Source organism: Podarcis melisellensis (assembly GCF_964234715.1).
Source record: "Podarcis melisellensis genome assembly, chromosome: 6".
In the NCBI taxonomy this organism is placed as follows: Eukaryota; Metazoa; Chordata; class Lepidosauria; order Squamata; family Lacertidae; genus Podarcis; species Podarcis melisellensis.
This window is the reverse complement of record NC_138538.1, coordinates 86955343-87069935: the sequence shown is the minus strand read 5'-3', so window position 1 is coordinate 87069935 and position 114593 is coordinate 86955343. Positions and strand designations below refer to the sequence as shown.

General features: G+C 43.9%; 4 protein-coding genes and 1 long non-coding RNA gene across 19 annotated transcripts; 2 read left to right on the top strand and 3 right to left on the bottom strand.

Annotated features, from left to right (window-relative positions):
• Nucleotides 1-10194: 10194 nt before the first annotated feature.
• On the top strand, nt 10195-28000 carry RNF2 (ring finger protein 2). 2 transcript variants are annotated; one of them, XR_014169295.1, is made up of 8 exons: nt 10195-10405; nt 20373-20461; nt 21110-21270; nt 23050-23265; nt 23905-24177; nt 24395-24566; nt 25753-26136; nt 26245-28000. XR_014169295.1 is itself a non-coding variant. In XM_081914942.1 (7 exons), exons 2-7 carry the CDS (start codon nt 20375-20377, stop codon nt 25852-25854), a joined length of 1011 nt encoding a protein of 336 aa, XP_081771068.1. In that variant the 5' UTR covers nt 10195-10405; nt 20373-20374; the 3' UTR covers nt 25855-28000. The 2 variants fall into 2 exon arrangements, 1 of the variants encoding a protein (XP_081771068.1); XM_081914942.1 differs by having other exon boundaries at nt 25753-28000.
• Nucleotides 24573-47870, bottom strand: TRMT1L (tRNA methyltransferase 1L). Of its 6 annotated transcripts, none has more exons than XM_081914850.1 (17): nt 47733-47870; nt 46034-46177; nt 44494-44604; nt 43812-43928; nt 43421-43485; nt 42890-43013; nt 41460-41583; nt 39728-39807; nt 38261-38510; nt 36172-36384; nt 34758-34948; nt 33640-33718; nt 32078-32244; nt 31660-31719; nt 31324-31450; nt 31054-31240; nt 24573-24935 (listed from the first exon to the last, which is right to left on the bottom strand). In XM_081914850.1, the coding sequence occupies exons 2-17, from the start codon at nt 46164-46166 to the stop codon at nt 24765-24767; spliced, it is 2199 nt and encodes a 732-aa protein (XP_081770976.1). In that variant the 5' UTR covers nt 46167-46177; nt 47733-47870; the 3' UTR covers nt 24573-24764. The 6 variants fall into 6 exon arrangements, with proteins under 6 accessions (XP_081770976.1, XP_081770978.1, XP_081770975.1 ...); XM_081914852.1 differs by having other exon boundaries at nt 46034-46173; nt 47733-47753; XM_081914849.1 differs by lacking the exon at nt 47733-47870 and adding an exon at nt 47246-47549.
• A 232-nt stretch (nt 47871-48102) lies between these two features.
• On the top strand, nt 48103-80571 carry SWT1 (SWT1 RNA endoribonuclease homolog). 9 transcript variants are annotated; one of them, XM_081914838.1, is made up of 19 exons: nt 48103-48280; nt 50830-50917; nt 51552-51626; nt 52017-52075; nt 55449-56133; nt 58466-58531; nt 59713-59842; nt 59961-60059; nt 61149-61337; nt 63192-63285; nt 63935-64083; nt 66969-67111; nt 67444-67582; nt 68539-68684; nt 70187-70389; nt 71122-71253; nt 75694-75760; nt 78021-78085; nt 79411-80571. In XM_081914838.1, the coding sequence occupies exons 2-19, from the start codon at nt 50861-50863 to the stop codon at nt 79514-79516; spliced, it is 2604 nt and encodes an 867-aa protein (XP_081770964.1). In that variant the 5' UTR covers nt 48103-48280; nt 50830-50860; the 3' UTR covers nt 79517-80571. The 9 variants fall into 9 exon arrangements, 7 of the variants coding, with proteins under 7 accessions (XP_081770964.1, XP_081770962.1, XP_081770965.1 ...); XM_081914836.1 differs by having other exon boundaries at nt 48103-48309; XM_081914839.1 differs by having other exon boundaries at nt 48103-48357.
• A 6752-nt stretch (nt 80572-87323) lies between these two features.
• IVNS1ABP (influenza virus NS1A binding protein) lies at nt 87324-113827 on the bottom strand. The gene is made up of 15 exons (XM_081914874.1): nt 113444-113827; nt 104644-104848; nt 103069-103196; nt 102341-102510; nt 102170-102245; nt 101160-101333; nt 97901-98026; nt 96206-96313; nt 93027-93153; nt 92408-92632; nt 91681-91802; nt 90669-90795; nt 90438-90569; nt 89383-89556; nt 87324-88558 (listed from the first exon to the last, which is right to left on the bottom strand). Exons 3-15 carry the CDS (start codon nt 103177-103179, stop codon nt 88305-88307), a joined length of 1926 nt encoding a protein of 641 aa, XP_081771000.1. The 5' UTR covers nt 103180-103196; nt 104644-104848; nt 113444-113827; the 3' UTR covers nt 87324-88304.
• On the bottom strand, nt 96560-97388 carry LOC309371879. Its single transcript, XR_014169297.1, has 2 exons — nt 97117-97388; nt 96560-96871 (listed from the first exon to the last, which is right to left on the bottom strand). It is a non-coding gene; the product is annotated as an uncharacterized lncRNA (long non-coding RNA).
• Nucleotides 113828-114593: the final 766 nt, after the last annotated feature.

Below are 114593 nucleotides of genomic sequence, written 5' to 3'. Positions count from 1 at the left end.
AGGGTCGCCAGGATAGGGCGAGAAGCGCTCGAAGCTGCTGCTTCTCCTCTGCTATCTTTGGCGATCCCTCGTAGCTGAGTAAGATGGTCTTCCACGAACACGGTTTTAATCCAGCCAGAGGGGCAGTGCCGAATTTACGTATAAGCTAAACAATCTATAGTTTAGGGCCCCACTCTCTTGGGGGCCCCCCAAAAAAATTAAAGGGGAAAAAATCCTGGATGTACGTTTCCAAAATAGAAGTTCAACATTGACTTTGATAAAATACATATTTTGTTATGTGCAAATAGCCTTAGATACCTAAAAGGTAAAGGAACACCTGAACATTACGTCCAGTCGTGGCCGACTCTGGGGTTGCGGCGCTCATCTCGCTTTATTGGCCGAGGGAGCCGGCGTACAGCATGACTAAGCCGCTTCTGGCGAACCAGAGCAGCACACGAAAACACCATTTATCTTCCTGGTGGAGAGGTACCTATTTATCTACTTGCACTTTGCCGTGCTTTCGAACTGCTAGGTTGGCAGGAGCTGGGACTGAGCAACTGGAGCTCACCCCGCCGCAGGGATTCAAACCGCCAACCTTCTGATCAGCAAGTCCTAGGCTCTGTGGTTTAACCCACAGCACCACCCGCATCCCATTTAGATACCTATTAGGTCCATAAATTACCATATAGCAGGAATATCCAACTTTCAAGAGACTGAGATCTACTCCCACCAATAAAAATACTGGCAGTGATCTACCAAAGTCATTGAGCTTATTTTAGGAAGCTAAGGTTGTTGAGCTTTATGGGGGGGAGGAGGGGGGGGTCCAAACAATCTTCCACAGACCCCTCACAATACACCAGTAGATCACAATCTACCTGTTGGACATCCCTGCCATATAGCATATATTCAACACAAAAACCACTGACAATTTGTTGTTGACAAAGGACAGCTGGACATATAAAGGGCCCCATGACCTTCAGTAGCTTAGGGCCTCATCAAACCTAAATCCGGCCCTGAGTTACATTACTGGGCATTGTGTAATTCAACATTGCCATTTCTGATGTTCTGTAACTTGTCGTTACTGATTACTTGTGTTTTATTTCCTGGAAATAATAGCATTTATTTTAAACTTTATATTGATTTTCTTCCTGTTGCACTGAAAATACTGTGCCAGGTATATATGCTTATTAAAGAACATGCTCATGTAGCGGGTCTGAGTTTTTTAAAAAAATATTCCTTTTACTTTAAAAGCTACATTTCATACATACACAACATAATTAGAATTCAAAGTTGATGGTAGATATACGGTTAGTGGCAGGCTTAGTGATTAACGTGAGTCATTCACGCTGAATTCTCAGTTTCAGTCTGGTGCAAAAAAATCTAAGAATGGAAATTCACTACATTGCCACATTGAATAGAAGTATCTGTACAGTTTTTGGTTGCCATCTAAGCAAGTTTACCCATAAACATGTATATTAACTAATTGTATAATTTTCAATGCATTAAAATGAATATTCTCATATTTTAAAATTCTCTAATATCGTCATTAATCGATAATATTCTCCAAAAGATTATTCTCAAGAATTTAACATCACCAGCTCAGACATGGATACCTGTGGTCTCTGAGCCTAGAAATTACCGGTAATCTCTTCTCATTGTTATCTGCCTCAGTTCCTCAGTGTCCCAAATTTCGTTCCGGCACTGGGATCTGCCTATAACTACGACTGCAGAGATGCAAAGAATTGATTCAGTTTCTCTGCACCAGTTTCACTAACCCTGAGGTATACCTCTGGTAATCCCCTCGCATATAATTTTTTCACAGCTTCCACATTTGCACAGTGTGTGTAAATAGCTGTGCTGGGAGGTGGCAGTAGCAAGACCTCTTCTGTTACATTTTTATTTTTCAATAAAATATATAACACAGGCATAGGCAAACTCGGCCCTCCAGATATTTTTGGGACTACAACTCCCATCATCCCTAGCTAACAGGACCAGTGGTCAGGGATGATGGGAGTTGTAGTCCCCAAACATCAGAAGGGCCGAGTTTGCCTATGCCTGATATAACACAATAACCATATAAACATGCAATGTTTTCCAACTCTGATCCAAACTATGGGTGATTGTGAGAAAACGATCTTATGATAACATACACATGCCGTGGGGAGTCAGGTCTGCAAATACATTTGGTCCTGATTTCTTAAATTCAGTGTATGCCCATGTTGTGAACGTGATCTGTGTGGGATGCACATTTGCAACCTACAGCGGCGCGTCTGGCACACACGAGTTGCGATTCGGTGTGTCTGCGCATGTGCAAAGCAAAATTTAGCACTTCTGTGCATGCACGACTGCCAAAACCAGGAATTAACCCGTTCCGGTACTTCCAGGTTTCGGCGGTCCGCAACCCGAAAAAACGTAACCTGAAGCGTCTGTAACCCGAGGTATCACTGTATGGTCTTTTCTGTGGCTTTGCAGCACCACTAAAAAAGGCAGAAACAGTAGCTCTGCTGGGTGCAAATGGTACCAAGGAGATGGGATGGGATGTTAAGACAGTGCAAAGTTTAGGATCATAGGGGAGGCAAAACTCAGCACAGTTTCAGAAATGCTGCATTAAGCAGGCATTATGTGTTTTTTTTCCTAGATAGCAACTGTTACCAATGTGAAGCTATGTAAATACTGTGGGCGATGATTATCTCAATCATACACTTCCTCCAAGCCTGAAAACAACAAACAGCCAAAACTAGTTCCGATAAAGAACTGAGCTTACACAAGTAGGTTTATTAATCTTAAAGTGATGGGACTCCTAAAACACACACATACACAAAACAAGCCCGATGTAATGTATTGTTTTAAAACCACAGTGAATTTGAAATGCTAACTCATGGCTTAATTCTTATTTCAGAATTTATTAAATATAACAACTTGCTTGTTACAGCCATGTAATGTTTTCATGTTACATATTACCTAACGATAACAAATTCCTCGGTTGATTCACAAATGTGTATTCACTAATTTCTCAATTTTTTATCATTTATTTATTTATTTCCAGTATTTATAAACGGCATTTTCAATTACATCTACCCAACGGAGAGTGAAAGATTGGTCCCTTTTATCCTGGATGGGGATGTGTAATCCTACATAAATTTATCACGAAGCAAGCTCAATTTAATTCACTAGGATTTATTTCTGAGTAGACGGGCATAGGATTGCAACTTGCTGCAGCCTTGTCATATCTGGGAGATCTTGCAGTCTCTCCTGCCACACAATCCTCATGGAAAATCTCCACAAGGTGGCAGTGCATAATAACACAAGAGATGTCTTGAGAGGATTTGAAGTGTGATATTTCAGCTCAACAGAGGATTTATTTTCATAGGTAAAGGGACCCCTGACCATTAGGGCCAGTCGTGGCCAACTCTGGGGTTGCGGCGCTCATCTCACTTTATTGGCTGAGGGAGCTGGCGTACAGCTTCCGGGTCATGTGGCCAGCATGACTAAGCCGCTTCTGGCGAACCAGAGCAGCGCACGGAAACGCCGTTTACCTTCCCGCCGGAGCGGTACCTATTTATCTACTTGCACTTTGACATGCTTTCGAACTGCTATGTTGGCAGGAGCAGGGACCGAGCAACAGGAGCTCACCCCGTCACGGGGATTCGAAACGCCGACCTTCTGATCGGCAAGCCCTAGGCTCTGTGATTTAACCCACAGCGCCACCCGCGTCCCTTTCATAGGTACAGATATGCTAATGGGATAGGGCTCCTGTACCTGTCATGTAAGGTAAGCTACGCCCTCTTATATCTCCTCTTCTAGTCAACTAGAACCATCTCCTGGTCAGCACCTGGTGTGGGGGCAAAGGTAAAAGGATGGGGGTGCTGCTTGTGTGCTATTGACCCCGCTGTACAGCAGCCTCAATGACTGAGCTGGCAAAGGCAGTCTCTGGCATGATGTTGGAGAAATTCATAACTGCTGTCCTGGGGAGCAAATGTCCACACCAAGATTGTTGTTCAGGACTTCCTGATCTCCAGCTCCATGGGGTTCTCTCAAGAGGTCATTGGTCATTGTTCAGATGTGTCCTTGGGTGAGACTTAGGTGGTGCTGTGGTCTAAACGACTGAGCCTCTTGGGCTTGCCAATCAGAAGGTCGGCAGTTCGAATCCCTGTGACGGAGAGAGCTCCTGTTGCCGTCTCTCAGCTCCTGCCAACCTAGCAGTTCGAAAGCACACCAGTGCAAGTAGATAAATAGGTACTGCTGTGGCGGAAAGGTAAACAGCGTTTCCATGCACTCTGGTTTCCGTCACGGTGTCCCATTGTGCCAGAAGCAGTTTAGTCATGCCTGCAACATGACCCGGAAAGCAGACAAGGTGCTTGTAACCACTCAACCCTTGTGATTAAAGTTAGCTGTCGGAAGGGGCATGGTGGGAATAGTGAATGCATCTTTGTGCGAAGGGGTGGTGCTTGCACCCAGCCAGGAAGCGGTATTGTGGCCACTCCTGAAAAGTCTACCCTGGACCCAGTGTTATTTAACATCCAAGTTGCAAGGTATTTGAGAGGGTTGTAGCAGTGCAGTTGGGATGCGGGTGGCGCTGTGGGCTAAAGCCTCAGCGCCTAGGGCTTGCCGATCGAAAGCTCGGTGGTTCGAATCCCCGCAGCGGGGTGCGCTCCCGTCGTTCGGTCCCAGCGCCTGCCAACCTAGCAGTTCGAAAGCACCCCCAGGTGCAAGTAGATAAATAGGGACCGCTTACTGGCGGGAAGGTAAACGGCGTTTCCGTGTGCTGCGCTGGCTCACCAGATGCAGCTTTGTCACACTGGCCACGTGACCCGGAAGTGTCTCCGGACAGCGCTGGCCCCTGGCCTCTTAAGTGAGATGGGCGCACAACCCCAGAGTCTGTCAAGACTGGCCCGTACGGGCAGGGGTACCTTTACCTTTACCTTTAGCAGTGCAGTTACATACATTATTGGAGGAATCCGATTATCTTCTAGACCCGTTCCAATCTGCGTTCGGGACTGAATCAGCTACGGTTGCCCACCTTTTTTCAGGAGAGGGAAGGGTGCATTTCTTAGTGCAGAAAGTATTTGATCAGATGGGTAGAGATCTTTCCTATTCTACTTCAAGAGGGTTCTGGAAGCTTCCCTGTGTGAAAGAAACAAGCAGAAGGTTCATGGTGATGTTTGGGTTATACCTCCAGAGAAGCTGAGTACTGTTGGCTTAAACTGGCTCTGTTATCTCTGCTTCGAGGTCATGCTGACTATAATAACAAGGCCAGAAGGAGCCGGGGTTTCCTTTTTCTTTCTATCTCTCTTCCTTCTGGTGTGGTGTTCTGTATATAGTGTTAAGGTTTAGTCTTATTATAAGTTATTGTCAGTTTGTTCTGTGTGGGAAGTGGGGCTGAGCTTCCTATCTCCTGTATTGGAGGTGATGTCATCAATGTTATGTACTGAAGTTCTCACCCTGGGCCAGCAGGGGGATACTGTAGATAGTTTTCACTCAGGTCCACATATGCAAATAAGGGATTGAAAGTGACGTTCAGTGATTGGATAGTTACAGAAAATGGTTACTGTTGTGTTCTAGTGGAGCTCTATATAAGCAGGCTGGCTGAACCCTTCAGTTACCTTGAAGAATCGCTGTGTCATCTGATATGTTCACCCACAACTTAACAATCAAGGTGTCTAAGGTCCATGAATAATAATAGCTTAAATGTCCCGGGACCTAAGGAAGCCAGACTATCTTCCACCAGGGCCAGGGCTTTTTCAGTGATGGCTCCGCCCTGGTGGAACGCTCTGTCCCACGAGACTAGGGCCCTGCAGGCCTTGATCTCCTTCCGCAGGGCCTGTAAGACAGAGCTATTCCGCCTGGCCTTCAATTTTAATTAGCCTGATCCTCTATTCCCTTCTCCCTTCTATGAAGAAACCCCTTTTGGGACCCCACATTTAAATTCTTCCCTGGTCTCCTTGCTGGCCCTAGTAGGACCAACTTGGCCAGTTAGCCCTGGTGATCATTCGATGTCTACGGACTGGAGTCCCCACCCCCCATGACCCCTGAATTTTTGAATTTTATTGATATCAATGCAGCATTTTATGTTGTATTTTATGCTGTTTTTAAGTCACATTTTAATCAGTGTTTTATATTTGCTGTTAGCTGCCCTGAGCCCGATTTTTAAACCTGGAAGTAAAAGGTAAAGGTAAAGGTACCCCTGCCCATACGGGCCAGTCTTGACAGACTCTGGGGTTGTGCGCCCATCTCACTTAAGAGGCCAGGGGCCAGCGCTGTCCGAAGACACTTCCGGGTCACGTGGCCAGCGTGACATCGCTGCTCTGGCGAGCCAGAGCCGCACACGGAAACGCCGTTTACCTTCCCGCTGGTAAGCGGTCCCTATTTATCTACTTGCACCCGGAGGTGCTTTCGAACTGCTAGGTTGGCAGGCGCTGGGACCGAGCAGCGGGAGCGCACCCCGCCGCAGGGATTCAAACCGCCGACCTTTCGATCGGCAAGTCCTAGGCGCTGAGGCTTTAACCCACAGCGCCACCTGCGTCCCAAAACCTGGAAGGGCGGGGCATAAATAAAAAAAATATTATTATTATTCTACCAAGGGGGAGAAAGTCGTTCACTGAGGCTTGTGAGCCCGGATTACAAAATCAGCTGATGTCACTAGCTGCCAACGTTTTGAGAACCCATTTCTGCTAACCCGGAATTCACTCCTGCTTGCTTCTCTCCTCCATTGAAGAGTATTGAAAGTATATTTTCGCACCTGTCCGCCAGTTCTTAACTGTACAGAGAACATATTTCAGCACTGCCACTTTGGTTAGCACTTCCCCCTTGGCCATTACCATTCAGCTGCATAGAACATAATAGGGCTTACTGTCTAACTATCGCTGACAGGCGATCACTTCTCAGCATCCACTAAACCCTCAAACTCACCAGCTGCGCAGGGCACAACAATGCTCCTACAGAAAAAAGTTGATTTTGTATAAAGAAAAGTACTGCAAACCAGTCCAGAACTGAGCAGGAGAAGGTTCTAAAATCCTGTTCCACGTTCTCCGCCCCAAGGGGGGGGGCAGTAGCTACCCCCTTTGTGAAACAGGTGAAGATCTAACATCAATTATTATTGTTGTTGTTGTTGTTGTTGTTGTTAATTATTATTTATACCTCACCCATCTGGCTGGGTTTCCCCAGCCACTCTGGGCGGCTTCCAACAAGAGATGAAAAATACAGTGGTACCTCGGGTTACATACGCTTCAGGTTACAGACTCCGCAAACCCAGAAATAATACCTCGGGTTAAGAACTTTGCTTCAGGATGAGAACAGAAATCGTGCTCCGGCGGCGCGGCGGCAGTGGGAGGCCCCATTAGCTAAAGTGGTGCTTCAGGTTAAGAACAGTTTCAGGTTAAGAACGGACCTCCGGAACAAATTAAGTACGTAACCCGAGGTACCACTGTACATTAAAACATCAGTCATTAAAAACTTCCCCAAACAGGGCTGCCTTCAAATATCTTCTAAAAGCCAGATAGTTGTTTATTTCCTTGACATCTGATGGGAGACAGTTTCACAGGGCGGTTGCCACTACCGAGAAGGCCCTGTGCCTCGTTCCCTATAACCTCACTACTCGCAGGGAGGGAACCGCCAGAAGGCCCTCGGAGCTGGACCTCAGTGTCTGGGCAGGGGTGGAGACGCTCCTTCATTTCAAAACTGTAGCACAAACTCGGTGCATGTTCATTAACAGTGGTTAATGCCCACAGTTAGGGGCTACTTGCCCACTTCCAGAAAAGGGGGGGGGGAGAGCTTAGAAAATGCAAAGAAATAGTCCAGCTACGGTTGAACACGGAAAGATGAGAATCAACAACTGGAAGCATCAAAAGCATGCAAGCTTTTAACAACTTGCTGGTCCAAAACCATTTGGATAATCACCCCAAAATGGAAAACGAGCGAGGTCCCAACCAAAGAAGAATGGCAACTTAAGTTGACAGAATATGCACAACTCACAGACTTAACATATAGAAAGAGAGAACAAGAAGAACATAGGTTTAGAGAAGATTGGAAAACGTTTATTGAATATATGGGAATTAACTGTGTACAGCTGAAAACGCTGGCAGCATTAAGATAAATTCAACAGTGTAAACAAGTTTTGATGGATGTGAATGGTATAGTTTTTGTAAAGTATGCAGGGATTTATGATATGTAAAATGAACCATGGAAAGAGAAGAAGGGAAGTCACTGATATCTTAAGGATGTAAAAATTAGTATTTTAAATTGTAAAACAGAAAATTTAATAAAAATTATATACAAAACTGTTTGGATAATCTTACATAACATAGCAATGCACTCAAGGTGACAACAGTCATACCTAGGGATGAATACGCTTCGTTTTAGGCAAATTCGGTTTGCGCTCCGCGGCGATACGGAAGTAACGGAGCGCGTTACTTCAAGGTTTCACTGTGTGCGCATGCGCAGAGCGTCAAAATGACGCCACGCGCATGCGCAGAAGCGCCGAAACATGACACGTGCAGACGCGCGGACACGGGTTACGTTTGCTTCGGGATGCAAACAGGGCTCCGGAATGGATCCCGTTCGCATCCCGAGGTACCACTGTATATTCGGAGGTAGCAATTTTGCAGGACGTTTTTAAGTAGTTGCAGAAGAGACAGTGTTAGACTAGGGGCTTGGCTACATCAGGGCTTCAGATTGTTTTGCAGGTGTTCCAGGGGCATGGCATGCCGCTCCCTGCAAAGCCCTTTCCACTCAGTGGCGTAGCGTGGGGGGTGCAGGGGGGGCTGGGCGCACCGGGCGCACCATCTGGGGGTTAGGGTTAGGGGGCGCAAATCCACGGGTTAGGGAGCACAAATTACTTGCCTTGCCCCGGGTGCTGACAACCCACGCTACGCCACTGTTTCCACTGGCCTAGGGGGCGAGGCCCAGACTCACCCAGCCCTACAACAGGGGTTCCTCTTGAGCACAGCTGTCAACTTCTCCCTTTTCTTGCGAGGAATCCTATTCGGAATAAGGAAATTTCCATTTAAAAAGGGAAAAGTTGACAGCTATGCTCTTGAGGCTGGAGGAACATCGCACCGCTATTGTTTTAATATTCTATAAACCGCTTTGGGATGCGGGTGGCGCTGTGGATTAAACCACAGAACCTAGGACTTGCCGATCAGAAGGTCATCAGTTCGAATCCCCATGATGGGGTGAGCTCCTGTTGCTCGGTCCCTGCTCCTGCCAACCTAGCAGTTTGAAAGCATGTCAAAGTGCAAGTAGATAAATAGGTACCACTCCGGCGGGAAGGTAAACGGTGTTTCCGTGCGCTGTTCTGGTTCGCCAGGAGCAGCTTAGTCATGCTGGCCACATGACCCGGAAGCTGTATGCCGGCTCCTTCGGCCAATAAAGCGAGATGAGCGCCGCAACCCCAGAGTCAGTTACGACTGGACCTAATGGTCAGGGGTACCTTTACCTTTTAAACCGCTTTGAGATTTTTATTATATGTACAGTATAGTGAATACTTATCTACTTTTAAAATTTTTCACCTATGATCCTTTTCTTTTACTTCTTTATTTTTTCTTCGTTCTTTTTTTCTGATATCTTATCTTTCATTTCACTCCTTTATTGTGAATAGCATTTCATAGAGGTATAAATAACTGTAAATATGAAAAGAGGCAAAGTATTCTCTAACTTTTTTCCTTGGTTATATGTATTTTTTTCCCTTTGTATTTTCTTTTGTTGTAAATATGCATGTTTTCTAATTTGTACTTAATATTTTTTTTTTTAAAAAAGAGATTTTTATTAAAAATAGAAAGTGCTATTGAAATGAAAAAATAAATAAAATAAAATGGAAAATTAATTTTTTAAAATTGATTTTTTTTTGAAAAAGGAGGCACCCTCAGAAATCTATAAGATATATATTTTGTTTGTGGAAAAATTCAATAAAAAGCATTTTAAAAAAGAAATCTATTAAATTTATATATTTACTTTGAGAACATGCAGATTTTTTTGGTGTTTTATATATAAAACACACCCCAAAATCTGCATGTTGTCAAAGTCCAGCACTTGCCCAATTAGCCTAACGACAGCGCAAAGCGACGCCACCCAGGCGCGCGGCGGGGGCGGAGGAAGGCGGGGCTTGGTGGGCGTGGCTCCGCCGGAGCCGCCCCGCCCCCGCCTTCAAGTCACCCGCTCGCTTTTTTTCTTTCCCTTCCCAGAGTCCTTTGCGGCGGCGGCGACTCGCCATATTGTGTCGCTCGCTGAGGCGGAGAGGAGGAGGCGGCGTCGGCGTCGGCTGTGGGAGAAGCGGGCTGGGGCGGCCGCTGTCGACTCGCCTCAGCCCTGGCTGCCGGGAGAGGAGGAGGAGGCGGCGGCGGCGCCGACGGCGGCAACGACGACGGGCGAGAGAGCCGAGCCGCGGGGAGGGAGCGGGCCGGACACCGAGAGGCGGCGAGCAGCGGGGCCGGTGAGGAGAAGGCGGAGGAGGGAAAGGGGGGGCGCAGCTGGGGTGTTTTTTTTGGGGGGGGCTGTCTCTCCCTCCCACATGGAGCTGGAGAAGCCTCCTTTTTGGGGGGGTGCGGATCCTGCGCACGTTTACTCGGGTGTAAAGGGGGTGGGGGTGCTTGCTCCTCGCCTCCACACACGGTCTTTCTCCTTCTCCTGTTATTAACCCGCCCCCCCCCCAATAATAACATTTAAGGAAGAGAGAGAGAGAAAAAGGTTGAGGCGCTTTTCTTCCTGCCGTCTCTGTCGCGGTTGTCCCTCCCCGCCCCCTTTCGATTTTATTTCATCATTATTATTATTATTATTTCGCTTTCCATTTGTATACCGCCTTTCTGCGTTAACAATACACAAGGCGGTTTTCCTTCTCCTCTTCTTCTTTAGACCTTAACCCGCCCACTCTCCCAAAATAAGAACATTTAAAGAAGAGAGAGAGAGAAAGGTTGAGGCGCTTTTCTTCCTGCCGTCCCTGGCAGGGTTGTCCCTCCTTTCGACTTTATTTCATTATTATTATTATTATTATTATTATTATTATTATTTAGCTTTCAATTTGTATGCCACCTTTCTGTGGCGGTTTTCCTCCTCCTCCTCCTCCTCTTCTTTTTCTTTAGCCATTAACCCGCCCACTCTCCCAAAATAATAACATTTAAGGGAGAGGAAAAGAGCAGGGGCGATTTTCTTCCTGCCGTCCCTGGCAGGGTCGTCCCCCCCCCCCTTTCGATTTTATTCCATTATTATTTTCATTTTGCTTTCAATTTGTACACTGTCTTTCTGCGTTAACAATACACAAGGCGGTTTCCCTCCTCCTCCTCTTCTTCTTTAGCCATTAACCCACCCACTCTCCCAAAATAATAACATTTAAGGGAGAGAAAAGGAGCTGGGGCGATTTTCTTCCTGCCGTCCCTGGCAGGGTTGTCACTCCCTGCCCCCTCAATTTTATTTCATTTTTAAAAATTATTATTGTTATTTTCATTTCACTTTTAATTTGTATACCGCCTTTCCATATTAACAATACACAAGGTGTTTAGAAGCTGCAGAAACAACAGAAGGATCGTGCACGCCTTAGAACAGTCTGATCCGATGCAAATCATAATTGGGGTAGGAAGATGGTGGTCTCATTTAAAAAAAAATAAATTTAAATTTTTATTGATTAAATTCGTACAAATCCCTTCATATGAAAATTTCCCGGCAGTTTGCAAGCATAAGAATTTGGAATAAAAAACACAAAAATGCACAATACAATGGTGTTTTGGGAAAGGCGCCCCCAATATGTTGGCCCCCCTCTCCCATTGCCCTCCCTGCCCCAGTTCCCCTGGTTGCATTAATGGGAAGATCTCTAGAGGAATTATTTACTTATCATGCTGTATTTGCAGCTAACAGTGGTACATGGGCTCTCAGGTGGACAGAGGATGCGTAGGAGTACACTGTCTTTTTAAAAGAGGAAAAGGTGTGCTTTAGGGTGGCATCTCGCTTGGCACCCATCATCTTTGTGAGCAGAAGGTGTTAAAGGGTGCCTTTGGAGTATCTGTTGGTGGAAACACAGGGAAGAGTCAAGAGTTTTGACTTGTATGTTGTTTGCAGAACATTGCTTGGCTGATTTCTTGTTTCCCTTGGTAGGTTAGAACTATGCTTTCTCGAGAGAGGCCCCTAATTTAAAGGGATGTCTCCTGTGAGTTCTCACAGAATTCCCAAGGACAATGTGGGATGTCCCAGCTCAGAGCACCTAGACTAGAAGAAGTGCTAAAAGTATTTCAATATGACAAGGATGTCATTTCATTTATGTGTCGCTAGGCTTATCAGAAGAGTAAAATGGCTTTGTGATAATGTGTTCATTTAAGGTGGTGCTGGTTTTTTTTCTTCACAATACCAAAGCTAGTACCATTTGTAGTTGAACCAGAGATAGGGGATTTGTGATGGGATGTCCTGCAGGGTTTTTTTTTTTTGTAATATAAAAAACCCTATTTACATGGTTAAATGCTTGATTGTTCAAAAAAGGATTTGCTCAACTGAACATTCAAATAATGGTCAAAAAGCACTAGCACATAGAAAATATGTTGTACCTCTGCCCATACCAATCAATATCCTGCCTATACCAATCAATCAACAGGTTTAATACATTATGCTAATTACAAAACCATAAAATGTTATAGTTAATGCATTATTATAATCTTTAACAAATTTTACCTTTTATAAATGTTAATGTTTTGCTGAATTTCTCTTTGAAATTTACCTTGGAACAACAGTGTCAACCTACAGTTCAATTTTTAAAAAGGGGTCTGGGTGACATTCAACACTGCACAAGTAGAATACAAGCTCATGCAATGAATCCTTACCATGAAGCCCCCAGTAAAATACCTATTTATCTACTTGCACTGGTGTGCTTTCGAACAGCTAGTTTGACAGGAGATGGAATAGGGCAATGGGAGCTCACCTGTCTTGTGGATTCGAACCTCAGACTTTCCAATCAGCCAGCCAAAGAGGCTCAGCACCACCTACTCCCTCTGAAGCACCCAGTACCCCCTTTTAAAAAAAACAAAAACCTACTCCAGAGGACTGCTAGGGACTTATCAAATACTGGGTTGCAGGAGTGGAGGAATCTTCCAAAATTGGAATAATCCTGTGAGTACAAAACTACCTTCCATCAGATTTTGGGGCGTTCTCTCACTGCAGTGGTGTACAGCTCATCTGGTAAGTCTCTCCTCTGACTCCAGGGAGGCTTTCATGGGGGTAGTGGTGGCTGAAAGGTGAGGAAAAGAATTCATGTGTGAGCTTGTCCTCTATGTGCACAATGTTGAATATTGCCCAATGTAATTAAAACAGGAATAAAGCAAAGTAACAGTGGCTACAAAGAAAGGGCAAGTGTCACTTTAAAAGTGACTTGTGCTAAGTAGGCAGAGAGCCCATTCTTCAGGCATAATTAACTTAATGAAATATTTGACTGTGGTCAAATAATAGTGCCCAGCTGACAATATCTGACCAGCGTCTTGCCAAAGGCAAGGTGGTTCTTTTAAAATGAGATTCAGAAGCAATACAAAATACACAAGTGAGTAAGAAGATCTAAGATTTTGTTCTAAAACAGCAAGCAATGTATACATATCAAGTAAGCACTTCAATCTGCCACTTGGAAGCCCTCAAGAAGTGTCAAAGTGACTCCCCCAGGTAGCCACAGTTTGCACAGCCCTGCGGCCGATCAGTCCATGCATGAGCTTCAGAGAAACTCTGCATAAACAGCCTGTGTGGCTTCCAAAACTGGCTACTTGGAGATCATCCATTAGCCACCCCCTCCCAATGCCTCACTTTCTCAAAACATATCAAACATGAGAGAAGGTACCCAGCACTATCCTCCCAAACTGATTAGGCAGCTGTGGGGGTGTGAAGTTCCCAGAACATCTAAGGCTGTTCTCAAAACATTCCTCATTAAAAACTTAACAGGAGAAGGAGGGGGAAGGAACAGAGGCAGGGAGGGCTCCATGCCAGACCACTAACTCCTAGATATATTTTATCTTCCGGATGCATTTTCCATACAACCAGTGAGCTAGCCAAGATGCCATCCCTATTTCAAAGATGTGTGGGGAAGAATCAGATTGGAGGTGGTGTAAACCTCCCTACGGCTCACCATTTCCTCTAACAAGGGGAAAACATTCTCAGGATGCAAAAGGGCAAAAGAATTAACCTATCCCAGCACCCTACTTTTCAGTGCTTCTGGTAAGCCCCCAAGCAGGACATGAAAGGAACAATCCTCAAAACTTAGGAATTTCAGAAGTGCCCTGCAACTGGGTCTGGCCAAAGGGGGCCCATCTAGTCAAGCCGTTCTCACAGTGACCTACCCTCTGTTTGTTTCCAAAGCTATACTGCCTGTGAACATGGAAGCTCAGTTAATAACTTATGGCTAATTGGCAAATGTACTACAGAGGAGGTTTGCTGGATTTGATAAAATGGGCCATCTATTCCAGCATTCTCTGGGGAGCCCACAAGGGCAGGACAGCCCCTGTTGCCCATGATGCAAAAAGATTAATCACTTTCCACAGTGCCTGTGGGACACCCTCCTCACCCAAAGCCATTTCCCCCAATCTAAATCTCTCAAAGGTCTTATTTCTCCCATGGGAAAAACATGCTCATGATGCAAGAGAATTAACCATATTCTTCAAAGCATCTTGTCGGTTTTTTCATTATATCAGGCACCAGTTTCAACCTGAGGGTGGCATTCCATCATGTACAGTTGGCTATGTTTCCGACAAAGGAGGTATTATGACAGTTCCAGGACACATTAAAGCCAGACAAGAGCACTTGAAGGAGTGTGTGGAACCAGACCAGTGAGGGGTGTAGTCTAGGGAGGAGGCATGGCCTATAAAGGGTCACAAAGGCAGGCACAAAAACTTGGGGCCACATTTGGTTCCCGAGCCTGAGGTTCCTCACTCCTGCTTTACATGAATCTTTACTTCTCCTCAATTAAGTGAGTTATGGGGGAAACAGCATGTGAGGTTATTGGGGGCAAGGTACTCTTTCTTAAAAGAATAGAGGTGCAAGAGTGGTGTGCCTCCAGTCCTAATACAGAAGTGCTTCAACTACAGTCGTACCTTGCCTCCTGAACGCCTTGGGAGTCGAGTGTTTTGGCTCCTGAAGGATTGAAAACTGGAAGTGAGTGTCCGGTTTTCGAACATTCTTTTGGATTCTGAACATCGGACGGGGCTTCTGCTGCTTCCGATTGGCTGCAGGAGCTTCCTTCAGCCAATCAGAAGCTGCGCTTTGGAAGTCAAATGTTTCAGAAGTTGAACAGACTTCCAGAAAGGATTCTGTTCGACTTCTGAGATACGACTGTATTGGAAGTGAGAGGGAGAGACTGTTCAAAACAAATCGTGACTGATCAATGCTACACTCTTGCCCTTGCTTCTAAAGAAAACAATTACAAGCTATATTTTTTTCATCCAGTAAGGCTCTTCCAAAACGAAATGCAGAAAGATTCAGTGTGGTATCAAGACAGTATAATTTTGCTATCAAGAACAGGATGGCACTACCCTGTGGTCCATTTTACTGTCATTTAAATTGGTACAATGGTATTTGTTCTCTTTTTCTGGATTTTTTATGATTAGTTGTTTTTTATTGTTCACTTCCCTTTAAAAATAGAAAGGTGATTAAAACATATTCAAAGCATTTTTGTTACTGTCATCATACAACTGCTTGTTGAAATAAATGGGCATGATTTAGCTCTCCACTTCATTAAAACTGTTCTGTAAAAATTTATGAATTATAACATAATGGGGAAATATTTGCTGGTGCAGTGGATGCAGAATATGTAGTCTTGTCTGAAAGGTTTCACAATCTTCTCTTGCTTTCATCCTCCCGAATCACATAAATCTAGAATGCAGACACATTTCTTTCACTTGTGTGTGTTAAACAGCAAAAATACAGTATCTTGCCTATCTACCTGTCCAACCATTATGAACTAATTGGGAGAAATAAGTGGTTCAGTCTTGAATGGTTTACTGCTTTTCACATTTGGCTTTGACATTCAATGGAAAAAAGAGAAGTTGGTGTTTGTATGAGTAGGTCAGGTCAGTAGGACAGTTGTTACAGGCAAATTGATCATGACTGAAGGTAGAGCAGAATTCAAATAAATTTGGCATGGGTAATTAGAGTTGCCACCATAGATTGTTTAATTAGCCCAGTGTTTCTTTAGGCACCGGGCAAAAATGTTTCTCTATAACCAGGCCTTTGGCAGATTAAACAAACTATGCCTTTTTAAATGTGGTTGTGGAAGCAGGGGTTATTGGCTTGCTTTCATTTTGTTTTGTTGCACATTTTGTGTTCTTATTTTGTAATTTTATGTTGTGCGCCATCCTGTGATCTTCAAATTAAGAGTGGTATACAAATTTGATTAATAATAATATGTAATAAATAAAAGCTTAAGGGTCACTTCATACAAAAGAAGCATTAACTGTGGTTTCCATAATATAAATTGCACCTTCCCTCCCCTCCTCTTCAAAATGTACAAAACCGAAGGCTTCCCAGTCACTGTTTATACTTGAAAGCAAGGAGCACAACTTGCATATGTGGATGTACTTAATAAAGGCCGCTGTGTGCATATTTTATACTGGGAACTGATCTGAGAGCCCCATACGGTATGTGAATTGGTCCTAACAAAGCAAATATAGTTTCTCTCTCCAGGCATGGGGCTAACTAGGCAAATGGAAAATGAAGAGGCCGTTCTTTATTTTACTTAAGCCATTTATACCATACCCTACAATGTTTTCCACTTGCAGGGCAGCTTACACGAAATAACAAAATTAACAACAGTTCAGAATATAATCAAAATGTGTGCGCTTCATGAGCTTTGAGAAGAGGAATGTGGGAAGGAAACAAAAGCTCTGCAGCACCATAGCATTTCTCCCTTAGTCCCTAGCAGCAATCAGTACAGTGAGGTGTGTATCTGCAGCGGACTTTTTCAGACCCAGTCAGGCAGTCAGCTTATCTCTTCTCTCCCCCCCCACTCCCCGCCGCGCATCATGTGTTGCTCTGAGTAGTTGCTGCAGCTAAACTAACTGCCAAAGCAACATAGTGTTCTAGTTGTGGTAATTTACATCTGTTTGTGTCCTTGGGGTGCTGGACATGTTCTGTCAAGGAGATTGCTGATTATTAGCCATGATGCACGCTTAACATTAAGAGATAGTGTGTACAAGCTTTCTGGAGGCACAAGTACATCATGTTGAATGCTTTTGAAACGTGATACAGTGTGGATTTATTGAAGGAGTTGCATTCCTCCAATCTTGCTGTACCCCACTTGTGAGTAGTAAAAGGTTTTTAGAAGAATTTGGAACAAGAGAAAGTTCTTAGAGAGCTGGTCAGTCTGTATCAAATCACGAAAAGTGCTGCAATTGCTACAGTCTAACCTCAGCCAAGATATATGTTGTGTGGAAAATGAAATTTAAAACGTTCTTGACTGAGTGCTAGGTCACCAAATCTGTTTGCTAAACAGATTTCACAGAAAATTTATTTATGGTTAGGGTTTAAAAAGAAAAAGTTTGAGAATTACTTATTTTTTCCTATGTAATGCTTCCATGTTGTCTAGGATTTTTTTAAAAATACACCACACTGTCATTTTTTTTTTTTAAATCATTCAGTACCTGTTGAAAGCCTCTCTTCGGAAGCTAGATGCATTTGAAGTAATGAGGTAACCTAGCTAATGTAGGCTCCCACTCTGAGAAGTGGGATGTACAAGAAAGAGGTTGAGGAAATCCCAAGATTTCCAGAGGTAAACACTATTTTAGGAAAAAATAAACATTGGGGCTGGGGACCCCAGAATAGCCCACTGAGAACTGAACATTCTTGGTGGACATGAAATACTGATAGACGGGTGGGTGTAATTGAAAGCAAGGAGGACTGAAGTGGCTGGCAAGCTGAGCAGGAAAACATGCCACATTGCAATGTTTTTGTTGCATGACGCACTTGTAGATTCTGGTTATTTTAGGGTCCTGCCCCAAGACTTACAGGATCATTCTGCATATTCTCTCACTTCCACTTCCCTTAATATACCAAATAATTTGGAAAGTTTTGTTTGTTTATTATGCATTTGGACATCTGTTAACGATACTGTAACCAATTTTTTCACAATGGTTCCAGAGATCAAGGAGCAAGTTATTCTTTGGATACAGTTGGGCATTATTTTGAACTACAAGGGTGAACTGAACCTTTAAAAACGGCACTGATATTTTTGGTTTCTTAGACTTCCTGAGCAGCACTGGTTATGTGCTTGCTAGTTGCTAATAATGTGAGGGTTTTCATCCTTCCATTACTTGAAATAAGAGAAGCCTGACAAATGACTGTTGCAGTAACTAGACTCCTTTACACAATATAGTGGCAGTGTATTGCAATAGGATTTGGGGATCTGCTGGAGTTCTGGGCATATACAAATAATATTTTAAAATTAATGATGTTCAAAAACTGAATCTTATTTCAACTTTGCAGCTTAAGGGACATTTATATTTTTATAAAATCTGTCAGCTGATAATTTTTTATAAATTAAGCACATCTTCATGGAAGATGTTTGCATATTTGTGTGATAGAAAATGTGTAGCTCTAATGACCTTATTAAAACTTATTAGTTTCTGCTGACAAATATAATAACCTTATTATGGCTTAGTGACACTTAATGCCATAAACATGTTCTTAATTTTCTGCCTTGACATAAGAAATTCCACCGTGCCTATTAGTTATAATATTGGAGACAGCTGCAGCAGTATATTAGTATTTTCTGTAGATAATCAGTGTTCAACATTGATAGGAAAGAGGAGCTAATAAAGAATGAAATGGAATCTGAAATGGAAACAATATGCAGTGCTTTGGACTCTAAACCACTTTAGTTGGGCTGGAAATTAAAAAGGAACAAACACAGCAGTGTTACTAGTTTGTAGAAGTTGCTTGTTAGCTGGTATATGTCTTCGTAATAGTAGAGGCAATCCTACTATCGCTTCAAATGCAGCAAGGGAACAAGATGAGGACTTAGTATTGGCCAGTTGGTTCACCTAGGAATATTGACTTCTTGCTCACTTGGGGGCCCACAGTTTTGGCTACACTTGATAGCCAGCCACAAGTCATCTAACGTCTGCAGAAGAACGTGAGGAAGGCAGATACCTGCCGATTGCAATGCATATTCTCAACTAGCTACTATTTACTACTAAGAACAGCTAAAACTTGATTTCCGCTTCCATTGGACCTGAGGGAAGAATGGGTCATTATTCCACTTCACACTGACTCTTGAGTGGTCAAAAGTGGCAAGACTCCTTCATGAAGGCCTGGCATGATTTCTGTTGCTTCTTATGAGAAGTGATGAGAGACAGGCTGCTTCTGGCAGGGCCTGGCTTTAAGGAGGAAGTGAGACAATGATCCCAGACCTTCCCAAGTCTTCTGGAACAGAGCAAAGGGGCTGGGTTGGTCTCTTACTCCACACAGTACTATGCAGACCCCTGGAAGCAATGAGAATCACATTGTGTTTCTAAATGTTTATGGAAGACTTTGCTAATTAGCTGCCTTGAAGGGTTTTGATAGGGTTCGCAGATTTCAAAATTACTTTCTATGGAAAGATATTGGAAAAATACTTTGTTTGACTTAATTACACATGGTGTGGGTAGAGGAGTAATATACCAACAAATGGGAGTTAAGCAGTTCTAGACAGCTTAGAAAGTTGCACGGTGTCAAATATGGGGTACATTAGAAAATTGATTCTATTATTATATACTTTTACATTCCAACCTTTCTCTCTGTGTCTGTATCTGCAGATTAATACTGTACTGCATTCCAGTATAAAAATAAAGATATAATCAAATGCTGATTGGATATGTACCTGAATATGCAGTAGGCATGTATAATTGTATGACTGTGGTCAGGTGCAGTCATTTTTACTTCTATTTGGTTTTAATGATGAAATGAAAATGTACGACTAGAAAAACTGTTGGGTGTGAATGATGTTGAATTTGGGCAATTTCCCATCTTCCTGGGATGTAAAAAAGAAAAAAGTTGGGACTTGTTCTGCAGATATGTGACTCTCTGTAAAAGGGGTGAGAAAGTCCCAAAGGTGGGGTCTGTCATTTTCACTCTGTCTCCGGAGCTCCACTGTCTCAGTCTCATTTACTTCATAAAGTAAATAGCTTTACTCAGAAGACTAGGCCAAGACCTCTTGTCTGTATATTGTTTTTTAAAGGGAGGAAGATCTAACTGCAGCTTCTGAACTCTTGACATGTGCTCCATTATGTTCATCCAGAGGCGCCATATATTTGCTACTTTTCATGTGAAATGGAAATGAGTGAGAAATGAACTGGAAGTGGCTTGAGGGGTGTAGTCTGCTGACCTGTCTGGTGAAATATGAGTCCACCTGTGAAAATGCCCAATCTGCAGGACCTCTTAAAATGCTTGATTTTCATGTTTCTCTTTTCTTCTAGCCATGTCTCAGGCTGTGCAGACAAATGGAACGCAGCCTTTGAGCAAAACATGGGAGCTCAGCTTGTATGAACTTCAAAGAACACCTCAGGTACTAAAGAGTTGTTGTGTTTTTTTAAAAAAACAAAAGATGTGAATGCCCACTGCCCTCCAAAATGTTAATTTATCAGCTAGAGCATTACAACAAAACTCAAATCTTATTTGCATTTGCCAGAAATAAAGAGGAAATGTTTTTCATTATTATTATTATGAGGCATTTTAAAAAATAGCAACTTCAGCTTGAACAGGAAACAATTGCTTGAGAATAATAATAATAATAATTATTATTATTATTATTATTATTATATTATTATTTATACCCTGCCCATCTGGCTGGGCTTCCCCAGCCACTCTGGGCGGCTTCAAAAAAAAAATTAAAATACTGTAATACATCAAACATTAAAAGCTTCCCTAAACAGGCCTGCTTTCAGATGTCTTCTAAAAGTCTGGTAGTTGTTGTTCTCTTTGACATCTGGTGGGAGGGCATTCTGCAGGGAGGGCACCACTACCGAGAAGGCCCTCTGCCTGGTTCCCAGTAACTTGGCTTCATGCAGTGAGGGAACCGCCAGAAGGCCCTCGGAGCTGGACCTCAGTGTCCGGGTAGAACAATGGGGGTGGAGACGCTCCTTCAGATATACTGGACCGAGGCCGTTTAGGGCTTTAAAGGTCAGCACCAACTCTATTTAACTTTTATCATTAGGAAGCAATAACAGATGGCTTGGAAATAGTGGTGTCACCACGAAGCCTCCACAGTGAGCTGATGTGTCCCATTTGTTTGGATATGTTGAAGAACACCATGACTACTAAGGAATGTCTGCATCGTTTTTGTGCTGATTGTATCATCACAGCCCTGAGAAGTGGGTAAGTATGGTGATACAAGATTTTTTTTTATAAAAAAACCCCTCTATCTGGATTGGTTATAGTACTTGAGCAGTACCTTGGGATTCTGGGTAAAATGTAAAGAACCTGCAAAAAAAACAAACCTTTAGGTGGTACCTCGGGTTACATATGCTTCAGGTTACAGACTCCACTAACCCAGAAATAGTGCTTCAAGTTAAGAACTTTGCTTCAGGATGAGAACAGAAATCGTGCTCCGACGCCGTGCCAACAGCAGAAGGCACCATTAGCTAAAGTGCTGCTTCAGGTTAAGAACAGTTTCAGGTTCAGTACAGACCTCCAGAACGAATTAAGTACTTAACCTGAGGTATCTCTGTACTTTATTTTTATTCTGTCCTTCCTCCAAGGAGTTTACGGGGCATGGCTCCCCCTGACGGATTGGATCCTAAAATTCCTAGGCGCTCTGTGTCCTGATGAATGGCGGAGTCCCAGAAGCATATATTTGGAGTGGATGCATCGTGTAGTAATAAAACACGCTGGGTCAAAGAAAAATGTTTACTAAAGGCAAAAGGGCTTTGTTTTACACACACACCCACACCCACACACCCACACAAAACTTCAGAGAAAAAACTGCAAACATGTGAGGTACAAACAAAAGTAAGAGAATGACCAGCTCGCTGAGTGCACAAATTTATCTCTCCTGGCTCAGCGTGACCTTCAGATAGTCAAAACCATGGGTAGACAAACTAAGGCCCGCAGGCCGGATTAGGCCCAATTGCCTTCTGGATCTGGCCTGCAGACGGTCTGGGAATCACCACATGGATCACCAGCGTGTGCGTTCTTTCCGTCTTCCTCACACGGCAGCAGTGGCGCCTCCCTCCCTTCTCCAGGCTTCTCCCCGCCCTGCCTAGAGAAGGAAGGGGGCTGGGCTTTGTTGGTGCCAGCAGCAGCGCTAGCGCTTGAGCGGCCGCCATTTTAAGCAGCCTCTCTCCAGAGCCTTTTCATGCGCCACTCATCGTCCCTTCGCCACCACCAACCCCTGCTGCTCGCAAGACACAGGTAAGCAGCCACCAGGGCTCATGGTGCTCTTGCATCATTCCCCCCCCCCCCAAATATAGTCTCGCCCCCCACAAGGTCTGAGGGACACTGGACTGGCCCCCTGCTGAAGAAGTTTGCTGACCCCTGGTCAAAACAATATTTACAACAGAAATGAACCTTCTAAAATGAACTAGAATCTTCCAGCATTTTCCACTCTCCGCCCTCAAAGACTATAGCCATGATGCCCCATCCCAATTTATCATCTCAACCAATTTGTAGAATAGAGACTTGACTCAGTGTCACCCAGAGAACTTCTGGTTCAAGTCAGGTACTGCACTGGCAGCAAGAAACTTCTTGGTGTTTTTTTTCTGACCGAGAAGGGGACGTGTAAGGAATTGTGTCTCTTTATTCTCATTCCCCACCTAATGAGGGATTAGCTGTAATAACTCAACAGCTAAGTTAAGGAACTGAAGTGAAATACCTCGAAATAAGCTTAGCCTTTACCAACTAGTCAAGAAACCTGTAACATCTAACTGAAGAGTAGTAACTGAAAAGAAGCAACTGTGAAGTGAGTATAACAAATCTGTTTGCATCAGGGGCTTGAATTGTGTGTTGTCCAAAACTGGTTTGTGACTGTATCCAATATGGCAACGGTTTGGTAAGTCATATTTCAGTAAGAAGGGACTAATCAAGACTGCAGACTGTTACAAAGCATGATATGAAGAGCATACTTGTAGAACTGCTTTTCTCCTTTTCTCTTCTTAGAAACAAAGAATGCCCTACTTGCCGTAAAAAGCTTGTTTCTAAGAGGTCACTGAGACCGGACCCAAACTTTGATGCCCTTATCAGTAAAATTTATCCAAGTCGTGATGAATATGAAGCCCATCAGGAGAGAGTTCTAGCAAGGATCAGTAAGCACAATAACCAGCAGGCTCTGAGCCACAGCATTGAGGAGGGTCTGAAAATCCAAGCCCTGAACAGGTAAGAGACTCCAAGTAATCGGGAGTTAGAAATTGGAGGGTGTGGGGAGGTGCAGCTTAGTGATTGGGTTTTCAATCTCAAACCCATGTTTTCAGTTTAAAAATTATGCTACCAGAGTTGTGAGAGATACTTGTTTAGGTTTTGAGAACTGCTGTTACAAGTAGAGAGAAGTGAGCTAAATGGTTCCTATTCTGCAAGGCAGATTAATGTGTGTTATGTATGATCCTGTCTATTTTTGTCTATAATTGGAAGATGACAGACTAAACTTAGTAAGCTCGTTTCATTTAATGAGCTTTTGCAGGAAAACAGAAACCTGTTTTAATGATATCTGGGGTTCTAGAATCCATTTCTGCACCAGTCATGCTTTTCTACAGTTCTAGAATCCATTTCTGCACCAGTCATGCCTTTCTACACTTGGCATTCTTGCACTGTGCTTCAGTTCCATATGAATGGTTTTTTTTGGATCTGAGAAACTTAATTCTTCCATAGTGGAACATGCTAAACGGTGGTTCTGCATTGATTGTGTCAGCTGGCAGTTTGATCATGGGAGTCTTATTCATATATTTGATAGCTTGTGTGAGGTCTTTGAAAGTGAAGAGGTTGCATGACTTACTTGAATATATTTTGTATGCTTCTTAGGTTACAGAGAGGCAAGAAGCAACCGATCGAGAATGGCAGTGGAGCAGAAGACAATGGTGACAGCTCGCATTGTAGTAATGCTTCAACTCACAGTAATCAGGAAGCTGGGCCAAGTAACAAAAGGACAAAAACCTCCGATGATTCTGGGCTAGAATTGGATAATAACAATACGACAGTTGCCATAGACCCAGTATTGGATGGTGCAAGTGAAATAGAACTAGTTTTCCGACCCCATCCGACACTAATGGAAAATGATGACAGTGCACAGACAAGGTAAGCAGTGGTTTTTGTCCTTATTTTCAGAAGGTGGTGTGTACATGTTCGTGATCTAGCCTTTTGCAAAGGGGTGTGTGTGCTATCTGATTATTCAGGACAAGCTCTTGGAAGTGCTCAGTTGCTGCCCTTTATATTTTGGATCATTTTGCTTGTGGATGTTTTTCAATTGCAGTCATTTATTTTTCTACATGGGTTGTCTTTGTTCTTGCTGCAGGTACATAAAGACCTCTGGCAATGCCACAGTTGATCACTTGTCCAAGTACCTAGCTGTGAGATTGGCCTTGGAAGAACTCCGAAGCAAAGGAGAGTCAAATCAGATGAATCTTGAAACAGCCAGTGAGAAGCAGTACACAATTTATATTGCTACAGCTAATGGCCAGTTTACTGTGAGTAGCTGATTCAGCTGAAACCATAATTGGGAGAAAATAAAGTGTCACAGCTTTAAGATACACCTGAGTCCTATTGAGAAATTCTCCATGCACAGGGCTAAATGCATGGAAGGGAAGCGAGACCACATCTCCTGGCTCTGCTGCCAAAGCCATGCATCCTCTCCCGAACATCCACAAAGGGGCACCTACTTGTGTTCAGGTGAGCATGCCTAGGCACCCCTTTGCTTGCCCTGTTGATGTCAGAGATGGATCTGCTATGGCAAATGACTTAAAAGGGAGAATGTGCGGAATTTCTGAATAGGATTTTGATGTACTTCTGTTCCTCTTGAGGCTGATCAAGCAACTTGTATGAAGTGGGCCTGTGAACTAGGAAAAATAAGCACAACATTGGTATAAAATAATTACATGGTCATACTGCTTAAAGAGAGCATGTGGTATATAGCAGCTGGGGTGTTGAGCTTGGATTTGAAGAAATCCCAGATTCAAATCTCTGCTCATCTGGAATGCTTTCTGAATGGTTACTAACAAGTGCTCATCTTTGAGCCTATCCTTATTTGTGTAGTTTTTTGAGACCAGGGTCTGCATCCCCTCTTGGGATTTGGAAGTGGCCAAAGTGGGTGTGGTCACCACCACAGATTTACATGCACACGGCTTCTCCCTGCCCACCATGCTGTTTTTAACCTATTGAAGGAAGGACAAATGAAATGGGTCTTTGTTAGAAAAGGATTGCGATGTAATTTCTCTGCATTCGGGCTGCTATAGAGCCCGGAGAGCTTTGGGGCAGTTTCCCACCCTGAGTTTAACAAAGTAAGCTTAGCTGTAGTTATTTAACTGCTTTCCGCAGGTAAACAGGTACCTAATTACTGGGGTAGTATATGCCCTATTCTGCTAGCAAGAATCATTTTGTAAAAGAACTGTAGACGTGTCAAAATACAGCAAAGCGTCTTAACTGTATTTGTAGCTGCTTCTTGCTTTGGAATTGGGAGTGGAATTGACATCTGGATTATATTAGACTATTTATAGATTCCTGTGCCTAAACACACTGTCTCTTTAATGCTGTTTGCAAGCCGTGGTTTGTCAAATGTTTTGTTATTTTCCTAGCTATGTCTTCTATTCATTTTCAAGTGGCAGCAAACACTGGCTTAGTTTCTGATTTTGGCACTAATTCTGACTTTGTCTTTAGGTTTTAAATGGCTCCTTTTCCTTGGAGCTGGTCAGTGAAAAGTACTGGAAAGTGAATAAGCCCATGGAGCTGTACTATGCACCAACAAAGGAACACAAATAAGACTGACAAAGGCTTTGAGTTGGAACTGTAATGGCTTTTATAGCTTTGGTTTACTTTAAATAAGCGAAACACCATCTTCTGCATCATGGAGAACTGCTTCGAGACTTGGATTCCTTGATGAAAACCCTTATTAGGCAGTATTTGGTGTGATACTTGTATATATTTCCCTGCCCCCTGGAGGACTGATCTGTACATTCCACCATTGCTGTCCAATCTGCTTTTTTGATTTGGTAGCTCTTGTTCCATGTGCACGCTCTTAGGTGCAGCAAAGATTCCCTAGGGGTATGTGTTCATGCTGACGGGCTTCACATTGGCAGACTTGTACTAGCACCTTGAGAAGTGTTGACAAGAGGCAACAGAGTTGGTTGTAACATACTCTTTTCCCTACAGCAATGTTAAAGCACATATGGCCAGAGTAGGCTTGCTGATAAACTGGCTACTTGTGATGCTAAAGGAACTGCTGATGCTGGGGGCCAGAAGGGATATTCAGGGCAGTAAGTGAACTCTTACACGTTGTTCATGTAATGAGTTGTTCCATTTGTTAAATTTAAAATAGCTACTTGTAACACCAGTTCTTTCCACATAGGCAGCAAACCAGGGAATGCGTACTTTCCCATCAGCCCTGGTGCAATTCTTCTTTCTCTGCCTTTCTTAAGTTAGGGTAACCAGAAACACACTTCACATTAAGAGAACCATAGTTAACTTTAACAAAGGTTAATTTTGGTGTTAATGTACTGATTAACAGTTTAGGAGTGAGGGGGAGGGACTGTAGATTTCTGAGGCTGGCTCACAATTCCACTATGCTGTGTGAAGCTAGTGTTATAACGTATGCATTGGCCCGATAAGGGGGGAAACCATGAGTACTGATACATTTTAGAACTAGTAACCCTTGATACTAGCTCAGGTGGTTTCAATATCAAGTAACTAACTAAAGGTAAGGCAAACATCCCTCTATACCCGCACACCTTATAAATTTGTGGGATTATTGATGTGGAATCTTCAGTGTTTTAAAGTAAAAGGCACAAAATCTTTTGCAGAACAATGAGAGAGAAAGCTCTTCAAAACTATTATTTATTAGCCATATTAACAACACTTGGCACTTGCAATCTTAATAAATAAAATGTATTTCCATTTTTAAATTTCACTTGGGCATGCTTTCAGTTGTTGGTTGCTGTGTGCATCAGTAGTTTATCATTTTGAGCATAATTATCATAAACAGTGGTACCTCCGGTTAAGAATTTAATTCGTTCCGGAGGTCCGTTTTCAACCCGAAACCGCTCGTAACATGAGGTGTGCTTTCGCTAATGGCGCCTGCCAGTGCGCGACTTCTGCTCACATCCCGGGGCAAAAGTCGCAACTGGGAGCATCTACTTCTGGGTTAGCTGAGCTCGTAACACGCAGCGTTCACAAGGGGGATGGTACGTAATACAAGGTTCCACTGTAGTGAAGAGTGCCACCATTCTGTAAGGACGAAGATCACTTTATTCCACTGTAATCCTTCCATTCCCACTGCAGTATATAGATATTTGCCTTTTGTATTGGGAAAGGGAATGTTCTTAATTAGGGTTGAACTTCAAAACTGCACACTCAAGTGTCGTGCTTTCCCTTAATATACTGGCCTTTTAGGAAGACCTTAGGAGGAAACATGGCTTTCTGCTCTTAACTTCCTTTTAGCACTGCCATAGGAGAAAACAGTCGTAAAATGCTCCCGTTATGAATATCTCTTCAATATCAGACATTCCGAAATTATGCTAGTAGTTTGTGCCATGAAACTTACAATCACTAGAAGTCTGGGGTGGGAAGGGAAGTTGTACCATGCCTGTTTTGGTTTTGTTCAGTATATTTGGTGTAATGTACAATTTATATAGATTGCTAGTGCATGTCCACTAAATATAACCAGGTTTGTTTTTATGTGAAAAAAAAAAAGGTTTTGTATGGGCAAATACCTGCAGAGAAACAAATCTGCATTGTGATTTACCCTGTAAGCAGATGAAGTGTCTGTAAAATTCTGAAAGCTTATCTACCTAGGGGATGTGTGGTGGTCCCAGCTTAGTGTGGGAGAATGTGAATTTTTACTTCCATGTTACAGTGAATTCACTAAGTATTTATATTTACTTTAATACATAAAGTAGCTGTTTTGATCAAACCATTGCTCTGTGACTTTAGTACTGTGACTAATTACACACATCAGAACATGTTGCACCTGCATGTTTGTTACTGCCACACTTTCACAAGCAGAACCTTTTGAATGCTGTGATTCTTGGACTTCAAGGGGCACACGCACACACACAGAACACCTCAAGGGAGGTGGGAGAAACTGCAGAGAGGAATAAGATGTAGAGCAGATGTATCTACTCCCTGGCCAGCCAAGAACTGACCCCTTGGATTTGTGAGGCTGTCTGCACCCTTTTATAACCCCATCATTCCTGTGTTAAATGTAATTTAAGAAGAGCGTTTAGAGCTGCTGCTCTTGTGCGCTGTTTGTGCCTTTAGGAGAGGGTCAAATAACTTGTTTTTATTCCTATTCTACTACCAGTGTGACTCCATTCTGGAGCAGTTGCCTATAGGGATGGACACATAAGTACATGCAAGGATCCTCTGCCATTTCACGTAAGGACTGCCTCTTTAAAATAAAATCTACTTTCAAAAACAGAAAATGGGTGTTCATGGGAAGCCATGAATAATTGAATATTAACATCTGCTTATATTGGAGTATTTACAAGTACAGTTGTACCTTGGTTCACAAATGCCTTGCAAGTCAAACATTTTGGCTCCTGAATGCTGCAAATCCGGAAGTGAGAGTTCCAGTTTGTGAACGTTCTTTGGAACCCTAATATCCAACACTGCTTCCGATTGGCTGCAGGAGCATCCCAGAGCCAAGCCTTGGGTTTCTGAACATTTTGGAAGTCGAACAGACTTCCAGAACAGAGTCTATTTGACTTCTGAGGTACCACTGTAGTCTGCTGCTATATTCGCATGTCCTCTCAATTAGAATTAGTCATAATTTACCCAGTCTTGGATTTTCTGGAATGACTATTTCGCTACTAAAATCAGTAACCTCAGTAAATGTCTAGCTGTGTCCAGAACTAATCTAGTTGTAATTTTGTATAATATAAGAAAAGTTAGAACACTAAAATAACTTAACCAAATGAAGCAGTCCATGAAAGGTGCTGCAGTACTAAATGTAAAAATGGAGAGGAAATCCTGATCTGAGTATTTACACTCAAAGGAAAAAAGGGGGCAGCACCAAACACGGGCAAAGCCTCAAAATGGTATCGAAAATATGATTTTTATAAAATACATTCAACACATTTTGGTGATGTCAAGAGTACTTACTGAAAGAACCATATAAATAAAACCGCAATACATTATATACATCATCACTATTACATTAAAAAACATATGAAGAATATGCCTTCTTAGTACAAACTTCAAATACAAACCAACATCAGTCACATCTTAACATACTTTTCAGTAATAAAACTTCCTAATGTCATAGTTAATACTTTTATATGCATAAATCCCTAAAAACTGGAATTGCAAACAAATCTATTGATTTTCTTGGTAAATATACAAAAGGGAGGGAGTTCGAAAGTCAAAGAAATAGCTTTACTTTTCTATTGTAGTTTAATTTCAGGTTGCTGCCCTAAAACTAGTCCTAGTAATTATAAAATATTTTTGTTTTTGACTAGTTGTTTATATACATTAAAATGGTTAGTCTTATTTGTAGTAAACTTTTTGTTCCTTCCTCTTCTTCAGCACCCCCTTTTTATAAATCTAAAAGGTCAAGAGATTATTAGAAGAGTGTGCAAGACAATACTGCAATAGCTAATACTTGCAGCTGGTACAACACCACCAGTGGGTGGGGAGCTTTGGTGCTGTGAGACAAAAGGCCAAGGAGAAAGAAGCTCACTGTCTAGATCTCTGGGTTCTTGGGTTGGAAATGAGAAAGGAAGCAGCCGCTGGGTGAGTCCCACAACGTGAAAACTTGTGGGGTGGGAAGAAGAGAGTGCTGCAAATGAGTTAAGAAAATGGGCAGGGATGGGAAGCACCAGGTGTCAGGGTGGAGCTTTCCCTCTTATTTCATGGGTTTGGAGATAAATTACGTTTTTTAAAATCCAGCATGTCTAAGCGGCAGGCCAATTCTAGAATGGCAAGTATGGGGAAAGCACAGATTCCTAGCAGGAGGAAAAGGGGGTTGCCACAGAGGCACTGAGAGGATGGGGTAAACTACTGCAAAACAATCTCCAGTTTATGCCCCCCTTCCATTCTGGCAGGGAGTGAGCAGTGGGGCACAGTCACCCTACTCAATTATACTTTTAAAGGGAGTTATTCATATGAACTGTAAAATAGATTGACAATTTAACATGGATGGTCTTGTGATGAGGAAGTTGGAGTTTGGTAGTGAAAAGTGTTTAGATATGATGTTGTGGTTTGTATGGGTATTCAATATCTGCCTTTCTAGGAATATACCCAATCTTGGCTTGTTCAGCCACCTTTCCTTTGTTACCTTTAAGCTTCTCAAAGGCATATCAAATGAGGGGCTTTCAGTCACAGCTGAACAGAACACTTTATTAAAAGACGCTGGTAATGCTTGCACCCACACCCTCAGTCCCCCTCAGCTCCCAGCTGTGTTCTCCTCTTAGGAAATATTATAGATCTGAAGAAGGAATTAAAAGGAGACGGAAGTTTGTGGTCACTGTAGGATAACCTTATAGCATGCATTAACATATAAATAAACTTTGTAGCTGAATTGTGATATTAATAGGAGCACAGGTGCTCTTCAATGGTCTTCTAAAAGTGTCCTGAAACAGGTAAAAAAACCTGAGGGGTCACAAACAAAATACTACATCTTAAGGAGACTGTTGGTTCATTTATAACACAAATCTTCAAATACGACCATTTTTGCAGAGGTTACTTTAGAAGACGAGTTTGGATTTGATATCCCGCTTTATCACTGCCCGAAGGAGTCTCAAAGCGGCTTACATTCTCCTTTCCCTTCCTCCCCCACAACAAACACTCTGTGAGGTGAGTGGGGCTGAGAGAAGTGTGACTAGCCCAAGGTCACCCAGCAGCTGCATGTGGAGGAGCGGAGACGTGAACCCGGTTCACCAGATTGCGAGTCCACCGCTCTTAACCACTACACCACACTGGCTCTCTTTATGTGCTTTCTTCGGCAAAGTCACCATCAGCTCCTACCTGAGACTCGTCAGAAGCCTGTAGAGAGCCCTCCGATTGCGCTCCCATATATGTGGGTGTACTGTACTTCACAAGGATAGATTTAAACTGCACCAGGGGGGCATTCGTTCGAACACCCATCGGATCAAAATGAGTCCGGCTTACTCGATAGCCAGCTTGAGATAGATAATGCAAGAACTTATTTAACCTGGGGAGAAAAATGAATGCACAAAATCAATGCCTTTTTCCTCCTTTCAATCAGATACGTTTAAAACACAACAGGTTGCTTACTTTGGCATGTTCATTCCTTTAATGCTGTGCCTGTGAATATTGTAATAAAAGGCAGGGTGCTCAGCATTGCTTTCTGATTTCTGGCGCTTTGTTCCATTTTGGCTGTTTTCATTATTTTTTCTTTTTCCTGGAATATAAGAGTAACTTAAGGATAAGAAACACACACACAAGCCTCTAAAATCCAGCTAATCTGACCAGTGTGACTTAGCTTTATCTTACAGTGGGAAATCTTCACATTTCATAAATTTACATTTAAGAACTGGTTTGCTTAATAAATGACTATAGTAAGAACTCCTCTTTGGTTCCACATACTATGCTAGATTGACAGGGACCTACCATGTACAACGTAGTAATCTGCTGCGGTATCTGGTGTCTTAATAAACACACCACATTCTTCTAAAAAGAAAAGAAATCAGATTTACACTGAAGTCATTAAAGGGGAAAAAACAAGTTAATTTGTGAGCAAATGGCTATCAAAGGGGAAATGAGTGGAATGTTACTGCTCTAGCAAAAAGGTTTAGTTCAAATTACTGATGGTTACCATGGCTTTGATGCTTTCATTTGAGTAGCATGGCACATGTTGAAATCTCAAGGTCTTATCTGTATTTTGATCACACTTTTCTGACACTGAGTTAGCGATCCCCCTTTAAATTTTTTTACTAAAAAAGCAAGTCACCACTACAATTCACAATTGCTGCCTGGAGTGCCCCTTTTGCCTATCAATGTTTGTAAAACCTTTCACTTGTCTTCTTACCTTGTTTGTTCTGGCTGGTAGGACCATGGATTGAAAACTGCTTGAGAATTGTGCACTCTGCTTCACATATTAGTGTTTTTAGAAGAGTCTGGATGTCTTCTAAACCATACTGAACTGCTTCAAACAACATTCTTCTGAGAAATCCAGTGTTGAAGAGGGATCCTGACCTGCAGGATAACAGAATTATATTATCTACCTAGATGAATTTATTTCAAAAGCAGAACTTCCGTTCCTTTAAAAGCAGGAGAGCAACATCACAGTGGAAGAAAAACACAGCCCTGTTAGCTGATTTTGTTCCTGTTTTAAAATCTGTTCCATGTCTGCATAGCAACTAGCCCAGAGCCCCAGTAGGGCAGGACTCAGGCCAAAGATCAGCTGCACTTTGGGGACTTCTGGTTCCATTCCATTAATAATTAAATTTTGAGAAAGCATTTAAATCAGTACTAGAATTTACTTAAGTATGTGTGTCATGCACACAACTCTTTTCTCCAGGCTGCAAATGGGCCTGTGGGGCCCCAAGAGGCTGGCAACTCTTCAGCTCAAATAATAACTGGGAACTTGCTAAAGCAGTAACTTGCCCAATGCTTTTGGTGAAAACCTACTTTCGGGCACTGAAAGAATAACAACCTATAATGTAATTCCTAATGCAAATTGAATGTATGAGTTCGGTCTCATTAAAACTACTATGTCTATTTCATATACAGTGGTACCTTGATACTTGAACAGCTTGGCTCCCCAACGCCGCAAACCCGGAAATGAGTGATGTGGTTTGCAAACGTTTTTTGGAAGCTGAACATCCAACATGGCTTACACGGCTTCCAATTGAGTGCAGGAAGCTCCTGTAGCCAATCAGAAGCCGTGCCTTGGTTTTCGAACCATTTCGGGAGTTGAACGGACTCCCAGAATGGATTAAGTTCAAGAACCAAGGTACCGCTGTAATTAGTTCTGAATATTTTTATCTTGTTTGAATAATAAAGTTGGCTAATTTCAGTGTCCTCAGAGAAGACTTCTGCCAAATACGTTAATTTGATTAAATGTTTCCTATAATTCTTCAGTACCACTGAGTCTCGCCTTTCTCCTTTTTTATTTGGTGCTGCCATTCCCCCTCCCCTTAGCCTTTTCTAAAAGTGATTTGGTGAATCACATCTAGATAGCGGCAAGCACTTGTTAGACATAACACATTACATGGGCTCCCTCCCCTCAAGATTCTATCCCATACCTGCCTATTCAGAAGTAAGCCCTACTAAGTTCAGTGAGATTTACTGCAAGCCAAGTTACAATAGGACACAGAAATTAAATGGTTTGTTCATTTCCTACCCTTCTCAATATTTGTCACAGTGAACTGTCCTGAAAGTGAGGACAGAACAGTATGATTCTCCCTAGTCTGACATTAGGGGAGAGGTCTTGTAGCTACATCACTGCTTTCACAGCCACCTGCACTGCACTGATTTCTGAGACTGTCTTCACCCTGCCAAGACATGGGCGGCCAGAGAGTATCTCATAGCTGCTGATGCTTCCATAGGAATGCCAGCACCCAGCTGAGGATCTGGAAAAATACATACCACAGAGGACCAAGTTCCACTGCTGTCTTGCCTGTCATGCGGCTGTGGCAGTCACAAGGGAGCTGCCGATAAGGGTTCTCTGTAGAAAACAATATTGGCATTTATTATCTAAACAAATGTTGGAGACTTGTATGTATAGAAAGCAATGAACATGGTGGAAACTTGGTAATAGGGTACGTCCATTAAAAAATAAAGCTTGAAAACTGTTTTTCACAGTGATTTAAATATAACTCACATGGTAGCTATTATTAGGCCTAGGAGGAGTCAGGATACTGTATTTCAGAATTGTGTGCAGTGGCCCAGAATATGGGGTCAATTGTTGTTGTTGTTGTTGTTGTTGTTTTTGGGGGGAATAATTATGTGTTATACTTCACAAAAGATAATAAGTTCAGGATGTTGATTTCTAGCCAGAGAGTGAGTGTAATATGGTGGATAGTTTTGGACTTGGACTTGAACAGAGCTTTTGGCTTGACTCCCTGGATTATTTAGGCTAGATGAGAATGATAAATCACACAGGCTACTTTGGAGGGTAAAATTGTGCCAAATGAGCCTCCCAGTGCATTAAGATCATTCACAGAAGCCCTCTGGCCAGTTTTGAATACACATTTAGTTTGTTTTCACTCAGAGCAGACCCACTGAAATTAATAAACACGACACACTTAGGATCATTGATTTCAGAAAGTCTACTCTCTGCAAAATTCTTTGTTGGTGGCCTTGGACTGTAGACGCAAAGGCGGGGTACAAATATTTGAAATAAATTAAGCTTAAAGGTAAAGGGGCCCCTGACCATTAGGTCCAGTCATGACCGACTCTGGGGTTGCGGCACTCATCTCGCTTTATTGGCCGAGGAAGCCGGTGTACAGCTTCCGGGTCATGTGGCCAGCATGACTAAGCCGTTTCTGGCGAACCAGAGCAGTGCACGGAAACGCCGTTTACCTTCCCGCCGGAGCGGTAGCTATTTATCGACTTGCACTTTGACGTGCTTTCGAACTGCTAGGTTGACAGCAAAGAAATTAAGTGAAAAATTTAGCTTTTTGAAAATAAGCACTGGATTGTGTAGGTTTTGTTTTCTCCAGCTGAACAGCACTGGTACATGAAGTTACAGCATATACGATTACCTTCTATCATGTTGCCATCTTTCTTGAATACCCTTTCTTCACACCACTGACAGTGGAGCAGGTACCGGATTTTCTTCACAGTATCATCTGCAGGAGATGGCCCCCTCAATACTCTCACCTCCACTAGGACAAAATGTTCGAGAGCCACAGCGAGCAAAACTTCAATGCCTTTGTTGCATCGAGCGGCAGCTCTGCAAAAAAGACTCACCATGACTAACACAGTTCATGAAAGATGACTAAAGCAGTGTTCAGGCAGCGGCACACATGCCCAACATCCTTAGCCATGCAGGCTGCTCTTCAGACCCTTCTGGAATTAGTGTGAAGGTCTGAATAGAAGGGTTTTTAAGCGTGTTCGATTAGCCACACTTAGGGATCTCACTCATCAAAGCGTATCTATCTTATCAAGATTCCTGTCACACAGAGAGATTAAGTACATTCACTTGGGCACAATTAAAACCATCTTCGGATCTCTGGAGTTGGGAGGGTAGGGACTTCCATGTCCCCACCCCCATTTTACAACTCACACATTCAGGTATACCTATATATGATTGAATGTGTCAAGTCTTCTTACTTAATGCACAAGTTTGATCACTGGAAGGTCTTCTAACTTCTGAGTACCTCTTGCATCCTGTGAAATTTCACAGTCCCAGCCCATTGACCCCACTAATTTCCAGACATGGCTCCTACACTTAAATGTCTTATTTCAATGCTAATACACTTTGCTAACAAAATGCTAAGGATAAACACAAAACAAACAAGCTAAAGTGTTCACGTTGCTTTTTAATTATGCAATGACCTTCATGGAATTGCACCCATGACTAAAAATCTATCATAACGATGTAGTTCTAGGATCTGCTTCTGAAGAATTTGAGATTTCCAAATTAGTTCTAGTCAGAGGTGATTGCAGTTACTTGCTTCAGTTCCTGCTGAGCAGTGGAATAAATCCTCTAATGAAGATTCTTTTTACTAACGCTTTTGAGCAAGATGTTTTCTGGAAGATGTGCACACAAATCATCCTAAGGAAGTCAAGTCAAAGGAGGTATATTGTGCAGTTGTACTCTAGGTCCACACAACTTGCAATTCATTGCTCAGGTCACCAGCCACTTATGGTGGTTATGAGTTCAATGGACCTCTGTAAAAACAAGGAGGCAGCAAAACATCTGGCAGATCACAATATATGGCATTCAGCAGGGTGAGTTACAAGGCTTACAATTCTGCTTTGGGCTGTTTATTATCTGCTTTACAGTATTCATGCTTCCAGATATAATTTCTGAAGGCTGTCAGAAAGCAAGATGCAGAGAACCAATTTCCCCCAGCTGCTACTAAAAGTTTCAATTAGCAACTTTAGGTGGGAGAGACTACAGCCCCCTTATACTTAAATGTGAGATGACCACAATTCAGAAACTAATTGTACCTTGCCACAGCAGCAACCACCATCCTAGCAGCTAGTTCCTTGAAATACTCCGTCCTGACAATGTTGCAGCCATAGTGACGCTGGGCCACATGCTGTGCCTTTGAATAGAGAGAACTGATATCTGTTGATGTCACTGACACAATTCCAAGGTTCCTTACATTTCTGAAAGCTGCATCTAGATAGTTCACTGATGACCCAAATGGGTCCAGATGTCTGTAGAGTGGAATAGGAGAGAGATAAAAACACATTAAAGAGAGATTCCTAATCTTGTTTACTCAGAAAAAAGGGTTTCACTGTGTTCAGTAGAACTAGTTTCCAAGTAAGCCTGCTTAGGGCTGCAACTTAGCTACTACACTTTAAATATTTCTGATTTTCAAAAGCCATATCCATGCTCAAGTTAGAAATAACACAGAATGTAGGTTATGCTGTGACCACGTTTCACATATGTAGTTTCAGTCAAGACTATAAATCTAAAGAAATACTAAGCTACCCCCACTTGATAAGGATTGTTAGCGAATAGCATCTTTGCCCCGTGGTACAATTTATTATCATTATTTATTTGTAAAACTTAGGAACTAGCCATATCTTCTAGGAAAGGAGGAAAGGATAGAGGTCAAAAGGCACTGTTGAGAAGAGGAATAACAGTGTCAGTGGCTTCTTTGTCTCCCTATCTCACCTTCCCTCTAGGACCGGGGATGGAGAATTTGTGGTCCTCTAGATGTTGCCAAACTCCAACTCCTATCAGCCACAGCATGCATGACCAATAGGGGAAGGAAGGAGGGGAATTGGTGTCCACACGTTCCCCATCCCTACCCTAGACAAGGCTTTAACTAAAAGGTGCCAGAGTTGGAGTCTACCAGGCAGTGGTAGCACCAGCTTGAAATCCTTTCTCTTATGAGTGGCTGTTGATTGCAGTTATTCAGTAGTGAGGGAGGCACTCTGTGTTGCTCTTTCTTCTCCCCCTCCAGATGCCTATTTTTAAGGTGTAAGTGGCTTCTGGGCACTGGGATTTTTGCAACCGTGTGCATGCCTGATAAGCAAGGGAGATGGGATTTTTATAGGGAAATTGCAATAATGTATGTTACAAGACTGGCACGTGAACCTTGCTAAATATTCCACATAATTGTCTCCAGCACAAGGGTGTAGCTTTGGTGACTTGGAACACTCTGCTGAAGCATTGGTATGATTTTACTCACCACTATGTGTTATCCAGTGATAACAGGATTGGTAAAGGGTACAGTTTCTTGAGAAAAAACATATGAATATGCAGCTGAGCAAAAAACCACTCTGCAAATGGCTCACAAACAGAAAATGAAAGGCTGAGGATGCTTCTGCAAGCTGCCCACCCAAGTCCTAAAGTTGCAAGTAAACATTAATATATCTTAAGCAAAGTAATCATTTATTTGCATATATATAAATGACAACTGTGCAGTACTGTGAACTAATATTTTTCTAGCCAGTAGCTCTTGTAAGAATCCCCACTTATTTTGACTAAAACCACAGGTGCACAGTGCCTAATGGTGTATGGATAGGCAGAAGGTAGACTGGGATAAAAATGGTATAAATGAAGCAACATCCTAGTTGCAGTACAATTCTATTACAGATTAGACCCTGCTTTAAAAGTTTGGACAACAAAGTTGCTTTCATTTTTAGATATTAAGAAGGCTCATAAAGTTTTGCTTAATTAATTTTACAATATTAATAATATATCCGAATAATACATTACATGGAGCAACATGCTGTTGAAGCAGCTCCAGCTGAGATTATTGCACTGGTCTGGAAGCAGCTGAGGCCACCACCTTATGGAAGCTAAGCAGATCTGAGTCAGTGCTTTAACTTCCATGAGGGAAGGAAAGCAGAATATAAATGTATGAAAATATATAAGGGCATATACAAAATGTCATCAGGGCTGAAGAGTAAACAGGAGATGCCATGAAACATCAATTTAGGTTGATTTTATATTGACAAGTCTTGCACTTTGCACAGTGCTATTGTTTCGATTGTGCCGCACTTGATCTCGTCTCCACTTACCAAACCCTAGGTGTTGGGGGTGGGGGTAGGTTCTGATCCAACAGCAAATGCCACTTACATAAAATCAAATGCTCTCAAGTGCATGATGACATTGGCATCCATTTTTGTCACCTCAATGGCAGGCAAGTTTTCCTCCCCTTCTTCTATTGTTTCATCACAGTATTCCTCCTCTTTGAAGTTCATCACCACTTTCATTTTATTTAAGTGACAGTTCTCCTGTATCATTCTTACAGAATTTTCATTGTAGTCATTAATTGTGACCTTCACGGAGTTTCCAAGATGCTTTGCCCACTGTAATCCCATTATACCTGGAAGCAAGAGATGTAAAGGCAGTGACTGATTTACATGTGTCCAATTGACTCATGAGCATGAACATGCACATCATGGCGACTCAGAAGTCGCCAGAAAAGGGGGAATAATGGGGGGGGGGGCAGGCAGTAATGGGCTTATGCACGCTCTGCTGTCACGCATGATGACCTGGAACACAACCCGTGTGTAGACTGGCGGTTACTTGTGTACAGTTAGATGCATGCAATAAAGTAAGAGTTTGCTCGTGTGGAGCATACTGCATAGAAACATGCTAATGTTCTTAATATACACAATGCAAATTAAATTACCGTATTTTTCACTCTATAAGACACACCAGACCACAAGACACGCTTCGTTTTTGGAGGAGGAAAACAAGAAAAAAATAATTCTGAATCTCAGAAGCCAGAGCAGCAAGAGGGATCACTGCGCAGTGAAAGCAGCAATCCCTCTTGCTGTTCTGGCTTCTGGGATAGCTGCGCAGCCTGCATTCGCTCCATAAGACGCACCCACATTTCCCCTTACTTTTTAGGAAGGAAAAAGTGAGCCTTATAGAGCAAAAATTACGGTATTATTATCCCTAACTGAAAAATATATATATAATTGCTTTCACTAAGGCTAACAAAGGGACACAGGTGGCGCTGTGGGTTAAAGCCTCAGCACCTAGGACTTGCTGATCGAAAGGTCGGCGGTTCGAATCCCTGCTGCGGGGTGCGCTCCCGCTGCTCGGTCCCAGCGCCTGCCAACCTAGCAGTTGAAAGCACCTCCGGGTGCAAGTAGATAAATAGGGACCGCTTACTAGCGGGAAGGTAAACGGCGTTTCCGTGTGCAGCTCTGGCTCGCCAGAGCAGCGATGTCACACTGGCCATGTGACCCGGAAGTGTCTCCGGACAGCGCTGGCCCCTGGCCTCTTAAGTGAGATGGGCGCACAACCCCAGAGTCTGTCAAGACTGGCCCGTACGGGCAGGGGTACCTTTACCTTTACCTTTAAGGCTAACAAATCAACATGATTGTTTGCTAATTCTATTCCAAGAAAGTATTTATTTCTAAAATTGACAACCCCTCTTTTCTTTTCCTGAATGCCAGAGCAACTAACAGAACAACGGTGTAATCAACATGTTTTTTGCATAGTATATCCCAGTGACCTCAGTAGGATTTACTCTCCAGCAATTTCCCTTTACAAGGAACACATGAACCAAAGGACAGAATAGCACCCTACCAGTGGCTCCAAATGCATCCAGACATTCCAGAGGTTTCCGTTCCTCTGCTAGAACAGCTAGAGCACAGACTACGAGTTGCCTAAAAGAATAAAAAAGTGATCTTAATTTAAGCAAAGATGTAAACTCCAAATTTATTCTTCCTCTCGTAAGTTTCCGGACAGTTTCTTCAAATTAAACAGTAATAATGATAACAGTAATAATAATTTTATTGTTTATACCCCGCCCATCTGACTGGGTTTCCCGAGCCACTCTGGACGGCTTCCAGCAAAATATAAAAAATAATAAAATGTCAGACATTAAAAACTTCCCTGAACAGGGCTGCCTCCAGATATTTTCTAAAAGTTGTGTAATTCTTTATCCCCCCCGACATCTGATGGGAGGACGTTCCACAGGGAGGGTGCCACTGCTGAGAAGGACCTTTGCCTGGTTCCCTGTAACTTTACTTCTCGCAGTGAGGGAACTGCCAGAAGCCCCCTGGAAGTGGACCTCAATGTCCAGGCTGAATGATGGAGGTGGTGATGCTCCTTCAGGTATACTGGGCTGAGGCCAACACTGACACTGGGAGTCAGTGAAGATCCTTTAGGACTGGTGCTATATGGCAGGCACGTCCAACAGGACGGTTGTGGCAGATCACTGGTAGATCCTGGTCTTCCCCCAAAGAAGCCCAACTACTTTGGCTGCCCTAAAAAAAGCTCAACGCTTTTGCCCTGCAGCCCCCCCCAAAATTGGGGCTTTCCACCTTCCTAAAAAAAGCTCAACAACTACTTAAGACCTGAACCCCAAAAAACAGGGCTTTCCTTCCCAAAAAAGGGGGTAGATCACTGCCAGTTTTTAACTCTGAGAGTAGACTGCAGTATCTTGGGAGTTGGCCACCTCTGCTATATGTTATTGGTGGCCACTACCAGTCACCAGTCTAGCTGCCGAATTCTGGATTAGTTGTAGTTTCCGAGGCACCTTCAAAGGTAGCCCCATGTAGAGCACATTGCAGTAATCCAAGCAGGAGATATCCAGAGCATGTACTACTCTGGCAAGACAGTCTACAGGCAGGTAGGGTCTCAGCCGGCATACCAGATGGAGCTGGTACACAGCTGCTCTGGACACAGAATTGACCTGCGCCTCCATGGACAGCTGTGAGTCCAAAATGACTCCCAGGCTCTGCACCTGGTCCTTCAGGGGCACAGTTACCCCATTCAGGACCAGGGAGTCCCTCACACCCGCCCGCCCCCTGTCCTCCAAGAAAGGTACTTCTGTCTTGTCAGGATTCAACCTCAATCTGTTAGTCGCCATCCATTCTCCAACCGCCTCCAGACACTCATACAGGACATTCACTGCCTTCACTGGTTCCAATCTATAGGAGAGGTAGAGCTGGGTATCATCCGCATACTGGTGGACACCCAGCTCAAACAATAGGTAAGATCCAAATGTTCCCCACCCCCCTGAAATTTGCATTCTTGTTGTTTTGGCAGATTTGGAAACTGCACAATCATGATATTTTGGGTAGGACTTAAACTTCTCAGTACTTTTATGTTCCAGCAAGTAAAATGAATCACACTCGATTTCTGTCTTGGTTCGAATCACACTGCAGCCATGGGCTTCACGTGCTTGGCTTGGTTAATCCATATATTTCACCTGTGCCACAGAAATATCCACCATGTACTAGTTTCTGTTAATATGAAAAAATATAAATGAATTTTTTTTAATCCCCTCCATAATAATCCTCAAATTTCTTACCTGTTAAGTTTCATTTTAGGATTAAAATAAGAATCAGTTTTCTGTGGTGTGGAATAATTAGGAAGGACTTGCACATCTGTATCTGCTTCTTTTAGTATTTCATATGTAGATTTGGGAGCAGGGGCTAAAAATAATTTTCAGAATGAAAGAGAGTGTTAGAGAGACTATAGCTTAATTTAGACCATCACTCAAGGCTTCATAAACTATGAATCAGATGTTTATTAACATCCCATTTGGATGTAAAGAGGAGCTCAGACTTAATAACAAGCCAGAATCTAGGCTTTAAACCAGAACCCAAAGGAAGGAATGTTTGGCTTCAGTGCTTTTTCTCAGCTTCGTAAGGCTTGTGAAGCCTCAAACAATGTTTGAACTGGGTCTGTAATGTTCAGGATCCACCAAAATCATTAGATCCACAGTACTGTTAACACAAAATATGACAGTTATTAAATAAAAGACATCTTAACAATAATAATTAATTTTCAGAACACTTGGAAAATCTAATTTATGCTGAGAAACTGCCTCAGTGCTGTTGTATTAAAGAGAAAAACGCTGAGCACAGAGCTCACAAAGCATTTTATGCAGTACAGTGGTACCTTGTTTCTCGAACAGAATGCGTTTCAGGAGTCCATTTGACTCTCAGAACTGTTCGAAAACCAAGGTGCAGCTCCCAATTGCTCCTGCAGCCAATCGGAAGCTTCGCCGGACATTTGGCTTCTGAAAATCGTTCGAAAACCGGAACACTCACTTCCGGGTTTTGATTGTTCAGGAGCCAAGGCGTTTGAGATCCAAGGTCTGACTGTACTTCCCAAGAGCCTGGCAGCCAGCTGACTTCAGATGAGTTTTTCCACTAACCTGTCAAAGTTGGCCAGCAGGGTAAAGTCAGATAAGAATCTGCCTCTCCGGGTCAAAAAGGTTCCCCACCACTAACCTAGGGACATAAGCTTTGTTGGCAGACAAGAAATTGGCTAGGAACTATGAACTATGTATAATATTTCTTTTGCCATGACTAATAAAGCCAAAGATATGTAATCTTGTTTTACATTTAGGGGTTTGTTTTGTTTTTGCTCTGTTCTACTGTGCCGTACAATTTTATTGAATACAAACTGTAATACAATAAAATACAATATGGAATAAACAAAAGAAGCAATTTGGGAACAATTTGGTAATAATACATGCACCAATGTCAAAAATTCATGACAGTTTAGATTAATAAAGGAAGTTCTGTAAAAAAAAAAATCCCTTTAAATGGTACTAGCAACAAATCTGGGTTCTTTAAAGTAGCTTTAATTCCTTGTGAGTTAGAAAGGAATACAAACTCAAACAAATACACTGTCACCTATTCTAATTTCATCATTTATTCTATCTATAATAGCCAGTGATAAAAATACAGTATCTTCATGCAGTAAAAACAAAGATGTTTAAATACTTACCTGGCATAAACCTTGATTCAGTTTCTCCTTTATTCACATGACGTTTAATATGCCCTATCATATCTGTCCTTCGGGTAATAGTTGCCGAACAGATAATGCAGTGATAGTGGGCTTCCATTTTTATCTACAACACACATTGCATGCATAGTTAAAGTTGATTAGAAAAATCATTTTAATATTAATATAATACCATATCTTATAATACTTAAGACAACAACAGTAAAAACCCATATAAACCAGTTATAGTTGATACCACGAAGGATGCAGTTTACAATTCAGCAACAAAGCTTAATGTTCAAATGCAGCCTTTATGTAATGTATTAAATTTTAGCTTCCTCTTATAAAATTATTTATATATAATAATAAATAAATAAGCATGCTGCCAGACCAAAAAGAAATCCACTATAAATATTATATTTAAGACGAGGGTCATAACCCAACCCATTCGGATCCTCAGTAACAGTATCAGATGTGGAACAATTGATAACATTTTCTGCTTTTCAAAATAATAGCCATTTATATAGCAATTACCTGGTCTGCAGGAACATTTGGTTTCACGGGGCGGCAAGGTAAGTGACAGATGCACATTCTGTAGCCTAGAATACAGAGAGGACATTGGTAGTCTCACAATTTGATATATACACCAAACAAGTAAGGCAAAGACAGCCAGTTCTGTTGGTGCACCCTCATTGCAAATTATCCACAGCTACTTCTGCAAACAAGTATTTTTTGCAACATGAATCAGATTGATCTGTTAAGCTTGAACTTTAAATATGGCATAATTTATGAGGAGTTTCCTTGTGGCTGTAAGCTTTCTCATAGAACTTGAACTGCTGGGCAAGGTTTAAACAAAGAACTAAAAGGTGCCACCTAAGACACTGAATTGTGTTGACATCAACAATGGCATTTTAGCCATTTTTACCTTCAAATTCAACAGACACTTTCCAGTGGAGATTCTGTAGGTGGCGATGGAGCTTGTGACTATAACAAGCTTTGAACTTCTCTTCAGGGCACAGTGGACAAGACTTCTTGCCAACTCCTAATTCAAATTAGATGAAAATAATAGAGACACAATAACCCATCCATTGATTTGAAAATATGATAGCAAATATACACCACTATTGACCATTCAAAGACACTGCCAAGTAACTGCACAGCTCAGCACTGTTGCAAACAATTTAAGACTACAAAGGAACTGAAATTCGTTGAGGACTCCTGCACCATTGTCACTTGCTTCCCTCCCACTTTCCTTTGTGAAGTTAGCTTGAGTGGATATCTTGGCTTGGATAGCCAATAGCAAGGATAGAGCTGCAGATGTAATCCCACCCCCAAGTTTGTTGGTTGGTTGGCATCCATCTCTCTTGGGACACAATGGAAAGAGTGTGCCTTCAGAGGTAAAGTCAAACCATTGGAGAATTACAGCTCTTGCTGTGGCTCTAGAGACCCCCGCCCAAGCACTATGCGTGGAATTATATCCACCTATCTTGCTCTTTCAAAGAATCCATTTATCTGCAAGCACTTAAACAATATGTTCTCTTTCATCTAACACTAGGAGCATTATCTTTCAGCCATGCAATGCCTAGCTCTGGAGCTAGTTTAAATACCTGCCACAGAGTGATCTGCATTCTGGGAAGCAGCTGAAATTAGACAACCTTCCTGCAGGTCAGCCAGTTTTTCTAAATCGGCAAGTGTTCTTTGAATTGAAATATGCTTCTCTGGAACAAAACAATTACATGGATTTGTCAGTAGATATCCTTTGTTATATAGTAATTTACAACCAAATGCCACCATAACAGCTCTTTCTCAAAACTTTGTGTCCCACATCACTATATCCAGTGCTTTTTCTGGGAGGTACACAGGGTTACGCATACCCCCAAACATTTTGTGAATCTTTGTGCTTTTGTCCATTTACTGTATTTATTTCCCCCGATTTGAACTATGAAATGGTGATTTTCATGAGTCAAAGTGAGAGTACCCCTAAACATTTTTTTAAGAAAAAAAGCACCGACTCTATCTATCCTCCACTTGCATACTAATATAAACTGAGAACATTTACACAATAAGCTAAATAGGAATAGGATAGGAAAAGGATAGGAATTAAAAGTTGTCACTGTAAACTTTCTCTGCTCCTGTACAAAACAGAATGATGGTGCCAAAGCTATTCCTATAAAATCTACTTTTTATTTTCTTACCCATTATTTTTTTAAAAAAATACTTGGTTTCCTAATTATTCACAAAATAGCTTAACTGCATGATTCAGTACTAATTCTCATTCTGTCTATATTACGTATTTTGTGCATATCTTTCAGAGGCAGATGTAGGGGAGCATGACTGGTTTGCCCACACTGGATGCTGAGCTGAGAGGGGGCTGCAACAATGATAAACAACAGAAAGTGAGAGGTGATGACGTGTGGGGCAGATTTTGGCGTTGCATAGGGTACCACAGAAATTTGAAAGCCCAAAGTGTATTTCTTACAGAAAGAAAAACATTTCAGAAATGCCAAAAACAAATATTAGCCTCTTTTTGCACCAAACTATGCTGTCCTTTCTTAGGGAATCTGGAATCTTTGGTACTGAACACATCACTTCTACTGTGGAATCCTATGCATGTTTAATTGGGAATAAGTCTCACTGTGTTCATAACCAAACTCCTCTTTGATGCTTTGGCTTGAAGTCTTGAAAGCGACGTTTAAACACTTACAAAAGAGAAAGTGGCACTTTTGATTAGAAGTATAACATCTCTGACTATTCCCACCTGGAGGATGTACCCAAAGAATCCAAGGAGAGAATAGCTATTTATTTATTTATATTTATTTATCTATCTTTGAGGGAATTATTGGAAGGATGGAGCTGCAGACTGATTTTCTAGAGCATGTACACATCCCCTACATACTACAGTCGTACCTTGGATCTCAAATGCCTTGGCCCTTCACCAAATCAGCTCCCGAATTATTGAAAGCCGGAAGTGAGTGTTCCGGTTTTCGAATAATTTTCAGAAGCCAAACGTCCGGCGCTGCTTCTGATTGGCTGCAGGATGCGCTTTGGTTTTTGAATGGTTCTGGGAGTCGATTGCACTCCAGGAACGCATTCTGTTCAAGAGCCAAGGTACGCCTGTACAAGGATTCCAGCATTATGTTAGCAAACCTCTTTGAGAGTCAGATGATGCATCCAATAGGTTACTGTTGTTAGGCTCTTTTATAGACACTTGCTCTGTTTCTTCCTTTTTGCCTTTTACTTCTTCTTCAGATATTTCCACATCTGCCCTGAGGCTTTCCATTTCAATGCTATCTAGAGAAAGGCAAAAAACTATAGTTACAATGCATTTTAATTAGCTGCATTAGTAGCTGTTTCAAACACATTATTACAGCTATATACAATGGGAAAAAACAAATCTTTGACAAAAGAAAGTAGGATTTTCTACGCCAGGCCTATCGGAAATAACAGATTTGTGCTGACATTACACTTTATGCTTCTAACCAAGCTTAAGAAAGCAGGAAAAGGAAAATGTACTTCTACCTCTTACCCCAGCTTCTCCCTACTTGGATGCAAATTTCCCCCACTATTACATTAGCACTGACTAGTAGCAAAGTTACCATTAAGCAGGGTTCTATTTGCCACTGTAACTGCAGTGTGAAATTGGCTGCAAAAGCTATTCAGTTTAAACTAATGAAGTCATAAAGGAAATTCTGTAAAAATAATCCATTTAAATGGTACAACAAAATACAATATAGAAGGAACAAAAGCAGCAATCTGGGCACTATTTGGAAAAGAAGAAGATTGTTTCCAACCCTGGAGGATGCCTTCTGTTGGGAAGTAAATCCCAACCAGGTTCAATTGGGCTTCCTCCCATGTAAAAATGTGCCTGGATCAGGGACCTGAATGGCTAAAGTCGTGTGTGTGTGTGATTAAGGCAAGGGAACTTCCATGCTTTTGCTATAAAAGTACTATTTTTTAATATAAAAAGTGTCCCCCCGAACCAGGAAGGTGACCAGTTTTGCTCCCTCCACTGACATGCATGGAAGGTCTCCTGTAAAGCGGATATTTATTCTCTTTTAAATATCTTCCACTTTTTTTGTGTTAGCACATGTGGATATGCTGAAGGAGCATTTGGCGAGCGAATGATGAATCTTGGAGTTTCTAACACCAGGCGTCACCTCAGGCATGAGAGTGAAACACCGACCTGAACACGTAACGTCTGAACGCGACCCTCTGAGATTAGAAGCTTCCTTCAAAACGGACCGAAGGAGGGAGAACCCACCACAAGTCCAACCCCGCAGCCCCAACTTCAAGACAACAACAACAACCACAACAACCCCTCGCCCATCTGACAGTTACTGAAACCGCCCCCTTCCTTACTGAGCGCCTCAGGTTCTCCCTCCTTGGCGGGCGGCGGGGGCAACAGCGCTCCCTCGGCCGCCATTTTCCACACAGCGGCGGTGAGGAAGGGGGGAGAGCGAACCCACTTAACTCGGCGGCTCCCTCGGCCTTTTCCTCCGGCAAGCACGGGCCGCGCCTTATTCACGGGACGTGGCCCCTCAGATGACTCCTGTTTCGGGTCAGAATGTTGTGAACAAGCTCGTCTCCAAGGGCCCTCAGGGACTGAGAACTACATTACCCAAGAGGCCCTGCGGCTAATCCCGCGCCTCAGAGCTGCGTTACCCATGATGCACAGCGGGCAGCAATGGACGCGAAGTAAATACGCGTGCGCTCTCTCTCGCGCGCGCACCTCAGATGCCTAAGAACTACGTTACCCAAGACGCACCGCGGCAGCAATATATAAATATTGTAAATACTGTAAATATTGTATATAAATATTGTAATACCATGGAAATATTGTAAATACCGAAATAAATATGTAAATACTTGCGCGCCCGCGCTCTCTCTCGCGCTCCTCAGGTGCCTAAGAACTACGTTACCCAAGTTGCCCCGCGGGCTAATCCAATGCCTCAAGCGCCTCAGAAATAGGTTTACCCAAGATGCACAACGGCAACGCTATACTCGATATAAATATGTAAATACGTGCGCGCGCTCTCTCTCGCGCTCCTCAGGGGCTTAAGAACGACGTTACCCAAGATGCCCCGCGGCAGCAATATACCCGAAATAAATATGTAAAGACTTGCGCGCGCTCTCCTCAGGCGCATACGAACTACGTTACCCGATATGCCCCGCGGCAGGCCTATGCTGTACTCACATTTTCCCTGAGGGAAGAAGGACTCCATAGGGGCGTGGACCGGATACCGCGGGTTTAAAGGCTAAAAGCTGGGCTGACTGACTGACTGACGTCTGTGCTTACAAACTCCCTATCAATATCGGCGTCGCGTTTCCTTTTGCTGTGGGAATCCATTTCCAAGTAATCCCCGCTCGGCTTCAACGGGGCTTATTTGCTCCCAGGTAATCGGGAGGTGCCGCTTCGGAGCGAGGTTGGTGCAAGAGAGGCAGAGAAAGACGACTGCCTCGTGTCTGAAAACGTGCATAGACGTTTTACTTAGCTAAAGCGGAAAGTTTTGCCCGCTTGCAGGTCAAGACTTCTTGCCTGGCTATTATTATGATCTATCTCTCTCTTTCCTTCCGGTTAGAGGGGCGAAGGAGACAATTGCCAACAGGCAAAGCCACGACTTCACCACGCCCCTCCCCAAAAATGAAGCAAAGAGGGAATTTTATGCTCTAAAACCCAGCTTTTCTCAACGCTGGGGAGCCTTAGAGGTTGCTGGACTACAACTCCCATCAACCCTAGTGAGGAGGGCCGGCAGTCGGGGATGATGGGAGCTGTAGTCCCAACAACGTGTGGGGACCCAGTGACGACTAGCTGTATCGTGTGTGGGAAACGTGGCAGTTTCTCTCTTTCTGTCTCTCTCATTAAAGGTAAAGGTAAAGGTACCCCTGCCCGTACGGGCCAGTCTTGACAGACTCTGGGGTTGTGCGCCCATCTCACTTAAGAGGCCAGGGGCCAGCGCTGTCCGAAGACACTTCCGGGTCACGTGGCCAGTGTGACATCGCTGCTCTGGCGAGCCAGAGCCGCACACGGAAACGCCGTTTACCTTCCCGCTAGTAAGCGGTCCCTATTTATCTACTTGCACACGGAGGTGCTTTCGAACTGCTAGGTTGGCAGGCGCTGGGACCGAGCAGCGGGAGCGCACCCCACCGCGGGGATTCGAACCGCCGACCTTTCGATCGGCAAGCCCTAGGCGCTGAGGCTTTTACCCACAGCGCCACCCGCGTCCCCCTCTCTCTCATTAGTACCCGCCTAATGGTCTCTGTTCTAGCAAAAGAGAAATAAGCCGACTGCTGTCATTGCGGATGCGAGGGAGGAGGTTGGGGAGTTCGGTATATTCGGCGCATGCTAAGTTTACTTGTTGTTTACATCCTTCCTCAAATTTAGGTCCCCAGATATTACTGGCTGAGGAAACCCAGCCAGATGGGAGGGGTATAAATAAATCAGTATTAGTATTTAACTACAGCAGGCTTCCTCCGCCTCGGCCCTCTGAATGTTTTTTGGCCTACAACTCCCATGATCCCTAGCTAGCAGGACAAGTGGTCGGGGATGCTGGGAATTGTAGTCCCTAAACATCTGGCGGGCTGAGGTTGAGGAAGCCTGAACTACAGCTCCCATTGTTCCTAACCACTGGTCTTGTAGGTAGGAATGCTGGGAGTTGTAGTCCAACATCAACTGGGGAAGAGAGGCGGGACTACATCTCTAATGGTGCAGGCGAACCGGGAAAACTACAGTACCCAACATGCTTCGCGGCCAATTGCCCCCTAGTTTTGTTTTTTTAATAAAAGCAAAAGCAACAACGACTCCGCGCTGTTCATTGTGATGCTGCTCATTGTGATGCGAGGAAAAGAAAAGGGGCCGAGTGTGAAGAGAGAAGGCAAACCGTTCTAAGCCTGGGATCTGAGGTCGTTTACTAGAAAATAAACTCTTGGGGAGGAAGGAGGTCAGTGCCTGGGAGTCTGAGGGAAGTTTCGTTTTGCTGTTTAGCACTGTGAAAACTGCCTTTCATCTTGAGGAAGTGCCGTTTGGAATTCACAGTTGGCCATTAAGCCCATAAAGGTACTGGCCAGCTGTGGATTTGGGTGTTTACTTTCCTCGCATTCATAGATCAGTGGTTTTCAAACAGTGTAGCATGTGGGAAAGATTCAAGGACAATCAAAGAAATATTTCAACATTTCAGTGATGTATAGTTGTATACAGTGCTTTTTTTCTTTAAAAAATGTTTAGCGGTAGGTAATCTCATTTTGACTCAAGAAAATCACCATTTTATAGTTCAAATCGGGAAAAATAAACACAGTAAATGGACAAAAGTACAAAGATTAACAAAATATTTAGGGGTATGCGTCTCCCTGCGTCTTCCCAGAAAAAACCATTGACTGTATGTATATGTGTGTGTGTGTGTACACACACACATATACATCACTGAAATGTGTATACGGTATGTATATATGTTATTTGCAGAACAGGGATAGCTTGCTTTTCAAAATGTGTTGATGAGTTTGTTTGCCTCAAATTAGTCCCAGTTTAAATGAGATTACATGGCAAAAGCAAGCTCACACCTCTCATTGAGTTTGTGTACATACTTAAGGTACATACGGAAGAGACTTGTTTATAATTAGGGAATGATTCATGTTCTTACGTGGCTGCATTGTTGTATACTTTCTGTATGCCCCATGATCATGCTATAAAGTAGTTGTGTTCTGTGTTATAAATCAAGCACTGTCAGGAATTGCTTTTTTTGTTTTGTTTTCCAATGTATTTCTTATCAATAAAGAATCCAATGTGGCACAAACAAATTTTAATTCTGAAAGAGTGGCCCAGAGAAAACCCCAGACTCCAGAAACAAGGGGAAATAAAACCCTGGCCTCATCTACTAGCCAAAGCAACAAGAGAGGGAAATGTAAAATGCATTTGGAAATATAATTATATTGCCTTTCTCTCTTTTTAGATTTTGAAACTTGAACATTTGAAACTTGAACATGTACAAAAAACGCAAAAAGAAATCCAGCAAAAAGGAGGATATTTCAGATACCAAGGTAGGAAAGTCTGTGGAGATGCAAATATGGAGTGGAAATAAGTTTGTATTCACATAGTGGCCTTTTTTGCACAAAATGGTAAGCTAGAGTATTGGCTTTGTTTATCTCTGTATTTTAGTTCAGTGCAGAATAGCAGCTAAGCAAGATATGACTTAGTGTGTCCTTCAAACCTGGGACATGGTGAAGGTCTCTCCTGCTTAATCACAATCTGTTGTTGAGGTTTGTATGGCTGTGTGTGAGAGACAAGGAAGGAAAGGAAGCACTGTATTTCCTGGCCAAACTTAATTTTTTTTGCTCTGATTCTTGTCCACCCTACGTGTTTCCAGGAGTTGGTTGGTGGAAAAACAAGACCTGTAGGAGGATGTATACCCTCTTGATGTGCATAATTAATTCAGTATGTGTGTTTATGGGGTGTCTAAGAGAACTGTCCTTTCAAAACATCATTAATTCAGTGTATATGTGTGTGTGTGTGATTGAGAAAGAGAGATCTTAAACCCAAAGAGAAAAGGTTAAATCATAGTTACATAAAACAATGCAAATTTGTCACTGCATCGTTCTGTTTGTTCGCGTAGACAAGGTAGATTTCCAGGGGGGCCTCAGTAATTTTTTTTTTCTATTTCATTTTGTGTTTTAGCATTCTTATTCCAAGACTTCCAGTGAAAAGCGATCGCACCAATCATCTAGCTCATCTTCACATAGAAGTGAAAAGGTGAGACTTGGAGATTTGGAGAAGAAAGCATTACAGTCACTTTTATTAGAGTGGTGTACTAGAAGTTTGTCTGTTGCCTTTAGATTTGCTTAAATTATCCTTGGCTTAGGTATTTCAATTGCTCTGACTATAGACTCTGTTCAGCTGTATTTATAATGTTAAATATAAGCTGGGTTGATGCATGCTTTAATTTAACCCCGATAGCTTAATATATTTCTTTTATCAGAAAATACTCATGCACTGTAGCTGCTGTGCTACCTTGTGAAAGTCTGGGATACTGCTCTGTATTTAATTGGAGGCTAATTACCAACCTGAGCTTCTTTTGGAGGAAGGGCGGGATATCAATTTAATGTATAAATAATAATGTAGATTTTGTTTTAACTCTTTCAGAGTCATGAAAAGGCAGAAATTAGGAGTCATCATGCAAAAGAGCAGCCAACGAGTAAAGGGTAAATTGTTACTTGAAACTAAAGGCAGTCATTTAAAAATATTTATGCTTATTCTGAAAAAATAATTGCCATTTCTTGCGGATTCATAGTGCAATCCTATACTTATTTACTCCGAAGAAAGCCCCATTAAGTTCAGTGGGACTTATTCCTGAAGGGAAATTCTGTTCCTGCACATAACTGTGGCCTTATGGGAAGTCTTGCTAAGGGAAGTATTGCTTCTTTTCTCTGGGAAGTCTCGCTTCTTGCTTCTTTTCTCTGGCATTCTGAGAAGTCTCACTCATAAGCTTTTCTCTGCTTCTGCACACACTGTACGAACCTGTTCCAAACACCAAGACATTCCCTCATCGCTCAGTTCATTTTAAGTTCATGATGACCTGTTCTCAATGCATAGCTGACCACATCTACGGAACTCGATTATTATATTCTTTCATGTTATGATCAATCATTAGTAATTGTTTTAGTCATGCTATATCAATCTTTAGTTATAATTTAATTAGGAGGTTTCATGCCTGTCTAAGTTCCAGCCCCGTTTCCCAGCCTTTAATCTATTGGTGATTAATGTTTATATGTTAACCAATCAGCAACAAGTTGCTTTGTGTTTGTATCAACCAATCAGCCACAAGCACACCTGTGGCAATGTTTTTAATAATCAATAATAGAGAGTTCCCAGGGCTTGCCCCGGCAGACGCCTCTCATGACACCTGCTACTCGTCTGTCGTGGTTTCATTCCTACATATTCCCAGATACGTTTTTATTGAACTGCAGCTTCAGAAAGTAAAATAGTCTGTGTGGGTGGTGGGGAACAACACTGTGTGAAATCTGTTCATTCATTTGAGGTCTTGGTAAATTAAAAATGAAAGCATATTGTCTGGCTTTTCACAAATTAAATGTATGCCCTGTATTGCTAAAGGCAGCTTTAAAAAAAGATAAAACATATTAACATCAAATTTAAAGATTATTTTTAAAGCTGCCATTCAGTCTAGAGAATGGAAAACACTTTAATGACATATTATGACAATATTTTGGTTTAAGTTTTTATTTTTGAAACTATTGTAAAATACAAAACTATAGTCCTTTCCACCAGCTGCTATTCTTTCACCATGATTTAAATGTCCCAGGTGGTTAATATTGGAAGAACTGAGATATAACTACCTGGCTCACAATCCCAGCAGGACTTAAATTTCTGCATGGGCAGCTCATTCATGTTTCCTACACATAGACTCTAATCTGCAATGGCCTTGTCCTTTGCAGCTCATTCAGTAATAATGCATTGGTGTTACTATGGTTGAAAGTGACACTTCCCATATGATCATAGGAATTGCCAGGTACAGATACAACATATGAGTCTTTGAGGTTCTGGTGTGTTTTTATAATGTATGCAATAGAGTAATTAAGGCAAGCATGTTATAAGTATTAAGCTATGTGTATTACAAGTATTTAGGCAATGTTAGGTAGGTAGAGAGGGAGAGTGAATTTGAAATGTTAGGGGGGTGAGACAGTTGAGAGTCAGCAGAGTTTAGGATGGAGAATGCAGTATATGGGAGTTAATGGATGTGAAGCAGGGTTTAATTAGTTTAGCTGCAACTTGATAACTACTGAATAGCTTCTGTAAGCCTGTTTACCAGTCTCTCAGTTCAGCAGGAAACCTCTTTTTGTGCATCCTTTTCATATTAATTGCTATGTCTTAATTCCTAGTATAATATTGGGGGGTGTATTTCAACCATGGGATGTTCATTTAAATTTAGGCTATTAAGCTTCTAAGTGTGAAGTTAAATTTTGCGTTTTAATCCTGTTATCCTTATCTTTTTGTTCGTATTAGAATAATGGCAACTCTTGTCTTCAATCTGCCATAACAATTTCTACGTCTTGCTTGTATCCAGTGTGGCACTAAGTAATTATCCCATCGGTGCAAGGATTACTTATGGCTGAAGTGGATGTAACCCCTCTTAACTGATGCTTATGTCAGCAATTAATCATTTTTTAGTTTAATTTATGACTCGCGTGCCTCAAAACCTCAGTGAAGGCGTTAAATGGCTAAATTAGTCTGGCCTGGTGGCAGCGGCACAGCGTATACCCACACTGCCCGTGGCGGGTGCACCCTGGCTCCTTCTGTTGGAAAAACGCCCCTGGGGAAGGGTGCCAACTTCCCAAGGCACCGGAGCTTCTCTCCGGTGGTCACTCTCTTGCTGGAATTCTCCCTCAGTCCAGAGACACCAGTGATAAGTGACCCCTCCCTCCTGAGAGGAGCACACTCGCATTCCATCACAGAAGAAAGAGACAGTCCATAGTCTACTCAGCTACTTTAAGACTGTACAACCATGTCTGCTCTCCTGAGCAACATAACACAAGAGTCTCCGACTCGACTCAAGCTTCGACTCAGAAGCGAAAGTAACTCACAGTAACTCCCTGGTTACAATGAGAACTGGCAGAGACTTCCTGTCTCAGGCTCAGAGACATCACATGATGTCAACAATGATGTCAACAATGTAGCTGCCTGCTCGCAGCTGGTGGGAACTGAAATCCCAACACCTTCCACCACACCGTGGCCAAGGAGGGCTCCTCTCTGCTCCTGGGCCAGAAGTGAGCTGGTGGCAGAGCTGCTGCCACCGCCAGGCTCAAGTTGTGCCGCAGCCAAGGAGGGTGGGTGGCAGCGCTGCCGTCCACTTACCTGCTCTCCTCCCCTGGGTCAGGCTTGACCCGGGGTGGAGCTGTGCCAGGCACAAACGCCACAGCCAAGGCACAGCTCCTTCTGGCGCAGAGCCAGGCTCCGATGAAGGAGCCTGCTTTGGGGGCACAAAATTGCTCCCAGAGCCACAGCACCCTCCATGCCAGTGGCGTAGCGAGGGGGGTGCAGGCGGGGCCGGCCGCACCGGGCGCAACATCTGGGGGTTAGGGTTAGGGTCGCAAATCCACGGGTTATGGGGCACAAATTACTTGACTTGCCCCGGGTGCTGACAACCCACGCTACGCCACTGCTCCATGCTATGCCTTTGGCTGATGGAGGTAAACATCTGATTGCAGATCTTCATCTGCATTGCAATGATCTTCCTGATCACATTAAAAACTATCTATATTTACTGCTTGAAATGGATGCGGATGCCCATAGTTACTCATGGCTGCTGTTTGTTTTGCTCAGAATTTAAGGTGAAGGATCAGCTTCTCTTTTTAACCTGGTGTAAAAATAAGTTTAAACTTTTTATATTGTCTGCCACATTTTCTAGTACACAAGTAATAATCTAATTCTCTTTCAACATTTTCCCATTGAACTTAACCCTGAGTTTGTTCTGTAAGAAACTGCCCTGTTTCTGTACGAAACTTCCACTGTCAAATTTCTTTGTACAGTAATAGTTTTTTCTTGCTGATCCTTCCGTAGGTCGGATGATAGTGCTGGATACACGAAAAGAAAAAAGAGTCTGGATCTCAAAGATACTACTAAAGTTATCCAAAAAGAGGCTTCCAAAGATATCCATCTTGTCTGTGGTACTATAAGGCCTATTGAAGAGCGTGAAAAGGTCACCATGCATTTTAAAAAGAAAGCTGAACGTGGAGGAAAGACAAGCAGTCTGGATTCTGCAGCAGCCTTCCCTCGGAAGGAGGGCTCCAACAAAGAGATGTGCAGTGATCCTGATGTGAAAAGAGGGAAAAGGGAATTGCAGGATTTGAGGATTCTTAGCAGCCGAAAGAAGAAAAAGAAGGTTGAGGCGGAATGTGCCAAATTAAAAGAAACTGTAAAACGTGTGCTGGAGTTCAAGGAAACTTCACAAAACACTTCAAAAAAGTCACACCCCACCTTTTCATCCTTTAGCTTATCAGGTGCTAAACTACCGTCTTGGCAATCCTCTGTGCACACTCCCGAAGAAGCCAAACATGCTTCATTAAAACTACCTCACAAAACCGACAAAGGAATGAAACGGGCACCCTTGCACCACTTGCGTGAACTATATCACCAGAGAGAATATAAACAGAAAGAACAATTTCATCATGAGTCCCACAAGAATATTGGTAATGCGAGGACCCAAGGGGATAGATTTGAACCTGCAGCATTTCAGATGAGTCGGGTAAAGCTGTTAAAAGTTTACTATGAGAATTGTGGTAGTTTTGCTTTGTGCAGCAACAATGGTGGTGGCTTTTATAACTTCCCCAGCAAATAGCTTATTTAATTTAGACACCGGAATGAATCTGAGATAACTCTTAAACCCTATTTTAGCATTATAAGAGCGAGCCACTTGAATTTGCACCTCCCTCCTTCCTCTTTCACCTTCAGATCCACCATAAACAAGGGTTCAGATGCTTTTGCTTAATCACAACTTGCTGTGCCATCCAAACCTTCACATATGGCCAATCAAACCATAGCTTATGAAGTGGGTTTGTTTCCATGAACTGTAATTAAGATTATGTGCAGTTTAGGGTTTGGACAGAACCCTAAACTCGGATTTAGATCACAACTGAAGCAAAAGCTTTGATTGCATCTGAAAACAGTCATTGCCATCTTCACTTCATAAACAAAAAAGATAGCTCATGATCAGGGGTTGGCAAGGTTTACCAGTCATGGGCTGGATCACTCCCGCGGAGATCGTCCGTGGGTCGGACTGGCGCAGCGCAATGCCGGAAATCATGTCTGTGGCTCCGGAAATCGCTTCTGCGCATGCCCAGACACTGAAAATCACACCTGTTCAGAAGTGATTTTCGGTCTGGACATGCGCAGATACTATTTCCAGTATCTGCACATGCGCAGACGCGATTTCCGGGGCCGCTCAGCGAGTTCCTGCACTGTGCCGCGCCGGTTTAGCGCAGTGCACGGGGGACTCACCAGGTGGCTCGGTTCAGGGGTGGCTCTTGGGCCGGTAAAACGGTCTTCGTGGGCTGCATCCGGTCCATGGGCTGCACGTTGCCGACCCCTGCTCTTGATAGAAAGACCCTGAAGGATCTTAAATCTTACAGTGTTAAAAACAATAGTATCAAAGGGTGATTGTGGTAATTGTGTGTACTTCTGCATTGTTGTAGTTGGGGAATGAGAATTAAATCAGTTAACCCAAAGAACTCTCAGAAAAGGTGAACTTTAAGGATATAGACTGTGGGCTACTCCAGATACCAAGAAGTAATCAGTGTGCAGAACGTGCAGTCAAAGTGATGTAGGAACCTTACGATGCTTGCAGCAGAAACAAAGGCAAACTGCAACCTCAATTTATTTTAAGCAATAAGAAGTGATGTACAATGTACAAAACATTGTACAAGTATTAGAAAATTTGCAAGCTCTATTTTCCTGTGTTGTAATACATGTTATGCTTATTACCTAATACATTATACAGTTACATATACGAAAATCAGATTATTGATTTTTGGGGTGACCTTTTTTCAAAAGATTTGGAAATGCCAGTTCATTCCTTTGCTTTTAGGCAAAGGTTCGTCTAACTAGGCTTCGGGAACATGAGGCTGTAAAATAGTTATAACCCTAGTGTTGATCCTTACTAGACCATTCAATGAAGATCACTTTGAATTCCAAGGGTCTCCTCATGGCATTTGCTTGCTGGATTTGCTCTCACCTTACAACCACGCCAACTCCAGCCTCCCTGGAACTTCTCTACATTTGACTCACAATCTACAATTGTGTTGTCAGGTGCTGTGAGCTCCTGCCCTCTGTGACAAGGACATTGTATCTTCTAATATGCCAGTGCAGTTTTATACCCCGTTAAGAAGGCACAAATTTATAATCTTATGACTGGCATCTGTCACATAACCTTTTTGGGATAAGCGCTCTCCCAACTCCTGGTTTGCTAGCTTGTTACTCTACTGTGTACGTGGCTGTACCATGAAGAAGAGCCGATTGCTCACATGCAGCCATAGACTTTTGAATGGGACATCTGTGCAGCCACAACACTTGCCCTTCTTTCTCACTGCAGCCTAGCTCATAGTTTGCACTTGCAGTGTCTCTAACTGAGGAGAGGGTCTTGACCCTGAGCCTGAGCAGGGGTTCGCTGCTCGGGGGCAGGGGCCACAGGTTCAGCTTAAACCCAAGAAGTTTCTGAAATAGTGTTCTGCATAGACAAATTCAGTGTATGTTGCTGCTCAGATAACCACTCAAAGAACTATGGTTACAAGAAAGCAACCTGTTCATGTCTAAGCCTCGGGGAACTTTCTTTAGCCTTTTTTGTGTGTTCTAGAAACTCTGTGTGCATGTGCATGTGTGCACACATCCGTTGTGGTGTATGGCCGTCTTGCCATACATTCAGCCATTGCCATACATTCTCATTCCCTTCTCCTCCCCTCTTGAAATCACTTCCATCTCCCAATAAACTTCCAACCTTGCAAATAATATTTACTTGGGCTTTCTCTTTAGTGCAAAGCTTTTGATACAGTGCAGATTCTTGAGGTGATTAATTTTTGTTACAGAGCTCTGAAGCCTCGTGCCACTCTTCTTCCTGTGAAGCTACTGAAAGTACTGACACAGACCAAGAGGTTAGTGGTTATGTAACCTAGCAGGTGCACTTTAGCATTCCCTAGCTGCGATGCTTGCACCACAAGATTCTTGCACCACGTAAAGCCTTTTGCTTTACGATTGGCTCCATAACTTGTCAAGAAGTATAAGCAGGTCTGTGCTATATACCGTATGTTTCGCCCTATAGGACGCACTTTTTCCCCTCCAAAAATGAAGGGGAAATGTGTGTGCATCCTATGGGGTGAATGCAGACGTTCGCTGAAGCTTGGAGAGCGAGAGGGGTCAGTGCACACCGACCCCTCTCGCTCTCCAGGCTTCAGGAGAGCCGCAGTGCCAGTCCCACAAGGTCGGGGGACAGCGGGGAGGCGGAACGCCGCCACCCCACTGTCTCCCGGTGTGGTTTTTGGAGGCGGATGGCGGGGAGACGCGTGCTTCTCCCCGCCACCAGCCCCGCAAGCTCCGGGGACAGCGGGGAGGCGCAGCACATCTTCCCGCTGTCCCCGGACCTGGTCTGCAGGCAGGCGGCGGGGAGAAGATTGCTTCTCCCCGCTGCCTGCCCCGCAAGCTCCGGGGACAGCTGGGAGGCGCAGCGCGTCTTCCCGCTGTCCCCGGACCTGGACTGCAGGTGGGCGGCGGGGAGAAGAGCCCTTCTCCCCGCTGCCGGCCCCACAAGCGCCTGGGGGAAAAATAATTTCCCCCCCTTTATTTCCACCCCCCCAAAAAAACTGGTGTGTCCTATGGGCCGGTGCCCTATGGGGCAAAAAATACGGTAATAATTACAAAGCTAAGTCAGTAGAGCATGGTACTCTTAATCATAGGGTTGTGGGTTCATGCCCCATGTTGGGGAAAAGATTCCTATATTGCAGGGGGTTGGTCTACATGACCCTCATTGTCCCTTCCAACCTTACAATTCTGTGATTCACTCTAAGCATGAATCCTCATGCAGCCAAAATGGCCCCATCCAAAAATGCAGGGTCATCAGACTTGGGGAAACCCCATGTTTAAAAAAAAAGTCCCAGGAACAACGATAACCAAGCGAAGGAACCCAAACATAGCCCTCAAAGACTGAGCATACTCAGTGGCCAAGGAATATGCAAGAGAGTGTAATTCTGGGAGTGGGGTGTGAGCCTTAGTTGGTGCCCAGTGATGTGAACTCCCAGTGCCAGCCTTGATTTCAAGTTTATACTGCTCTTTTCCATAGATGCAGATTGCAGAAGAACTGCATGCTGCTCGCATTGACAAAACGATGGCTTTGCCTGTGGTTCAGACTTGTGGAGAGCTGACCAACATGGAGATAGATCTTCCAGATGATGAATCAAATATGTCTGCTAGTAAGTTTATACGCATCAAGTATTTTTGATTTCTCTTCCATAACAAGGCAATAAACGGGAATAAATCAATACAGAATCCAAATAACAGAATTTCTGTGTGTTTCTTCTTCTGTAACAGGAACTCTTTCTGGCCTGAATAGTTTGATTGTGATTGATACTAATATAATGATCAGCCATCTGGAATTCATCAAGTCTTTGAAGAATACAGATATCCCAGGTGCGTGTGGATTTATTAATTCCATTTCCATTTATAAACTACTTACTATCTGAAGATCTTGATGTGGTTTAGAATACATAAATGTATATAAACAGAATAAGTACATGCCAAATGATTTCCACAAAAATGAAACAAATACATAAACAAAGTCAATATATGAAGCACAATATCAACATAAAGGCAGAGTTCATTACGAGGCACTATAGTGCAAACTTTCAACCAAAGTAACACACGTTCTGCCACTCACCCAGACTCACTTGCCATCCTTTCTGTATGACCATGACAGTAATCAATTGCCTCAAACATCTGTGTCAACCAACCACTCACATAAATCTCATAAAATTATACACAGCAATATTACAGCCCACATGAGGTTCACAGCCAAACATACACATGTAAGATACTATTGCCATCTCTGAAGCACTAATGGTATCATGCCCCACACCCACTAGACTATCACCTGAGAAGGATCTGTTTTTAAACCTGAATAGGCTCTCACCTTGGTGGAGTAGAAAACTACTTTCGTCCATAAATGTAGCATGCACAGTATCACACAACCTCAGCTCCTGATAACCAGTCAGCATTGGCGGCAGATACAAACATCAACCTCACACTCAAGGTGTCTCTGAAGGTCTTCACAGACTCGGGTGGTTGTACCCAACCAGCAGCTATGCTCTCCTTTTCCACCAGAACATTGGCCCACTCCATCACACCACAAATTGACACAATATTGGCCAACATCTTGTCCTCTGGCTGTTCACCTTTGACTGAGAGTCACAGGATGAACCTTTTGGCTCATGCCTTTGCCAGGTACAATACCAGAGGAGGTGGGAAAGAGAAAAAGCAAATCTCATCAGGAGCCCCAGCTGTGGAAAATACAGATCAAATTTTACCTTGCCCTAAGGCTACACTTTCCCTGTCAGATGCATATGTCCTGATTCTGTTAAATGTGGTCAGTGCTATGCAGATCCACTGGCAGAATATCCAACAGCAAGCTGAATTAGTTTTTTAATCACAGTTGAAAGATGTACAGCGTTTTGAAGAACTACCATAGATTAATAACACGTAAGCTATTTTTCTCCTGTTTAGGAGTTGGCAGATTTGTGCTTGTCATTCCCTGGGTCGTTTTGCAAGAACTGGATAACTTAAAAAGAGGGAAAATATTGGCAAAGGTTGGGCAAAAAGCAATCCCTGCAGTTCACTTCATCTACACTTGCCTGAAGAACCAAGATCCAAGGTTGTGGGGTCAATCTATGCAACTTGCTTCTCAGCAAACACGTAAGTTGTGACAAAGCTGGTGGATTATAGCAGAATTTGCCCTATAGCCTGGTTAAGACAGTTGACATCTTTTGTGGATGGAAGAACCTTTTTACAAAATTTAAAAAAAATATTCAGGCCTTTGAAAATACTGTGGTGATACTGTTTAGAACTACTGTTTATATGCTGTCTTTTTTAATCACTTGGTTTTATTCTCTCCTGGAAATCTTTGGGCTGCAAGTTGCTTAATGTGATTGGATGACATAATGGTTCGTGTCCAAAGCTCCATGCGAGTAGTTTCACTGGTGCAATGGGACTGCTGTTTCCTCCTCTCACAGACCCAAAAATCTTATGTGGAGGGAATTGTGTAGCGTTTGAACATAGCCTACCTTTCCAGAGCAATTTAAATACAGTGGTGCCTCGCAAGACGAAATTAATTCGTTCCGCAAGTCTTTTCGTCCTGCGAGTTTTTCGTCTTGCGAAGCACGGTTTCCCATAGGAATGCATTAAAAATCAATTAATGCGTTCCTATGGAAACCGCCTTCAGACCAGGTCCGGGGACAGTCTGTCCCCCGACCTCTTCTGAAGGCTGGCGGGGGGCGAAAGTCTTTGCTCCCCCCTGCCTGCCTTCCTGGGAGAGGCAGGGGGGACAAAGACTTTTGCCCCCGCCAGCCTTCAGAAGAGGTCCTGGACCTCTTCTGAAGGCTGGCGGGGGGCAAAAGTCTTTGCTCCCCCCCTCCGCGCCTGCCTTCAAAAGCCGTCCGGGGGCTTTTAAATCGCCCCGGACAGTCCTGGGGCGATTTAAAAGCCCCCGGGAAGGCAGGCAGGGGGGACAAAGACTTTTGCCCCCCGCCCGCCTTCGGAAGAGGTCCTGGACCTCTTCTGAAGGCTGGCGGGGGGCGAAAGTCTTTGCTCCCCCCGCCTGCCTTCAAAAGCCGTCCGGGGGCTTTTAAATCGCCCGGGACAGTCCCGGGGCGATTTAAAAGCCCCCGGGAGGGCAGGCAGGGGGGACAAAGACTTTTGCCCCCCGCCCGCCTTCGGAAGAGGTCCTGCTCCCCCCCGCCTGCCTTCAAAAGCCGTCCGGGATAGCGGGAAGCGCTTCCCTGCTATCCCGGACCGCTTTTAAAACGCTCTCCCGGGAAGGCAGGCAGGGGGGACAAAGACTTTCGCCCCCCGCCAGCCTTCAGAAGAGGTCCTGGACCTCTTCTGAAGGCTGGCGGGGGGCAAAAGTCTTTGCTCCCCCCCGCCTGCCTTCAAAAGCCATCGGGGAGAGCAGAGAATCGTTGCGCGTTTTTCCGCTCTCCCGGGAAGGTCAGGCAGGGGGGAGCAAAGACTTTCGCCCCTGCCGGCCTTCAGAAGAGGTCCTGGACCTCTTCTGAAGGCCGGCCGGGGCGAAAGTCTTTGCTCCCCCCGCCTGCCTTCAAAAGCCGTCCGGGATAGCGGGAAGCGCTTCCCTGCTATCCCGGACCGCTTTTAAAATGCTGGCGGTGGGGAGCAAAGCCTTTCGCCCCCGCCGGCCTTCCTGGATCTCTTCTGAAGTCCGGAGGGGGGGAAAAGGCTTTGCTCCCCACCGCCAGCATTTAAAAGAGGTCCCCGGAGATTTCCCTATGGGCTTTCGTCTTGCGAAGCAAGCCCATAGGGAAAATCGTCTAGCGAAGCGACGCAAAAAACCGAAAACCCTTTCGTCTTGCGGGTTTTTCGTCTTGCGAGGCATTCGTCTTGCGGGGCACCACTGTATATTGCCTGTGCTTCGAAGGCAAGTAAGTGAGAGCCGCCAGGTGTCTCCTTTGCCTGCTTTAACAATGATGTGTAAACGCTATTCATTCAAGTTCTCTTAAAGCATGATATGCTAACTTGCTTTTGCCAAATTTACAGGTGGTTCCTGTGTTGAGAACAATGATGATCGTGTGTTGCAGTGCTGCCTGCAGTATCAGAACCTCTTTCCTCAAGCTGAAATCGTACTGATGACGTAAGTTCTTTCCAACTAGAGAGCTAAATTGGATAAGAATCCACAGCCATTATGCTGTAGTTTTAAAAACAAAACAAAACAAAAAGGCAGGGAAGATACTACATACCATTGTTTTTAAAAAAGTGTTTGTGATTATGTAAATTTGAGTCCTTGAGGTTCTCCCTAAGGCCTCATTTCTTCCGTCTGTGCTGTTGAATTTTGCATTCCCTGCTTAACTGAAGATGATGTTTCTTTTCATAACACGAATCCAAGAAGTTTGCATCCTGTTTTTAGAAAGGGTTGGTGAGAACAATCAGTCAATGAGGGAAGAAGCAGTCAAATCGTGCAAATGAAAGGTATTCAGAACAGAGCCTGGCTATAGCTGAGAACTGCTCATGTATGAATTCTGTGGAATTTGTACAAAAATAGGTGGCCTCTGTCTGGAAAGCCAAGTCTCTCCACTAGAATGTAAAAAAAAATGCCTATCTTTGAAAACAAGATTTTTGCTATGCTAGTTTTGTAGAAGTTATATTTTAAAATAGCTCTAAACAGACATAGATAAATGAATTGGACCAGATGTTGTTTTTTTTTTGCCATGGAAGAAGGCATAATAATCCTGTCCTCCTTACCACTCAAGTAATGCAAAATGAAAACAATTTTATTTTCACAGGGATGATAAAAACCTGTGCAGCAAAGCCCTTGTCAGTGAAGTTAAGGCACTTAGCAAAGCGGACTTTGTTACTGCACTCCGGAAGCTGACTAGAGACACCGTAATGCTGACTCAAGATGCTTCTAGCGGCCAGTCCCAATCGGAAAGAGGTTTGTTTTTCTTGATGTGTTAGGATTACCATAGTGGCCGCACAAGTTAAATAATACTGCAATCCTGTACACATCTGCTCAGAAGCAAGACCCACTGAATTGAACTGATCTTATTCTCAGAAAACGAGGGTGGTAGTCAACTAGGTTTTACTCACAGTAGGCCTGTTGAAATGAATTGACCTAAATTGCTTGTGTTCAGTTTTTTCAGTGGGTCTGTCCTGAGTAAAACTTAGGTGAATGCCACCCAGCCTAAAGCTGATAAATAGTAGTTTGCAAACATTTTTATTCTCTTTGAGAACCTGACTGACAATGACAAACATTTCCAATAACTTTCAATATTTCACGTAGTTCTAATAATCTTCTAACAGATAAATAATGCTAAGCTGATGTATGAAGGACTGAAATACTGAACTTCATTGGCATATGATCCTTCCCAGTAGTAGCGCCCACCCTGTGGAATGCCCTCTCATCAGATGTCAAGGAAATAAACATCTTAAGACATCTGAAGGCAGCCTTGTACAGGGAGGTTTTTAATATTTGAGGGTTTTTTGTGTTTTAATATTTTGTTGGAAGGTGCCCAGAGTGGCTGGGGTGACCCACACAGATGAGTGGCATAAAAATAAAATAATAATAATAATAATAATAATAATAATAATAATAATAATAAATAATATTACTATTATTACTGCACCACACAGAAACTTTTATAAGATTAAAGGAGAGGGTATGTTGACCTTTCTCAACAGTAGAACTACTGTATTTTTTGCTTTATAGGATGCACCGGACCATAGGACTCACCGGACCATAGGAGGGGGAGAACAGGGGAAAAAAATTCTCCCCCTCTCTGCTCAGCGCCCCTTCAGCGAATTGGCAGGAGAAACGGAGCCCCTTCCATTTCTCTTCCTGCTTCGCTGAAGGGGTGCTGCGCAGAGAGGGAAAACTGTGCAGCACCTCTCCAGCGAAGCAAAGCCTGAAGAGCAAGAGGGATCGGTGTGCACCGACCCCTCTCGCTCTCCAGGCTTCAGGCGGCTATCTGCAAGCCTTCGGAGCGCAGCGGGAACTCCTGCTGCGCTCCGGGGGCTTCAGGCGGTTTTAGCGAAAGCAACGCAAAGCCTCTGGAGTGCGGGGGGAGCTCTCCCTCTGCGCTTCGGAGGCTTCGCGTTGCTATCGCTGAAGCCAAGGAGCCTGCATTCACTCCATAAGACGCACACACATTTCCCCTTAATTTTTGAAGGGGAAAAGGTGCGTCTTATAGAGCAAAAAATACATAGAAAAGAGCCAACAGTTCTTTATCAGGCTAGTTAAAATGAGCAGGTAGATATTGGATGAAATAAGATTCTGATTAAACTCTTCAGGGAACTTGGGGAATCTCCTTTTGAGGTGACTGCCAATAGTCGATTGGGTGAGCATCAGAGATCGCTTAAGTGTAGTGAATTCTAACACTTCCCCAACCTTGAGGCCCCGGGTGATTACAATTCCCACCATCCCTACCTAGCAGGACCAGTGGTCAGGGATGATGGGAGTTGTAGTCCAACAACACCTGGGGACCCAATGTTGAGAAAGGCTGCTATAGATGCTGGAACATGTGACCCTCTCGGTGCTCTCCGTGTTGTGGCAGTGCTTCATTAGTAGTGGTAGAAGCCATTTTAATTCCACTAGTGCACTTGAAATACAACCCCAAGAGAACGGAAAACGAGCCATTTCTTTCAGTGGCAGAGGTTGCCCTGAGATGGGTGATTCCTCCTCCTCCTTGCCTCATGGTCAGGGCCATGATCATCAGTGCAGACTGTTTAGCTTTGGTTGGGGGAGATTCCACCCAGTTACGGCCCTGCCTTCTTCATAGTAGCAAGATTTGCCAATACATTAGAAACCTTATGTACCTGCAACTCAAAATACCTGTGCTTAATATGTTATATGTTGAGTGGGATAGCGTTTCATGCATTTGATGAAGTGGACCATAGTCCATGAAAACGTGCCATTTTTTAAAAATAAAAAGGTTAGTTTTAAAGGCGCCACAAGACTCTTCTTCTTTTTTTATAATAATTTTTATTAAAGATTTTACATTACAAAAAAGAAAAAAAACAGAAAAAAGAAAAAATATCCAACAAAAATTGTTAAAAACAATCCTTCTTTCCATCTCCTTAATTTTCATTTACTTGTTTCTCGGACCTCCTCATACCACCCTTTTTTGTATTCCATATCAAATTATTAATTCAACAATTTCTTTCCCTCTTTATGTTACCCAAATCTTATTCTTAAATTATTACAATCTTAGATTTTTACTTATATAAACCCATTTTTTCGTATTCTTTTAACCCATCACAGCTAGAAACCACTTAGTTCCAATCCAACATTATTCTAAAATTCCTTATTTTTACAATATCTCTGTAAATAGTCTTTAAATTTCTTCCAATCTTCCTCCACTGACTCTTCTCCCTGGTCTTGAATCCTGCCAGTCATTTCCACCAATTCCATCACTTTCATCTGCCATTCTTCCAAAGTGGGTAGATCTTGTGTCTTCCAATATTTTGCGATAAGTATTCTTGCTGCTGTTGTGGCATACATAAAGAAAGTTCTATCCTTCTTTAACACCGATTGGTCAACTATGCCCAGGAGAAAGGCCTCTGGTTTCTTCAAAAGGGTATATTTAAATACCTTCTAAGGCGCCACAAGACTCTTCATTGTTTTATTGCTGCAAGAGACTGACATACCTACCCCTCTGGAAGTGGATATAGTTTCTAAAATAGGAAAGGGAGGGCTTTTGAAGCAAGCAAATGGCAGTGAAATTTTAAGCAGACTGTTAATGAGACTTAATTGTTAATGTTTTGATGTTTTATAGCCTCAAGTGATCAAGGAATTTAAGATCCATTGTGCTTGCTTAACAGATATGATAACCCAGAAGGCTGGGGATAAATTTGCTGGTCCTGTTCCAACGATTGTTGATGACATTAAGGAAAGCTTGCAAGAAGTTTTATCTTGTATACTGGAAACTGAAATGAAGATTGCTTTTGGAGACCTTTGGGAAGAGGTGATTACCTTCAAGTATTCTTACATGCTTTTAAAACAGGGATGCAGAGCCTCTAGCCTGTGGGCCAGATTAGGTGTGTCAAATGTCTGCTTAAGAAGAAACCTTGCAAATTTGAGCAAGTTTTGGAATACACTCTTCATAAATGTTTGTAGAATGTCTGAGCCGTTGGTTCAGAGTTTGCACAGTCACAGTGAATGTGCTGTCCCTTCAACCGGAAGGGAGTTACGTAAAATTGATAAGGTCTGACAATAATTCATACTTCAAGAAATGGAAATCTGACCACTAAATTATCTCAGAGATTAATATTTGAACTCCCCCCCTTTTTTTCTTAGGTAGTGTATCATCACCCGCCCTGGACATTAGCAAAGGTGTTGGAGTGCTACAAAAAACACTGGATGGCTGTTTTTGGAATGGTTATATCAAGAAACTTTCTTTCAATCATTGAATATCTACATGAACATCTCTGTAAAGGTAAGAAAATGTTAACCCTTTAAACTACCTTTTTTTTGCTCTATAAGACTCACTTTTTCCTCCTAAAAAGTAAGGGGAAATGTGTGTGCGTCTTTTGGAGCAAATGCAGGCTGCACAGCTATCCCAGAAGCCAGAACAGCAAGAGGGATTGCTGCTTTCACTGCCAGTGATCCCTCTTGCTGTTCTGGCTTCTGAGATTCAGAATATTTTTTTCTTGTTTTCCTGCTCCAAAAACTAGGTGCGTCTTGTGGTCTGGTGCGTCTTATAGAGCGAAAAATACGGTGTTTGAAATCCCAAAACCTGCGCCAAAGGGCATATCGGTACTGAAAACCTCAAATGTGTTTATCATGGCTTCCTCCAAGGAACCTTCAGAGCTATGATACAGGTTTCTAGCAATCCCAAGCACTCCCAAATTACTAAAATATAATAGGATTCATTTGTAGAACAGAAGTGCAGTCTTAAGCATGTTTACTCAAAATTAAGTCTCTTGAGTTCAGTGTATAGCAGGAGTGGCTAATCTGTGGGCTACACCCAAACGTTTTTGTGTACCTATATGATGCCAAAGGTATTTTGAGGTTCCCAAAAGCACCCTGTAGTTGGTCCATTAAAAATATGTACATATTGACCACCAGCATATTCCCTTCTGTGGTTCTGTGATGCTAGAAGGTTTTGGTGACCTCCCAAGTCATGCAGAATTGTAGTGAGTCCCTGCTAGATCCAGGATCTTCAGGAGATGTGTGTCAGTGGTAGATGGTAGCAACATGAGAGCACCCTTTGAATGCACTGCTTATCACTTGTTGTTCCTGAATAGTTCAAATTGCAAATATAGTGGGTTGTATTTGAGGATTACTTATGGTATGGTTGTATTTTGTTTCCTGTCCTCTTTCAACATTTTCCTCCTTAACATCTCTCTCTCTCTCTCTCTCTCTCTCTCTCTCTCTCTCTCTCTCTCTCAGCTTCTGTGGTTAAACCTTCAACAGTGAATGAGGTGCTCCAGGAATCTAAAATGCTGTTGGAGGAGTTCAGCTCAAGATCAGAATATGATGGTATCCTTCCCAAGGCTTTAGCTCAGGTGAATAAACTGCTCAAGACACTTGACAAGGTAAGAGCTGCTTAGTTTTGACAGAAGTCATTCCTATTACATGCACATGCATGTATGTGATTACAGCAGCAACGTTGCTGCTGCTTATTTATCATCATCATCATCCAGGGTTAAAAGCTACTTGTGTTAGAAAACTTCTTTTTAATGGCAACTTGAAATACACTTTCAATGTCATCTGTGGAACAGATGGTCAAAATAAATCTCAGATGTAACTTTTGAACAAAATGTGTTTGCTTTTATCATTTTCTTGCAGGGGAATGGATAAGGGTGGGCGAGTCTGCTAGACTCTTGGGTCAGCCCCTGCCTGGGAGGAGTTGAAAGCCAGGAGCTGCCCTCCGGAGGCTACAAAGGCTGTCCCGGAAGCCTCAAGCCTTTCGAGTGCAGTGGGAACTCTCGCTGCGCTCCAAAGGCTTTGGGTCAGCGAAAGGAAACCGAAGCCTTTGGGAGGTCCCGTTGCACTCCAAAGGCTTCAGGGATCTTTGAGGCTCAGGGGGCACTCAAGCTCGGGGGGCAGGGGGAAGGCGATGTGCCACCTCTGCGCTGCTACCCGACCTGGTTTTGAGGCTGGCGGTGGGGGAAAGCTGTGCTTCCACCCACTGCCAGCCCCAAAAGTTTAGGGGGCAGCGGGAAGGCGGTGCGCTGCCTTTGCGCTGCTCCCCGACCTCTTTGAGGGTTTTCCCCGAGGAGGGAGAAGGGACTGACTGGCCGTGTCAGTCCCTTCTCCCTCCTGGTTGAAAAGCCCACAGGAGCCGTGCGCTCCTTAAAGGGTGTGTGGCTCCTGTGGCCTTTTGCGGGAGATTGGGGAATTCCCCCACCTCCCGCAAAAGCATGCAAAAGCCACGCGCTCTTTAAAGGGTGTGTGGCTTCTGCTGGCTTTTCTACGAGGTGCGGGAATTCCCCCATCGTAGAAAAGCCTGCAGGAGCCGCGCACCCTTTACAGAACGCGCCGCTCTTGGGGGCTTTTCCCCGAGGGGGGACAAGGGACTGACTGGCTGCGTCAGTCCCTTCTCTCTCCTCGTAGAAAAGCCCGCAGGAGCCGTGCGCTTCTTAAAGGGTGTGTGGCTCCTGTGGGCTTTTGCAGGAATTCCCCACCTCCTGCAAAAGCAGGGAGAAGGTCTGGGAGAAGTGCACAGGTTGCGCACAGCCTGTCCACTGCTCCCAGAGCTGGGGGGGGGGGGAATAATATTTTTTCCCTTGATTTCTCCCTCTGAAAACTAGGTGCGCCCTATGGCCAGGTGCGCCCTATGGAGTGAAAAATACGGTAATGTCAAAAATTAGGGGGCCCCTGCACTGATGTTCTTGTGAAATACTTTGGGTCAAAGTATGAAGGGTGGTATATAAATGTCTTTAAGTCAGTGAAATGATTTGAAGTAAATCTCATTTTTACTGTGGTTATATTAGTCTTAGGGTGTCATTCCTTTTAAAAATCAGGTAGCTTGCAGCTTTAGCACATCAGATCCAGTATATTTACTGCTTGCTTGCTATATTTTCATAATATTCAGCCAGGTGCTGGACCAAATACTCCAGACACCCTCAAATCTACTTCAGGAACTACTGCTTGTGAACAAATGGAAGATGGAGCTTTGACCCAGCACACTCAGGATGTAGATGCGTCCTTGTCACCTAAGCCTTTAGCCCAAGGAAACAGGCATGTGGAAATCTGGTCTGTCCTTGAAAGCGTCTGGAACACAATAAACCTATTCAGGTAATAAAAGCTGAAAGAGAGGGTTCTTCTTGAAATCAAGGTTGTCTTATTTTTAGGCAAAAAGTATCCTAGGGTTAGTGCAGATGTGCTTGTATGCTGCTTGATGACTGGCGGTCAAATTTGTGAATTTAATCCACTGTCAAGAAAATTATGTTCATAGAAGAGAAGAGATTATTTGGAAGTTCTGGCTGTACTGGTTCATCAGTGGTGACTCCTTCATATATGCATGCTGTCACCTGATACAGTCACTGCAAATGCATGTGTGAACAAGCCCTTAATGAAAACTGTAAAAACATAATCTGTGAAGTGGGCTTCAGTCAACCACAAGGTTTGATGGCAAAAAGTTTTTTTTTAAAAAAAAAGTTAGTGCAAACTGGAAGATGGCAATGCATACATCTGAAGGAGAATTTTAAACAGCTCAGTAGTTGTTTAAAAACTTCTGCAATGGAAACTTAATGCAAAAGGTTGTGTGTCTTTCTGAGGAAATAGTCCTATTATCACAGCAGCTATACCCTTGTTCACTATGAATTTATGAATCGGATTAGACAGAATGCTTCAGTGAGCTCTTTTGAAAAAGAATCCGTATACATGCAATAGGATTTCCTGCCTCTGATTCTGTCTGTCTGGGTTTTCTCTCTCTCTCTTTCCATCCTTGCCTCGCCACCCCATTTCTGTCTAGGACAATAGGTAGTTCATTGCCCATTTTAAAATTCATTCTTTTATTTTTCTTAGTCTAGAACTTTTCCAGAAGCTGGACCTCAATACGGGTACCACCATTCAGAATATGCACTCGTTCAAAGACGCTTTCGTCGGTCTGCAGAAGTTAATGACGGCAGTGAGCGAAATCCTAGCAGGAATTCGGCAGTAAGTTTATGTAAGCTGAAGGGTGTGCAGGTGACTCCCACTTATGTGGGGGTTACGTCCCCAGATAACCGTGAAATTATGAATAGTGGGGAACACCATCTAAAAACCTGTGAAACCCTCTAAACCCTCTGCAAACCATTGAAAAACTTTTAAAAACCAGGAGCACTTATAAGCCATCTCTCCCCCCCCCCGCTCTTTTCGTACCATTTTTGCAGTTTTTGTGCTCTTTTTCAGGTTGTTTTTACCCTTTGCGCACCTTTTCGCAGTTTAAATGGAAATATTTATTTATTTCCCGGCACTGCAGGTGTACACGGTTGCACACGAGTCAAAAGTGCATAAGTGGGAAATTGCCTGTATGTTACTCTGATGTGTAATCTCATGTCTTCACAGCTGTTTGTTGGAGCCACTGTGTTGAAATACGTTTCTTGGTACTTTTAGCTTGTGATTGTGTATTGATCCCAGGTATCTGAAATAATACCCATTGGAGAGCCAGTGTGGTGTAGTGGTTAAGAGCGGTAGACTCGTAATCTGGGGAACCGGGTTCGTGTCTCCGCTCCTCCACATGCAGCTGCTGGGTGACCTTGGGCTAGTCATGCTTCTCTGAAGTCTCTCAGCCCCACTCACCTCACAGAGTGTTTGTTCTGGGGGAGGAAAGGAAAGGAGAATGTTAGCCGCTTTGAGCCTCCTTCGGGTAGTGATAGTGGGATATCAAATCCAAACTCTCCTTCTTCTTCATAGTTGCCTGTTAGCAACTACTGTATTTTTCGCTCTATAGGATGCACCCGACCATAGGACGCACATTGTTTTAGAGGGGGAGAACAAGAAAAAAAAAGTCTCCCCCTCTCTGCGCAGCGCCCCTTCAGCGAAGCGGCAGGAGAAACGGAGCCCCTTCCATTTCTCCTGCTGCTTTGCTGAAGGGGCACTGCGCAGAGAGGGGGAGATTTTTTTCTTCTTGTTCTCCCCCTCTAAAACAAGGTGTGTTCAGTCGCCTTCAGTGAAGGCAACCCGAAGCCTCCGGAGCGCAGCGGGAGTGCTTGCTGCGCTTTGGAGGCTTCAGGCGGCTACCTTGGAAGCCTGGAGAGCGAGAGGGGTCGCTGCACACCGACGCCTCTCGCTCTCCAGGCTTCAGTGAAGGCAATCCGAAGCCTCCGGAGCGCGGCGGGAGTTCCCGCTGTGCTCCGGAGGCTTCTGGTTCCTTTCGACCTGCTACCCGGAGCTGGCGGTGGGGGAAGCCTGGCTTTCCCCCGCCAGCTCCAAAGAGCAGGTTGGGCAGCAGCGGGAAGGCTGCATGCAGCCTTCCTGCTGCTCCCTGAGCTTGTGGGACTGGCGGGGAAGCCCGGGTTCCCCCCCAGCCCCTGGGGCCACACATTCGCTCCATAAGATGCGCAGACATTTCCCCTTAGATTTTAAGAGGAAAAAAGTGTGTCTTATGGAGCGAAAAATACAGTACCTGTTAGCTAGTTCCAAAAACTGAACCTCCACTTTCATGTATTGGTACTAGTATTTCACAAGGCAAGGTGCCTATATTTGAATTGTTTTATCATGCTCGTGGTTTTTATGATTTTGGTGATGTGAACTTTATTGTATTTGAACTATTTTGTTATGTGTTGTGACTTTTATGATTTTTAAAAGCCACATTGAGTTTGTTTTATAAAGAACGGACCTCCGGAACGAATTAAGTCCTTAACCTGAGGTACTACTGTATAAAGAAGTTATAAAGTTAGCTTTATTTTTTATGCCAAATTACAGTAGTACCTCGTTTTGCGACCAGGATCCGTTCTGGAGCCCCGGTTGCTGGCTGAAAAGGACGCTGACAAAGCGCCGTGTCTGCTCATGCACACGGAGCGGTTTGTGCTTCTGCACTTGTGCGAAGTGCGATTTAGTGCTTCTGCACATGTGCAAGTGGCAAACCCGGAAGTAACCTGTTCTGGTACTTCCAGGTTTGCCGCAGACGTTCGACGGAACAGGCGCACGAGGAGGCGGACGCTAGACAAGGTACCACTGTAATCCACACACATACAAGATTTTAGCAGGTGACCTGCTAAGAGGTGGGACCAACCAAGGATGGTACGGAAGCACTTCTATAAAAAAATTAACTTTATTTTTTTTTACTGCATACAAATAGATATAGGATCTCAGTCCTTCTCATTAACTGTTTTGGAAGGTTGTCAATCTAATGCCAATCTTCTTTGGTGTGTGATTTTTTTTCAACTTTTTATAAAAAATAAACACTAGAAAACTTGGGTCTGCTGCTGCGAATTTGTGGACATGTACATTTAGGTGCCACAAAACATTCCTCCTCAAAAATGCTGCCGTTAGCCAACCGGCAGTCACATACATGAAATTCAGTAATTAAGTAAAAACTTTGGTAAACAAATCATTATGCATAATATGTTCTTGGGTCAGTACTTGCCACCGCGGTCAGTCGTCTGCTGTGTGGGCCTACTTTCTGCTTCCACAGGGCTTGATGCCATGTATTCCGGTCGGTACTAGGGCTGTGCATTGGTTCTGTGCGCGGTTTGAATTACAAAGTGAATATGGGTAATCTGAAGGAGGCTTTCACATTCAGGAGTCAGATTGCACCAAGGGATTTTTAATAGCTAAAGTCCTGAATCACACACATACATTTTGCAATATAGTGCAGGCGTTCTCAAACATCTCTGCTCTCAGAGCCCACTTGAGATGGCTGAAAATTACTGATGCCAATCACCTACCAAAAAAGGTGATGTAGGAGCAGAATCACAAAATGTTGTCAAATACGGAATTGGGCATAAAGTAAGGATGGATGAGTCCACAGGGCCAGTGGCGTAGTGTGGGTTGTCAGCACCCGGGGCAAGGCAAGTAATTTGTGCCCCCTAACCCGTGGATTTGCGCCCCCTAACCCTAACCCCCAGATGTTGCGCCCGGTGCGGCCGGCCCCCCCTGCACCCCCCATCCTATGCCACTGCACAGGGCCCACCTGAAAGTAGCCTGAGGGTCGAACTGAGAAACACTGCTCTAGATTAATGGTGTGCAAATGTCTGCTGCCATCTAATGGCGATTTAGGAGACAGCAGAAGATATATGAAGAGATTTGGCTGTAGATGAAAATAATTGTTATACTCTGGGTTAAGCAGAGAGAACCTTGAGTAGTCTATAGAACAAAGTGTGCAGCAAGAACTGGATCTTTTGAGTTCCTTTGCAGAGCACACAAAAAAGTATATGCGTCCTACAAAAGAGACATAAAACTTTGATTCCTGAGTATGCTAAAGCTGTCCAATATTCGAAGCGCTGGGGGAGGCAGCAATATGTATTTTTTTAATCACAGGTTTTATAGGCATTTCCTTTGTGCTAATGAACTGTGAACTGGGAAAATTGCTTTAAATTAAAATCATACTGCAGTGTGAACCAGGGTCATTTGGAAGATTTCTACAAGGTGTTAGGAAGAAAAATATAGGCAGGGTTGAAAGCCACAAGAAAAGGACAAGGAGCCCTCTGTGGCTTAGAAGGTCAATGCTGAATGCTTAGGAGGAGAGGCATTCATACATGTCAGACATCGCTTGTTACATACTGTAACCCATGAATCATGCACTAGTTAGGCCTGCACTTAGGAGTTAAAATCTCTAAGCAAAGTTTCTGCAAAAAAGAAGCAGAAAAGTAGGGAGGAGGTAGAGAGTGAAGTTGGGATTTCCGGCCCCTTCAATATGATGAAGAGTAATATTTTGGACAGGATAAGATATGTTGCGAAGTGTATAATGGTCATGAGGCTGTGGCATTGGACCTGAAATACAACAGAGGTTTCCTGTTAATCCTCATACCCTGTTTGTAATACATCGGGTTGGCCACTGTGAGAACAAGGTGCTAGGATAGATAAATCTTTGGCCTAACTGGCAGGGGTCTTCTTATGTCTTCAGTAGTGTTTCTCCTGAGAGTTGACATGACTGGGCAGGAATGTGCAAAGTAAGGTGTCCTGGTCCCGAGTTATTCAGGGCTTTCTATGCCAAAGGCAAGCCCTTAAATGTGACCCAGTAGCACGTGCGATGTGCTGTCAATAGGGCTCCCCCTTCAATAGCTTTGCTGCAGCATTCTGCACTAGTTGCAATTTCTGGACCAATATTAAGGGAATCCCCAAACAGAGCACATTTCAGTAATTGAATCCCCTACTGCCCGAATATACAAATTAAGAACACGTGTTTTAAGATGATTTTATATAGCTTTAATTCTATCGGTGTTTAATTGTATTTTAATGATCAGTTTTCTATGTTCTTAGCAGTTCTTGTTTTTATCTGTAAGTTGCTTTTCTGAGCCTTGTCAGGGGGAAAAAGGCAACAAATAAATAACTAAATAAATAAGAACCTCATTCATGCGGTATAAGCAGTGATGTGAACTTCTTGTGTCATTGGGTCATCCATGTTTAAAATCCTTTAATGAGTTTTCCACTGTTTGTTCTTATCTTTTTCAGGGTTTTAGTGCCAAACAGTAGCTTTCAAGATGTCTGGGCTCTCTATAGCTTTTTAACTAATAATAAGGTAGGTTTGATTTCCCCTTTAAAGTATTTTGTAGGTGTTACGAGTACTTTATGTCGACCCAAAACCCTGAAATTTTGTGTGCAGATAGTCCAGGGCAGACTGATTACCAGGCCAGTCTAATAATTTCTTCCTTGAAATGGGAAACATGAAGTGTCCCCCAAATGCTTAAGGTATCGTCACACAATTTGGGAAGCAAAATCCTGTAAGTTTACTTTGTGACCATAGCTCACATCACATGAACCCGTAGAGCTGTCTAAATCAAGCCAGCTCCTATGGGGATGGCGGATTAAACTGGCAGCCGAGATTTTCCCATTCGGCTCCCTGCAAGTCTAGAAACATGTTTCTGGCTGCCTCTGCATTTACACATTCTAGTATATATTGTTAGTCCGTAATATCCGTAAGTCAAGCAACTCGTTCTTAATTCTGGATAGTCGCAGAGCTTTCTAAAACCAATATTAAACCCGAGAATTGTTGCTAACCAGGAATGAGAGTGCTGCACTGTGGCTCTTTTCTTTGCCACTCTGTAATGTTGGAAGACCAAGGTCACATGGGACTACTTCAGACCTCAGACACCCAGTGTTTACTGAGCAGCATAGGAAGAAACCACCATAGGATCATTGGGCCAGCTCACACAGCCCACAGTGGCCCAGCACATTCCCAGAAACCATCACTTGGAGCTGCTGGCTGTATTTTAGCAGCCAACAAACCTGAGATGGAATATCCTTGGCAGAAGACATCCAAGTTCAGATTGAGAGCAAAGTGCTCTGTTAGTAGAACTTAATGCCACCTGGATACTATGGCAGCCAGTGAGCTGGTTTGCTAAGGGGAACCAGCCAGTGCCATGGGGACGTGATAAAGGGGAAGGGGCACCCCTTTCCACCTCTTTTGCTGTGTGAAGGTGGAGGTGGCAGCAATTGGCGTCATGCGCAGTTGCTGAGTGTGGACGATTGTCATGGCAAAGGTATTGGCTGTTGATGTTGTCGTGGGCGACCCTCCACTCAGCAGCTGGGCATACCCCTTTTTATGGTAAGGAGAAATAAGAGTGGAAAGGTTCCTCTATGGCCACTCATGGTTTTGCTTAGCAGACTCTCACTGGCTTGAACACCCAACGCAACAGGATGCATTTATGTAGCCCATAATTTAGCTTTGTATTAGAAGTTGTTTCCTTTTAGAGGTCTAGTGTAGTTCCATAATTTCAGTGATTCAGTTCACCAAGACAGAAGCACATTTTCATTTGAGCCAAGCAAGGGAGACTTCCATTTCCAAGGTGGTTGATATTTCACTGCCTGATTCATCACTGCATGCTGTTCCCCAGAGACTGAACCAGAACTGTAACCATAGAAAAGTGGCTTAGAGCCTCTTAAGAATATGTGACAACACCACTTCTTTCCTCTTGGCTGGGTTTTCTCTAAACTTCTTTACAGCTTCGTTCTAGAGTGAATTTGACATCACCACATTACTGAATACGCAGCTCCATTTGCTGTCTGAGTCCACAATTATTAAGCCACAGGAAAACACCATATATTTTCTTTCTTGTTTCATATTGATTGATTGGTTAGAGCTAGGATAAAGAGATATAATTCAAGGCAGCTTCTTATGAGTAAGGTGACCAAAACATTTGCAGGAGAAAACAAATGCAGACTGCCAAGTTATTAGTCGGCCACCAAATTTCAGCTTTGTGGTATTGGATGCAGATAACGCCATTGGGCAAAGAACCTCACTAACAGACTTTGCTAGCCTTTAAATTATGGGAATATAGACTCTACAGAGACCAATAGAAGTTTGCTTTGGAAGAGATGCCTTGTGTGTATTGAACTAATGGCTGTCTGCTGTGCTGGTCTGCATCAATAAGTATATCTTTCAGCTGCCATTTCTTTCACCCATGAGCTTGTTTCCCTTTCTCTAGTCAATCTTAAGTGGCATTGATTGGTACCATACTGCTCAATAAGTGCTCTGGAGTGATGGGTCAGCATCTCATACCCTGTAAAGTAGACTGCCAGCCCAGCAAATTATTTTGCCAAAGATGCCGCTTTTTTCACACTTGTTTTGCACACCAGACTGGCAAAGTGCAGGGACTGTGGCTTGACTTGGCAAAGGGGCTGAGTGACAACTCGTGTTTTAAGGACTTCAATAAAAAGATAATCTGAAGCAGCCTTTAGTTCTTTTACAGCGATGAATAATTTCCAACAGCTAATATCCACATTTCATGACGGGCGAGTCTTCCTAGACATTTCAGTGTGGTTTTTCCCCTCCTTCATAGATGCACAATAATACGAAATTTACTGCTGAGGAACTTTATGACTGCATTTCCCAAGAGGTGTACAAGTAAGCTACTTTTTATACATCTGTAATTACTGGCCACAATCCTTTTTCACTTGTTTTTTCATTATGTTGAAAACATATTCTATGTGGCAGCCTCCCCTCTTCCTTTCAGAACAGAGTAATTTTAGTTTGCAAAATAGTGATATTGGGATTTCTTGACAGCAACAGTCTGAATCTTATCTTCAGTATTCCTGTGTACTTAATAGAGTAAATGTACAAAACATCATCTGAAACAGATGTATTATTTTAAGATCTTTCAGTGAAACATACCTTGTGTTGAACCTTGCTTTTTATCCTGTAATCAAGCAGTGTTCGGATATTTGAAAGAGGGCATAATTAAGGCATTAATGTTCATGCCCTTATATGCTGCCTTTATGTTCCCCGTGGTTTTTCAAAGAGACAGTCTTGTTAAGTTGTGTTATCAAACAATCTTGATTGCTTTCCAAAATCATAATTTGAATTAGCATCAAACAAAAAGCAGTTTTTTTTCTTTTCAGCACAGCTGCTGTGGAGCAGAATGTTTGGATGCTAATAAATGCAAAACTGGGGGAAACAATACAATTGTAACCTGAGCAAAACATAATGCTTATGCAAACCAAAGCCTTTATGCTTCTGTGTGTCTCCAATTAAATTTTTGTATAGAAATAAAATTATGCAGCTTATTAACATGGCCTTGATTGGCAGAACTGTCCTGTTTCATCTAATTCAGGACAATAAAATGTCATGTGTTATTAGTTGCCAGTACTTGATACGTTACAATTAAAAGAAAACAGAACCCAAGGGATAAAGAGTAGGAACTGAAGTGTAATAAACTGAGTTGCACATTGAAAAGAGAGCACCAAGGCTTGATTAAAATAAAGCCAATAAGTAAAAGTATCTCCCTTAGTAAGGAATTCCAGAGTCTGGGTGTAGCCACCAAAAAGACACTCTCCTTCCTCCACACCAGCTGAACTGCAGAAATTGAAAATGCAGAGTAGAGACTGTCCTGATTTCAATATATGGGGCAGACTCAGGTAGGAGAAGACAGCCTTTCAAGTAGTCTGGTCTTCAGCAGTTTTGGGTTTTCAAAGCCATAACCAGCACTCTTATGAATTGGACCCAGAAATGATCTGGAAGCTAATACAGTGGATGCTCGTGTTGCGAACGTGATCCATGCAGGATGCACGTTGCGATTTGGCGCTTCTGTAACCCGAGGTATGACTGTACTGCCATCGTAACAAAGCAGTTGAAAAGTTGTTAAAAGGTAAAAAGTGATCGCATTGGGACAGGTTTTAGTAATTAAATCTATGCGTTTTCTTCTCTCATCCCCCGTCCCCTCCCTTCTCCAGGGACCGTTTATCGGTTGGATGCGGCCAACTAGCTCAACTGGACAACAATATTAAACAGTGCTATGAATCTGTCTGTCTGGAGATAAAGAACAGGGGTTGGCTCTAATTGTGCAGTCAGCTGCAGCTTTTGAATTGTAGAGTTGGAAGGGACCCTGCGGGTCATCTAGACCAACCCCCTGCAGTGAAGGAACACGTCAGCTTGATGGCCCAGCCAAAGATGGACCTTAGAGCAGTGTTACTAAACGGCATTATTTGCGCTCTCGGCAGCTATGCTTAAGGTCCCAAACTATACGTTACATTAATTGCGTAGTTTGGTGCTGTTCTTCCCCACCCACCCCTTATCTATATAGCAGCTGCTGAGGGGAGGGGGGTGAGGGTTAGGATTGGGACCCACAGCGGGGTGTGTGTGTTAAAATCTCCCCAAAGCTCATATTTGTGCTAGGTATGTGTTGCCATTGGTGCCAGCAGAGTGAGGGAGACAGATTTAGTCAGGATAACTCAGCACGAGACTTTTAAACTCGGGACTGTAGTGTGGGGGTAAAGAGCAAACCCCCTTTTCCCCCAATCCTGATTTTTCAGTACATTTAAAAAAAAACTTGCAAGGTCCAAACGGTTGTTAAGATAACGTGCAATTTATCTAAAGAAATAGCAGCAGGGAAAAAAGAGTCCACATCGCAGTGATGGTAGCTTACCTCAGCAGAGATCCTGCTAACACAGTGGTCTCCTATCAGTCACAACCTCTCTTACAACGAGGCCCCCACATCACTTAGGTACGTAAGGCACCAACCAGCAACTGTGGAAATCACTTAGAACCCCTCTAAGCTCCCTCTCAAACACAAAGCATAGCCCCACCCCACAAACCACTTTTGACAGATGGGTGGGATCACTTGCCTGTGAATCAACTGATTGGTGCTCACAGCAAGCCCCGCTTTCGGCATGGCTCGACTGCACCAGCGAGGCTCACTTGTAAGCACCGATCAGCTGCTGGGTGCCGACAAGCCTTGCTTACCAAGGAGCAATTAGGAGCACACACTAAGGCTCCCAGTTGTTCCTTTGCAACCATGTAATTCCTCCCCCCCCTCCATGCAGCATCTGACATCAGTTGAAGGGTAGGGGGATGTGGTTTGGGGAAAGCAGACTGGTGGGTCAGAGGTCCTAACCACAGTACAGTGGTGCCCCGCAAGACGAATGCCTCGCAAGACGAAAAACCCGCAAGACGAAAGGGTTTTTCGGTTTTTGCGACGCTTCGCTAGACGATTTTCCCTATGGGCTTGCATCGCAAGACGAAAGCCCATAGGGAAATCTCGGGGACCGCCAGCATTTTAAAAGCCCCGGACAGCGGAGGACTTTTCCGCTGTCCGGGGCTTTTAAAATGCTGGCGGTCCCCGAGATTTCCCTATGGGAAGGCAGGCGGGGGGGAAGCAAAGACTTTCGCCCCCGCCAGCCTTCAGAAGAGGTCGGGGGACAGACTGTCCCCAGACCTGGTCTGAAGGCGGTTCGGCTTCCATAGGAACGCATTAATTGATTTTTAATGCATTCCTATGAGAAACCGTGCCTTGCAAGACGAAAAACCCGCAAGACGAAAAGACTTGCGGAACGAATTAATTTCGTCTTGCGAGGCACCACTGTAGGTGGTTAGGCCAGACGCTGGCTAGGCCTGCAGGCAGGATTTCAAATCCTCTGGCATCCTGAGCAAGGGCAATAGCAATAGCAATAGCACTGCAGCATTTTTGCTAGTGCAAAAGCGGGGGTAACTCATCAGTGGAGTGGCAGAGGCAGGATCAGGCCCTGGTTACAGAATCCTAGGAGAGAAGGCTTGGAAACCCCGAAGAACCCATTCTCAGTCCAATGGGAGGCATACAACCAGAGAGGGTTTGTCTCCAGCTACTCTCTGGAACAGGGACCTGTGATCAACTGTGGAAAATTTGGCTGGGGCTGATTGGCACTGTAGTCGAAAACATCTAGTAGGCACCAGTTTGGTGAAGAATGTTCAATATCTTCATCCCATTATTGAATTTCTGGCATTTCATCCTTTCTAGCCTCTCTTAATTAAAACAGTATTTTTTCACTTTATTATATTCTTCCCTATTGTTTATTTCTTGTCCTCTTCACTCTCTTCTCCCTACCCCTTTTCCTGCTCAGCCATGGGTCCTGGCAGGAGAAGCCATTACGTGGGAGACAGAATAGAAGCAAGGCTAAAATCTCACTGTCTTGTGTGAGGTGTGTATCAGTGCCTTGAGCACAGCTGCCGTACCTTGATGACTACAGTGGGTCCGAAGGGAAGCTTTCCCCAGAAGTACTACGCAATGAAATTTGGAGATCCAGTCACCCGTCCCTGCCCCCACCCCTTGGAGTGGATGCTCCTAGAGGCAATTGGTGGAAGAGAAATGTAGCTTGGGATTTGCTCACGTAGTATGACTGGCAAACGTATTGCCAAGGTGGAAGGGGCAGGGACCATTTTGAACTGGTTTGATGACCGCTTGCCACTGGACGGTGCTCCACACCTCTGCCTTGCACTTTTGAAGCAAAATTGAACATTATTATTTATTCGTTTATTGTATTTGTATTACCCCCCCCCCCCAATAATTTATGCCATAGCTTACTCCTGCCCCCTCCAGCCCTTAGTAGATTCTGCCTTTAGAAGCATTCGCCCCACTGTTATGCCAAAGTAGCTAGAAACAAGGGCAAAAAAATGGCTAGTCATTCTAAAACCATTGAGCAAGCTTGTGAAAGCAATGTGGACCTCCCAGCCCTCTCCTGAAACAGGCACCTTTGACACACGGCGTGCTTCTAATTCCTCTGAGGAATATGATGGGGACTCCCCATTCCCCAGGACTTTGCTACAGACAAAAGTTCCAGATAGGATGTCTTTCCTTCTCTCAAAGGAAGAAGATGAGAAGTGGAGAAGACGCCATTTGCAGTAAGTAATGAATACTCCCATTTTTTCTCCTTTACACTGGCCTAGTCATGGCAACACAGGACTTGCGAACTGTTAAAGTGTATTGCGAGTTCCCTATGCTGGCGCAGTATGGAACTACCTTGGCAAACTTGACTTTCACCCGGTCAATTTAACTCAAGGCTACGATTGCAATCCTATGCATATTTGTTTGGGAGTAACTAAGTAAATGGATGATTTACTTTTGAGTGAAGGAACCTAGGATTGCATTGCACAGCTTCATTTTCTGTTTAGAAGGATACTACACAAGCATTTTTGCGTCGCTGTTTTGGAAGGCTTGCCTTGAGGAATTTGCTCAAATACCGTATTTTTCGCACCATAGGATGCACTTTTTCCCTCCTAAAAAGCAAGGGAAAATGTGTGTGCGTCCTATGGAGCGAATGCAGGCTTTCGCTGAAGCCTGGAGAGCGAGAGGGGTCGGTGCGCACCGACCCCTCTCGCTCTCCAGGCTTCAGGAAGCTATCCGCTAGGAGTGGGAGACCCAGCTCTCCCACCGCTAGCGGAGCGCTGCATTAATCCCGAAGCTTGGGGCGTGCGGAGCTCAGCGCGCCCCAAGCTTCTGGGTGCCGGCAAGGTCTCCGCTAGCCCTGGGAGAGCCCCGCGACGTCGCCCGGCTCTCCCAGGGCTAGCGGACCACTGCGCTAATCCAGAAGCTTGGGGCGTGCGGAGCTCAGCGCGCCCCAAGCTTCTGGGTGCCGGCAAGGTCTCCACTAGCCCTGGGAGAGCCCCGAGACGTCGCCCGGCTCTCCCAGGGCTAGCGGACCACTGCGCTAATCCAGAAGCTTGGGGCGTGCGGAGCTCAGCGCGCCCCAAGCTTCTGGGTGCCGGCAAGGTCTCCGCTAGCCCTGGGAGAGCCCCGCGACGTCGCGCGGCTCTCCCAGGGCTAGCGGACCACTGCGCTAATCCAGAAGCTTGGGGCGTGCGGAGCTCAGCGCGCCCCAAGCTTCTGGGTGCCGGCAAGGTCTCCGCTAGCCCTGGGAGAGCCCCGCGACGTCGCCCGGCTTTCCCAGGGCTAGCGGACCACTGCGCTAATCCAGAAGCTTGGGGCGTGCGGAGCTCAGCGCGCCCCAAGCATCTGGGTGCCGGCAAGGTCTCCGCTAGCCCTGGGAGAGCCCCGCGACGTCGCCCGGCTCTCCCAGGGCTAGCGGACCACTGCGCTAATCCCGAAGCTTGGGGCGTGCGGAGCTCAGCGCGCCCCAAGCTTCTGGGTGCCGGCAAGGTCTCCGCTAGCCCTGGGAGAGCCCCGCGACGTCGCCCGGCTCTCCCAGGGCTAGCGGACCACTGCGCTAATCCAGAAGCTTGGGGCGTGCGGAGCTCAGCGCGCCCCAAGCTTCTGGGTGCCGGCAAGGTCTCCGCTAGCCCTGGGAGAGCCCCGCGACGGCTAGCGGAGACCTTGCCGGCGCCCAGAAGCTTGGGGCGCGCTGAGCTCCGCACGCCCCAAGCTTCGGGATTAGCGCTCCGCTAGCCGTGTCTAGGCTGCGGATAGCAGCCTGCTTCGCGGAGCGTCGGGCGCCCTGAAAGCAGAGCTCCCGGCGCTTCGGGAACACACCCGCAGCGTGGGGACCCTTGCAGGAGCTCCCCGCAAGGCTCCCCACGCTGCGGATAGCAGCCTGCCGCCCGGCGGGTGGGGCGCCCTGAAGCAGAGCGCCCCTCGCACCGGGCAGACATCTGCAGCGTGCAGAGCCCTGCAGCAGTTCCCCACAAGGCTCCCCAAGCTGCGGATAGCAGCCTGCTTCCCGGAGCGTCGGGCGCCCTGAAAGCAGAGCGCCTGGCGCTTCGGGAACACATCCGCTGCGTGGAGAGCCTTGCAGGAGTTCCCCGCAAGGCTCCCCAAGCTGCGGATAGCAGCCTGCCGCCCGGCGGGTGGGGCGCCCTAAAGCAGAGCGCCCCTCACGCCAGGCATACATCCGCAGCATGGGGAGCCCTGCAGCAGTTCCCCGCAAGGCTCCCCAAGCTGCGGATAGCAGCCTGCCGCCCGGCGGGTGGGGCGCCCTGAAGCAGAGCGCCCCGCGCGCTAGGCAGACATCAGCTAGCCCCACAAGCTCGGGGGACAGCAGGGAGGCGCAGCGCCACTATCCCGCTGTTCCTCGACCTGGTTCGGTTTCGCTGACCTGCTTTTGGGGGGGAAATAAAGGGAAATTTTTTTCCCTTTATTTCCCCCCAAAAAAACTAGGCGCGTCCTATGGTCCGGTGCGTCCAATCGTGCGAAAAATACGGTAATTTCTGCAAGCGGCTGTTTTGATAAACAGAAGGTGGCACAAGGTGTGTTCAGTCTTTCTCCATACAGGCACATGCAGGAGGGAGGAATACCACAACCCCCAACATGCTTGTGCAAATGCGACGTTGTCAGTGCAGCGATGGGCAAAAGATTCCTGCATTGCAGGGGGTTGGACTTCGTGGGCCCTTCCATCTCTACAAGTCAATTATGGCTAGATGCAAACAGTAAAAGGCTGATATCTGTGACTTTGAGGGGCCAGGAGCAGCAGACCATAGACCTAGAGAAGTCTCACTAAACTGAAAGGGATTTCACTAATTAAATAAAGATACTGACTGTGGCTATGCACATTTTGGGGTTCAGAAGAATATAGTGCTATATTCAATGACACATGGAACCATTGCTTTTGTTTTGTTTCTAATTGATTATGGATAAGCAATGTCTTAGGTGCAGTCAGTGTGTGCAAGCTACTGCAGAGGAGAGTTGTTTTTTTAATTTATTGTCAATAAATACTGTATTTTGTCTTATCTACCTGTGCTGGTCACATGGTTAGAGTTTCTGCTGAATGTTGGCAAATGGAAGAGGGGCTTTGGGAAAAAAGTGGAATAGGTCTTGAAGTGAGAGCCAAAATTAGTTGTTTTATATTGTTATGTCCAAACTCATAAATTGGCAATACTCTCACATACCTAAAGCTTATTTTTTCAGCCCATTTATAGCTGTTACCTAAACAGCAGCCAACTTTTCATTGTATTAACATGTACTGAAATAAAATTTGATATTATTTTTATTCTGATATTCTTTTTAAAAATTGTTAAGATCTTAATAAGTTGAGCTGTTCTTTTATTAAATAGCAGTTCTCTGCTGAATTGTGCTCTCTTTGTTACCTGTACATTCGTCGGTCAACTAAACCGGGGGTTGCAAAGCTTTTTGGACAGTTTGAATTTTGAGGGAGTACTGGGGACACCGGTCACTAAGGCTGCCATAGGACATGACATAATTCAGAATTAGAGAAAGTACAATCATGGTGAAGTTTTCCCCATAACTGGTATTTCCAAGCTAGGAAAGGCTTCAACCTGATTTTTTGCCTGCCATAGAGCTGTTAAGAGCACATGAACCCTTCTCTCAAGCAAAGTCTGCCATCCTGTACCCTTTTACCTGGGAGTAAGCCCTATTAAGGGACACAGGTGGCGCTGTGGGTTAAACCAGAGCCTAGGACTTGCTGATCAGAAGGTCAGTGGTTCGAATCCCTGTGACGGGGTGAGCTCCCGTTGCTCGGTCCCTGCTCCTGCCAACCTAGCAGTTTGAAAGCACGTCAAAGTGCAAGTAGATAAATAGGTACCGCTCCGGCGGGAAGGTAAACGGCGTTTTTGTGCGCTGCTCTGGTTCGCCAGAAGCGGCTTAGTCATGCTGGCCACTTGACCCGGAAGCTGTACGCCGGCTCCCTTGGCCAATAAAGCGAGATGAGCACTGCAACCCCAGAGTCGGCCACGACTGGACCTAATGGTCAGGGGTCCTTTTACCTTTTAAGCCCTATTAAGCATAATGAGACTTAACTTACATGCTACATGTCTATTCAGAATTCTTAATGAGCTTCTGGTCTTTAGCTCTGGCATACCAGGGAACATGGCTAAAGCCTCTTTTAAAAGTTTTCAGGTTTGCATTTTTTGGGGAAGAGGGGATTCTTTAACATAACTTACTAGGAACTACCAGATCTCAGACACATATACTGGAAGAAAGATGCATTCTGGCTGCAAGGGAAAAAAGGAAGGGCAAGCTAGAGTTTCCATGGACTAGGAAATAAGGACAGGAGCAAGAGTACACTATAATGGAATTAGGGAAAAAACAGTTCTTTAAAACCCCAAGGCTTTCGATTCTTGGTACGCAAACAACCCCCTTTTCACTCACAGGTCTGACTTCACTCATTGGCTAAAAACACTGAAGTAAAACATACTTGATCCTATGGGTAGTAATTTTGTTTTTCATAATTGTTTTCACAAAATGTAAACGCCCCTGCCTCAAACCACAATGCATGAATGTGATAGAAATAAGGGAATTGTCACTTAATGTAAAGCGCTCTGTTATAGTATGTAGGAAACATGTTAAATTTAGGAAGTGAGACTCTGTTTACAACTTCAGTTTCAATCTTTGGTTGACTATAAAGTAAGTTGCGCAAATTCCTTTTAATATGTGTATAAACAAAATCCTTTCTAAAAACAAAAAAACCCAACTCAGTCTTTGGTTTCTACACCCTAAAAAGTGTTCTGCTTCTTTCATAAAGTCCAGGGAAAGCCCACCCTGCTTTTTAGTGTACTTTCCTAATTGTGTTAATTTCCTAAAAGATGGGAGTATAAATCCATAGAATTATCTTGAATGGCTTATGTATTCTTAGATGTTTATTTTTTATATTTAGCCAGTGGGAGCTTAATTTTTGGCACTGCTAGCATTGGAGAATTGTAATAATCTAGGAACAACATAAATCTATAATTCTGCAAGGTTAAATATGTACAGGCACCGAACAAAAAGAATCTCATTTTTCTTTTCCTGGTGAAGCTGAAAACCAGTTTTCTCCTGCAAAATGAACTAAGGTTAGACACGTCCTGGTTTGATTCTTGTCCCAACGAGGCGGGAACTACATGCATATATTTGTTAAGCTGAAAAATGATGATAGGGATGTCCCTATCAAGAGCACTTGGCAAACTAGACCATTAGGAGAAAACACGATGCAAGGATACTAAACAGCCATTGTTAAACAAATGAAGCACAGTTTTTAATTATAGCATGTTTTTTAGGTTGCAGTAGAAAGATACAAACTTATACAATAATTTTCAGATAGGTAACTTTGCTAACACACCACACAATTTTAGCATTTTGCAGCTTTGCATGTTTATTACAACTGCTTAACCTAACAACCACAAAGAAAAAGCACCCTCTCTAAATCAGTTGAATTTCAGAACCAGATTCCCCGCCCCCCCCTTCCTTACACTATGGCCACATTCAGAAACTCCACTCGAAGGCAATGAAAATCAATATTGCATACTTGGATTTCATACAATGTAGCAGGAAAACAAAAATGAAAGGCTCTCACACATGAAGAAACGACATTGTTTCATTTCAGTTTATGAACTTTTTGAGATTTTACTCACTTTTTTTGTTTCAACGTATTATTTCATGTCACTTCAGAATATAACAACTGGCTAGGACTATATTTATATATAAAAAGTTATAAAAGGCAGTCAAATTGGCAGGTGTGTCAGCTTTCTTTTATATAAAGCCAAAATCTATTTAAATAAGGCTTATTAGATTTCCCCAGTTAAGATTAAACAAAAAAACTTGAACAAGGCCTAAAAAGCATTGCTCACATTGAAGACTCACTATATTTCTTGCCTGTACCAGAAACAAATTCTAAGGTTAAAGTATTTGTGTGTGCAAATTGGCAAAACAAACATTGGGGGAAGCTCTTGAAATGATATGCCATCAGCTTTCATTCTAATTCTCTCAGAATTATCAACTTCCAGCCTAAAGTAACAAATCCTAAAACAAAGAACACCCTGCACGTTTTCTAAAATAAAAATATATACAGCATATTAATAGTATGCAATATGCAAAAAGCTTTTGTGTTGCTGATGGCAACTTAACACCCGCCCCGCCCCCTATTCACATGTGTACCTCTACTGACAATTACATCACTAAGCCTGTTAGTTTTAAAGACACTCCTCCTGTCCGTCAGAATTTGTAGATCTTTGTGTATGGGCTCCACTCGTTTGACTCTGGGTTGTAGACTTCGACTGTGTTCAGAAACTCATTGCCATCAAAGCCGCCCACTGCATAGATGGTGTTGGCCACGGTTGCAAAACCGGCATTGCTTCTTGGGATGGTCATGCTGCCCATCATCTTCCACTCGTTCTTGGCAGGGTCATACATCTCGACGCAGCTGACAGCACGCGAACCATCGAAGCCGCCGCCAACGAAGAGTTTTCCTGTGGAGTGGATAGCAGTCAATCTTCAGTAAAGAGTAGAGGAAAAAGACCACGTTCTGGTCACAAAAGCTATACTGCAACTGAAAGGTTAACTGTGTACCGAGGCAGGTTAAACATACTGCTTGAGCTTTCAAAAAATTAATGAATTACGATGGCAATAAAATTCTACTTCAACACTTTCCAGCTCTTCTGAATACAGTGGTACCTCTGGTTACGGAAACTTTGGGATGCGTAAGCAGCAAACCCAGAAGTATTTTTCCGGGTTTTTGCCGTGTGCGCATGCGCAGAAGCGCTCTACCGCTGCGTGCGCAGAAGCAGTCTCTCCAGTTGCGAAAACCTTGGGATCCGGCCAGACCTCCGGAACAGATTCTGTCTGCAACCAGAGGTGCCACTGTACCTCCATTGTAGAACTCTCAGCCAAGTTTTCTGTACATACTGGAGTTGGTGGTCAACCGGAAAGTTACATTTTTATTATATTATGTCTTGTTGTTGATTCTGACATTATGAGAAGGGGTATCTAATTTTTGAGACGTAGTTCTAGTAAATAACTTTGTGATTGTTACTATACGGCCCATTACGTTTACGTGTGTTTTCAATTGGATTTGCGTAATATAGGCATTCTGGTGGTTTATGGTTCACAATCTGTCTCTAGACATCTTCAGCCGGTGTGAACTAGGCCTGCAAACACAGAGAGCTGTTTCCCCAATTGCTCTGTCATGTATTCTGATTTGCTGTGCCCCATTTCTTGGCCACAAGGTCTATATCCTCCCCCCACACAAAAGGGGGTTTCTCTGAATTGCGGAGCTCCACTCACACAAACTTACCATCAAGAACGGCAACACCTGCACCACGCCTGGCCACGTTCATCGGTGCAATCAGGGTCCAGGTATTGTTTTCTGGGTTGTAACGCTCCACACTGTTAAGGCAGTTCCAAGATTCAGCTCCTCCGATGATGTACAGATGTCCACCGAGCTCACATACAGCAGACTGGTGTCTTCCTATAAACGAAAAGCCAACAGAAGCTTGCAAATCAGGGGGAGGGGTTTTTAAAGCTGCTCTCTTAATGGCAGCAGCATCTCAAAAACTGTAGGGGACATTTTTCATGCCAGCCAGGAGTCAACTGCCAATAAGTCAGTCCAAAAGGTCCCAGAAAGCGATTCCACTTGTTGCCACTCTCACTAATGCAGTCTGCGAAAAATACTGCTGCAGCAAAGGATGCAGCTTCTCTCTCAAAATCATAGAATTATAGAGATAGAAGGGACCACAAGGGTCATCTAGTCCAACCCCTTGAGACGTGGGGCTCTAACCCACGACCCTGATATTAATGAGTCTCACGCTCTACCAACTGTCAGAGAGTTGATTCTCACCAAATTTCATTTAAAAACTAGCAGACCTCTAACAGTTGCACACTGCAGCTGGAACTGCCCTAAGACATTTCCATTTACTAAAGAGCTTGAATTCTTAAAGCCATCCCAACTTGAAAAGGTTAAATGGAAAGGTAAAGGACCCCTGGATGGTTAAGTCCAGTCAAAGGCGACTATGGGGTTGCGGCGCTCATCTCGCTTTTAGGCCGAGGGAGCCAGCATTTGTCCACAGACAGCTTTCCGGACCATGTGGCCAGCAGGACTAAACCATTTCTGGCGCAATGGGACACCATGATGGAAACCAGAGCGCACCGAAGCGCAGTTTACCTTTCCGCCACAGTGCTACCTATTTATCTACTTGCACTGGTGTGTTTTTGAACTTGCTAGGTTGGCAAGATCTGGGACAGAGCAACAGGAGCTCACCCCGCCTTGCAGATTTGAACTGCCGACCTGTGGTTTAGACTGCAGCGCCACCCGCGTCCCTTCCAACTTGAAAAATGAAAGCAGGGACTTACGGATGTTAAGTGAAGCACAGCTTGTCCAGGATTTTGCTATGGGATCGAAGACATCACAGTTTTTCAATCCTTTCTGACCGTAAGGATCTGAGCCGCCAACAATATACAGCTTTCCATTCAGGGCACAAACACCTGTTAATCCATGGTGGGGGGGAGAGAGAAACGAAACAATTTATTGCCTGAATCCTTAGAAAGAAATAATAACCTTCATAGGGCATTGTAGACTCTTACCTGCATTGCAGCGGTTGGTTCGCAGCTCTGGAACGGGAGTCCAATCATCAATCTCCGGGTCGTACATTTCTCCGCAGCTCAAGTCATCTGAATGGCCGTTGGACCCACCAACAACATACAGCTGCCCCTAAGTTGAAGAAGCAATAAATATTACAAGAAAGATCCATTACATTGTTTTGGTTAAACACGCATGCCTGGGCCTGGTGTGTTAGTAGTGAATAGTTTCTAAATCAGACAAGGAACGCCTCCAAGAAAAGGAATTGTTCTGTCATTACAGGCAACTATGAACCTAGGTGTGTCCTTTCAGAAAATGCAGAGGAACACGTGACTATCACCTTTGTGCTGAACTGCTACAAATTTAAATCGGGGAATCGGATTCTTGGGTTGCTCTGTACGATGAGCTCTTCTGGCAGGGAAAGGAAGTGTGTGGCCCTGTTGATTCTCATTGATCTCTCAGAAGCTTTGGATACCCTCAGCCACACAGCAGCTGTCCAATCAGGGATTGTATGTCTCCGTTTTGCAATGGTTTTGGTCCTACTTGGGAGGACTGTTGTCAAGAGAGTGACGCTTTGGGGGTGCTTAAACTTCAAGGGGGAATTCCACGGGGGTCAATTTTTTATCTTGTGTGCCTCACCTGCGCTCTGCAAGGAAACTCACTGGAATCATCACTGTCCATGCTATCAGGTGCCAGAAATGCATTTTTATTTATCCTTGCTTTGGGCATTTAAGTTTTTGAGATCATACTTCAGCATTACAGTGGAGGCTAACATCAGACTAATCTATTAGTGTTTGCGTGTGTAGGATTTCTTTTTATTATATTGTTGGATGAGCACTTTGGCAAGTGTTGAACTTTCTGCACTCTTCTTTTAAAAATCTGGTTTTCAACTGAATTTACTTGGATTCAGCATGTAATCAAGAGCTTTTGGTGCCAGAGGGCACAGCTGGCCACACATACCATCATACCCCACACATACCATCATACCCCACACATACCATCATACCCCACACATACCATCAACACTGCCATCTGGAACCGGGCTCTTGGTGTCCTCATCGGTGCAACGAAAGTCCAGCAATCCTTTCGGGGGTCGTAACATTCTACGGTGCGCAAACATTCTTCTCTGTTATAGCCACCTAGCAGGAATGCAAAGTACGCAAGAGGTATTTAAGATAACAGAATCTCCTCGGGAAACCAATTTTAGCAAGCAATTACTCCGCAAAACACTTCACATGGCAGTTTGCCCAAGTATGAGAAAATGCAGAGGCCCACGTTGCTTGAAGCGCTAGTTGTATGTTTCCCAGTACGTTTCCGAGCACAATTCAAAGTATTGGTGCTGACCTTTAAAGCCCTAAACGGCCTCGGTCCTGTATACCTGAAGGAGTGTCTCCACCCCCATCGTTCTACCTGGACACTGAGGTCCAGCTCCGAGGGCCTTCTGGCGGTTCCCTCACTGCGAGAAGCCAAGTTACAGGGAACCAGGCAGAGGGCCTTCTCGGTAGTGGCGCCCTCCCTGTGGAACGCCCTCCCACCAGATGTCAAAGAGAACAACAACTACCAGACTTTTAGAAGACATCTGAAGGCAGCCCTGTTCAGGGAAGCTTTTAATGTTTGATGTATTAGAGTATTTTAATATATTTTTTTGGAAGCCGCCCAGAGTGGCTGGGGAAGCCCAGCCAGATGGGCGGGGTACAAATAATAAATTATTATTATTATTATTATTGGTGGTGGTTTTCCTTACCTGCAGCTATGAGCTTGTTGCCAAGCTCTGCTGTTCCCAATCCAGATCGCGCATACTGCATCGGAGACATGGGCTTTTCAATAAGGTCGCCTGGCTGGATCTCAAAACTCAAGCTTTTCATCAACCGTGGAGTGCTGGTCGGAGAACTCTGGGGACTGTTACGCCCGTGAAGGAAAATCACACAAAACACGCCATCCAGAACAGCAAGACACAGGTAGGTATTATCTGGGGGGAGGGGGGGAAGCAAGGGGAGGGAAAGAGTACATTTAATTCCAAAATATGAACGTGTTTTCTTCCACTAAAGCAGGTTTCTTCAATCTCGGCCCTCCGGATGTTTTTTGAGACTACAATTCCCAGCATCCCTGACCACTGGTCCTGCTAGCTAGGGATCATGGGAGTTGTAGGCCAAAAACACCTGGAGGTTGAGGAAGCCTGCACTAAAGCCATACCATTTAAGACTGGAATTTCAGCTTTCCCCCAATATTTGAAGGTGAGAAAAGAACGCTGCATTTATTAACGTAATTGCAAAAAATGGCACTGCCTCCCGCAACTTCCATATTTAAGCATTGGGTACACAGTGGTTTAAAAATAGTATCCCCAGAAACAAAGTTGTGCTTACTTGAGGTCTTCTCTGAAGCAACAATTTTCCACTCGTGTTTAGGACTCTGCACTGCTGCGTTTGGAGAAAGACTTCCAGAGGAACTGCTACTTATCTGCTTGAGATCATTCTCACGGGGGGTCTTTTTCTGCAAAACCAAAAGGCAGCTACAGAAACCCGGCCACAGAGCGTACCGTGATCTGCCTTTGTTTCAGAACTATTTCCTATTTTTACCTCTGTGCAGCCTCATTTATAAGAACACCTGCACAGGCAACTTGACGAATCAAAATCTCAGCAACGTGATGGAGCACGTAATGCACCCCTTACTCGCAAAAACCATTTCATCCCAATACTCAACTCACAGTCCTTAGCTTCTGAATCAAATGAATGACCTAGCTTCACGTACGCTATGCTTTCTAATGGGGCGATCTTCACTTTGTTTCAAAGTACCTGCGACAACTATTATTATTACGCAAGTTTCAAGGGTGCATAGCCTACACAGCAAAACTCTGAAGGCTTATTGTATAAATCCAAGGTATTACATAAGGTTTTCTACCAAATCGCATATGTTGTCTACTTTTTTCAGCACCGTTCTTCCTATCTGTACCAAACCATCGTCTTTAATTTGCAAGTGCCTTATGGTTTAAGGAGTGGGGTGGATGCAATTCAAGCTTGCTGGAGCTATTTGTTTTTACTAGAACCCCAAAATCTACCGACCAGAGCTAGACGCACGGGACATATGGCTAGTGTTTTTATATTTAAAAAATGGTGCCTAGTCTTGAAGACATCCCAAGCCTAGAAATTAGTAAACAAAGCCGTATCCTTTCACGCAAAAATCCACTTCCGTTTAAGCTTTCATTATTTGAACTTCCTTGAAATTGGAAGGGTTTTGTTATTGCTATTGTTAAAACAATTAAAGACAGAAAGCTTTGCCAATCTCCTGCAGATCACCCAGAGATCTAGGAGAAGATCCCAATCTACCTTCTGCCCACCTTGGGTCTATGAAACCCATCTCTGTTGTTTCAGAATAATTACACCAGTTTCCTCTATTGAAGCCATTTCCCCTTTTGTCTAAGATACTTCATTTCCACTCTCCTCTCTCTCCCAAATGGGATTTAGACACCTCCCTTGGTGCCCCTGCTCCTCTGAATGTTTTTATTTTAATTCATTTGTTTTTAACCTTTGGGAGATAAGACTCCGCCATCTTTTCTTCTTCTTTTTCTTCCCAGAATGTCTCTGGATCCGACATGGTCCCAGAGGCATTCTCAGAGAAGGAAAGCGTAACTACTTTGCAGTTGGCGTTTTTGCTTTCCAGTGAACCCAGTCCAACTGCCTGCTGCTTTTTTAAAACAAAAATGGAGAGAGAAAAGCAGACTGATTGCTGCCTTATAAGCTTGTGGGGTTTGGGGGGAAAGCAGTGAGTTACATCTGAAAAAGGATCCCCATGTTTTCAGGATGTGGTTTTGTCATTTTTTAAGTGGGGTGCGAGTTCTGTCTGCAACACATGCTTTGGGGGTGTTCCTTCTGGGAAATGGGTACAGTGTGTCCCGCAAGACGAACGCCTCGCAAGACGAAAAACCCGCTAGACGAAAGGGTTTTCCGTTTTGGAGGCGCTTCGCAAAACGAATTACCCTATGGGGTTGCTTCGCAAGACGAAAAAAATCTTGCATCCCTTTTCTTAAGCCGCTAAGCCGCTTATCAGCTGTTCTGCTGATAAGCCGCTTGACAGCTGTAGCGCTAATCCGCTTAGCTGTCAATGGGCTTGCTTCGCAAGACGAAAAAACCGCTAGACGAAGAGAATCGCGGAACGAATTCTTTTCGTCTAGCGAGGCACCACTGTATTTTGCAGTTATTTAGGAATCAAGTATGGGGTTTGGCATTTGGGCTTAGGCTCAACATCTGCCTTGCACTTAAGCAACCTACTTGTCTATTGTAACTAGCCAGACCCCGCATGGCTGCCATTTGAACACTTTGTTTTTAAAGGGACAAATCATTTAATTGAAGTCTGAGAATTCTTGCTCACCCCTGAAAGACTGATTTGCGTCTAGGTTCTACCGACACCTGTACAGACTTTTTTTTTAAACAGCTCCCAAGTATTAGGAGATTTAAACTTCTTCAAATCTCAACTCCTGCTAACAAACCTATTAAATTAGCAGCTGAGAGAAGGCTAATATTATCAGCTCTCTGGTTCTTGTAACTCCAGATGCCACCACCTAATTACATTTAAGTTGCAAAATGAACTGAACTCTGCTTCGTCACAGATTCGTTTCTAGTTCAAATATCTTGACTCATTTAGGCTGCTGAAACTCAAAACTCCCATTTGAAAATGTACTTTGAAATTGAATTATGGCAACAGTGGCAGTTATCACATCCAGAAAGTGAGTAAAATTTTCACCAAAATGTTCCTGCTGTTTGCAGGCTATCTGAAGTATGCCATTATTCTTGCAAAGACAAATTGGTTCTGCTCAGTTTGTGCCCTGTATGGCAGGTTTCCCAAAGGAAATCTCCAGGGCTACTTCACGACGTGCTACTCCTAGTCACGTGCTGAATAACCTGCTGCAACTGAAAGCTTGCACTTCTATGCTACGAAGCTCTGCTTCCAGAAACTTACTCAGCGCTCATTGTTTGCCTCGGATCGCTTAAGCTCTATCTGCAAGCTCCTGCAATCTTTAGCACTCCCTTCTCAACATTCTAGAAGCTTTAAGATGAAATTCCATTAACTGCTCTTGTTCATTAGGCCGTGCTTTCAGTACTACGGCATATTTACAGTCGTACTTTGGAAGTCGAACGGAATCCGTCCGACTTCCAAAACGTTCAGAAACCAAAGCGTGGCTTCCAATTGGTTGCAGGAGTGCTCGGCTTCCGAAAACCGTTCAAAAACTGAAACACTCACTTCCAGGTTTTGATCGTTTGGGAGCCGATTTGTTGGGGAGCCAAGGTATGACTGTACTATGTTACAGCTTGAAGGAACTAAATTGGGGTTGGCCCTACAGATGTTGATGCGCTATAACTCCCACTGTCCGTGCCCATGCTATGGGCCATGGGCTGAGGGCAGCTGAATTTGGCAACATCTGGAAGGCCACGCTTGCCACTCGTGAACTAGACCACACGAGCCGTCTACGGCAGCTACTGTTTTTTCTTCCTTTTACTACTCTGACCAGTTTTACCTGAGGTTACCTCAGACCATGTGCAATTTGTACCTGCACAAACTGAATGTGGTCATCATCACTGCCATACACCTCAGCCTGTCCTTCTAGCAGGTTTCCATCAAGCAGCTTGTGATCGGCTGAGTAGTACAACGTTTGAACCTGAAAAACAACAGAACAGCCATGTGGCTACAGTCTCCCATTGCCTAATTCAACTATCGGTACATAGAACACAAGACTCCGTAAGGGCTCCATGTCTCAGTCAGGTTCTCTTCTTTCCATCTAGCAGAATGGCAAAAAAAAAATTAAAAAAGAAGTTGCTCTCATGATGACAGATCTTCCAGCACGACGGATCCCCGCTTCCACAGCTCAAAAGAAATCTTCAGTTGCCTTGACTTCCCTGCGCCGTAACATTAAGATGTGTGACGGTGTACATTATCTTGCAGAATAAACTGTACAGGTTGACAATCTCAAACACACACAAAAACTGTTGCCGCAATCCACATTGTTCTTATTTGCAAAATACAAACATCTTCTCCTTGTCCAGTTAAGTGAATAATGCATGTAAACTAAGAACAATTGGATTACAAAAGGGGTCATGTTAAAGATGAGCTGTATCCGGCTAAGTTGTACTTTTGAGTAGCCCAGCTCACAATGTCACCTAGCTGGGTACAACCCAGTGAGGCTGATTTTCCATTTAGGAAAGTCTACTGCCCATTACTACAGTGGTGCCCCGCAAGATGAATGCCTTGCAAAACGAAAAACGCGCAAGACGAAAGGGTTTTTCGGTTTTTGCGTCGCTTCGCTAGACGATTTTCCCTATGGGCGTGCGAGTTTGTTTGCTTTTTCTTAAAGCCGCTAAGCCGTTAATAGTCGCTAAGCCGCTAACAGCCGTGCTTCGCAAGACGAAAAACCCACAAGACGAAGAGACTCGCGGAACGGATTAATTTCGTCTTGCAAGGCACCACTGTACGAGAAATTTAAGGGGAATCTAAGACTATTTGACTGGGCTTCTAAGGAAGGGCAGAATAAAGCAAACACAACCATTCTCAAAGGTTGCTCGTTTGATGGCAAGCTAGGTTATATTTTTGCAAACAATTCAAAATTTATATTATCTCCACAGCGATTCTCAAGACGCTGGCATTTCTGATTGAGACTACACTGACCCCTGGGTATGTGAGAAAGGCTATTTAATTACACAAGTTTTGTCAAAAGTTAAGATATCCTGTAAAGAAGTAAACACCATTAATCATCATCATCGTTTTTTGCCCCCAGCGGATTTTCTTAGGAGAACTGGGGCACGACTGCTGCTTCTTTACACTTGAAGTTTCTTCTATGGTTCTTCAGCGCTGAGTATCCTAGTTTTGTTAATAAACCTATGGGGAGATAAATCAATGGGGAGGAACAACCATTAGAACCTTTTACCTACTGTCTCTCTTTAAGCAAAAACCCTGCAAAAAGGAACACATTAAGGACATACAGTGAGCCTTAAAAACCACCTCCCCGTTTTCACCAGAGTGAAGTTGTTAAAAGAGTAAAAAACAGAAACAGAAAAACCAGATTGAACAGTTTATTCAGCTCACCTGGAAACCCCCCTAAGTTTCTCAGCTTAGGGATACCTACAGTGAGATTTAAATTTTTCAAATAGGTTTTTTTAAAAAAGAAAAAAAGAAAAGAAAAAGGATCATCCTTAATTTCAGAAAAGCTTAATTGTTAAAGGCTGCCGAAGCTCGTTTTTAAAAGACTAACCTCTTCCATCAGATCTCCTAGACTGTCTCCATTCTCCCAGATGCTTCGTTGCACCCAGTTGATTACCTTTGTGTATAATTTGCCATTGCTGGGCAAGCTAACATTGTCTTCAAGCATGACCTCCAGCTGGAATAAAAAAGAAAAGGGTTTAGCGGCTAGGAGAGATAAAAGACCTAAAAGGCTTGCCTACACAAGATTAGATAAAATCTCAAACATCATTATACCAACACAGAACTTTCTAGAGGTATAATTAATGCAAACTGCTTTGACAGTTTGTTTTGCTTTATAAATGACATTAACAACAACAACAAATCCAGAACAGAGGATGTAAAATATCAAGGTTTGCTCACATTCTGGTGTAACAAACAAACAGAATCTCCTGCTTGGGGCTATACAGACAGAAGCAGGCTCAATTGCCAGTGGTTCCCATTAAGTTCTATGGCAGTACTTCTCAAACCGTGGGTTCACCAGAAGGCCTTGTGACACTTCCAGGTGCGTCTCAGTGCCACAACCTGCCCAGTACCACCTCCTCACCTGCCTGCCTCACCCTCTAGCTCAGGCATAGGCAAACTCCAGCCCTCCGGATGTTTGGGACTACAATTCCCATCATCCCTGGCCAACAGGACCAGTGGTCAGGGATGATGGGAATTGTAGTCTCAAAAACATCTGGAGGACTGGAGTTTGCCTATGCATGCTCTAGCTGCCCAGGGCATTTTGGCTGAACCCATGCCAGGACCAGCAACGCCATTCGTGTTAAGCGAAAGTGGCCAGGAGACAGAGGTCTGGCGGGGCGAGTGCAGGCAAGGTCAAAGGGCCAGAGGTGGTATTGAAGGAAACTAGAAAGCGAGATAAAAGGTTCGTGGTAATTCATTGGGAATAGAAAGGAAGAGAGAGGAAAACTATTATAGGAGGGGGGAAAGAGTGTAAAACTAAGGTGGAGGGATGGAAAAAAAGTAGAGTGTAAGTTCAGGGGTAGGGAATATTTTCTCCTTCTTTGACGATCACTTGTAGCCGAGTAAGATTGTCTTCCGTGAACACGGTTTTAACCCATTAAGTGACCATGGAGGCTAATTCTGGATCCACAAGTCCTTCCACAGTGGGGAAATAGGTTTCCTGGCAGGAGTTGATCACGGTGAGGGTTTGCCAAACATGCCTTCCTCTTAGCTTGTTTCTCCTTTTTGCCCCGAGTTCGCGCTTCTTCAAAGTCCACAACATCTTTGGTAAAGGCTGTCTCCAACTGGAGCACTCACAGGCCAGTGTTTCCCTGTAATCAGTGCTTATACGACATTTTTAAAAGATTTGCCTTGAGAGCGTCTTTAAACCTCTTTTGTTGACCACTGGTATTTCGCTTTCCATTCTTAAACTGGGAATGGAGAAGTTGCTTTGGAATACGATCTTCAGGCATCCGAACAACACGGCCAGTCCAACGAAGTTGATGTTGAAGAATCCTTGCTTCAACACTGGGGATCTTTGCTTCTTCCAGTACACTGGCATTAGTTCGCCTGTCTTCCCAAATGATGTGTACAAATTTTCAGAGACACAGTTGATGGAATCTCTCAAGGATTTGGATATAGTTTGTAAGTGGCCCATGTTTCACAAGCGTTCTGTAAAGTTGGTAGTATAATAGCTTTGTAAACGAGGATTTTGGTTTCCCTTTGAATCTCCCAATCCTCAAACTCTTGGCGCTTCCATCGGGAGAAAGCAGCACTTGCAGAGCTCAAGCGATGCTGGATTTTCAGAAGACAGTCCACAGGGCAGTGTCAAAGACCTCAGGCCAATAAAAGCTATATACAGGGTTTGGTTTTGCTCTCTGCATCTTTCTTAAAGCTGTCGAGCAGTCAAAATCATATCCACTGTCCCCTAGTAAGTCGGAAATACTTTTGGGATTCAGGAAGGATATCCTTTGATATAATTAGGAGGTTTGCAAAGATCCTTGCAAGAATTTTGCCAGCCACAGCTAATAAAGATTTCTGCAGTCTGTTCTATCACCATTAAAAAAAGGGGGGGGGGAAAGATTGATGATTTTGGCATCCCTGAAGTCTGCTGGGATCTCCTATCTCTCCCAGATTTTTTTGTCGAGCTTGTGACATCGTTGTGTATGTTCAATTCTGCCCACTTTGAAGACTTCAGCAGGTACCCCATAAGGTCCGCTGGCTGGCTTTTTTGTTTGGTCACAAGGAACACAGGAACGTGCAAGCCCACGCACCACAACAAAGTGATGACCCAGCAAATGAAGCTAGGGAATATGGTACAAGCTGAGTGTGGAAGAATGGGAGGAGGGAAGGGGAAAATGTAACAGAAAAGCCTTCTCCACTTTTAATAGCTGCCAGGTCAACTAATTCTGTCACAGGACCTCCAGAGCAAACATCTACACCAGCGGTAGGCAACCTAAGGCCCGGGGGCCGGTTGCGGCCCAATCGCCTTCGCAATCCAGCCCACGGACGGTCCGGGAATCAGTGTGTTTTTACATGAGTAGAATGTGTCCTTTTACTTAAAATGCATCTCTGGGTGATTTGTGGGGCCTGCCTGGTGTTTTTACATGAGTAGAATGTGTGCTTTTATTTGAAATGCATCTCTGGGTGATTTGTGGGGCATAGGAATTCATTCATTCCCCCCCCCCATACAGTCCGGCCCACCACATGGTCTGAGGGATTGTGGACCGGCCCCTGGCTGAAAAAGGTTGCTGACCCCTGGTCTACACTTTGCTTTGGGAAAGCTGAGCTAAGGAACTCCTTGCCCCAAGGAAAACGCTGTAGTAAAAGAACGCAGCAATTCCCCAAGATTGATTAGGTATCTCTAGAAGATGTCAGTGCTTGCCAGCTGATTGGAACAAACACTGCCTCCACCCACTGCCGTTTTTTGACTGGTGGGCTTCGATAATTTTCAGCCATCTCAAGTGGGTATTGGTAGTAGAAAACTTGAGAATCCCTCTTCTATGGAACAAAGTAAAAGGGTCCCAATTCTGGCTTGGAATTGGGAGGGGGTGTGTGGAATTAAATGCTGCACTTTTGAGATAGCTGTAGTGACAAGACTCCTGGGAGGTCCAATATGTGCATGTAAAATCACTCAGCTTTTCTGGAAAAGGTCATGGAAGGAGTGACAATTCCAAACCGAGCAACTCAAAATCTGCAAGACTGTTTGTCCATATGTTTTAAGAAAAGCAGTTTTGTTTAAAGATTTCCTGGTAGCATTAAAACGTGAACAAGACTAACGTCCATTTTTTTTACGGTGAAATAGAAAGGAGCATGAGATTGCTCACCTTTAAACGTGGCAATTTGAGAAATTCCTCCTGGTCAGAGATCTGTAACAAGTGCTCCTGAAGGTAACTATCAATCTTGCTCAATAAACGCGAATCGCCCATGGTGCTTGCAAAGTTCCGATAGGAGATGCAGCTTTCGACACTCATTCTGGAGAGCAAATAATCTCCACAAACCTTTTAGAAAGGCATACAATTATGTTATTTTTTTAAAAAAAAGAGGTTCAGTACACTTCTGGGGCACTTTCTGTTTCTCACTTCTTATAGCCCACCAACCTTGCCATGGCACCCATTTCAGCAAATCAATTTTACATCTTCTCTTGCCTTTAACGTATTGCTGCTCTTAATTTAAGACCAACGGCATTACTGTTAATCAAACTTTTCAGAGACATCACTCTCAAATGCCTTTGCTGGTACTATCCAGCAGCGATAACGCTAAATTGAGCTGCAGAAATGGGAGTGGCGCTGCCTGTTTTTTCTTCTAGGAAAACGGGACCAAATATAATCAGCCTTTTATTTTATATTTTGCTGTAAACATTTTAAATAAGCCAGGATATGCATTATCTGCAAGCATCACCACTTTGCTGTTTGTGCAAAAGCAGCACACAGCTCATGTGTCTACAGTCACTATCTGCTACAATTAAAGGAACTGAGGCCATCGATATCTGATTGCCCGGTTCACACATTAATCTGCGCAAGTGCGCTGCCAGAACTGCTGACATCAGCAAACAAATGTATTTTACAAAACTGTCCCCAAACTGTTCTGAAATCCATACAGCGGACCAACAATTAATCAAATGAAATCCTTAGGCTCTATTTCATCATCATTATTGATCCTAATCTATAAATGAAATGCTCTAAGATGAACGTGGCTTTTTTGTGGTAAAAATGCAGGCGTATTAATCAATATGCCTATTCAAATGCTTGAGTTGCTCATTAAGATTAAAGATATAGCTCTTCCTTCTAACTAGGGTCACAGAAACTTTGGTTTCTTAAGTGTCCAAAATTTATACCTGCTTGACTCTCTCCATCTTCAGTTTCTTGGCTGCAGAGTACACATCTTTGACCAGTTCTTTATCAGCTTTCAATCTATTAAAGTTATATGGTTATTTTAGAATTTGTTCTTGATAGAGAGCAAAAGATAAAGTGCCTATCGTATGTAAAACAAAAACCAAGTCACTTACTGAGCAGTGTAGGCATAGTTTAACAGGACTTCAACAGCTGCTGGATGAAGATCGTCAAACTTTACATGGGAAACTCCGTGAGAGTCGCTGTCGTTATTGAAGATTTCAAACAGATAAGGACTGCAGCAAGCTAGAACAGCTCTATGTGCCAACATCTCATACCCACAGACCTGTATTAAAATAAGAGAAAAACTTGTGTTTAAACCTAAATAGTTCAGCCTAACAGATGGTATGCAATGTTACGTCTTACGGAATACAAAACCACTGAAAATCCATGCATTTATTGCAGTGGTTCCCAATTAGCTAAATACTTCAGACCCCATTTTTCAAAAAACAAGCCATGGACCACCTATTTTTGTTATGTGAATGGTGCCACAAGACCCCTTGGGGGGTCAATCAATCAGGAACCAATAACTGAACAGATTTCAGAGCTGTAATGATTAATTACAGATGGTCTCTTTTACCACTCGCTTTCGTTCATGACCCAGTTTCTAGTCTCGTGGATTTAAATAAGGTAAGCACATTTCTACCACTGATTTCAGTTAGAATACTTAGTTCTGGCTGGATCAGGCTCATAATTTTAAAAGGAGACTTCAAAAGAATTCTATCTAATGGTGTAGTGAGTTTTCAGAATGCGTAAGGCCAAGAAATTAATTAAGAAATTTATTAACACCATACCCCCCCCCATTCCAAACTCAAAACATAACACCCAGTTGTCACGCTGTTACCTGGAGTCTAACATCACAGAACTGGCCACTTTTTCGCAAAGCATTTAGCTTGGCAACGGACGACTCAATGAAGTTTTCATCTTCGAACATCAAATAGCCATTAGGAATCATTTTTGCTGTTTCTGTGGCTGAAGAGGAAAGTTTGCAATTGTAAGTAGAACCAAGCGTGATGTTACTTGATGCAAAGCCTTTTTGAGGTTGTAATCCTATTTAAACTACAACTACAACCCCATGCTGCTTACCCTATGCGAGTAAGCATCTGTGAAAGCAGACACACATGCACAAGGCTGCAAATAAACGGGAGGAATTCAATGTGCTATTCTGATCATTCCGTCAGTTCGGTAATTCTGCCTTCCAGACGGAACCATCTCCCCACTTGCAGCAATAGGGGTGTTCTCCAGAGACACACACCCCAAGCCAATCTGCAGGGGATGTGGGGTTAAAGTGATAACAACTACAGTGGACCCTCTGGATATGAATTAAATTCGTCCTGGGGGGTCTGTAAAGGTAAACGGACCCCTGACCATTAGGTCCAGTCGTGACTGACTCTGGGGTTGCGGCGCTCATCTCGCTTTATTGGCTGAGGGAGCCGGTGTACAGCTTCCGGGTCATGTGGCCAGCATGACTAAGCCACTTCTGGCGAACTAGAGCAACACACGGAAATACCGTTTACCTTCCTGCCGGAATGGTACCTATTTATCTACTTGCACTTTGACATGCTTTTGAACTGCTAGGTTGGCAGGAGCAGGGACCCAGCAACAGGAGCTCACCCCATCGCGGGGATTCGAACCACCAACCTTCTGATCAGCAAGTCCTAGGCTCTGTGGTTTAACCCACAGCGCTACCCGCATCCCTTCTGGGGGTCTGTACTTAACCTGAAAAGTCTGTAACTGGAGGCGCCGCTTCTGCCGGAAGTATACACTTCCGGGTTTGCCGTGTTCGCAACCCAAAAGCTACATATCCAGAGCAGTATGTAACTCAAGGATTCACCGTACTAATTTCACTTGCTACTGAAATGGGAAAGTTTAGTGAGAGCACCCAAGGCATTGTGCCCTCTCAACCATGAGCAGTGCTGGCAGAAAGACTGCCAGAGTTATCAGCCACTGCCACACTGCAGGTTTGTAATAATAATAATATTTTTTTTATTTATACCCTGCCCTTCCCGGTTTAAAAACCAGGCTCAGGGCGGCTAACAGCAAATATAAAACCTTGATTAAAATGTGACTTAAAAACAACATAAAATGCAGCATCAGTATCAATAAAATTCAAAAAAATCAGGGGTCATTTTGGGGGGAAAGGCAAGAGGGGAGTCACCAGTTTGTTTGAAGGCAATTTTTAATCAGTTTTCCAATTAAGCAGCTTATATCAAAAAGTGATTATGTAATTGCTATCGGATGCCAGTTTGCATGACTCTCTGTTTTTTATTTGGGTTTACGGTATTAAAATCAGATCAAAGTCTATCGTACTGTACAGCTGACTAATCAATACACTCCACGTCACAATAAATGACATTATATATGCGTCGACCTGAGTAAAAACGTATCAGATAAATTTATGTTGTGGTAACTAGGAGACCTTGAATAATCCGAAGTCTTCTTGTGTGTTAATATGAGAGCACGTCAATTTATATTCCTCCTAAGTTAAACAGCAGCTTGGAATAATGCAGGCAGTTGCGTCTTCTAAACGGATGACTCCAAAACTACCAGGCTTTAAAACGATGTAATCAAGTCCTTAAAAGCTATAGATACGAATTTCTTCTGTGGTAGTTGTGCATCATACTCTGCAAGAGAAAACAAAGAATAAACTGATTAATTTGGGATTTCTGCATGTTTAGAATCCGTTTAGGACTTGATTCTATGCCAAGTGTGAACTGCCTGAAAGGCTATGAAAACAAAAGCCAACATTTTCTAAAATTAAAAGGTGTTAATGGAAGCCTGCCGCTATTAAGGAAATCAGGACAATTTTGCACGAAATATTATTTACCCCCAAATCAGTAAATGGTACATAAAGACTGCATCCTCTTTAGATCTGTTTCAATCACTCAGCTATATCCTACAGTAATTCAGTTACAGCACATTCGTATTACTGTAGTTGACCCAGCAAACAGAGATTAGTCTGGGCAAAGTCTACATACGGCAGCTTTTATTGGATAGACCTACATCTTAAAGCAACTCTTCTTTAAAAAGTCTGAGCCCTTAAGTAACCTGTAACACCCACACTGTAATATAACAACCGGCGGGGGGGGGGGGGATTTCTTATAAAATGTAAACCCCACTATGATTCAAGATCTATTCTATTCCCAGAACATTATCTCTTACAACTGTTCGCAAATATTCCTCACTGATGGCTTTGAAGTTTTTTTAATATTTTGGCGTTACCGTATTTTTCTGTCCATAGGACGCCCCCATGTATTTTGGGGGACTCAAATTTAAGATAATGGGGGGGGATGGCCCCATGTATAAGAACCCCCTAATTTTTGACATTATTTTTTAGGGGGAAACCTAGTCTTATACATGGAAAAAATACGGTAATTACTTTTTATATAATATGTAAATATGCAACCAAGTTTTAATCCTTGGGCGGTACCACATTTTCAAAACAATCTGGGAAACTACTTATTTTCTACTCACTCAGAAACAGCAGTATCTCCCCCAGCCGGTATTCCTAATATACGTGAGCACGATCACAAAAGAAAGTTTCTTGTGAAAGTGCCTCATCCTGTAACTATCTGTATCTGTACTTGTGTAATATGGATAAAGGGTTGGGATTAACAAAAATGGAGAGATGTGATGTTATGGGTCTAGCAGCTGGAGAGGTGAGACATGGAAGGCAGGGGTGAAAGAAATATCTGCTAGACGTTGTTGTTGTTTAGTCGTGTCCAACTCTTTGTGACTCCATGGACCAGAGCACGCCAGGCACTCCTGTCTTCCACTGCCTCCCGCAGTTTGGTCAAACTCATGCTGGTAGCTTCGAGAACACTGTCCAACCATCTTGTCCTCTGTCGTCCCCTCCTCCTTGTGCCCTCCATCTTTCCCAACATCAGGGTCTTTTCCAGGGAGTTTTCTCTTCTCATGAGGTGGCCAAAGTATTGGAGCCTCAGCTTCAGGATCTGTCCTTCCAGTGAGCACTCAGGGCTGATTTCCTTCAGAAGGGAGAGGTTTGATCTTCTTGCAGTCCATGGGACTCTCAAGAGTCTCCTCCAACACCATAATTCAAAAGCATCAATAGATCAACCGAAATCCTTCCAGAAATGTTTCCAAACTGGTTTCGGAACTAAATCTGTGTTAGTTTTACGATCCTGCTCAGTAGCCAAACTGAAAACTACACAAATTTGCACCAGTATTATTTAAAAGGAGAAGTTTTGATTTCAAATTGACTGCTAATTGCTTTGATTTTCTTTTTTGGGGGGAATATAATTTACTTAGGAGGCCACTTTAAGCAGATGAAAACATTAGCAGGATTTTAATAACACTTGTAACACAGCAGGAAGACAGGAGTGCCTGGCGTGCTCTGATCCATGGGGTCATGAAGAGTCGGACATGACTAAACAACAACAATGCAGCAGATAACATATGCGCCGACTCCATGGGGCTTGAGGGGGCCCGAGCCCCCTCAAAAATTTGTTTGGGGGGCTCCGCCCCCCCAATAATCTCCGGCGCCCCTCCAGCAGAGCGCCATCGCCGCCCCTCCCCCAGCCCAAAATGCACAGGGAGGGGCGGGCTGCATGCCTCCTGCCCTCCCTCCCGAGCAAAAGCTCCACCCAATTTCCTTTGGAGCTGATTAATAGGCGCAGCACGCTCTCCCCTATTCGCTCACGAGGAGGCGGCGCCACTTTATTTGCATATTCATGAGCTTATTTATTATTCATGAGCTTTCCCGGCCCCCCCCAATATTTTTTATAAGTCCGCGTCCCTGGCAGATAATATCGATAGATTCATAAAATGGATTATGAAATAATACGCAGTTGAAAAGGTTGCAAGAGGACCCACAGAGGGGATGGTGCGAACTCTCGAGATCCAGAGAAATCTCTAAATATGGGTATCTATTTTGTATTGTTATAACGCTACACTTGTAAAAACAAATAAAAATTATTTCCAAATAATAATAATAATAATTGTTCTGATTTTTCTTTGTGGAACAGCTTAATTTGCATCAATATTTAAGTGGTCTCTCCCCCAACTAGAAGACCATTTACACAATCCATAGGAGGTTTGAAGATACTTTAAGGTGTCCTGCTGTACTTTATGAAGTACACTGCTTGTTTTAACTCCAGCTTTTCAAGGGTTACTACACAAAAAGTAAAAGTCACATCTTGTTGCTCCAGGAAAGTCAGGGACGCTGAGAGGGGCATCTTGCGTCCTGGCAGCCCAATACCTCCATAGACATTGCCCTTGCTTGCTCCCCTGGGAGGTCGACAATGCAAGTAGCTTGACTTGAACCCCAGAGGCGCATACTCCATTGTCTCTCAAGACAAATGGATAATAATAATAATAATAATAATAATAATAATAATAATATATTTATACCCCATGTGGCTGGGTTTCCCCAGCCACTGGGCGGCTTCCAACAAAACACTAAAATACAATAACCTATTAAACATTAAGCTGGGACGCGGGTGGCGCTGTGGGTTAAACCACAGAGCCTAGGACTTGCCGATCAGAAGGTCGGCGGTTCGAATCCCCGTTGCTCGGTCCCTGCTCCTGCCAACCTAGCAGTTTGAAAGCACGTCAAAGTGCAAGTAGATAAATAGGTACCGCTCCGGCGGGAAGGTAAACGGCGTTTCTGTGCGCTGCTCTGGTTCGCCAGGAGCGGCTTAGTCATGCTGGCCACATGACCCGGAAGCTGTACGCTGGCTCCCTCGGCCAATAAAGCGAGATGAGCGCCGCAACTCCAGAGTTGGCCACTACTGGACCTAATGGTCAGGGGTCCCTTTACCTATTAAACATTAAAAGCTTCTCTAAACAGGGCTGCCTTCAGATGTCTTCTAAAAGTTTGGTAGTTATTTTTCTCTTTGACATCTGGTGGGAGGGCATTCCACAGGGCAGGTGCCACTACTGAGAAGGCCCTCTGCCTGGTTCCCTGTAACTTGGTTTCTCATGGCAACAGGAAGGACGTGGCCCCACATGAGACTGAAATTAAAAGTTCCATTATACACGCATAACTCCTTTTAAAATTATTTTTTATTGGCTTCATACGAACACACTTACTAGCACTACAATACGAACACTCTTTCCAGAGACAACTGGGCACAGCATTAATTAAATTTTCTGCCCATCATCAGTTCCTTTGGATTTCTTCCTAAATCTATTTCCACTATTTCTGACTCGGCTGAATGCTCTGCTTCTGCTTCAACAGGTTCTGAAGATTAGCTTCGTCATCCTAGGGAGTTTTGTCACTGTTCCTCTTGTTAACAAACATGATAAAAATCAAACTACAGTAAGTACTCTTGAACAAATCCGTCCTTTATAATTCCCCTATCCCTCCTCTGTTGGTATGTTTTTCCACTAGTGCAATATTCCAATTTTGGGAGTTTTAGTGAGGTGTAGCATCATCTATATGTCGCCTTTAATATATAGGTGGTGCTCAAGTTCTGTTGGGGTTACATTCCAGGGACAGCGTGTAAAGCCAAAACATACTGTATTTTTCGCTCTATAAGACGCACCAAGTTTCTGGAGGAGGAAAACAAGAAAAAAAATATTCTCAATCTCAGAAGCCAGAACAGCAAGAGGGATCGCTGCGCAGTGAAAGCAGCGATCCCTCTTGCTGTTCTGGCTTATGGGATAGCTGCGCAGCCTGCATTCGCTCCATAAGACGCACATACATTTCCCCTTACTTTTTAGGAGGGAAAAAGTGAGTCTTATAGAGCAAAAAATACGGTAAATGGCCAAAACATTATGGGTTCAATGGCGGGTGGGGTTGCCAAAGTCTTTTCACCCCAAACACCTGCCCCGCCTTTCCAATTAAAAAATCCAAGTGCATAAAGCTTGAATAATTTCAAGTTGCTAGTTACCTGTGGTTTCTTTAAACTGTGTGGAAACTTGATTTAAGGCTAGCCATTCCCACCGTGAGTTGCAGACGGCCTCTTCTATTTCTCTAGTCCTCAATCTATTTCCCATTATTCCCTGGGACTCTCTTGTTGTACCCCTATCTAGATCTAACAACACACCGCACGTGAGACCAAACTCCTTTCACTAAATTCATAGCTGTCCAACGAACAGCCAAGAAGCAGTTAAGTGACATAGGGATTGCTCTTTCATCTTTTGTCTGAAAAGATTGAACATGGAGTTTTTGCGTCCAGGACGCGTTAGTTCCCCACATTCCTTTTCTGTTAAGGAGCAATTCACTGTAGGCACCAGGCAAAAGAGGTCCTTTCTAACCAGGCCTTTGGTTAACATCCAATACCCTTTTAAAATGTAGCTCTTTGGGGGGGGGAGTATTATTGGGTTATTGCTTTTATTTTTATTTTATATACTGTGATATTTTTATGTGAACCGCCCTGAGACCTCCAGTTATAGCGCGGTATATAAATTCAATCAATAATAATAATAATAATAATAATAATAATAATAATAATAATAATAATGGCATTTAAGCTTAGGGTATTCGTTCAAGTTTTCGTTCCTGCTTTTCAAAATTTTCAGCACAGACATAAACTGACTGGCAAACTATATCAGTTGATTTGTTTTATATATGGCACTCCCATACTCAAGACTAGCCTTATTTGAGTAAGGTTCCAGAGTGAGTCATTGTTTCTTCAACGTAAATACAAGCCTTAATTGCTTGGCCTCCTATAACTTTTTTTTAAAAAAAATGCTTATGATGCATACCTTTCAAAGAGTGCCAGGCTAGACGTAGATTTAAAAAGCTGGAAAACCAGAAAGCTGTTGCCCCAAACCGTACTGATGTTCAAAGTGCTTGTTTCACAGCTTAAACACAAAGTCATTCTTAGTGTTTGAGACAGGCACATAAGAAAAGAGAAATGCGGCCACCATCCGTCAAGAGGAGGGGCAAATAAAACCGTCCTGCAAAGTTCACAGCACAAACTAAATCCAATTACATCCAGACACTGGTTAACTACAGAAATTCTCTTACACCTTTCCTGGAACACAGCTCATCTACCTTGCCCCATACGCGAATAAAAGTTTAGCCAACATGAGCTCATGATGCATCAGACCCAAAACAATGCATGACGCATGAGAGAGATTGCTCTACAACCTCTGAAGCAGATTTTGATCAAAAGCAACACTCCGGGAGGGCTGCTTACCCTCCTTTCCAACCTTGCACAACGTTTCCCAGATCTAAATAATCTCCCTGAAGCTGTTCTTAGATTGGAGGAGGGGAGGAGAATGCAGGTAAACCGTACAGGTACTGTACCTGCATTTAGCCTTCCAAGGTGAACAGCAGACTTGTCCGCAGACTCACACGAGATTTAAGATGGGAAACATTTGAGTCCCTCACAGCTGCTATAAAATAAGAATAAAAAAATGTATATAGACCTCAGACCTCCCACATCACATCCTAGTTTGAGTCTCAGAAAAATGTTTTGCATGCTTGTACTACTACTAACTAAACATGATACTGCTAAGCGTATCTCTTGTGACTACACAGTGCATGCTAATCGGTGCTATAAACTTCTGTAGGAGAGTGCAATTTTAAGTAAAACTGGCTGGGTATTTTGTCTTTCCCCGCTGGCTGCTTTCTCACTTAAGAGTCCCACAAACACGGTTCCAGATATGTAATTTACTTTTACAGACAATGCATCAGGAATCTCAAAGGGTGTGGGGAAGCAGTTGGCAGCGGCCAGGAGGATTTTGAGCACAGAAAGGGCTGATGGATTAGAAGTTAAGCTTGTTTCTCTCACTCCTACCCCTCCTCAACGTAACCTAAAGGGGCTTCCAAACACACATTTACATGTAATGTGTAATTTGCCCCCTCCCTAGTGTGTTTATGTATGATTCTGCTACTGTTTTAACTTCAGCAGGTCCATCTGGAGTACTGTAGATGTTATAAAGCAGGGGTCAGCAAACTTATTCAGCAGGGGGCAGATCCACTGTCCCTCAGACCTTGTGGGGGGCCGGGCTATATTTTGGAAATAAAATAGGAAGACGTTCATTTTATGTCCCACAAATAACCCAGAGATGCATTTGAAATAAAAGCACACATTCTACTCATGTAAAAACATGCTGATTCCCGGACCGTCCATGGGCCAGATTTAGAAGGCGATTGGGCCGGATCTGGCCCCCAGGCCTTAGTTTGCCTACCCATGTTATTTAGAGGTTAGCTGTCTCCTTCACCACCAGCAGCCAATCACGTTATTGTACAACACTAGAACTTCACATCCAGAAATCAAAGCACAAACCATTTTCCCAATATGATTTTTATATATAGCTATATATGATCATTTAAATGAAGGGCTGGACTAAGATAAATGCACAGCTGTCTAGAAGACATTATGGTCCTTGACATAATGCCTTTGTAGGCAGGCCAAGAGCAAAATCCCAGACATTTATTTAATATGTGAGGCAAAATATAGGTTTCTCCCACTGAAGCAAACGGAAAAAACAGAAACATAATCCAGAGAACTGCTCAGGCCTTGCCTAATTATAACACAGAGAAACCGTATCTGCCTCCGGATTGGCCAGCGTGGCTTTTCCTCCCCACCCAATCACGCCTCCAACTGCAGCAAGCATTTTGGAGCAGATGCTTTTCAGCTCCATGTGCTTGGCAACAGGACGGGGGCAACAACGTGGAGAAAGAACAAAGGCAAAGAAGGAGAAAGGAAAACCTCTCCACAAATAACGAAAACCCTTCAAAATTTGTGGTAATCTCCTAGCTGCTTCTTAGCGATTGTACAGGTAAAATGCTTCCTCGCCCCAGACAAAAACAAAAAGGAACATGCACTGGCTTCCTGTCAGCTCACCCTTTTCAGAAACAGCCATCAAAATGGGGGTGGGAGGAAATGCACTATGGGGCAAATGTGCCATAAACCTGTGAAGCTGCTGGGATTGGTTGGAACTCTCCAACCTCACTTTCTTTTTTCCAAAAAAATTTATTAGTTTTCACAATATTATAAACAAACAAAAACAGAAGACAAACAAAAACAGAAGACAAACAAACATAAACCATAGCCTTATTGAAAATTACAGTTATTAACTATGTTAAGTGACTTCCTCGCATCCCCTTGGTTGAATTTCATTGCATGTCCTTTTAACTGTTTTCCAAATCCCAATTTTTATTAAATTTAACTTAAACATTAACATCCTTAGATCTTCACCTTATGGAATTCTGAGATCTCCACCTTATTTATGTTAAGTGATGAATTAACATGTTTAATTCCAACCTCGCTTTCAAGGCTGCCCCGCCTGGCAGACCATCCAGAATCCTTTGACAAGGAGAATCTAGCTTATTTTCTTTTACACAGGTTCTCACCTTTTAAATCCCTGGTGGACTTTCCTTCCTTGGAAGAGGCTGGATGGTCCACCTGTCAGGGATTCTGTAGGTGAGATTCCTGCACTGCAAGGGGTTGGAATAGATGAGCCTCATTCACCTTTCCTAACTCTATTTGCTGGCACAATGGAGCCAACGCAATAAACCACACCAAAATGAAGGGGGTGGGCACTCCATAACCAACATGAAGCCTACATCTACTTCCCGGTGTCGTTTATCCATGACGCCACGAAACATCGTCAGCCACTACTGCGAAGAGGGTCACGCCCACCACTGCAATAACCCACCTAAAAAATCGAGGGCAGCATGGCACAGCCGCGGTTCCCTTTCTCTCTGGGGGAAAAAGTACGCAAGCCTGCGCACACCTCAAAATAAAACAAGGTATAACCTCAATTCCAACGCACTTGGAGGGCGTGCGAGGATCATCCGTCGGCGGAAATAACAGCAGAAATTAACAACGACCAGAGACCTCCTTCTCCAGACATCCCTTCCGCCATTTGCGGGAAAAAACGGGTTGCTTCTAAAAGCACATTTTGCACACACTACAATGGGTCTATGGACCGCTCCTCTCACCCCGAAGTATTCCTCCTGCACCATTAAGTGGCACCACCCAATGTTTCAATTCAGCACCCCACGCGTTCCAAGCGCCCTTCAAAGGAAAAGAGGTCTCGCCCCATTTTTGGCTTCCCCAGCCCTAAATCGCCTCGCCGCGCGGCAAGATCCTCCCGCCACCGCCCCCGTTTACTCGGAGGTAAGCCCCATCGCGATCAAGGAATGGGACGGGCGGTTTCACAAGGTTGGGGGACAAAAAAGATCCCGCGCGCGCCGTGCGCCTTTACGCACAAGAAAGCCTGCTTCCAGTTCGACTGCGCCACGCGGTCCCTCGCTGGAAAGAGAGGCTCTGGTGGGCCTCGCAGCCCCTGCTTACCTGGTGTCTCTCGACGCAGGCGATGCCGCTCATATTGAGAACGTCCAGGCCGCTGAGGGGGAGAAGGAGAAGCTTTGCGCTCCGGCTGTGCGCGCAGCGCGTCGAAGGCGGGGACGGTTGGGGAGGCGGCGGCCACCAAGGGCGCGACGACGCCAGCCGCGGCCAAGGGAAGGGCGCTGTCGGGGGAAGCTCGGCTGGCTCCGGGCCTGGGCGGAGAGAAGGAGAAAAGGGGGGGAAAGAAGAAAAGGAGCCGCTTGGCGCGCAGGCAACAATAGCCGAGAAGGGCGCCGAGTGGCACGGGCAAGACAGACGCAGAGGCCTCCACACCCTCCTCCTCCAGCGACGACTACCCGCCTTCTGCGGCTACCGCAGCTCGGGCTGGAAAGAGGCGGGTGGGGAAGGACGTTCCTGCCGCCGCCGCCACTCCTCCTCCCTCCCCTCGAGGGGACTCTTCGCGAACCAGTAGCCTTCCGCCTCTCCAAAACTAAGCGCGTTTGGAGAGGGGGGAGCTGCGCGAGGAGAACGCGGATTGCTGCGCTGGCCGCGGGGGAGGGAGGGCGGAAAAGGAGTCCCGCCGCGTGCGAAGCTGCAGAAGCGCCTCTTGCGCCTCCCCCTCTATTTTTTTCTTCTTCCTTGCATCGCCTCCCGCTTGCTGCAAAGTGGGTCAGGAGAAGAAGAAGGCGATGATGATGGGGGAGAAGGGGGTTGCTGTTCCTTTGCTGCTAAGGATTATTGTTATATTTCTTGGCGTCCTTTTTTTTCCGGGGGGTGGGGAAGAGAGGGCGTCGCTGCCAACCTGTTGTGCGTTTTCTTGCGCAGCAATCCGGAGGAATTCATTGCACTGTCATTTGCAGCCGTCGCGTATTTTTTTGCTCCCCTTCGGTAACGGGAGGAAAAGAAACCGATATAACCATTCATTATTTTTATTATTGTTGATCTTACTTGACTTTTCAGCAGTTCCTAAACCTGCCCTGCTGCGTGCTTGTTCGATTGCAGAGGGTGGGCTGTTTACTGTATGTCCAAGTTAAGTGGTGAGTCTCTACGCAGCTTACTCGGGAGTAACAAGCCCCGGTGCAAGCGGCGCAAAAACACCCGTGCATTGGGGCGGTGCGCAAAAGTGCACTTCGTTTTGCAGGGACGCAAGGTGTTT

Coding starts and splice junctions, on each gene's coding strand:
- SWT1 (XM_081914838.1), top strand. CDS start 50,861: ATGTACAAAAAACGCAAAAAGAAATCCAGCAAAAAGGAGGATATTTCA. Junction 56,134..58,465: donor CAGCATTTCAGATGAGTCGG/GTAAAGCTGTTA, acceptor TTTTTGTTACAG/AGCTCTGAAGCCTCGTGCCA. Junction 60,060..61,148: donor GAAGAATACAGATATCCCAG/GTGCGTGTGGAT, acceptor TCTCCTGTTTAG/GAGTTGGCAGATTTGTGCTT.
- TRMT1L (XM_081914849.1), bottom strand. CDS start 47,309: ATGGCGGCCGAGGGAGCGCTGTTGCCCCCGCCGCCCGCCAAGGAGGGA. Junction 34,949..36,171: donor GTGGTTGCTGCTGTGGCAAG/GTACAATTAGTT, acceptor TCTTTTTTGCAG/AGCTGCCGCTCGATGCAACA. Junction 33,719..34,757: donor AGATGGCAACATGATAGAAG/GTAATCGTATAT, acceptor TGTTTTCTACAG/AGAACCCTTATCGGCAGCTC.
- IVNS1ABP (XM_081914874.1), bottom strand. CDS start 103,179: ATGATTCCTAATGGCTATTTGATGTTCGAAGATGAAAACTTCATTGAG. Junction 92,633..93,026: donor TGCTTCAGAGAAGACCTCAA/GTAAGCACAACT, acceptor CCCTCCCCCCAG/ATAATACCTACCTGTGTCTT. Junction 89,557..90,437: donor CTGTGCTTCACTTAACATCC/GTAAGTCCCTGC, acceptor TTTCGTTTATAG/GAAGACACCAGTCTGCTGTA.
- RNF2 (XM_081914942.1), top strand. CDS start 20,375: ATGTCTCAGGCTGTGCAGACAAATGGAACGCAGCCTTTGAGCAAAACA. Junction 20,462..21,109: donor AACTTCAAAGAACACCTCAG/GTACTAAAGAGT, acceptor TTTTATCATTAG/GAAGCAATAACAGATGGCTT. Junction 24,178..24,394: donor GATGACAGTGCACAGACAAG/GTAAGCAGTGGT, acceptor TTCTTGCTGCAG/GTACATAAAGACCTCTGGCA.